General features: G+C 40.3%; 4 protein-coding genes across 18 annotated transcripts; 2 read left to right on the top strand and 2 right to left on the bottom strand.

Moving 5' to 3' along the window:
• Nucleotides 1-24,024: 24,024 nt before the first annotated feature.
• use1 (unconventional SNARE in the ER 1 homolog (S. cerevisiae)) lies at nt 24,025-30,665 on the bottom strand. The gene is made up of 8 exons (XM_042416774.1): nt 30,519-30,665; nt 28,611-28,660; nt 28,268-28,346; nt 27,855-28,007; nt 27,082-27,097; nt 26,922-26,952; nt 26,492-26,654; nt 24,025-25,490 (listed from the first exon to the last, which is right to left on the bottom strand). Exons 1-8 carry the CDS (start codon nt 30,615-30,617, stop codon nt 25,308-25,310), a joined length of 774 nt encoding a protein of 257 aa, XP_042272708.1. The 5' UTR covers nt 30,618-30,665; the 3' UTR covers nt 24,025-25,307.
• A 4,452-nt stretch (nt 30,666-35,117) lies between these two features.
• On the bottom strand, nt 35,118-96,353 carry LOC121900142 (unconventional myosin-IXb). Of its 5 annotated transcripts, XM_042416168.1 has the most exons (45): nt 95,734-96,352; nt 73,146-73,366; nt 72,759-72,978; nt 71,870-72,379; nt 61,017-61,111; nt 57,654-57,716; nt 55,962-56,061; nt 54,361-54,461; nt 53,834-53,963; nt 53,114-53,203; nt 52,723-52,839; nt 52,454-52,588; nt 52,012-52,133; nt 51,750-51,891; nt 51,390-51,585; nt 50,769-50,844; nt 50,114-50,206; nt 48,480-48,593; nt 47,615-47,654; nt 47,244-47,366; nt 47,045-47,125; nt 46,780-46,890; nt 46,207-46,332; nt 45,926-46,075; nt 45,647-45,804; nt 44,159-45,400; nt 43,924-43,999; nt 43,633-43,748; nt 42,838-42,956; nt 42,198-42,391; nt 41,994-42,101; nt 41,711-41,881; nt 41,573-41,614; nt 41,380-41,491; nt 41,214-41,287; nt 40,345-40,537; nt 40,079-40,207; nt 39,665-39,770; nt 38,698-38,829; nt 38,446-38,569; nt 38,110-38,160; nt 37,070-37,185; nt 36,831-36,970; nt 36,661-36,714; nt 36,226-36,317 (listed from the first exon to the last, which is right to left on the bottom strand). In XM_042416168.1, exons 2-44 carry the CDS (start codon nt 73,301-73,303, stop codon nt 36,701-36,703), a joined length of 6,510 nt encoding a protein of 2,169 aa, XP_042272102.1. In that variant the 5' UTR covers nt 73,304-73,366; nt 95,734-96,352; the 3' UTR covers nt 36,226-36,317; nt 36,661-36,700. The 5 variants fall into 5 exon arrangements, with proteins under 5 accessions (XP_042272099.1, XP_042272100.1, XP_042272102.1 ...); XM_042416165.1 differs by lacking the exon at nt 36,661-36,714 and having other exon boundaries at nt 35,118-36,317; nt 95,734-96,351; XM_042416169.1 differs by lacking the exon at nt 36,661-36,714 and having other exon boundaries at nt 36,231-36,317; nt 36,819-36,970; nt 95,734-96,353.
• A 3,433-nt stretch (nt 96,354-99,786) lies between these two features.
• LOC121900535 (sphingosine 1-phosphate receptor 4-like) lies at nt 99,787-100,383 on the top strand. The gene is given in 1 exon segment (XM_042416949.1): nt 99,787-100,383. A coding segment is annotated over 1 exon segment (597 nt).
• Nucleotides 100,384-103,834: 3,451 nt separating this feature from the next.
• On the top strand, nt 103,835-118,917 carry s1pr4 (sphingosine-1-phosphate receptor 4). 11 transcript variants are annotated; one of them, XM_042417420.1, is made up of 7 exons: nt 103,852-103,976; nt 104,436-104,543; nt 104,788-104,848; nt 104,970-105,023; nt 108,529-108,607; nt 112,290-112,360; nt 113,063-114,950. In XM_042417420.1, exon 7 carries the CDS (start codon nt 113,219-113,221, stop codon nt 114,461-114,463), a length of 1,245 nt encoding a protein of 414 aa, XP_042273354.1. In that variant the 5' UTR covers nt 103,852-103,976; nt 104,436-104,543; nt 104,788-104,848; nt 104,970-105,023; nt 108,529-108,607; nt 112,290-112,360; nt 113,063-113,218; the 3' UTR covers nt 114,464-114,950. The 11 variants fall into 11 exon arrangements, 7 of the variants coding, with proteins under 7 accessions (XP_042273354.1, XP_042273352.1, XP_042273350.1 ...); XM_042417418.1 differs by lacking the exon at nt 104,788-104,848; XR_006097102.1 differs by lacking the exons at nt 104,436-104,543; nt 104,788-104,848; nt 112,290-112,360; nt 113,063-114,950 and adding exons at nt 117,256-117,404; nt 118,147-118,917 and having other exon boundaries at nt 103,840-103,976.
• Nucleotides 118,918-130,983: the final 12,066 nt, after the last annotated feature.

The raw sequence follows: 130,983 nt of genomic DNA, 5'->3' as shown, positions 1-130,983 counted from the left end.
GGAGCTTTCAGAGAGCAGAGAGAGTCTATTCTTTAGTTTTTACACTTTTTGTTAATGGAGAAAAAACATTTACAATCACACTATATAAAAGTCATATGTTTCAATAAAACAGGAGAAAATAACAATTTGAATTAATTATATTAAATGTGAATAATGCAACAGTATTTTTGAATGGTGATTTTTTTTTTTAATATAAATATGGGTCAAAGTCTCTACAAAAATGTGTATCAGCTACACAAAAATGTTGAAATATTTCCATTTTTGTATATTCTGGGTCAAATTCAGGCTAAAAGAAATGTGTTAAGGATGTTTTTACTGCTCTCAAGTGTAAAAATGGTTCAAATTTGACCCTGAAAAGTATGTAAGGGCTGAAAAAAGGGAATAGTGTAAATTAAATAAATACATATGTCGAGCAGGAGATTTCTTTCTGATATTGATCATCTGTATGGAATAATATCTGTTTAAAAACGGGGGAAATTACCTGTTAAATCGTCAGTTAATATTCAACAGCAGACTGTTTAGTAAAGGGAAGTTTCAACTGGAACGCTAATCCTTCCAGTTTATGGACACAATAGCTCTGTATGACGTAGCCTAGCAGTTCTGTTTTGGGGTTTGTTTGATGTTTTTACCCTTTTTATAACAGTCTTCTCAACCACAAAGGAAATCAAGGAATATTTTTTATTCAAAGATTGATTTACACTTGCATGCATAATCAACTGTTCTGTATTTATAGGCTATGTACAGTACATGCCCATTCACTGATACATATATATATATATATATATATATATATATATTTTTTTTTTTTTTTTTTTTTTTTTTTTTTTTTTTGACAATATTAAAATATATTCATTAAAATACAACATATCAGATTTTGTCAGGGATCGAAAGATGAAGTCCTGTACTTACACATTAGTGTGCTTGGTGTGTAAACAGTCCACTGACCTTTATCAAGACAGCAACAACATTAAAATATATTAGAAAATAACAACAAAGAAGAAGATAACAGAACCACATGAATCAACAACTGATAAAATCTTTTCAGAAAGCAATTGTACCTTGTCTGCTTTTCATAAAAGACAATTATTGATTATCTTAAAAGACAATTATTATCAATATTCCTGCCTTTGTCTACCTTGACTTTGACATTAAAGGAGAGCTGAAATGATTCCTGACAACATATGAAGGGTTTTCTTCTAAAGTGAGACATTGGTCATTAAAAAAAAAAAAAGTTTTCTGTTGTGAAAGTTAAGCACTTTGTATGGGCTAATTTAATTATTAAATTAAATTTGTGTGCGATCCCTTAATACAAAGCAACTTGCAACTCCTCAGGTTTGATGATGTAAAACTATTTATCATTTCACAAGAAAAAAGGAAAAAAAATAGAGGAAAATCTGAAAAAAGAAACATAACCTTGTACACATACAGAATTTAGTTTTTGGCTTTTTCATCTTGCAGCCCCTTAGATTCATCTCGTGATCCCTTGTGGAGGTCATGACCACATCGGATTGGAAACTTCTGGGTTAGAAGATAGTTATTTTTTAAGGACAGAACAAATTTTTCAAATGTTTCTACATGAAGTTCACATAGCAACTTCATGTAGCATTTTGGAACGAAACTCTTCATATATATTTTGTGGAAAACCTGCATTTATTAAAACCACTGGTGAAACAAAAAGACCAAAAATCTGCCCTGCATACAAACTGATCCGGGTAGCAAGCAACAGCTGTTCAGCTGAGACGGACCAACACTAAAAACATAATAACAGAAATAAAACAGGATAACATGCGGCTGTTTTATGTTCCTTTTCCATTGCCACCAGATTTTCTTTTTCACATTGTCATAAACCAGTCAGATTGTAGGCAAAGCAAAGTCTCTCTGTGTCGTAGAGCAGTGTAAACATTACAAACTGCCTCGGCCCTGAAGCCAGGAAGTAAAATACCTGCCTGCAGTGAGGACGGTACACGCACACTGTTCTCTCAGATTTGCATAGCAAATATCCTTGTAATGAAACTTGTCCTATTGAAGGAACTTAACTGCACGCAATACCTGGAAGTTCTTCCTACCAGCACTAACAGAGAGGCTGAACCTTAACACATTTTTCTCCTGAACCTGAGGGACTGATGACATAGAGTAGAAGAAGAATAGAACATGTACTTTTTGTTTATCACATAGGGGTGCCGTTTGTGTGCTTGGATGGGTACACACTAGTCTGCTAAGAGCTTGTGGACCAGGCTTGTTGTTAATCTGAGGAATGTTGTTACCCAGTGAACAGAGTAAATGAGGTCTTAGTAAGATTAAATGTCACAGGTCTGAAGGACTAAGGGTTGTGGAATCTAGTCAAAACAGATCTCTTTGTGGTAGTCACGCTGTCTGACGCCAATCGGAGGCACACACACACACACACACACGCACTTGCGTCTTCTCTTCTCTTCACACAAGTACTGTACTACAGCCCCATATTCTTTCCTTTTTTCAGTGGGAGTGGAGAGAGAGAGAGTCGAGTGAAAGGCTTTTTATCCCACTAACCTAGCTGTTATATGAGTCTACACATGCAGCACTTGTGTAGCACTACATTCCTGCTCTGGCTCCATTGTACTACGACTTCATTTCAGTAGATGGCACTAAAAATAACCTCAGCCAATTCACTTACTCCAAATGTCAAACAGGGACAAAGGGTTCTAATGTTGTGAATAAATAGGATTAAGTTTGACCTGAGAGGAAAGCGTAGAGGGTATGTCAAACACACATGATGCGATTCTCTCAGCATGTACATGTAGTATTGGGTTGGTTGTAGGAATTCTTTGGTAAAGCGACTGCAAATAAAAGAATTGTGAATCAAGTATGGGGTTTTTAAACACTCATAAACAGCTTATTCTCTCCATAGTGTTCACTTCTGACATACACAGGTGTTGTCCTTCGCTGAGAACATGGATATAGTAAATCATGAATGTCTTGAATGCCTTCTGTCATGAGCTCTGAGGCAGAATTGGGATGTTTCCACCTGGCAAATAGTTTATTCTTACTTGAGGATGTGCAGATACGTGAATGACACAGAGCTGGTTGTAGTTTGACTGTTTCTCACGAGGAAAAGCTATTCCTCAAGTCTCCAAATGTCTGCTTATGCAGGCTAAATCAGGCGTATATTGCTTTTATTCTTTTTTCATTTTCTGGCAAAACACAACGGTATATACAGCGTCCATGTGAAAATCATTTCCCCAACAATAGCGCATTAAAAGACACATTTTCTTCCACCACAGTCTGGTTTGTTCCTTCAGGTCCAGCAAGGTATCAACAGTATAAACAAGGATCAAGTTTAGGATAGCTTACAAGTCAAATTGTTGTTTTGAGTCAAACAGAATATTCTTTATAAAGCCATTAATAGAAAATCCCTAAAACAGGATGCAGGTGTCTCTGTCAACACTAAACATTAAAGGAATAGTTCAACATTTTGGGAAATACACTTATTCAACTTTTTCAGAGAGTTAGATGTGGTAAATATGAAACTACTTCCATAACCGCCCCATTAAACTACAAATTTTTATATTTACACTAAGAATTAAACAAATGAGATATAATGTGTTAATTAGTGAGCTTTAAAGGTGCCAGTAAGTAGATTTTTTTAACCTTTAGACAGAGCCAGGCTAACACTTACCCCTGTTTCCAGTTTTTATGCTAAACTAAGCTGACAAGCTGCTGACTGTTGGCTATTTACCGCACAAACATGAGAGTGGTATTGATCTTCTCATCTAACTCTCGGCAAGAAAGAGAATAAGCGAGTTTCCTAAAATGTATTATTCCTTTGACTTTGACACTGTGCTGTTCACTTTATTCAACAACACAGATGCTTCCATGCAGGGCTGGAGGGGTCACTGAATGATTTGCTGAGAATGGAAATTATGTGAATCAAATGTTTTGGCATTCATAGATCCCCCAGGTCACCAGATATCAATCCAACTGAACTCCTGTTGGAGATTTTAGAGTGCAAAAACACAAAGTGAGGGAATATCTTTAGGAAAAATGATGTTCAGTCCACCAGAAGAGTTTAGAGACTTGGAGAATCTATGTAGCACTAAAGCTGAAGGCTCATTTAGAGTTCAGGTCCAAATAATATATCTATTAGGCATCAGCCTCATCAAGGACCAGTCAGGTGACACATAACAGCTCCTTAGAGAGCAGCAGCATTCATGATTACAGTTATCATTCAGCACACACACATACAAGTAAATGAATTACAAACCCATATATTTGCATTTCCTCCTCTTGCGTCACAACGTAAACTTCTGTAACATTAACTCTTGCTGCATACTGATTGTCTGATTCTCTCTCTCACACACACACTCACATACGTATGTAGAAGGCTAAACAAACTCCCGCTCATTCTCTCCGCAGTCGTCTCTGCTGCAGCTTCTAAATGGAGGGATTAATATGTTTGAACGGAGAGAGTCTCTTTCCTTTGTTGGTGTAGAAGGCTCAGTAATTAGCTGCCTGGGGAGCCAGGAAGCAGGAGCCTTCGTTCAGCCTCCGTGTGTCTGTGTATGCATGAGAGTATCTGTGTGTGTGTGTGTGTGTGTGTGTGTGTGTGTGTGTGATATAGACTGTCCACCTAGGAGAGGGTCATGAGCTTAAACAGACAAAGCGTTCCTGGATTATCCTCTTCAAACGGCTCCCTGTGTTAGTGATTTATACTTTTAGCACTTGCTGTTCCTGCACTTCAGGCCCTGCAACCTGCAGCTGAGACAAACAGACAAACAACAGGTTTTCCCTCTCAGTCTGATTCCTTGGTTGTCTCTCAATTACACAATGCAGTAACATACACTGTATCATAATGTAAGCAAGAGATCACACCACATTCCTCTCATTTGTCTTCGATGACAAAGCTTCTGCATACACATGTGACACAGAAAAAGGAGTGTACAAAATGATATGCGCAAAAGGATACACGGCTAAACTACATACAGTACATACTGTCTGTGACAAAAGAAAGTTCTGTATTTTGGTACCTCTGCAGAAAATATCTGCATGAAATTAATGATTTTCCTCTGTATCTCTTCTAAGCAAATGAGGTTCAGACATATCCTTCATGCAAAACGCTGTAATGTGTTATTGCACTCTTGCTGTAGCAGGTCTGTGATGTGGAACATGATCAGCTCCTCTTCCTGTACAGGTGCAGTGTGTGTGGTGTGTGTGTGTGTAGGGGGGGGGGGGGGGGGGGGGGGGGGGGGGGGGGGGGGGGGTAGGTATCACTGGAAGACATTGCCATTTCGTGGCTCTTATTATAAATTTTGAATAAGACTTCATCATCATGCTTGAATAAATAGCCATTTTTTTACATTTCCATTGGTGCACTACACTTTCATACTTAATTATCATACCTCAACTTTTTAAAATCTCTCTACTGTCATTTTTATCTTATTCCGTTTTATTCCATTTTATTCTATTTCCTTCTATTTTGCATGTATATTTTATTTGACTATGAACTGTATGTCACCTTCTGAACTGCTGCTGTCCTTGCATTTTAAGACACACATTTTACACACTTTGTTTTTGCTTCTGTGCGATAACTGTATCTTTTTTGCAAACACTGCTATCTGCAGACACAACAATCTATCCACACACCGCCCAAAAAACTTTCTTTCCCTCAAGTGCAATTTTGTATAGAATTTTGTTATCACAATTTTCTTGCCTTCTCACTTTATTTGTGACTATTTTACTGCAGATTATAGTTATATTCATGTTGGTGTATAGTATATACTACCTTCTATTTTTGTTTTTTCATGCTTTATTCTGTATATAGAAGTTCTTAACGTGTAGGTATTTAAGTATCTTTGAGTGCCTTTAAAAGTGTTGTATAAAGAAAATGTATTATTATTATTATATGGTATTCTGGTCACTCCTCTATACTCTGTATCTGTTCTTGTACTTCTGTATATATGTATATAGTATATTTATACTATATATAACTATTATATGTATCTACTATTACTTCTTTGGGGATGAAGTAAGGTCCCATCTCATCTTTATCAATTTGTGAATGGAGTGAAGTTGAATAGACTGAATTGGTCCCTGATGATCCAGGTGAGGTGGAGGGACAGCTCACCTGTCCGTGAGTGAAACAGTTGATCTGAAAGAGGAGCAGAGAGGAAGATGATGGTAAGACAGTAGATGTAAGACTGAGCCACTGATGAGGAAGACTGAGGAAGGAACACCGGGCCTGGCTCAACATTTTGATTATGTGCCCTATGATGCGTACCGTGATCCAATAAATCTCACACAACCCACGTTGATAACAGCAGTCTCTCAGGTCGTGGGATTGATCCACAGAGCATCAGTTTATCTGCAGTCTCTGTATCTTTCTGTCTCTGTTGTACTGTAATGGTTACCAAGGGTATACTATCCATGAAGCAGCTTGATATGCATTACTGAGGATTAATGAATCACATACATGCATACTGTATGTCAATCAGCCTCCCAGACAACGAGTCTCTGACTGTACACAGCTCACTGCTCCCTGAGTCAGACACCAGTCATGCAAGCACATGTTTGAAGATATTTAAAGCTCACTGTATCTGCTTTTCTCAGTATCCTTCCATGTTCATTCTCCTGGAGGCTTAAGATTCAGTGATTTATCGCCACATCAAGACCAGCTGATAAAAACTCAGCAAAAGCACGGCAAAAATATTAAGCACCCAGATGCGTGTAATTCCGTAGTTATGTTATGCTTAAGGAAAAAAAACTTCTTTAACACTGCGTGTTTGACAAGCGTAAGGAATTCACTCATTTGTATTTTATTTAGACAACTTATGGAAAGAAACAGTTGATTACTGAAGTGAAGCTCAGAGTTGACACATCAATAGCTCTGGTCCTTACATGTAAACTGATATTTTGTGCTTGGTTGTAACCCGTTCTTACATGTTGTTTTGACAGCCCAATCAACATGCATGTGTCCTTTTTGGTTGTTATCTTGGCTGTAAAGGCTATAAAGAGTTCACAGAGTAGTTGCTTGTTTTATTTATTGGTTATGACACTTTCACATTCTATGTTTTGACCCTTGACGCATATGAAGTCATAAATATTAGCTTAAGTTACTTTGAACAAACGTCTCCTGTTTTATTTATTGGTTATGACTCTGTTGACTCTGTAAGCTCATAGTTGCTGCCAGTTACACCAAAGAGGCTTCACTGGTTAGTCGGATTACTGTTCTGTTATGAGCAATCATATCTGACACCTTTAAAATTCTAATAAAATGCATTTTGTAACAGAAATCTCCCAGAACCTCAAGTCTATATTTATGTGTTTAAGCCATAAAGATAAAAGGCAACTATTTACATCAAATATGTCTTTATTTTCAAATAACAATAATGGTTATCTTGAAAAAGAAGATAATATAATCAGACTGAAATGCACTGGCTGCTAAAAGGCTGTTAGACATCATTTTCTATGTTTTAAAGTGAAGTAGTTTCAGCAAATGTGTCAAAAGTCACCGTTTGAATACATAACCTTGTTTATGACTTCTAACTTCCTTTTGTTCTATATGTCACATTCTCCAGCCGCTCTGAAGATAAAGCAAGACATATGGCAGTTTATTTTCTAAAGGAAAGGTTTGACTTCCTGTTCGAGACAGCTCTATCTCTGTCACAATGTCCTGAACTATAGGACCCCTCAGTAAACCCAGCCTCCACCCCCGTTACACTCTGCTCCATCACGCGTGTTCTCTGTCCCTGTGCGTTCACCCTTGGTCTGTGTGTAAGACACTTTGAACCGTGGGTCACACACCCATCCCTGAGAGCCTTGTTTTCCCACACATGGACCACAACACACTTATCTATGAACAGATTAGACTGTCAAGGTCACCTCTGTTGCCCACTCCTCTCTTTCCATGTTCAAACTCTCATCACCTGCTCTTTTCCTTCACACTCTGAAGACTGAATCCATCTTTGCTATTTCATCTTTTTTTCTTTTCACCCTGTTTTTCCTCCTGTCTTTCTCTGAGTCTTCTCCCCATTTATGCTCCAATATTTTCTGTTTTTTGTCTTCCTTTGCTCCCGCCCTCTTGCCTGTATGTTCTTTTTCTCACACTGATGGATGGCTCAGAGGACCATGAGGCCATGTGCAGGGCTAAAGGATTAGTTTTATCATTGATAAGGAACTGGGGAGGAGCAGTGCATGGCGAACATGAACCTGAATACCCTTCCTGAGAGGATGTGTCAGTGACAGCTTTATCCACATATTGTCAGAGTGGCAGCAAGAGCAACACATCTAGAGAGGGAGGCACAGTAAATACATAGGACAGTCAAGGTCAGGTCAATGTCACAGGTCCCCGAGCAATGCAGTCTCAGGGGGAAAGGTGTGTTTGCTTCAGGAGGACAGAGTGTGCTGCACAACATCAAAGTATGGCTCTCACACTTCCCCTCACACTGGGAATACGAGGACACTCCTGTTTTGTTGCCTCCTTTCGCACGTAAATGCATACACGTGCATGCACACGAGCAGGACAGCGAGGATGCAAACAGCTCAGTTCTTAGAAACACTTCCGTTAGAGAGAGTTGAGAGAGACGCGGCTGAACTCAGATGGGACACAGTTATGCTAGCAGCACGCTCTAGAGATGGTAATGTCGGTTTGTCAATTGGTCAGTCTGTCAGTCATTGTATTGAGATTGGATTGCCATGAAATTTGGTACCAATATTACTGGATGAATGGTAACAACTTTGTTGATACCTTTCACTTTGGTACTTTGGTTTATACCTGAAAAACTAATGATATTCCCATCAGCTTCGGCTGTATAGCATGTTGATGTTTATTTAGCTCAAAGCACCACTGTGCCTACAGCCTCACAGGGCTGCTTGCATGACTTCAGACTCTTGTTCTCACCTGTGTACGACAATTGAAAGAAAATTCACTCCACATTTCTTTTTATTAGTGCACACAGGAGCAAAGATTTGTGTCGTACTCTCAAACAACAACGAAAAAACAAAACAAATGATAGACTACTTGACAAAAGAAAAGTGACAAGCAACAGGCAGAAGAGAAAAGCCATGGTGAGACTGATCCGTCGTCCACTGGAAGGAAAAAAAAAACTGTGAGTGGGTTAGATGCTCTTCTTGACTGTAGTTAAAGCAGAGAATGAGACGGAGGAGGTTGGACATGTGATCCCAGAGTCTGCAGCGGGATGGTTAGAATTCAATTCTATCCAAAATGTCATGCAAGTGTTGATGACTGGCATTTTTATTTATGTAGCACATTTCATTACAAGTAAGCTCAGTGGGCTTTACATTGTAAAACAAATATAAAAATATAGGCTTAAACAAGAGAGGTTACAAGGTAACATAAGTAATATAAATATAAGAATGAAGCATACACCCAACGTACATTAAACATACAGAAATTAAAAAAAAAAAAACCCACTTGCCCTATCACATAGCCAAAGAATGACTGTGCTGAAAAGATTTTGAATTGCTGACATTCAATTATGGTCAGAAATAACTTTATATTTTTTAAAAACTGTAAAATTCTTCCAGTAGAATTGTGTTATTATGGAGTCTAGAGTCAAACTAGGAGGACTGGGATGATGGGATCGTTGAAAATAGGTACTGTAGGTAATTTTCAGTGTACTGCAAAAAAAAAAGTTCATCTTAAATTTACTAAGGTTCACATTCAGCTTTTAGGAATCATTCATCTTCCCTTGTTTTAGTTTTCTAGACATGGGCATCAATATGTTGAATGAAGACAGAATCCAGCAGATCAGTCTGGTGAGGGATTTTTGTTGTATGTCATCAACCAAACTCTCTCCTGTCATTTCCTGTTAAGTGCTCTGCTGTTGCTGTCTAATACGGGAAAAAATGCCCAAAAATATTTTTAAAAGGATTATACATTGTTATATTTTGTCGCTAGTTTTAATATAAATAATTTTAGGACTCAAATTATTCATTTTTTGCCACTATACTTTCCCACATACTGGTAAATTCATCCATCTGTGCATATGATCTTGTTTTAAGAAGTAGGTTAATGATTTGTTGGATTGATGTCACTCGCAGTTGATGCAGTTGTGTGATTCAGTAAAATGTGTCATTCATGGTTTCAGACTGTTTGCCTCTTTTCTTAACTGCATGTGAAATCAGCAACAGGGCGACTTGTGAGTGCAGATCAGAGCGGGGATAAAAATTCCCAGGATTCCAGTGACACAGGGACCTGACAATGACCCTCTGTGTCCTCCCCTGAATGGATATGTGCTCCGAGGATTTAAATATCCACCAAAGCGCACCATATCCAAATGATTTAATGAGTGACGAGAAAGGAGTATCTGTTCTTTACAAAGTAACGTTTTATTTGCCGTGAACCTCATCTTGTCAAAATTTTCTGAGAAACTGGCTTCTGTTTGCAGAAACTTTTCAAGGAAGGCAAACTTCTCATGACAGAGCTGACAGTGAACTGACGTAGGTTGTTGCTGAGGGCACATTGTATGTTTTTTTTTACAGTTAATCCACCATTTCAGATTCAATTGCTATAACTTGTCTGTTCAGTGAAGGCGTCTCCTGGTGCAAACGTTTGAATCAAAGTGTGCAGCATCAATAACACCGACCACACTGACACAGCTGTAAACATTTATTGGACACATATTGTGCGTTAACCATGCACCAGCAGTTTAACAGTTACAAGTGTTTTTCTGACCTAAGCAAGAAATTGTTTAAAAATAGGAGGATTGAACCTTTTCTCTTATAAAATTACAGACGCAAAGGGATTGTATTTGCTCTTAACAACCACCTACAAATATAGCAGATGTGTGTTGTAAAGGGCAAAAAAAAAGTAAATAACAAAGATGTTTTCCTTGAAAATGGATTGACAAAAATAAACCTGAGAGGCTGATGCAGGTCAGAGTTCAAAACGTATTTTCTCTCGAGCGCACGGGTCGACTGAGACCAAACAAGAGAAAGGGGAAACACTTAATTACTTCCTGAGAGCGAGGCATGGTTGTGGGATAGCATTGTATTAATGTTTACAGAGGAAACAGACCCAGCCACACACCACCCATCCTGGACGCTGCAAACACCACATCCAAGGTGAGAACTACTTCTTCTGAGAGGATCAAAGACAAGATTGTGCCGTTCATGACACCATCAATTACAGGGGAGCAAAAGACTAACTGCTACTCTTGATGGTAACCTGGCCCAACGTCTGCAAAGCTGCTTCCCCCTTGTGAACTGTCTCTTCCTCAAACAAAATTAGCAGCAACATGGTTGCCAAACAAACTGCCAAAATCCTTGATTAGTTTCCTCTTCCGTCTGCCTTTTACATTGTTATTGGCCCAGTGGAATGAAGCCTAAGTTCTGGCCCCGAGCCCTTGTCAGTTGTTTGACAGAGAGCTTTGAGTGTATGTTTGTGTATATGTGTGTGTGGGCTGTTCTTTTCCCTCCCGGAGGAGCAGAAGTGGGGAAGCCATGCATCAAGCTCTTAACTATTCGCTCTTCCCAAGTCCTATTTCCAGCCACAGCCTTAGGGCACGCTACTTCAACATCCTGCGACTCAGGCCTGACCGACCACAGCGCTGCTCTGTGACTCCTGGGGGCCCGGGCTCTGCACGCTGAGAATGTGAGGAACCGGGGCGGGGGAGTGTGGAAGGGGTGGGGCAGGGGGGGACATATTGTGTCTTGAAACTTCCCAGAATGATAATAATAAAAACAGTGTTTGTTTATGTTCTCACAAGGAGAGGGACGGGGAAGTGGGGGATTGAGGAAATGGGATGAGTGTAAAAGTTCAACAAGGGGTCTGGGAGTCAACAAACAAGCTGTGGCTTAGACTTACGCAAGCTGGAATTATTGTAATGTAATTTACTTGACATAGTGCAAATGTGTGTGTGTGTGTGTGTGTGTGTGTGTGTGTGTGTGTGTGTGTGTGTGTGTGTGTGTGTGTGTGATGGTTGCATGCCTAAAAGACGCCAGCTGTGTGAGGGTACAGTGTGTCTAGACACTATAAATAAGCCCTGTTTGAAAACATGACAAAAAAATAGCCCAAATTAGGACATAAATATGCAGACTGTGCGCAAAAATAACCAGTCCCATCAAGCATGCAGGCTAAGATTAGACAGGTGACCATTCGGAACATGTGGTGACAATATCAGTGGAACATGCACTCGCTTAATGTTGACGTCTGTCCTTTCATTTTCGATTGGTGGTCGGATATTCTTCAGTTCTTTCATGTTCAGCCATGTGGATTTCCTGTGTTTGGACTTGTTCAAGTTGATAATGATTACTTGAGTATTTGAGCATCCCTGGATTGTGATCAATAGCTCAGCTGGTGTTCTTCCATGCCCTATAACCTGCCTGGCACCTGGACAACAGGAAGATTGGGAGTTTTAACTCGACAGCGTCGATCACAGACAAGCGTTGAACCATTGTTGAACATGACAGGACACAAAAAAGAAAGCTTTGAGAGTTATTTGCAACGGAAAATCTGGAGGATCCCGAAATATCTCTCAATACAAAAAACTAATTTCCAGTTCCTTTAGCAACAGCACAGCTATTTATTATTGCCTAAATTATCCTACATCCCACTGACTTGCAATACCCAACAGAAGAGCTACAAAATCTCCAACGTTGAGCTTAAGTATTACCACGGCAGGTCAAGGCCTCTCACAGCCTTCTCCCTGGTTCTATGATGTTTTATTCAGCTGTAACATTTCTCCTCTGTGAGCGGTTGTTGTGCTCTAGAGTGAGAGTGATGCAGACAGAGAGGGTGAGAAAGGGGAGACGAGAGAGAGGGAGGGTTGGGAGAGGTGAACAGGTAAAATTGTAGGCACGAGTTTGATATATGTAAATAACAGACAGGTTGAGAAGACATGATTGGAGAGATGAGAGCGAAAGCAATATCAGTAACAGATGCAGCAGCGGTGGTCGAGGTCAGCGTGACATTTATTGAGAAGTGCCATTTTTACAGAGCGATGGAGGTTTTCACACCAGGAAGTGTTGGAAACCCAAAAAGGCACTGTTTACCATCAGACTGACCGGACTAGAGAGTGATGACAGAAAATGAGAGGAGAAAGAGGAACAAGATTCAAACCACAGACATTGTGATTTACATTGTCAGCATCTTAAACCTCTAGCAGACGATTCTCATGGTGGCTTAATGTATTTCATACAATTGATTGTTCACTCCTTGTATGTATGTTATTTATTCATTTGCTATGTGTCACTTTATCTACTTCTGCTTTTCAAAGACACAACAGATTTTGGGGCAAAAGATGCTAAAAGTTCATTGTGCAACAGATTCAAAACCATACAGATGCTTTTTGTGATTTTCTATTATTTGCATACTGTTAAGATGTCAGATCTCGATGTTAAATGCAATCAAAGTTCCAAATCTTGAGGTGAACGTATGTAAAAATGCTCCCTGCAAATCAAAAGCCTAAGCTTCAGCCTGTTCTGAACGCTTTGTTTGCAATGTTACCTCTACTTCCTCCTCATGATGACATCAAATTGACCACAAAGGGCAACACTAGGGTTGTACCACAGGTTTTTCGTGTTGTCCACTCACATATTTCAGATAGGATTTCGGCTCGAACATGTACAGATTTATTTGAAAAGTTGACATTTTTGAGTAAGGAAATGAGAAAAAGAAGTGAAATTCCACCACTAGTGTTTGCTTCTGGAAGCTAGCCAATCAGAACAGAGTATGCTCATCAGGAAGGGGGGCCTTTAAGAGACAGTAGCAAAAACGGCCTGTTTCAAAGAGAGGCTGAACTGAGGGGCTGCATAAAGAGCCAGTATAAGATAAATAAGGAGTTTTTTTAAAACTGTAAATACAAAGATTTTCCAGAGGACCCCCAGAATAAAAATATAGACCTGGAAATGTACATGATATGTCCCCTTTAAAAACTGCAGAGCATCCTGTGAGTCAAACATCCTCACCCTGCAGGCAGAGTAAGGCCATTCATTCATGTATGACATTTTTTGTATGGGTCTAAAACAAAGTGCTGCAAGCACAGGATTGAGCTTGTTACACAGAAACACTCACTTCATATTCTCCTCATCGACTTTTTTCTTGCTGGTTCCCAGTAGTTCACAAGCGTACACCTCCTTCACAAGCAGGAGAAGACCTTTATATCAGCGAGGATGCTCACAATTTTAAGCATCATCCAGTCATTTAACAAGGCAGAGGAAACGGAGAAAGAAAAGAATCAATAGTCAAGTACAAAGAGCCGGCGTACTGTAGGTCTGACAACCAAACTAAAGCAGCATGAGTATTGATCTGGATTGGTTGGAATATGATGGATTGGAGAGGAGAGCACTGTCTACTCCACTGTCCCCTGTGTATAGGCATGATTAGTGCACACAAAAAAAGAATATGGCCACAGAAAATATAACACTGAGCAACCCACAATTCACAAAATATAGTCCTAAGCATTTTGAGACTAGAAGAATGTATTACGGAAACATTCACTGTTTGGGCTGAATTTTCTCAAGAGGCTGCACTGAGAAAGTAGCATTTTGCTGAAAACCTTGGAGAGGAATTTTTCCAAAATGTAGCACTTCTGTATTTGTAATTAATCTTCGACCATCTGGTTGGCCTTGACATACCAACTCAGCGGACAAAACATCTGATGAATGACGTTGAAGCTACCCTTGAAAGAAACCTTGGTCTCAGACATCCTCACAAATAACAGCTCAGCCAAGGATTCAGTCATTTTTATCAACACAGCACTTTACTCACACACACAATGAGGATTTTTTTTTGACTATTTTCAAACTCAAAAGCAGTTTCACTTGTTTTCCCTAAATTTTTCAGCAGTTTCAGTGTTTTTTTAATTTGCATTTTTAAAAAGATCATGTTTTGAAAGTTCAAGCAGAGTTGGAAACTACAGACAGAATCTGGTAGCTGAAAACAAGAAAACAGAAAGATATCACACACACATACACACACACATCTCTAACACACACATGCATACACACTCCTAATCTGCTACCCAAAGGAGCCTCCCTTGATGCGGGGGGGGGGGGGGGGTCCTGCACCTGCTATGGTGGCTTGGGGCCTCCTGGGGGAGAGCGTTGAGGGGGCCCAGGAGAGGTGTGCCTGGTTCCAACATATCAGTTTTTGTTAAACAGCACATTATTCCTGAGATGTACTCCCACCCACCCCCACCCTTCACCTCCCAGGACACATCCCAGTCTTGGCTCCAGCCCTAAACCACTGGGCCCTGCTCCTGCTTCATGCTACATATAGCACCTTTATGTCCTTGACAGTTTTCACCCTCAAGGCCTCCTCCCTGTCTGAGCTGCAAGCCCAAGGAGAAAAACAAGCACTGCATCCAAGCCACCTGCTACCTCTTACCTCAGTCCTAATTCTAGTTTTATAGAAACTTATTTTAAAGCCACTATAATCAATATTTTTTATAATAACAACGTATGAAATGACTACGTGTACTGTCAGAGGCATCACTCATAGTGATGAATTTAAAGGAAATTATCACCCTTGGTTTTATAGAGAGGCAAAGTCCCTCCCCTTCCGCTGTCCCCCATGGGAATATGTACGGTAGTCAACGGCGAGAGACAAATAATTTTTTGATCCCATTTGAATTGTGCCATGAATTACACATATGAATTTTGTCAATTTATATCACCACAAAAAGTCCCCTGTTTTAATACATTGAGCATAAAAATAGTAAATTTACCATTTAGTTTTGTGTGAAACCGCTCAGCGAACTACATCTCTTGTCTCGTACAATATACACCAACACCAACATGGCCGTCACCTTGACACATTTCACATCGTTCTTCCAGAATGAGGGAAAAAGTATAGAAAGAGGTGAAAATGAGCAAGACTCGTTACTCGTGTGACTATATCCTGGTATGAAACACACAAGCATTGCATTAACGTTCGCTTCAGCGGCTCATGACTGCTTATGACGTCACTTGCATGACTTTTGGGTCTGTAGTCTTTCTAATTACATATTTTCACAATCTTATACTTCAACAGTTTTATGACAAACTGTGACTTTCTTGACTTGCAAAATTATCTTTTAAATTGAGAAACATCCTATGTGTAATTCATGGCACAATTCAAACGGGATCAAAAAATTATTTGTTTCTCACCATTTTTCCGATAGGTATAAGGTCCTATGGTGTCCCAGCGGAAGGGGAGGGACTTTGCCTCTCTATGGAGCTTTATAGCGAGTTTCAGCTCATTGTTTAGCTGTTTTGGTTCACTCTCACCACACTGTTTTCAGAGAGAAAGCTCTAAAAATCTACTGTACACTACATGCTCAGCAACAAACAGCAAACAGACACAGTTAGCAACTACCTGGTGAACGCTGGAGCATGGACTAACATTCGTCAGGTGGACAGAAACATGACTCCAAATGAATGATAATGTTGCTCCGTAACTGCTGGATGTGTAAATAAGCAATTGTTTGCTAACAAATTCAATATTTCAACTTAAAGGTTATGATGCGTCAGTGTCGTGTTCACTACTTGTTTCCGCTGCCAACAAGTGGACAAAAAGTCAGTCAATAAAGGTTCAAAGGAAAAGTTAATTTTAGGATATATGCTTATTTGCTTTCTTCTCAAGAGTTAGATGAGAGGATTGATACCACTCTCATATCTGTCTGTTCAATATAACGCTACAGCTAGCAGCCGGTTAGCTTAGCATAAAGACTGGAAACAGAGGGAAATGGCTAACCTGGCTCTGAAGGAAGGTTACAAAATCTGCATAACAGCAACTCTTAAGCTCACTAATTAACACATTGTATCTGTATGTATCAATGTAATTTATTCCATTCAAAAACTGAAGTGTAAAAACGATATAGCCTGTATCACAAACCTGTAAAATGGCTTTTTCTTTTTATACTCGGCCCTTCTACAGAATAAACAAATGAGACAAAACATGTTAATTTGTGAGCCTAAGAGGTGCTAGTAGGTGGATTTTGTTACCTCTGGACAGAGCCAGGCTAGCTGCTTCCCCTAGTTTCCAGTCTTTATGCTAAGCTAAGCTAACCAGCTGCTAGCTGTAGCTTCAAATTTACTGTTCAGACATGACAGGCGTGTCTATTTTCCTGTCTAACTCTTGGCAAGAAAGCGAATAAGTGTCAAAAATGTCAAAGTATTGCTTTAAAGCAAAGTACAGTAAGAGGCAGACAAGCTTGTCTTCCCAGCATCAAGCCACAAAGCCTCCTGTAGTACCAGCAACAGCCCTGGTCTTCAGTCCTGCCCGCTGGGAGATCCTGAATCACTAAAAGGTGAAGGAGCAAAGAACCAAGAAATTAAGCCTCTCAGCAGCACTACCTGGGCTCTATACATCAAAGGCTGAGCAGAAACCAGCAGGGAGGTTTTTCTTTCACTGGGGACTCTTTCAGCGCCGCGCTGCCTGACAAATAGGCTGGAAGGTTCAGTGCATTAACCCACATGTTGACACTAGGCGGGGGACACAGAGTGATAGAGGGGCAATAGGGGGCTGCAAGGAATGACATATGGCTCAGGTCTTTGGGGTGCAATAAACACACATGTAAGCACAGGCGAAAACACACAGGCATGTACAAACACACAGCGAAGGAACTGGTGTTATGGCTGGTTGGTTTATCTGTAATTTACTTCTAGGTGGATATTCTCTCAAATCATTTAATTTCATACAACTCCTCAGCTGTCACAGATACCGTAAGAGAGGTGAAAGTGGTCCTTCGAGGTGCTTCTGCTACTTCAACACTCCAGTCAGAGAAATGCCACAACACAGCTGAACACGTGACTGTGTGAGAGAGAGAGAGCTTTAAGAGGGACCCTCATTAGGGTGTTAAGACTGAGGAAGAGCTAAAGACACAACACAACCACACAGACAGACAGTGATACAGAAACACACAGTGTCTCACACACAAGTAGGCGGGTCCTGTCAGGGGAAACTGTAACGGCAGAATGAAAACAGAGAAACTTTCACAGCACCTGTGTAGACAAGAGAGATTAGGAGATTGAGATCAGCAGTGGTGCACCTCCAGTCAGACGACACAGACACCAGCTAAGACTTAAGTCTACAAACTTCACCTATATTAGCCCCACTAGTGCCTTCTTATGTGTATTAAAGAAAACAACCAATGAGTCTTTATTGATAAAGTGCTGCTTTGACAGTCAACCAACCTTTATCAAGATGGAGACAGGCTTTCCATGTCTGACCTAAGAAATATTGGAGACTAACGAGTGGAAAATTTAATCATAAAAGCAAACACTCAATAAAAATGTTGAAGGAGTTTATAGATTCATGGAGATTTAACTGTAAATGAGCAATTGTAAGCTTGCAGAAAGAAGCAGATCAGTTCTCTTTTCCATGGACTTGAGTATATGAGTGCAAGATAGTGACTCACATTATACGCTTAATATCTGCGGCCTTTTACGCCCATTAAGTCATTAACATTACAGCACATTTGAAACTTTGGCATTAAAAAAAAGGGAAAAAAGAAAAGCCCTCTTTACCCTTTTGCTCCCTCAAGGAAGTACATGGAAAAAAAAGAGAATGAAAGAGAAGAAAAACTCCTTCATCTCTGTAGGCAACCTAAATCCTCACTGTAGCTGCGGCCAAAAACTAAATTAAAAAGACTGGAGTGTTGGGGTGTTTAACAGGCGCTGCGCTGCGCTGAGAGGGAATGGAAGTTCTCTCATGCTTAACAATTTGTTCTTCTGCTCTCTGCTGTTTAGAAGGATCAAACCAATTAAAAGCATACTAACACACACACACACATATACATAAACACACACACACATACACCAACCCAAATATCAGCAGATACAGTATACCCGACTAAAGACAGGTGTTGCAGTCACTGAAAAGTCTTAAAAAGCTAAATCTATTAAGAGATTCATGGTACCACCTTCTGATAAAGTGCCTGTTATAAAAGATTTATAAGTTGTAAGTAAGTTATGCCTTTATTGATGGCTGATTAAATTATTCACTAATGCTTTATAGATCAGTAACAAGCCATTATTAAGAACAACTTCAGGGTTGCCAGGTTGTGAAATAATCCCTTGAGTGATGTTTGTCCTTTCTATTTTCCAACAATGCAGATAAATGCCTGTAATCCATTAATATTGCCCGTAATTTTCTCGCTTTATAATAGGCTATAAAGTATGCAATTATAAATGTTATTAAGCTATTACCACATTAATTTTGGTCCAGATCACCTGCAGCCAATTTCCAGTTAGTAAGTGCTCAAACTGGTCCGACCAGTCAGAGAGATTTTTCATAACTTGGCAACCCAAAAGTTGCTCTAATTAAATGCTTATAACTAGCTTATATGTACATATAAAGCATTAGTTGAAGATTTATTAACCATTAATAAAGCCATTTGTTATAGCCACCGTCGGAATAAGTGTTGAGATTATAAATACCACACTATAACATAGTACTCTTACATAATACTCTACACATGCTTTAACAGGATGAGAAATTTATATCATTGATAAAAGATAGAACATCAGAAATTTGAGATAAACTTGAATTCTGTATCGTCAATACAGACGATCCGGGAGACTTTTAAAGCCACATGATGAGGGTGGTGTATTAGTTACGGCACTGCAAAGCCAAAAGAAAGAAGCCAAAGGAAAAATTAGCTCATGTTGGAGCTGAAAAACCTAGAAATGCAACATATGAGACATCCTAGTGATCAGAAATTAAAAGATTAAGTGTTACTCACTAGAATGGAGTTACAATCAATTCTACATGAGGAAACCTCATCTGGATTATATAGACTCAGGAAAAAGTATTTTGAATTTGAGGATAAAGCAAAATGTTGCGCTTTGATTGAAACAAATGGAGAGTAACTTTTCAATATCCGCCATACATGATCACAGTGGAACTCTATGTGAACAGAAACAAATAAATGTGGCCTTTCAAGATACTATTCAAAGTTGTATCAATCAGAATGTGAACAAACCCCAAATATGTTAGATGACTTTCTCAATAATGCACCCCTCCCACAGCTGAAAGACAATGACAAGGCTTACTGGTAGACAGATGTCCAGGAAGTGGAGGTTAAGGCAGCTATTAAAGCTCTCACTGCTGGTAAAGCAGGATGGTTATAGTATAGCATCCTATAAATGTTTACAGGACGTCCTGTCTCAAATTCTGACCTTATTATACAAGGATATTAATGCCACTCAGTCCATGCCTAGTGGTCCGAGCACAGCTGTTATTTCCCTGTTACCAAAACCAGGTAAAGACCTTTGACATATGGATGATTTCCGTCCCCTCAGCTTGTTAAATAATGAATATAAAGTCTTTGCTAAGATTCTTGCGATACGTCTTGAGAAAGTTATCTCTTCATTGATTCATTTAGATCAATCGGGCTTTATTGCTGGATGCCATGCTGCTCATAATATGAGAAGACTTTTTCATGCAACGTGAGGTTGCATCTCTCCAACACCCAGCTGTTGCAATCTCACTCGATGTTGCAAAAGCATTTGACAGGATAGAGTGGTTTTATCTATTTCACATATTGCCAAAGTTTTGTTTTAGTCCAATATGCATAAAACGGATTAAGGACCTCTACCATAACCCGGTTGCATGTTTCAAAACTAATAATTTAATATTTCCCCCTTTCCAGCTTTTCAGACCCATCAGACAGGGACGCCCAGCCTCACCAGTTATCTTTATGTTGGCACTTGAGCCTCTTGCCTGCGCTATTAAGGCTAACCAGAACATAACCGGTATCACACTTTTCAATCATGATTTCAAAGCTAATCTTTATGCAGATGATATCGTATTGACATCGCCCAGTCAAGATCATTCAGTTCCATATCTTCTTAAACTTATCAGTGATGGCCTGTTTTCTGGCTACAGAATCAATCTATCTCTTTAAACCGTCGTACATACCTTGAACATCTAACCTGGACTGCTATTGTGTGGGACTCACAGGGCGTGAAATATCTCAGAGTTAATATCACATCTCCAATTGATAGCAGTTGAGTTGAGTTGAACAGCCCCAAGCTTTTGAAAACCGTTAGAGAACTGGACAAATTTACCGTTATCACTAGGGTGGAGGGCAAAGGTACTTAAAATTAATGTACTCCCCAGATTAACCTTCATTTTTTTCTGCAATACCACTAAAATTGTCCTCAGAAATGGATTAGCAAACTATTTTCAGTGTTCCTTTGGGAAGATAAAAAGCCTAAAAATCTACCTGAAAAATGAGCTGTTCCTAGGAACAAAGGTGTGTTAGGCATACCAGATGTGTATTTATATTATTTGGGTTACAATGGTGTATATCCAATATCCTGAGCCTACAAGACAAATCATGTAGATGCAGGTAGCTGGAGATGGTTGGAGCAGAAGATTGTTTCCAAAAAATAACAAACATGTTTCCTTAGCTTCCTTGTGGTATCACCCTGAATATCAATCAAAAACCCTTTAATTCTGTTTTTGTGCGAAGTGGTTAAAGCATTACATAAAGCCATGCCCTCTTGTCCCAATGGAAGAACCTATTATTTACAGCTGGTGGTAAACCGGTTTCTAATGATATACGGCAAAATAAAAATATTGCTGAGCTGGGTTAGTAGAGGATGGACGTATAATACATTTTCACAAAGGAGTTAAATTTCATTTTAAATAATTCAGACTTCTTCCAATATATGAAGCTAGAATCTATTCTGCACAATTACACACTTAAAAACATTACTCTTGGTAATAATGAAACTATTGATATTCAATTAAGAGATGCAGCCTCTGGCAGAGTATCTGTCTCCAATCTGTATAGATTAGTATGCCAAACCTTTTCTGACTGTATTGCATCCATAAAAGCACAACAAAAGAAAGATCTGGGTGTACCTCTCACAACAGATCAATGGGAAACTATACTGAGTATATCTTTCAAACTGTGTGAGGTATGAAGTTATACAAATGAAGATTTAGTATAGGTCATATATCACCCCACACAAACTGAAGAAAATGAGCCATTGTGTTTCAGATATGTGCTGGCATGGCTGCAGGCTGACTGGTACTTTGATGCATCAACTGTGGCACAGAGGTAAGAAGATTTTGAGCTAAATGTGAAAGGTTTTTTGTGCAAAATATTGGATATAAATTTCCCGTTATGTCCAACGACGAGTCTACTGGGAAGTAAGCTAGACGGAGTAACCTCAGAAGAATTACAACACTTGAGTGGATTAGCCTTTCTCTCAGTGAAACAGACAATACTTATTGTTTCAATAAAGACAGCTGGCTTAAATATTTTTTGGATTTGGTGTCTGTGGAGAAAGCTGCATCAGTTCTTCAAGATATGAGCAGTGGCCACGTAGACTCTTTGAGTCTAATCATGTCAGTTTGGAACATAAATTAAATGAATTATGATGGATATTAACTATAACAGCCAGTGGAGACAAGGAGTCCCTGTTTTGTTTTCATCTCTTATTATCTTTTTCTTTTCTTTTCTTTTTACTTTTACTTGCATACACATGTATGTGGTACTTATAAACGAGCAGGCATGCTTCAGGTTGCTGGTCCACAAGGCCATGATGGCAATTATATAGGCCTATGTTGGTGTAGAGCACCTTGAATAGATTTGTGAGGTTTTTGATATCCCTAGTCTAAACCCAGGCAGTGAGAGGTAATCACTCAGACACAAGGGGCTCCCACCCCCCAAGATATGGAGATGTTTTTTTTGGTTTGTTTGTTTTATTGTAAACATGCTTTCATGGCTTTAAGATAAGTATTCTGCACTCTCTGGCCTGAGCCTGGTCCTGACAGAGGAAAGCTGGGCACCTGACCTGAAGTTGTGTAGCTGGTCAGATGTTTAGTGCCTGCTTCACAGAACCAGGTCATTACCATTGTTTGTTTTATATCTGTGTGTTTATGGGTGTGTGTGTTTAATGTGTTATATCCTGCCCTGTTTTATATATCGTTTCTCTTGTATCATAAATCTGGAAGATAAAAAATCTGGAGAAAAGGCAGCAGAACGGTCCCTGTCAGGGTGTTATATCCGATTATTGGATTAATTTTAACACACATCATTAATCAATACATCACATAGTATTTTACAAGCTGATATGTTTTGCATGTAAAATCTTGATTGTAAAAGGAAGTAGTAACTGTATCTGTCAGGTAAATGTAGTGGACTTAAGAGTTTTAGAAAATGATAAAATGGAAGTACTTAAGTAAATGTACCTCACAACACTTATTGTAAACTTGTACTTTTTCTTTTCTGACTTTCTTTTATTATAACCCCTGTAAAGGGCGCCTTATTAGAAAATGGTGCGGAATACATTACGCTAAATTTACAAAACACACAACCTCTTTGGGCACAGATGATCGACCACTATTTTTAGTGTCCCTGAGGGAGAAGAGTGCAGGAAGGAGCACATTCAGGTTTACTGGGTCAGAGGTTATAAGTGCAATTAATGAGGCTCAGAGATCTCAAAGCATTTGCTGAATGTAGGAACTCGTACTTAATACGTCCCAGACTTTGTGTAGGAAACTGAAATGTAAATGGGGAACAGTCTGTTTCGGCTAATGATATAATACATCCGTAATGAACATGAGAAACCACACCGCTGATGAAGTCATACTCTGTAGTTTCTGCAGATCACGCAGCAAGAGCATTGGCAAAGGCCAGAGAATGGAGGCGCAAACAGCTGTGATTTAACTGAGGGATGATGATCCTCCGCTGTGACACAACCTCATTTGGTCTCCTGGTGGCCTGCATACCTCGGCTTCCAGCAGGAAAAATACCCCCCAGGGATCCTAAAATACACAGCGAATGAGCGGGCGGGCCGGGCCTCGGATCCAGCCAGCCAAGCCAGCCAGCCGTGAGGTGGGGCAGCAGCCAGGGAGAGGGGAGAGAGGAAGGGCCAGGGGCAGAGCTGCAAGCCCGGGCAAGCTAGTCAGCTGCACAGGCCTCAGATGACAGTCAGACTAACAACACAGCAGGAATGTTAACCTGTTAGAAGCTTCTTCGGTATGTTTGTCTGTTGAAAATACACGTTTGCAGCACTGATTTCCCCCAAATGTTATCAGGCTACATGCAGCTGGAACAAAAACCTGACAAATACACAGATTACCCAGAGTCACATATGGTGGTGGCCGTGCTCAATTCTGTGGCCAACTGCCTTTATTTAGCCATACTTCAATCCTCAGATCACTTCTAAATGAGTAGTGGGGTTAATTTAGGATTCACGGCTTGATCAGGCCACCCAGGTCATGGAGGTCATTATTATCTGTCACTATTCTAAGACCGTGACTGACACACGCTGGCCGCATGAAGTCACTGCATGAGGCGTTTTCAAAAGGACAGAGGGCGTAGTTTGGTGTTTCTGTTTATGATGATTTTACAGTCAAACAGGGCACCCACAACACACATAGTACTTACAGTTATTATGCAAAAACATTCAAAGGAAAACGGTTGAATAGTGTTTGATTAGCTTTCATACTCGGTGGTTACAATCCTTTAATGAGAACAAAATCTTACTTCATCAACACCTGCAGCCTCAACAGTCATCACAAACAACACAACCGACACCGCAACTATCATTACCTGATGATTATTTATGGATTAACCCAACAAAAAACATACAGACTCACATAAAATGAACAGGAATGAGACTGAGTGATGGCATGCATGAAATCTAACAGCACAAAGATCGAAACCTCTTGACACTGAATGTCTCCAAACGATAACCAGAGGATGAAAAATGACTAATACTTGAAATCTGTTTTATAATTTGCAATAATAATTATTATTTTTACCACATTTACTATTATTTTAAGTAAAATTTTACTAGGTGTTCAATTAATTCAAAGCTACAGTTGACTCTCAAGGCTAATATACAGTAGATGGTGGACGGTCGATGAACTCTTTCAAATGTATGCATGGTGGAGAAACAAAGCTCAACAAAAGATGATCTTAACTTTAGCCCCACTTACTGAGAAAGTGCATACATGTATTAGATGGCTAGCAGCCTACCTGATGAGGATTAAATTAATTAAGGCTCAGTCCCTGCTGTCTGGGGTATTAAGACTATGTTGTTGCTCCCAAAAGCCTTTCAACAAGACGTTGTAGCTCTTTACCTCGATTTATGGTCTGTGCTGTTTCAAAAAAAAGGAATACTGATGCTTCAAACCACTTTCTGCCTTCTCAACGACCCTTCACCGGCTCACTTAGAGGAAGAATTTCAGTTTCAAAAAAGTGCAAATGTTTCAGTTCGTCAAGCTGAGCTGTTTTGGTTCTGACCGCTACTGATCTGTGTCACGCATACAGACATGCTGTATAGATCTACGAAGGCCTACGTCTTTACTGCTCTGTGAACACAGGAGGATGTAGAACTGAGAGTTCAGGATTGGTGCACGGTCATCATCTGAGTCTGGGGAAGATTCTGATGAAGAGGATCATGCTGATGAAGGTGAAGGAGACAAGGATGAGCATCAGCCACAGCAGCCAGTTGACAGACTTCTTGGTGTGCTGCTCCAATCGCTCCGACTCCGTCTTCAGCTTCTCAAAGTTCAGATCGGCCTGACGCATAGAGTGGCTCAGCGTCTGGGAGGGAGAAGGAGAACATAACTGGTGTAAATGTCAAGATAAGTATTTAGCACACAGACCTACAAGTCAGTTTATTCATAGATGGTACATTCACAGGCTGATTGTGTTGATTTATAAGCCGGTGTGAGTGTTATTTGTCTTATACTGCCCACTTGTGGACACAATCAGCTGAGACATCAGGAGGAGAAAATGTTTGGGGGATAAAAACATAACCGAGACTCTGTCTTATTAAGTAAGCTGCCATCTGAGCTAGAAAAATAGATTATTGCATTTGACAAAGATGGGGTAAAAAGAGGTAATATATTGAAAACATTAATTCCCTGACAATAGTGTGGATACCAAAGAAAAATGGGAAATGAATATTATAATTCCAGATGAATTGTGGGAGGAAATATTCAAAACTGGACACAGGTTAACAAAAAGCACAACATGGAGGAATTTGAATTTAACGTCAAGATCAATATATTAAAACTCTACTTCTTATGTCAGAATATAGTAATTTCTCTCTGACTTATGTTGGAGAGGTTGGTAGGGGACTTTACCCAAAACTCCTACAGTATTGAGAAAATGTTCAAAAAGAGATAAAGTTGAATTGGGGTATTAATTTTACACTGAATCCAGCACTTTTTATTCTTGGTAGACAATAATTTAGGTTATTTATTAAGATTTTTGCTTTTGATAGCTTAAAAATAAGTTGAGTTGTTATATGTTATACATATGTTAAACAGATGCAATAAAAATAAAGTTAAAAAAAAACTAATCAAAGTCGTAACCTGAAGCCTCACAAACCTTCATAAATAATTCCTGATAACAAATCTCACCCAAATATAAAACCATCTGTCCTCTAAATAACTACAACACCCACATTACCCATAAGGATCACCTGCAAATGTTGCACCAGGCTTATTCTGGCAGGTGAAAATTCATCTTAGCAGGAACATATTTTATAGGAGAGTATTTCTGACTACGTTGGTACATGTGACAGTCTAACCAGTTACCTGGTTGTCCTCTTTGATGATGCTCTGTGCTGCCAGAGTGTTATTCTTCAGGTTTCGGGCCAGGTTGAGCATGTCCTCGGCCAGTTTCTCCTGCAGGTTGTGGTGGTGCTGCAGGACGGCGTCCAGCTCTGCAGCCGACTGACGCTCATCCAGAGGCAGACCTCTGCACAAAGTGGGACAGTCTGGTTAATATTTTGATTTTAGGCCTTTAGCTGAGGCTTTTCTCTGCAGCCACAACAAGTAGACCAGACAACAACCAGTAATAAAATAACTCAATTAATAGTGTTTAATAGTGAGTGGTGACATAGAGCAAGCCATGGTGTCCTGACAATGTATGTAAGAATCAATCAGTAGATGTTATACACTGTTATGTACTATCAGCATTTATATACTAATAAATACTGACAGAAAATAATATGTAAAGTTTTACCTTCTGTTCCGTAAGTCTGTTTCAGATGTGCCTATCGAGAGGAAAGGAGAAAAATCACTTTTATAAAAACCAAATCAGAATATTAGCTTGTTAAAAATATTAGCTGCCATTTTTCAGATATTGAATTGAAATTGGCTTTGAATTCAGAAACACTTCTTACCTTTGCCTGACAACCCCTGTGACGACAAAAAGGAACAACATTTAGGGGAGAGATATGACATGCAGCACAAACTCTATTTTTTAATATATTTTTAAAAAATCTATTTCTTCTATCAAATCCCAAATGTTTTTTTTAATTGCAGAAGCCTAACTAAGGTTTTTGCAGTATTTAAGAAAATATTACTGACTATAGAGCTGCAATGATTAGTTGATTAGTCAATCACCAAAAAACATTAGTCATTCTGACTAAGACAAAGTCATATGTTTTTTTTTTTTAAAAAAAGGTCCAAATTCTCTGATTCCAGCTTCTCAAATGTGAATTGTTTCTGGTTTCTTTCATCTTCTATGACAATAAACTGAATATCTTTGGGCTGTGGACTATTGGAAGACATTTTTCACCAATTTCTGACATTTTATAGACCAAGCAACTAATCGATTAATCGCGAAAATAAACAACAGATTAATCAATGATGAAAATAATCACTAGTTGCAGCGTTAAGTAATTCACTGAAGAGACAGCATTCAAAGCTAAACTCCGACTAGCCAAAAGGCAATGTGTGTGTGTAATGTAATGTAAAGCCAATTGTAGATGGACTACGTGCTCAGAGTAGCACTAAATGTGAGACTTTACAGTTCAAGGTGGGACCAGTAGTGTGATAAAACAATGCAGGTGTCATCCATCAGCTGTTATTTGTACAGTGAGGTAAAGCTCAGGAGTGACTTGCATCTTGACTTGTCTACATCTTTGCTCAGCAGAGTTTAGTCAATCCGTACCGTGCCGAGCAGCTCGTCCCTCATCTCTCCGGTGCATCGGGCCTTCGTCTGCATGTGGACAGTTTTAGTGGCAGGCATCCTCTCATTGGCTATCGTGGGTGTTCGCCCTGGGGCGAGGAACTGATTAGCTAGAGCCTTTTCTGTTGGTGAGGACTGTTAACAACAACAAGAGAGCTGTGAGATCATAAATCTGTCCTGACAGGAGAAAATTGAAGAGACTAATAAAAACAGTTTACACATGCACTGATTGTTTCATGTTTTTAAAGTATTTAGGAAATGCAGTTGAAATGATGAATAGAAAGAACGGATTACGGTTTACAACCATGTCATAAATATGAATGTGACAAAAACACAATGAGTACATAATACAGAATATGTAAACAATGAATGAACTGTAAAATATTGCCACTGACCAGTTTGTCTGCTTCTAGAAGTCCCTTCAGAAATTCTACTTTTCTTGTGTATTCAGTCAGGACTTCTTGTGTGGGTTTGCTGGGAAAAAGTTATTAACAAGTTATTAAATCTCTACAAATTAATCACTAAGCCGAGCAAAATACTGCAACTACTACTAAGTTCTATTTTGTTTAAAAACATTGGAAAAGTCAGCGGGAATCGGCTAGCATCAAAACCTCAGTCTTTAGTTGTTTTCAACATAGGCAACCCAGAGTCACTGCAAACATTTGACCACAACAACATGTGTGGTACAAATGAACAATAATAAAAATATTAAGACATGTTAAAGTTAAGTTGGGTTACCTCTGGCTTTTCCTCAGAGCCACCAACATCTCCTCCAGGGCACCAACATACTTAAGAAGACAAAGCACAAACAGTGATTGTGTACTACAGCTGACATTTTTGTGGATGATTATATAGTTTGAAACAGACATGAAGTTGAGCTGTGCCTGCATCTCAGTGCCTCTGTCATTTGCAGCCGTCTTGAAAAAGCCAAGACAAAGTAGCACTAAAGACCTGGACTCCTTAAAAAAGAAACCTATCCAGATGTTAGTCCTGACTGTCAACCACTTCAAAGATAAATAAATAAATAGAAATCCAGCTGTGATGAGCAAGACTGTGGTGTACAGCTTATCTAACATTTAACTTCACATTTCTAAACCAGATAAAACTGTAGACTGATAATCATTTGTGATGATCTCTCTCATCACCTCTGATCCAGTGACAGTCTTCAGGACACTTTAATAATGATGTTAAGTTTATAATAAGAAGCTAATGAAATACCAAGGTCATCAAATTATTTAGATAACACAAGCATATACTCTCAGTTACCAGTTTTTTTAGATACACCAAGCTAAAACTAATGTGGTCTAATACAAAAGCACTGAAATAAATTCTACCTTCATGAAGGCTTTGATGTTTAGTTCTTGTTGAAACTGTTCTTCATGGTCATTTAAGAGGCTTTAGTTTGTGTGATTTTAATGTTTTGTCTACTCTCATTGATGTTAATTGGGACAAAAGAAACACGTCTTGTACTGCAAATACAATTCAACAGTGCTGCAAACCAGTTACACCTGTCAAAACCAGTTTTAAGAAAACCTGAACATTATAACCTCTTAAAGGACAGGTTCACAATTTTTCACATCTGTATGTGAACAGTGAAAGAGGTTTTCCTTGTTATCATTATTCCTCCCGTTCATACTGGCTATTAAAAGATCCCCTTCAAATGTGCTTTCAATGTAAGTGATGGGGGACAAAATCCACAGTGTGTCCACACAGTCACTGTAAATAAAAAAGCATTTAAAAGTTGATCTGAGGCTTATATGAGGCTTCAGCAGTCTGAGTTAGTCATATCAAGTGGATATCTGCCACATTTACAGTCTTTTTAGCATCAAATTCCCTCTTTGTGTTTCCTCGGACAGTGTTTCTCTGTTGAGCTGCGGTAGAAGTATAGTAACAAAAAGAGGGACTAAAAAGACTGTAATGTTGATAGATATCAATTTGATTTGACTAATTTGGAAGCTGAAGCATCATATTAGATTCAGATCAACTTATAAATTACTACATTACTACTAAATTACTACTACATTATTGCACAGAGGGAGGAATGGATTTTGGCCTCCATCACTTACATTGTAAGTGCATTATGAATGGATCTTCTAATGGTCAGTATGAACAGGATGAATGATTGTAGAAACAAAACCCATTTGGGCTCCTGACTGTTGTTTTAAGACAGACTTTAATGAAGGATCAGATCTATTTCAGAGCTTGTTATATTAGACTACATTAGTTTTAGCAAGGTGAAGGTGCATCTATAGGAGGTGGAAACAGAGTGTAAAATTTGAAACTGTAGCTAAAGTCTGTTTACTCTCAAATAATCATATATTTCTTGAACGGATGTGAGTCATGTATGTGCAGTTATCTGATGTTTGCAGCCATAACGTCACTGTATGTAGCTGTCTGCTTAGTAACACACACGGTGAGCATAAAAACGACAACTCAGCAGTACACTAGTTAGTTAAATTTGTTTTTGTGTGTGTGTATTAGAGAGGAAAATGCTGCTAAAATGTGCCAGCTGAGAAAACCCTGTCAGTGGTTTCAGTGACGACGTGGCTAACAGACCGAGCTAATAACAACAGCATTCATGCTAACTTCAGCTCACTGAAGCTCAGAAAAAAAACGTAACATTCACTCCGTGTTTTGTTGTTTTACCTTCTCCAGCCTCCATTCCGTCTCCACTCGTTTCTCCGACGCTATAGATTCACAGCGAGATAATAACCGGATAAAATTTATCTCTAGTCTTGAAGCCATGATTGAAACTGACGCAGCGTCGCAGCAGTTTGACGTCAGACTGGTTTAGGTGCGACGTGACGTAGCGCAGCAGCTTTTTTTTTTTTAAATGAAAATGATTTTGTCATAGTTATCATAGACATTACTAAAAAAAATATGTTAAATATGTTATGATATATTTTATTTTAATGTAAAGAGCCTAAAATTGATGTTATCGTTAAATGTGATGATTATAATGTTTTTTTATTCACAAATATCGTTTTTCAAAGAAATTACCATCATTCTCTCTGTGTCTTCATGATTTCACATATTTTTTCAACTCTCTTAAATCTATTCAAAACAAAGAGTATATTTACAATCGATTATTATAATTATATTTATGAAAACTTAAATTGCCTTTATTTTAATATATTATTTATTGTACATATACTGTATATATTATATATATGTACCGTACTTTTATTGTTGTTGTTGTTGTTATTATTATTTTTTATTATTTTGTCATCATGTTTGTCCATCTATTTTGTATTTCCTGTTACAAAACTTGAATAATAATTTCAATTCACAATGGTTGACATTTGGACTGTGATGAAATGGACTGTATTATGTCAAATAAAGTTTCAATTAAAAAAACAGCAATTAAAAACTGCAAACTCTTCATTAAAAAATGGCTTGATAGGGACGTTATCTTAGTCAACTTCTTAATTATGAAGGTCACCTTTTGTCATATAATGTATTCATGTCTCATTATGCAATAATTGTTGTTGCAATTCCAAGTGGTGCAGTCAGATTATTACTTTGTGCTCCGAAAGGCAAATACAGCATAATACCATCCATCGGTCCTTGCAACATATATATTGACATATATTGTCCATTTATGAGTCACAAAGCAACTCATAAAGATATTAAAAAACATCACTCTAAGTTATTACATTATTCTGCTGCTGTAATCATTCCTTCTGTTGATACGGACCATTAGAGGATCCCTTCATAATGCTCTTACAATGTAAGTGATAGGGGCTAAAATCCACAGTCCTCATTCTGTGCAAAAATGTTTTTAAAAGTTTATCTGAAGCTAATATGAAGCTTCAGTTGTCCAAATTAGTCAAATCAATGTTAGTCTTTTTAATGCCAAAGTATCTCTTTTTGTTACTATACTACCTCTGCAGCTCAACAAGGAAACACTGTCTGAGGAAATACAAAGAGGGAATTTGATGCTAAAAAGACTAAATGTGGCAGATATCCACTTGAAATGAATAACACAGACTGCTGAAGCCTCATATAAGCTTCTTGACTTGACTTTTAAATGCATTTTTGCACAAAATGACTGTGTGGACACACTGTGGATTTTGGCCTCCATCACTTAAATTGAAAGCACATTTGAAGGGGATCTTTTAATAGTCAGTATGAACAGGAAGGAGGAATGATTACAGCGAGGAAAACTTCTTTCACTGTTCATGTGGGCACCTGACAGTTGTTTTAAGACAGACTTGAAGAACTATGAACCTATCCTTTATGCCGCATTTAGTATATATTTAGACACCCTGAAACTTAGTCAGAATTGTAAAGGCCATAATAACCAAAACTTGCATATGAGCTGAACCCTCGAGCAGCACCTTCTTTTTTTAATTGTTTTTTGTGATAAATTAAAAATTAAAAACTACATCCATCCAACACAACGGCCCTAGAAGACTTTGCTGGGGATGGAAAGAGGCGTGATCTCACGCCAGGTGTCACATTTCTGGAGGTTTCCTTTCTCGGGGATCTTGACAATTAGGCCCTTGGTTCAATCACTGGGAATGTTTTCTCCATTCCAGATGTTCCTGAATAGGATAGTCTGGGCTCTTGTAGATGTTAAGAGCTCAGCCTTTAGCATCTCAGCATGGTTGGAGTCGACACCTGCAGCTTTGCTGGTTTTCATGGCTTTGATGATCTTTATAACCTCCTCTGCAGTTGGGACACCAACATCGATGTTCAGGATATCAGCTGCAGGAGACGGGTTGGCTGGTTCATCAGGCTCTGGCTGATTAAGCACATCTCTGAAATGCTCAACCCAGCGTGCTGCTTCCTGGTGTTCTGTTGTTATATTCCTGCCAGATTTATCCAGTACAGGAGCTGAGGGCCTGGTGATCTTATAAAGAGTACTTAGATTTCCCCTTGTTGAGGCATTTTCTGCCTCTGTCACTAGTCCATCCACAAGAGCTTGTTTATCCCCTCTGGCACTCGTTTTTACTTTGATTTTGTTGCGGTAAGCTTTTTGGATCTGGCTATTGAGTGGTGATTTTACACTCATCATCTCATATGTTTGATATATCTGTAACGTAAACTAAGGAGCTATTTCTTGCTTCCAATATATACAGTAATGTGCAAAAGTTCAAGGCACTTTAAATGTTTAGATTCTTATCCAGCAGGCAATACCAACCAAACTGTTAAATAATGGAAACATTTACTGGAGTAACTTGGATAAGAGTATCTGGCAAATGAGAATGACAGCAACATTAGTTCAGAGAGAAGAAGAAGGCTAAAATTCAACCAAAGATTTAAAGAAACACTCCACTGATTTGACATGTCAGAGTAAATGTACTCGTCCTGTGGAGTACTAACATGCCTGAGAAAACAGTGGTATGATGTCTTCTGTGAATCTGGAGGAGCTTTGTCATGTCTGATAAAATAACTCATCATTTGAAAACGATTATGAGCCGTACCTGTTGGTCCTTGATGGTGGTTCCCTCTCATGTGATCCACCGCAAAACATCTGCCATTTTTTTTTTTTAAAGGTGTATTTAGTTTCCCTTGTTTGTAAAATGTAGTTAAAGTTGTCTTTGCCTTGTCTATTCTTTGCTGGTTGTTTTTCAAGATTTGAATCTAAGATAAGATTGAACGAAACTTTAGATTTCTGTGGTTTGTACTATATGAGCTCAACTGCCAAAGACAATGTGGTATGATGTGTTTTTGTAAAAGCTGAGCATCACCGAGTACAACAGGAAGGTGTGATGTTTGTTATTCCATTTTTCAGTGCACACACTCCTTTAACTGTCCTGTTACAAACACCACTGTTTACCTACATTTGACAGGTTAATCAACAGTGTGAACGGGCACCAAGTTACAGAGTTAACATTCACACTGAGATTAAGTAGAGTTTATCTAATAATCTTTTTGTAAAGAATAAGTTGTGATGTCAGCCGTAATGATATTTTATATGAGATGTGAAGAGACAAAAACAATAAAAGTTTTACACTTTCACCACAGACTGAACATCAAATTGAGTGGACGAAGAGTTTCAAAACATTAGATACTTTCATTTCATGGTTATTAATTTTGATGTTTCTGTATTTGATGAAAAGCCATTAAGGGTTTAAAATCATATACTTTTCTCAATGTGTTGAAGAATACATTTTAACGCATGTTGTCTTTAGTAGACAGAAATCACAGTTTGCTTTTTGGACTCAAACCCTGGACAAGATAGATGTGCATGTGTTTTTACATTATTAATTTTCACTGGACATTGTCGACTCGCCCATTAACACACATCATTTGTGTTATTATAATGCAAAAATGATTTTTTGTGCAACAGAGCAATGTATCAAAAACTGCAAGACTTTAACTTCAGACACTACTCTTCTGTCTAAATGTAAAAATATAAACATATTGTGAATTAATTTGTCAATGTGCATCAGATTAGTTGTCAAAATATTGGTGTTAAGGGCCTCAGTCCATCTGTTAACCCTTTTTGGAAGATCTAAATCATGAAGAGTTAAAAAAAATTTTAATTACTCAATTAAAGTATTAATTGAGCTTAGGATATCATCATCATCATCATCATCATCATTATAAGCAGGACTTATTGTGCCCAAATCAACACTTAGAAGCTTTTCGACTGTAACTGATGAAAACACACAGCAGCAGATGTTACAAGCATCACGTTCTGTATTGTCATGTTAATACTAATAACCATTACAGTTCACGTCATTCAGTCCCAACCATACACTCTCTGTTATACATTACACATCTTCCTCATAATCCAGACAAACATCATTCAACAGCAGTCAAGAGAGGAACATTAGTATTACATTTCAAAGTTGGCCAAAGCCATGCTTCAGCAGAACCTGCTGGTTATGAGACCGTCCGCGTGAAGCAATGTTCATTTCAGAAAAAAAGGAAAAGTGAGGTCAAGGACTTTGAGCTTTAAACACATCGTGGCACGGTTCTTGCATGGTGGCTGGGTTTTTGTGTTCTTGTTGTTTGAAAAGGGAAAAAGTGGCGTGTGCTGCTCCCGTTTCCCTTTGCTGCGTGAAGGCGAAGACTTCCTATCTGATGTTTGTTTGTGCGGCAGGTCAAAAGGTGAACGTGGGAAAGAGCCTGTTGTCCGTTGTAGCGGATGTGACCGAACACTTGTACACTTAACAGTCACGACATGCATGTTAGGGCCTTGTTTCAAACATGTCTTGTGTCGGTTCAGTACAATTTAACACACAAGTGTGAGACACAAAGGTCCCCCCCCCCCCCCCCCCCCCCCCCCCTTCATCCTGAAAAACCACCCCTCCCTGTAAGCATCAAACAATGACATAAAAAATGAGTTTCTTTCAACTTTCTGTACATTATCAAGGCACGAGCTAATTCATTTCAGTGAGCATGTGGGTTTCATTTATTCATTAGGACAACTAAGAAATGGAAAAGTGCGACTGGAACCTGCAATATTTCCTTGAATTAGCACAAATGTGGTTTAAAAAAAAAAAAACAGGCGAAAGAAAACAAATTTGCTGGTCCATTATTATGAGGCTACAGAAAATACGGCCTTTGTCGTGACTGGATTTATCAACAATGACCTCAATATATTAAAATGATAGAAAAGGTGCTTGGCAACATCTTGTCCACTTATCTTTACTGTCACACAAGACAACAAGACTTAAGAAACATTTGCAGTTCCTTGATTAGTTTCCACTGGCAACAGCAACAACCACGTTCAACTCTGTAGATCCACTGTGGCTCCTCTCACGTTCTCTTATTTCCACTCAGTTCTCTTGATTTTTTATCCTGTTCTGGCTTTCAAAAGGTCAATAATTGTCTTTCTTGGCAACTCTGTATGCCATTTATACTTTTTTTTCCATCTGTCTGCTCACATGTTGTTGCCCATAATCCTTTTCTCTTCTCCATGTTTTCTGTTCTGTTCCCGTCAGGCGTCATCGTCTATATAAGGTATGTCTGGGTCAGAAAAACGTCTCTGGCCCTTCGGGGCTTGTGTCATGTGGCGCTGGTGCTGAGGGGGGGGTGTAACCATGGAGATGGAGGAAGTGGACGAGGAAGCGGAGGGAGGGCAGGAGGAAAAACGCAACAGCAGGTCGCACTCGGAGCTGTCGATGTACAGGGACTGGGTGCTGTCTTTGCGGCGGCCGGGCTGCTCTCTTCTCCTGATCAAGGATTTAAAGGCTCGATTTCCAGGAGGGGTGTAAGCCTGAGCTGGACCCAAGGCTACAGGCTTTGAGAGGATGCCTGGGGGGAGTTTAACTGTGCTTGGGATGACAGGGTTGCGACGCTGCAGCGGATGCCTGTAGGAGGATTCGGAGGTCGAAGAAGCACAGCTGGACAAAGAAGAGGTGGAGCTAGCAGGGGTGAGGTTTGGCAGAGAGACGCGTCCACCGGGGACTTTAGGTCGCTGAGCCAGGTCTGATGGTTTGGGTGGGCAAACTGGCCTGTATCTCCTCATCTGAGGGCCACCTCGTCCTGGAGGAGAGGGAGGAAAGAGGAAGAGTTGAGGGAAGAATGAAGATAAATGTGTTTTCCTCAAAGCTGCTTGTTAGATTCACACAGCAATCCTAAGAGAGTGGAGACTAATGGAAGATCATGCAATCATGTTATCTATCAAACATTACGATCGAGGAGGCACCATTAGGCAAAGATTCGATCTGATATGGTGCCAAATGTTTAATTACTTCACTTTGGATGAAGTTTGAGCATGCTTCTGTGTCACACATGCATTTATACATGAATAAATGGGTGTGCAGACACATGCACACAAACACACACAATCACACACACACAAAAACACGGTCGCTGTTCCTCCAACCTTCTTTGTTAGAGAGCAGACGGCACCGCCCCCATCACCATCACTGGTCCAGACCTGCACCACAAAAGACAGGAAGGGCCCAACCCAGCGGCCCCGTGGTCTGGTCAGAAACCCACAGGTGAGTAAACAGGCAGAAGGAAGGAAAGGCTGGACTGTACCTCAATACTGACCTTCAGGCTCTGAGCTGTGTGCAGAGGAGCGCAGCTGCTCGTCCAAGAGACTCTCAGAGCTCAGCGAGGCTTCGGAGTCCAAGTTTTCCTGGTCTGAACCAGGCTGCTCCATCTCTGGCAGTCGACAGGCAAGATCCTCTCTGGAGGAAAGAAGACATGAACATCAAGAGAAATGAGAGACTGGTGAAGACTGGTGCACTGGGGGCGAAAAGAGAGACATTATAGAAAAGCCTCTTTACTTCTCCTGTTTGATGGACTTGATGCGTTCCACCAGGTTCTTCTCCGCCTCTGTGTCTGAGTCCAGAGGCTCGTTCTCAGGGACCACGCTGAGATCAGAGCTGACCTTCTCGTGCACCTGCGGAAGAAGACAGAACATCAGACACTTACATCTCCATCAACTCAGCCTAAAAACCTCAGTTATGTAATTATTATATAAATATAATAATTTATATAATAATTAAGCCAGAAACGTTAAAATTGACCACAATATACACGACTTTGACCCAAATCTGAAACTGACACCAAATTTTGTTAGTTAGGAGAAAGAGAAGAGCGGGGCGGATGGTGCCTGTGGCGTTCATGCATCTGCACATCATTCTTACAGCACTTCTGTGAAAAGGAACATTTTAAAGAGACGAAAACAAATGTAGTGACTAAAAAAAAAATAAGCCAATGAAAACAAAAACATTCACCCTATGAAAACAGTGTTGGTGAAAAGGCCAAACTGTTCACAGCGATGATACAAGTTAGAAGACGCATCACCACAATCCGGAAACGTCTAACCACTCAAACAAATAGCATGACTTTCAGAGCTCTGAGGTCGTCTCTCAATAACAAAGAGATTAAGATAAGACTACATCGGAATAGTACAAAGAAAAATATGCATGATTGCCATCAAGCTTTGCAAGTCACACTATTGTCAGATCGTTGTCTTTCAACAACAAAAGCATTTCCACAACAACAACCCAGAACCATTTTGTCCTCTCACAAAGAGAACAAGAATGTTGGCGAACAGCAAATCCGTCACGTCACAAGCAGGATCTAAGTCAAACTAACAGCAACATGCAAACTACTACCAGTTAGTACGGAAGAGTAAAGGGGATTACGGGGAAGAGGATGAAAAAAAAACAAAACAACAACCAAAAAAAAAACAAACAAAAAATAAAACAGCCAGAGCGTCACCCAAATCTAACATGCCATGCACAGGCTTCTTCTTCTTCTGCATGGCACCACTACGTCTACTAGATCTACTGTACCAGGAGAACTGGATGATACATACCACCACTCCTTTGTAAGGAGCTGAGAACCTGAGAGGTAAATGCCAGCAGTGCTAAAGAGAGACAAGGAACATTGGCCATGTTACCCATGTAACCTAAGAACAACAGCATCTGATACTGGTACTACTCTTCATGATTTAAATGATGCAGAAAAATGTTACTGACCAGTCGAGCTAAATTAAAAACTAATTATTCAGAAGTCATTTTTTAAACGTTTAGATTATTTTGCTTTACATCCAGGGATGAGGCTGAGCAGTAATCTAACTGCTGCCATGGCGTTCAGATCACATTAAATCAAAAAACGGTGATCTAGGGCGTGGCAGAGTTTCATTTCTCACCGTGTTCTGTCTCTTGAGCTTGAGCTGGTTTACAGCCAGAGCCTCTGCGTACTCCAGCTGCTCGATCTCCTCCATCTTCTCATTGTAGCGTCTGATCTGCTCGTTGATGAGCATCTCCACACACCTGCAGAGGGATGTCCGACAGTATTGTGCGTATTTACAGAGCTGTTCGTGTGTTGTGTATGGGGTATGAACAGAGCAAATCTATAGAGTGGAAAACCAGTTTGTTTTTTGATTTCATTGCAGTCTTACGTGGTGGTCTTGGCGACATCCTTCATGCTGAGCAGGGGGTCTGCGCTGTCTGGGCAGCGTAGGATACACGGGGCAAACACTATGGCCAACGAGTTAGAAGACATGCGGTTGTCACTCTCGTTTTTACACACCCTGCAAGAGAATTTATCAGATATTAGCATGTGGTTTAGTTTCACCAGAGTTGTGAGTTTGTTTTTTCTATGCCTTACATCAAAGGAGATTTTACTGTTCCAAGATAATCCATTTTGAATTGGATTAGAGGGCAATGACTCTCTCAATGATCCAAGTAATAAGTTATTTGCTGAGGTAAATTGATGTAATAGTATGTAAGTATGTAATAAGACATTAAATTCCAATACACTGTGTGCCAGTACATACATATGGAGAACAAGTGGCCTTGAGGGATTTACATCATGATCACCATTTATAAAGTTTATTATAGGAGTTTGAGGTTTTTTTCTTCTTCTTGCGAATAACCGACCAATGAAAACTTGGTTGACTATTAGGCAGCAGCCATAGTGTCCACACAGTCATTTTGTGCAAAAATGCATTTAAAAGTCAAGAAGCTTATATGAGGCTTCAGTTTGAGTTAGTCATATCAAGTGGATATCTGCCACATTTACAGTCTTTTTAGCATCAAATTCCCTCTTTGTGTTTCCCTGTTGAGCTGCGGTGGAAGTATAATAACAAAAAGAGGGACTTTGGCACTAAAAAGACTGTAATGTTGAAAGATATCTACTTGATTTGACTAATTTTAACTTTTAAATGCAATTCTGCACTGAAGGAGGACTGTGGATTTTGGCCCCAAATCACTTACATTGTGAGTGCATTATGAAGGGATCTTCTAATGGTCAGTATGAACAGGAGGAATAATTACAGCAAGAAAAACCTATTTAAATGTTCATTTGGGCACCTGACTGTTGTTTTAACCTGTCCTCTAAGTAAACCATGATGAGAGAATTCCTACCTGACGAGGTGGAAGACGAGTCTCTCCAATGTGTTGAAGTTTGCTGTTGGAAGCTCCTCCAGCACTTTGTAGATGGCTTGAAGCTGCTCCAGCTTCTCCGGCAGTTCTACCGAGAACAGAAAACACATAATGAATCAAACCTCATCATTTATTAAAAACAACGATAGTCCATTATATTTTTGAAAAAAGTCCATTTCACTTTAAATCATGATTAATAAACCTTTCCCCACAGAGATATCAAATTTTAGCTTCATTTAGTAACTACTAGACCAAAAAAACCCCCAAACAGTGTCATAAACAACATCAACAGTTCACAACACAGCAGCAGATGAAGGGAGCCCTGAAAAACATAAGTCCAGAAAACAGATTGTATGTTGGGAAATGCTGCCCCCTGGTGGGGAGAGCCCTCCTTACCCACTGCATGCAGGAAATCATTGTAATGTGTGAAGGTCATGAGCGGATCTGGCAGCTCCCTCAACCACTGTTTAACCAGGCCCGTCACTGTGTGGATGGGATAGTCTTCGAGGCAGACGAGGTGTGGGTCTAAACACATCAACAACGGAACATCAATATAAAAATCAATGAAGGTGCTGTGACTGAAAAAAGGCTGATAAAAAGATAACACAGCTCTCCAGTTCATCGTCAGTTAGCTGTAAATGTCAAACAGTAGGGGGGCTAACCGGTCTCTAGTCGCTGGTGCAGCTCTTTCATGCGGTTGGCTGAGCCAGACTTGCGGTAGATGCCCTCGGTGTAGAGGCCATGCATCTCCACATGCTCCAGCATCATCTCCAGCACCATGGGTACTGGATTCTTTTCGCTGACCAGGTGACACAAACGCACCCCGAAGTGCTGACCGCCAGACTCCTCATCACTCTGTGGACAACAGCAGTCAGTGAGAACTCTGCTAATCTGGTCCACACATCACAATCTATCTATTACATCCACGCAAATCACAAATACTCCATAAAGTTGGCTATGTGATGTTGAAATATATTTAGGTCCTTATAACCTAGATAAAGGAAGCTTTCGGTTTACATGTTTTGACAGGCAAGACACCGCTAAGCAGGTTATATTGTGTTACAATTCATATTATGTTAAGATGTTCTTGATAAAATCCCTTTTCTTCCTCTAGCTTTCATTGCTCAATATCATTTCTAGTGGCTTTCTTTAGTCGGTCTTTCTGAAAAGCTCAATCATGGTGCTAATTTTTTCTCCTCATACTCTAAACTGGTATCTAATAACTAAGGTAGTTTTTTCTTAGAATTCATCAGCTACAGCTGCCATGGGCTGTGAATTAAATGAAATCTTATTAGTCATTACAGTAAGTTACACATGTATTTATCCAATATAAACAGAAAACTCCAAGTATCATGTTGGAGCTTTTTAGGAAACCACTTCTACAAAAAACACACACATTGTCTGGTCAGATGCTAACTTAAAGTAGATTTCAGCTCTCTGTATTGTATAAAGCTTAGCCTCACTCCAAACTCTCATATATCATAAACCCATCACTAATCAAGGTCTGCGTTTTCTATAAATAAAAACATACCTTTTTGGCACAGAAGGTGGAGCAGTCAGTCACTATCTTGCTGAGGCACTTCTTGTGGCACACCATTTTACAATCTTTAAGACAAGATTTAAAAATGTGTAAGTTAGTGCAAGAAATAATGTTTATTCAAAGTATTTGAACATAAATAAAAGAAGTGTTAGCTCACAGCTGCACATGTAGGCCTTCTCCATGCCCCAGATGTAAGACATACACTGGTCACATGACTGCATAATGTTGACCTGATAGTTGACGAAAACATGATCCAGGGGGCTCTCCATCTAACGAGACAGTCAGCGACTCAGTTAGAAATCATAATTTACATTAAACAAACCCTATATAAAATCACCCTGTATACTTACACTTTTATCTTTTTTCCGCCTCTTCTTTCTTGCTTTAGCAGGCTGAAATTGAGACAGACATGCATGATTTTTTTTCATGTATGGAGTAACTAGTGAATGACAATAAATCCCAGTGAGAGCATCCTTATGCTGTTTTACCTTTGCAGGCTCAGCCTCCGCCTTCTTCATCTCTCCTCTGATGAAGCCATCCAGCACCGACTGGAACAGGTTGACCACCAGTTGGACTTCTCCTTTCTGTTTGTCTCCCGCTAAGTGGATCACCTGGTTCTGGTAGCCTGTCATCAGACCTTTGTAGCCAATCATGGGTTTCTGGGAAAAAAATAAAGAGGACAGGAGAGAAAATGAATAAGAGGAGAGGATGTGAGGAATCACTTTGATAAGTATGTATTATGATGGTTTATGTGCCTACAGACAGACTTACTGGTAGAGAATACATGGCTTTGATAGTGTCTCTGAACTGCATGGTGGCTGATACAAAGATGCCCTCTGCATCTGACAGTGACTTCCCCCTCGAGCGGAAATCATTGACCTACAGAAGAATGCAGACAAAACAACATGTCCGTTTGTATAAATCAGGTTAAGTTATTTCCTAAAATAAGTAAACATCTTGACTCCTTTTATTTACCTGGTTGCCCAGAAACTCATCGAGGTGCCGCAGCTCATTGGCGTTGGTGATCTCCCGATCCAGCGAGGCATTCCACTGCTCGGAGACCCGTGTGGCGCGACTGATTTTTATGGTGGGGTTGCGGCTTAAGCCTTTTCCAGCACGTTCCCCATGGGGCTGGGAGAGAGGTCGGGACGGATGTCCGGACGTTGGGGCTGAAAGGGAGGAAGAGGGGAATGAATGATAGATAAACTTCTTCTCTGCTTCCTTTCTTAAAGTGAACTCAAACCTCTGACGCAGAATCTACAGCATGATCCTGCACGGGGTCAGTATTTTCTCAAAAAGCAAGCAGTGGGATTAGTTAAGGCCTGTGAATAATAGTGATAATACACCTGTGTTTTCTTTCCATGTCTCACTTCATGAGGTGTGACTGAAGTGAGCTGCAACTGTCCAGCAGTTGTAGTGCAGTTAGAGTTGGGCAATAAAACATTAACATGTCAAAATTAAGACTATTTTTCTTGGAGATAAAATATAATCAAATAAATCTATTAAAAATGGTGTCTTTACCAGCTTTGGGCAAGTGCCAACCCAAAAGACCCAATAAAAATAAAGGAATAAAGTTAATCTCCTCTTCTTGAGATGACATAAGTGTATTATTTACCTTCCCCTCCTGTTGACTTTTCATTGGGAATCTGAGCAAATGTCAGCTCGCCGTTGTCTGGAGTCTGGGCCTCCTTGTGCGGTCGTTTTTTCAAAATCTTGCTGAAGAAACCACCTGACCTACAGGGTTGAGAAACAGAAGAAGCTCTAAAGAATATTCACAAGCCTTGCCAAGTGTAAGTGTTGTGTTCAAAGAGAAGTCATTCATTTCTAAAAGCAGATCAAAGTTAGTTTTCTGTTTCTGACATGTTTCATGTTCTTAATAAAATCCTGTTTGTAACTATCAAGACCGAATTATTCAGAGGGAGTCTGTTTTTTTAAAGTGCCACATATTCAAGCTCTGTTCCAGCACTGTCACCATAGCAACGATACAAATTAAAAACAAAGCGGCCCAGCCAATGCCTCTGTCTGATAAAACTCCAGATAAACATCCAGTTCTGACCTATAAATCCATTTGGAGTAAATGTATTAGTTAGTTAAATTTATTAGTATGGTTGTGAGGAATTTCCGGCTGCGAATGCGCCAAGGCCTCATAAGGAGCTGGTGATCGTTTTATTACGCAAGGCAAGGAGTTTTCCCATGAAAAGTCTGACTCAAGCAGACATTGTAATGGATTAAAATGAAACGGAGGGATTCACAGTGAATGCAAATTTCCATGTCCTTTTTGACAAATGTGTTGGCCAATATGTTGATACATGTTGACATTTGATCTTTTTTTTTTTTCTTCATGGTAATAACAACCCTGCTGTATCACATCACTAGGATCATGTGTCTCTAGATCAGTGCAGTGCAGTACTTGTCTGGTGTGGATGGGATGGCGTGGGAGTCTTGGTGACCGGAGCCATCTTGGTGTCTTCTTCGGATGGAGCTTGCCTTGGAGGCCTCAGCATGACTTTCTGGGTGGGAAATCATCTGCAGAACAGCAAAAAAAAGGTAATTAGAGAATTCAGATTTACACTTTGTGTTTGAGAAACAATTTGCCAGTTAGAAAATAATTTTGGGATGTAGATTTTTAACTGTCCAAGCTGATATCTGAAACGATACATATGAAACTATAATGGATATAAAAATTGGAGACTTAAAATACCTCTTTGGGTGAAAAAGCACCAGCGCCCTCAGAGCCTGGAGATAAACCGTCAACTGATGAGGAGGGTGTTTCACTCCTGCAGATGAACAGACAAGAGAAATATAGATGACAACAAATTAATTTCTGCAAAGATATGTGTGTGTCACTCAGAAGTGCAATTTGTTAAGAGAGATGACAGGTTTTGCAGTTTAATATGGGGGTAGAGCTGAGAATATGAACAGAACAGGAGACGTACAGTGGTTGTTTTTTCCTCCTTTCTTCTCTGTTGTGAGGTGGAGGAGGGCTGTTTTCAGAGTGGTCTCCATCACTCTTCCTGCCTCTCCACTTCTCTGGCTTCTCCTTTATCGCTCCAGTACGGCGCTGCAGGCTTACCACTCCGGCACCCTCCCCTACGCCGTTTCTCTCAGGCGCAGAATCAGCAGGCTGCAAGGGTAACGTGGATGGACGAACAGGACCAGTGGAGGGAGGGGAAGTTTTAGCCTCCTTCTTCCCTCCTTTCTCATCCTTCACTTTCCAGGCCACAAAGGTGTACTGGTCAAGCTCCTTGCTTTCCGCTCGCTCTTTTAGCTTTGTGGGCTCCTGGCTTTTGCTCTTCGGTGGGGATGTTTGATCCTTGCTAACGGCTGAGGAGGAGGAGGAGGAGGTGTTCGAGGCAGCTCGTTCACTCTCTCTCTGATTGTGCTCCAGCCCTCTTCGTCTCCTCTGCTCTCTCTTCTCCTGACTCCTGGATGTCTGGCCCTTAGCTTGAGGTCGTGCTCTCTTTTGGTCAGCACGGGAAGGTGTGGAGGTAGTGCCCGCAGCCTGTTTATCCAACTGCTGACCTGGAGATGTGGTTGTAAGTGCGTCTGAGGCGTCCCCATCAGAGGGCAGATCAGGTTTTTCATTTGACTGTCCTAGTGTTTGGTTCTCCAAATCCTCCTCCTCTTCTTTCTCATGCAGCTGAGGTCCAGCCCCAGCCAGGGTACCGTTGGTTTCTAAATCAGACGTGGGAGATAGAGGTTCACCGTAGTCTTCCTCTGCTTCCAGCCATTCGTCGTCCTCGTCGTCGTAATTGCCCTTTTCCTCCTCTGGAAGGGGGCTAGCTGTAACCTCGCCATCCTCCTCTCCTCTCTCCTCCTCTGTGTCCTGGACAGGAAGGTTGTCATCCAGCGTCTCCTCTGTGACCAGCTCTATATCTGGATCCTCTCGTGTTTGAGGCTCTATTCCTTGTCTTTTCTCTTCTTCCTCTCTCTGTTTCTGTGCTGCTGCTGCTTCAGCCTTAGCTTCCTGTGCTTTCCTGGCTGCCTCCTCCTCCTCCTCCGCTCTCCTCCTTGCTTCCTCCTCTTCTGCCTTTCTTCTTACTTCTTCCTCTTCTATCCTCCTCCTTGCTTCCTCCTCCTCCTCTTCCCTCCTCCTTCTTTCCTCTTCTTCAGCCCTCCTCTGAGCTTCTTTTTCCTCTTCCTCCTTTTTCTGTCTCTCCTCACGTATGGAGTGGACCCTGAAATATACAAAATAAAAATATGATTGTACAATTTAAACTTAACTGTCATTCACCTTCATGTAATAAGGTGTTCAAAATGTTATTCCCACATATCAACTACCTATGATGGAAAAGTACATTTTTTAAAATTAAAGAAATCCACCAGTGTCCAAGCTCACTTATTCTTAACTTTTGATATATTGTCTTAGAGAACCAACTATACAGACACAAACAGTCTTGCTGAGACTGTTGCTGTGTTGTTACCTCCTGCGTGCCGAGTGGCCTCTGACCAGGGCTTGTATTTTGGTGGCACCCTGTCTTTGGCGGTGGAACTCTGATCTCTGTCTGTGCCCTCTCCAAACAGCCTGGATTATAGTGGCGGCCCGTTGCCTTCGCTCTTTGCAGTACCTGTGCCATGAACGCTAAGAAGAAGGACATATCAAGATTATTGTACAATTCTTTTAAATATTAAAAAAGAACACGGCAAATCAAATGTATATACTGACATGACTGCCAAAAAAAAGATGTTTCATCTGTGTTTACCTGGATCAAGATGGCAGCCTGTCTCATGTCCAGAAACTCTTTCCTCTGCAGGCGAGCTCTGAACCAGCGCTGAAGGAAGATGATCTTACGCATTACATCTTTGTGCAGTGAGTCCTGCAGCTGCTGTCGCTCCAGCTCTTTCAAGAACACCTGAACAGAGAGAACAAAGCAGATTTTACATGCAGGAGAAGTTTAAATCTTACAAAGGGAACAGGCACAAATGCAGACAAGACTTAGGTTTGTAAGAAGCACTTAGCACTGACAGGAGCTTAATGGTGTACCTTAGTTTTGCCTATCTGGTACGTGGTTGGGTCCAGGCCCATCTTCTTCTCAAGCAGTGCTGAGATGTCCTCCCTGGAGGCAGAGGAGTTCTTTGGCAGCAAAACCCTGAAATGCTCTAAAAACTCCTGGAGAGACAAGAAAGGCAATAAAAATAGGAAATGAATGGACTGTTCAAGAGAGGACTTATGAGGTTGAGAATGTCAAAACCTAATGCCAGGTATAAAACAGTAAGAACTTCACATACAGTGATCTCATCTCAATATTTTATCATTATGGCATAATAAAAATTTCAACAGGTTTGTGTTTCAAGGATATATTTCTGAGCAGATTCTAAAAATGGATGCAGACAGCATTTATGAGTGACTAAGGACGTTGCCTTGGATTAAAATTTGAAACTGGCTCCACGAATTTTTGTAGTATTGTTGCAGGCCCATTACATCACCATCTATTCAACACCAAAATATTATCTGGCCAGAAGCAATATGTTTGGCACCTGGTGTAATAGGTGTGACATTATATTGTTGTGTGAATATGACATGGATTTTCCTAAATGAGGAGTAACTTTGCAGTACCTGGAATGTGTACTTGGCTCCGTAGCCTGACCTCCTGATGCGAACGGTTTCCAGCATTCCTGTGTAACACAGCTGCTGAACCACCAAGGCCTCATCCAGATGCATCTCTTTCTGCTCATATACAAAGATACAAGAAGCATATCTGGTTATACAAGGGAATTGTGCTTTCAGGGTCATAACATTTGAGCTTGACCGATGACAGTTTGACCGATGACTCAAACTGTAGATGTTAAAGAACAAATGACTCAGCATGACAAAGTCTTACCTTCTCAGCATTGGAGCGGATACACCGAATAAAGAAAGGCTCTGCTCTGTTCAGAGTTTCCAAGAGTTTGGTCAGAGAGGTCTAAAGAAAACAAGGAGATGGGTTTTCTGAATGTTTGGGGTTGCTGCTCGAGGGTGTGTTTGGCTTAAAATGGCCTGTTTTTGTGTGTAGTGTGCATATTGTTCATAGGTGATGTTACCTGGAACTGGGCACTGATGCTGGGGGGTTTCTTCTTCTTGTGCAGATGGAGCAGAGACTTGGTAGTGCGATCGTGCAGTGTCAGGCTCACAATGAACTTCAGAGACCGAGAGTCTAACAAACTCTGCACAGTAACAGTGCAGTTAACACCACCAATTAATACCACTTGCTTTCATTAGTATCATTGAAATACTAATGAAATTATGACAAGGTAATGCAGGCACATTAACCAGGATTGCTAAAATATAGCAAAACTTATTCGGCAGCAATTGCAGAATTCATTTTGATATGATAATTAAATTACAAGAGGCTTTAACAACATAATAGGGCTTACTTATATATGTATGTTAAGGTCTTTATACTCAGGTTTACCTTGGGGATGATCTGCCTCTGTTTGATGCTCTTGTTTTTCCTGTGGAAAAAGGAGAAAAAAGATGCAGGGTGAGTTAGAGGACCGAAGTGTTAAGAGTAATGAGGGAGGAGGATGAATGGAGTAGTGGATGGAGTGTCTGAAGCTGGGTTAGTACGGACGGGTGACTTCTTCATGCGCTGTCAGTCAGTGATGAAATCAAGGGTTGCACCTGGACGACAGGATGAATGACAGGCAGAGGCAAGAATGGAATGAATGAGAGGGGAAGGATGACGAGCAGGAGGAGGAGGAGGAGGGAGTTCACTGCAGGAGATGGGACGTAAAATCTAAACCATCAGCCCAGCAGAGACTCACCATACGCAGACAGACATGCTCGCTTGCTACCATCGCTACATAAAAAGGACCTAAAATGTATATTCATGGTCAGTGTCGGACTGCTATAATGTCTAACATGCTGCAAGGCCACTGGGCATATTTTCAGAAGATGCTCCAGAAGACCTCACATGCCTGCACAGCCTTTAGATGATGTTCATGCTGCAGTTAATGAAAGTATTCAAGGCATTTCAGCTTTAGCCTTCAGAAAATCTAGATAGCTTCTACAAACAGATCTAATAATGTAACGTCTGCTGATGAAGCAGTGTGTCTGATGTTTTTATTGGATTAGATCACATGATCCATTGAGAAAAAACGGCTGTAACTGTGACAGTTGTAAACTATCCGTGGCAGTTTATGGTGAACTGGTTACATTTTCTAAAATGAGCTGATCGTAGTCTACGTTGTGCTTGAGAAAAGTAAAGCTTTAAGAAGAGCATGATCTGTCTGAGCCGACTGGAGCAGGACTGACACCAGGTCTGTCTGCAGACTCACTGGAGGACGTGTCGAGGGAAACGGAGGCGACCCCAGGACTGCAGCAGCTTGCGAGGGTCCTCACCATCCAGCTGCAAGTTCTTAATGGAGCTGATGATCTGATCATGCATGTCTCTGATCACACCACACACACACACATACAAACCCAGTGCAGAGAGGGAAGGAGAGGGGGAGTTTGGGAGCAGGAGAAGGGAGGGAAAACACATCAGAAAGATTGGAAAAAAAACGACACAAGGAGGAGGGAAGGAAGGATAGAAAAAAAAAACCCAAAACAAAACATAAAGCAGGGTGTGATAGAACACCACTGTTAGGACACCTTAGAAGAAAACACACTGCCAGAGTCACCTCAGACAGAAACACATACTGCAGGATAGTTGGGGGTCTGATATCAAGAGGAACTTCAGCCTTCATACTCTGCTCATCCGTGAAGAATAACCCACAAAATGTATTCTCCCACTGTTCATGTTTATATACATGGAAACCACAAGACACACTAGACCACCCAACCATGCTGCCATATCCCTTGTAACAGAAAAAGAGACGCAAAGACACACACACACACACAGATTGGGACTTGGTGGAGTATTTCCCTGCCAGTGTGATAGTTAACATGCAGAGCTGAGCTGGCGTTCAGTTTGGCTGGCCATCTGTTTCCATGCTGGGGCTGTTACTGGTTGTGTGACTGTAAGTTGTTACTGGTGAGGCTGTTGGATTCATGGTTCCTTTAATTGGGGCTGGTTTTACACTAGAGACCGGGTGTGGTGAGTTAATAAAGAGACTTTTCTGTGTCTCAGAACTAGTCCATGCAATACTTTTCTATACTTACCACGACTGACCATGAAAACAGAGGTGAGGCAGTGAAGGAATGGGTAAATGAGTCACACTGAAACCAACCTCTAAATCTCTGTGATTGCAGATCTGGAAGGGACTGGACAATTTAATCATTCAACTCAGTTCAAGTACTTTGTGTTTAAAAAAAAACAAACAAAAAAAGAAACCCAGTAATTTCAGATCTGAAAGCAGGAGGTAGAAGGTCATGGTTCAGAGGGCGCAATGATCCAAAAATACTCTCATGGTTTGGTTCCATTCTGAGAAATCTCACCCACTTCTCTTTGTCTATTTGACTAGGGGCCTCTGTATGTGTATTAATACATGTGTGCTTACAGTGCTACACGGCTGATGTAAGTAATCCGGGTGGCTAATCAGAGTAGGCCAGTACAAACACCTTCCTGTGCTCTATCACAAGAATAATAAACGTGAGGAGGGAGAGAGATTATCACAGCTACAGAAAACGATGGAGATTACAGTGAGGGAAGAGAGGGAATGCAAGGTAAAGGGCAACTTTGCTGTACTGTGGTGTATCGAACTTCCTCTTAGGAAACACATCACTTGCTATTTTCATATTTGGAGAAGCAGGCATTACAACATTTGAGAAGCTTGAAAAAGTACACTTATCACGTTGATTTGAATTCAACTGTATTACATAGCTAAAAAAAGATCAGCTTTTTTTGTTAGATGGGAGTAAACTCAGAGAAGGGAGCAAACCAGTCTATCTACTACCCAAAACCAAACACATTTCCTTCCTGCTTGGCCTCATGTCTTCATTCCTTTCTCCTGTCCACCAATTCACTTACTTCTTACTCTCATAGCTAGCAAAGATGTCTTCAAAGGCCTCTAGAGGGCGCTCCTCTGAGTGATCAAAGTAGAAATCGAGCATAGAGGCTCGTCTGTGGAGGGCAGAGGGAGAGGAGAGAACCGCACACACTGGGGTCACCAAGAGGTGTAGGGAGGGACAGAAAATGTGTGTGACTGAGATGAGGTGAAGGAGGATTCATCTGTCAGGGTGTTTATGAATTCAGATCAAATAAGCTACGGTAACTCTGAACAGTGTTTAGGTGTCTGACATTGTCCCTCCTCATCTCATCCAGTGCCACAGGGTAAAATGTGGAGGTGCACAGTTCAAAAACCATTTCAAACACTTCCTTCAACAAGGAATATCAAACAGTTGTTCCTGTGTAGTTTATAAGTGGAGGAAAGGTTGCAGCTCTATGAAGGCTGAATATTATATTGATCCGATTTAAAATAATCAGTCTGTGTTTCACGAAAGTGCAATGTAACACAGTTATTAACCACAAAGTAAACAGCACCGACACTCTGCCTCCACGTCCAAAAGTGCTTTGGCAGACAAGATCAAGACCTCCAGAGGAAAAAGATCTGACGGTTAGAAAAAACAACAAGGACAAAGTGAGACAAGTTTCATGGTTTCATATCAAACATAAATGTTCTTACTTGTACATTCTTTCTAATGGGGCATTGGACCGTTGAAGCTCTCCTAAAGGAGTCCTGGAGACCGGACGGACAACACCTAAAGCATAAAAAACACATTTAATACACATTATTAACGAATGAAACAATGCATGAATCATAAAAATGCTTTCTAGTAGAATAGAGACTGGTCAGAGTCACATGACTGCAGCAGTTTTTGTTGTTTTGGTATTTGTCTAAACTTTATTAATCTTGTTAATCCACATAAAAAGGCTCCTACGTCAATGTTCTACGTCTGAGAGCACCAAAATAGCCTGGAGGATTGAGAATTGCAGGGAGAATGTCAAAATCTCCTAAAGTGTCACGTTTCTGACCTCCATATTTCTCTATGCACTGACCTGAGAGGCTAATTACAGAACAGAGAAACAGTACTCTGAAGTTGCGGTATACACTGTACAAGAGCTCTAAGAGGCAGTTATGGCATAACACTTCTCTGTAGCACTAGACAGTAAATCTCTACAACTGACGTGCAAAAAAAACTAATTCAGCCCAATTCAGATACATATTCATGCTTTGCATGATAAAATATGTTTTCAAGGATCATTTTACTCAGAATGGACTGACCGCATTACACTGATAATGTACCTGAACTCTTGGCGGCCCAAGAGCGACCAGCCTCGTTGAAAGCAGCGATGCCTCTGATGGTAGCGCGCAGGATGCCCCAGCGAAACATGGCCACAGGGTCCATGCCAATGAGCTGCCGAACATAAGCGCGGTCGCTGCTCCGCAACAACGCCACAATGTCTGGACGCATGTGGTCTGTGTTTTTCTCTCGGAAATCCTGGAGAGGTTAAACAGATCATTGAGATTACAAACGGCACCACAAACACACAAACAAGAGGTCAAGGACATGTTTGAGTGTAACTAAGTGTAATTCTTTTGTTAACATTTGATGGAGTTATTATCACGTTACCGGCTGTCTTCTCTGTGAACCCTCCCTCTTACCTTGATTTGATATTTGACTTTCCCAGCAAAGTGTCGAATGACGAAGGCAGGCTCCATGACTGGTGTGGGAACAAAGTATTTGTTTCCCCGGTGTTGCTGCTTGAATTTGGCCAATAATGTCTCATCTGTGGCATGGGGAAAGCTGGAGCATGAAAGAAAATATGTGACAGATTAGTAAACAGCTTCAACTGAATCAACACAAGTTTCATTCCTATCCGAAGGCATGAATGAAACGCAATAAATTGTCTGTTGCTGTTCTTACCTGCTCTCCTCATCCAGCAGGTAGAGCAGGCCGGTGGGCTTCTTGCTGATGAGATGGATACAGCCCACATTGTCTGTGTAGTCGATGTTGTGCCAGGTGATTCCCTCTGCTTGGTACTCCTCCTGCATGTGGCAGGACAGAGCATGTCAGTGAACCAGCTCATTAAAAATGAAATCAAACAAGAAAGTTCAACAATCCCACTGTTGATCTTTTTACCTGAATCATTTAACCTACTGGAAAAATGACAAATGTGTATGCCAAAAAAAAAAGCAATAGTATACAGTTTTCAAAGTTAAGTTTGACTAAATAAGCAAATGAATTTAACTTTAATATATATTGCTATTGTTTCTTCTCCCTTTAGCGATCAGGAAATCTTCTGGCGATGTTATTCCATGTCATGTGAAATAATTTGGGGGAAGACAAACAAAACAGCACTGCTCACCTGCTCCAGATTGAAGATGTGATGGTTGAAGTAATACTGCAGCTGCTCGTTTGCGTAGTTGATGCAGAACTGTTCAAAGCTGTTGGTCTCAAAGTCCTCAAAACCAAAAATGTCCAGGACACCGATGGACAAACACTGGAAAACAAGACCGAAAACACCAGCTGAGCACTAGTGAGGAGCAGGAAGGGGAATGCATGACGATAATCAACCAAAGTTGTGTATGTTTGTAAATATTTTTGGGTGGGTGCGAGCGAGTGTTTGTGTCTCACTGGGACAGATTCCTCCATGTCTTTCTTGTTAAGCAGTGCGTGATTGATGCGTAGGACGATCCAGTCGAACAAGGCGCTGTACAGAGATTTAGCCATGGAGTCTCTGGCTGTGATAGCCTGATGTGAGAGGAAGAAGGAGGTAGAGAGGGGCATGATGAGAGGTAGTTTAATGGTGTACTTTTAAATTAGACTACACTACAATAAACTGCAAAAAAATACGGACACATGTATGTACCATTTACACAGATGAACAGGGAAAAACTGAGGACAGCAAAAGACTTGGTGTAGATGTAGATACAGAAGCGGGAACACAAGGCCACCAATTAACGTGCAGTTGGACACTTCTATAGTAATGACAGGTTGCAGAGAAGGTTTCGTGGCTGGTGCCTACCTCAGATTGGCTGTAGGGGAGGATCAGCTTGTCATTGACTGTCACTGTTTTCCTCTTGGTCAGCGCTTCGACCAGCAACTCCTCTTTGACCTGAGAGAGAACACACACACGTACACACACATTAATACTGACAGTCACACATGTCACACAAGCCTCACACAGTGAAGTCAAGTCAAGTCAAATTTATTTATATAGCGCATTTCATATGACAGGTGTAAACTCAATGTGCTTAAAACAAGTAAAGATCACACATGACAAAAACATATAACATTACATTAATATTACATGTATAAAATAAATAAGATAAAACATAAAATAAGGTATGTTACATATATAAAAACATATAAGACAACATATAAAATTAGTAGGTGAGAGGGTATTACAATAAGAGAGTAGGGTAAGAAGGCATTATAATTATTTTTATTAAAAGAAATAACAATGATAATACTGTTTTACCCATTAACCTAACTAAAAGTTTGCAAAAAAAGATATGTTTTTAGTCTGTTTTTAAAGGAAGTCACTGTTGTAACAGGCCTGAGTTCATGTGGTAGAGAATTCCAAAGACCATAATGACTGAAGGCACTATGAGCTGATTTATAGTTTATTCTTGGTATAGTGAGGAGACCTTTATCTGATGATCTCAAGGGTCTGTCTGGTGTGTATTCAGTGTGAAGTACAGTCACCCAAACAGCATCAAACATGCATAAACACATTTGTTACCTTTAGCAGGTCAGAGAGAGTAGCTAGGACCTCTGGCGGCCCCACATCCAACCCTTCATCTCGGCCTGTTGACTTCCTCCTGTAGGTCACGTTGCCCAGATACAGGATGGCCGAAAGCACAGAAAAGATCCTGCAACACAGTCATATGACACATGCAGGAACAATGCTACACATGCTGCTCTTCAATCTTATCATCTGTTTATGTTTGGTGACTGCGAAACTGAAAAGAAGCATTGTATCTATACGCTGTCTCTGATAAACTGCTACATTAGCGAATTACATGCAGCTATTGTTGTGCTTTTTGTGCTCATAAAAGTCTCTTTGTTGTAATTTATATTGTAGGTAATGTGACTCAATCCCCAGACCAAAAGACTTCCAGAACAGAGTGGAAAATTGCTTAGGGATGGATTTCTGTTTGTATTTCCTTTCAACAACAATACAACAATTCCTTCAACATGTCTGGAAGAATATTAAGTTTCTTTTTACATCATACACTCTACACAAGAAGTGATCGCTGATCCACTCACTGTTTCTTGGTGGCTGGAAGGAAGCCAACCATCTCCATTGCCTGCTGCAGCCTTTCGAAGTCATGATGCAGATCCTCCTCGTCTTCTATCTTAAAGTTTTGCTACAAAAAAAGAGAGATAGTTAGTAGGTGTTTATGAAAATGTGAAAATGAGAGAAAAAGAGCAAAAATTGACCAAAAAAAAAAAAAGTAAAGAAAAGAGATGGATGAAAAGAGCGGAATAAAAAATGAGGGAGAGAACAAAGAATGCTTCATTAATATGCAGTACACATGTGCGGCTGGAAGCTGGGTGTATACAGAAGCCTATTCAGCAGAACCCGTGTACCTTTGTCTCAATCGATTCCTTATTCTGAAACAAAAATCAGAAAATGAAAAGCGGAGGTTTTTTTAAAAAATTATTTTGTCACTCAATTTGAAAAAAAAAGGATATCAAAGCATTTTCTGATACGAAATAGTATTTGTAGAAAAAGACATGAAATTCCATTTATTCATTTGCAAGTTTCATTTTTCTTGGTAAGGAACCCCCTATTAAGGGTTAATACTAAATCTAACCCTTCAACATCATGAACAGCAGCTAAATCATTGATAGTTCAGTTATAAGTAGGCTGTGTCCAGTCTATAAATGAGCACAGAATAGCCCACACAGAATAAGTGCAACACAACAGTAGTCTGCCAATAATATGTGGGCTAATCTCCAGACTATTTTATCAAAGTTAATAGCTTATCCACACCCATGTAATTTCTCAAACTCTAAACTTTTCCAACTTCAACATGAATTGGCTGCAAAATGATCAGACATCCTCTGTTAATATATCACATCCACTAATCTGTCAGCAGCAGCCTCATCCTGTGGCCAAATGAATAATCAAAGCTATACAGCAGTTAGATCTACAACAGCACATAGAGGACTCCACCTATCTACTGTTAAAGTTGATGGTGGCGCTGTTACACTAACAGAAGTGTGGAATAGGTCTGGCAATGCACAGTTTGTTATTGATTATTTGGTTGGAAAAATTCCTACTGATAAAAGTTGCTAACAATTTATCCTCTCAGGTGGAAAAATGTCCTGTTCGCAAGAAATAAAAACCTTGTAGGCTAACCTACATGTTAACAGAACATAGGCTATGGTTTAGGAAATGTTAACTGAAAATAATAAATGTCCTCACACGGCCATAGATCCTATTGACAGCCAATAATTGCCTGCAATAGCCTAATTGCTTTATGATCATAGTTTATCAAATCTCGTCAAACATATCTGCCAAAATGGAAACCAAAAAAAAGCCCCATTTTTCATTTTCTGATCTTTGTTTTAGAATAGGAAATCAATTAAGATGAAAGTACACGGATTCAACAGCTTGACGGTGTTCATGAATACCAGGTTCACACATAGTGAATTACAGTGTTATCTTAAAAGTCAAATCACATACACACCAACAGGTTAAAGTTCATTAACAGGGTTGCAAAGTTATTCTCTAGTGTGTAGAACAGACTGAAGAAGACAGAAAAACAAGCCAAGTGTAAAGATTTTTGTTCAGTTTAGATCAAACAGATTGACACACTGTAAACTGTTGGACGTGATGGGACAGGGGAGCAGTACTGTACCTGCTTGAGGTAGAAGTATTCTTCAGGCGGCAGCAACTTAAACTCCTTCCTTTCCTCATCTGAAGCTCCCAACAACAGATAGTAAAACACGTGGTAATTCCTGGAACAACAACAACCCACATTGTTCATGGCATGCATTGTTTACATAACGCACTCTCATGAAGTTATTATTGCATAAAAGTTTCCTTCAGATTGACTGAACAAAGTTCACTGACCGATTAATTATTTCTTATTTGCATCCATCATTTCGTTTTTTCATTATCTTATGTAGACATGAGCTTGTTCATGTTTATGGTAACAAGTGAGGGGTCATTTGGTGATAAAACAAGAGTCAAGAATAAAATGTCTGGAGCTCATTGATGTTGATATCAGTTTTCCACTTGTGCTATCGGTGGGCAGGTAGCTGATAGGCGCAGAGCTTTGTTGTAAAAGTACACAGGAGTAATGAGTTTCCACTTTTATCACTAAGAAACAATGACATCATATAGTAGACTCACGTCCAGACTAGATAGCCAAGATGTGCATTTGTAGGCTGGATGATCAACAGTACACTGTGCAGGCTGGAAGTAGCCTGAAGGTTACAGAGCGGAAAGTGACTATTTTCCAACACTAGCTGTGAAAATTTGGACAGGAAACCTGAATGAGTAACGCTCTTCCCCTAAAAAAAAGTATGTTTTCATACAAGGCATCAACCACTTCAGCTGAGCTGCTTGGAGGTAGATTGTGGTTTTACAGACTAACGCCCATGACTGCTTGTGTGTATCTGTATCCGCATGAATCTAAAAAGAAGAACATGAGAAAGCCTTTCTGTGTAAATTACAGATCATCACCACCTCGTGGCTAGGGCTTTGCTGTATCTACAATCAAAAGTCTATTCATAAAAGTCTGTTTTTTTGTTGGTTTCACTCATAACCGATTAAACCGGTAATCTGTCTGGCTCCTCTTTGACTCACTTCATCAGTAATACATATCACACTGCAAATCAAACAGCAGTGGAAGATTTGCTAACTCCCTGAGCACTCTGACTGTGTTTATCAATTACCAAAGCCCAAATATTTGTTTGCATATTAGTCACACAAGTCGCAACAGATCGGTAGTCTGGTGTGTAGCGAATGTCTCAGTGAGTAACAAAGGCTTGCACGACATGACGCTAGAGTGAACGATGACACAGTGTGAGGCTGTCTCTCTCAGAACTAACAGACGGGAAACTGATTTTCTTCTTTATCATTTGTTTGTATAGCAATAGTTAATCTTTAACTCACACAAACAAGATTTCAGGTCACATCAAATTAGGCAAAACCAAACCATGTACATGGCTTTACAAATAAAACATATTTCTTTGGTTTTAATATGATCCTTTGCTGCTACATTCGAGGTGTCAAAGAGTGACTTCTACCTACTGTATGTCCACAATAAATCAGTGGGTAACAATTCTCATCTGACAACGGACACGTTTAAAATGCTACTAGTAATGAGACATGTAGATAAAGAGCCATTAACATGATTAACATTTGAGTGTGTGAGTGTTCAGGCAGATGAACATATAAAGTCAAAGGCTAAAGGCTGAAGCCTACAGTTGGACTTCATATCCAACCATCAGAGACTCCTGGGGGAAACTCCTCATGTTTGTACAGAGGGCCCCATGAAGGTCATAAGGGGTGAAGGGTCAAGACCCTGCCTGTCCCTCCTCACCTCTCGTTCTTCTCCCTGGAGACCAGACGAGACTTCTCCAGGAGATACTTCTCCACCACGGCCCTAAAAACAGGAGAGAAAGAGAGGGGAGGAGCAAAAGAAAACAAAAAAAGGGAAGAAGAAAAACAATGAGCATGAATCACTTAACACTAAAGGTCACTCAGCTGAGTGTGTGCGCGTACAAGTGTGTGTGTGTGTGTGTTTTCAGGTCATATGTGAAAGTGGACTAATAAAAAGAGGGGAGAAGCAGTGAGGGCAGATGGTCGGAACAATCAAAGAGTGAACAAAGCGTTCAGATACGGTCAAATGGATGGCGTAGCGCATCACAGAACACATAGCAGCACACACACGGACAACAAGCACAGACAGATTTTTTTAAATCTATTTTTGTATAGTGAGAGTGTAAAAGAAGATATTAGGAAGGCGACTGCAGGGGCTGCAGAAAAAGTAGAGGTATGCTTTCAGACCACTGCAGTCATGAGATATGCAATTTAAACAGTAGTGGTATTTACACACCACTCAAAGCCAAGGCCGTAAAGTTGTCTAAATCAGATTTTATAAGTCAGTGTTGTTTTTTCTATAGTCAGGCAAAAACAACACTGACGCCAATCCTCATGACACACTAAGAATAGAGCTGCGCTGGGAGAAACATAGTTGTGTCCATCTGCTAAAACTGCTGCGACCGCTACAGACCCTGAGACAAAGCAAATAAATCTACTGAATATATCACATACTAAATATTCTATTTTTTTGTTTCTCAGAGAAGTCTGTGCAAGATAATAGTGAAATATTGAAGCACTGCAACTTCTAGGCAAAGGCAAAAAGTTGTCTAGTATGGATATTTAAAAAATGTTAGGGCAATGTTTGTTAGTTGTCATGGCCACAATGTAAACAGGATGAAGTTAATCTTAAGTATAAGTTGTAGATGTGTAAAGATGTATATGATGGTTTGATTGCACAGAATCCAAAACGGATTCCTCTGGCACACCCTGAGAAACTGACAGGAATTCAGATTAGCCCGTATCTACCCTCACAAACACACACACACACACTGATGTCTATCTGAAAAACAACTCTAGAACCAGTTAAAGGCATCTCTTACAGGCGTCAGCCGTATCAAAGGCTTTTGATACGTCTATGAATACTACTGCTTTGTACGGCTTGATGCTGCATCTTCTTTAAAAACTTAGGCTGTATTCAGACCAAGTCAGGCGATGTGGCCCGCAACCGCAGGGTTAAGTGGAGGTGTGTGGGGGTGTGGGTGTGTTTATTTGTGCCAAAGAACGTAACCGCTGTGAAACAATCATAAAATAACGTTTATTGATCTGATTCACCGGTTTTCTCACTACCAGCACAACCTCTCTTCATTCACTGTGTAGCTCACTTGACCACAGCTGCTCTCCCTCTCTTTTTCTCTCGTCTTTTTTAAAATGAGTCAGGAAGCCAACAGCAAACTTTACTTTTAACATTATCAAATGAAGAGAAATGTCCTCCCCTCCTCCTAGTAATGTCTTTTTATCTCATGGCAGAGTTTACAACTCTGATCAGTCTGATCTCAGGCTGTGATTGGCCACCGCAGCCTTGAGCTGCAGTGACATCGGGTTGCATTTCTTCAAAAGTTGACTCTGGCTCAACTTTCCGGATGCAGTCTGGTGCGGTGCCGCAGCGGCCAAAACGCCCACAGCCAAAATGCACTACCCCCATTCAAATGAACAGGAGGACTGACGTTTTCGCCGCACTGCCTGATTTGGTCTGAAATGGCCTTAAGCAGAGGTCTCCCACTGAACTTCTTGTAAACAGTCCAGCACATTTCAGGAGCAGTTTCTAAAAATGGTGCACTTGGACAATGTCTGCCATGAGGATGGATGATAAATGAATATGAAGGGCCACCACAGGACACAAAGTGAATGTAATGGCTCCCCTAGAAGTGAGAAAGTTTTCGTGTGCCTGTAAGGGCAAATCTAATTGAGAACAATCCCCATCAGAAGGAATGTGGAAAGCAAAATACAGAGGAGCCGACCAACATACTGCCTATATATCTGTCACCGTGTACTAAAGAGGTATGAGATGTCTAACAACACACACACACACACGCACACACAAACAGACAAATGCACTGTTCCATGATTACAACACATACATACATGTACATACTGTACATGTTTGTGCTCTTTCGCTCACACACACACATCTCCTTTTCACACCTCCGCTAAAGTGTGTGTTCCTTTTCATCGCTCTGCTTCATGTCGCTCAGATCCCAGTGAGGAAGGATTAGTGCAACAGAGAGCCACAGTGAGAGAGAGAGCATAAAAAGATCCCGTCTGTCAGTTAGTCAGTCCGCTCAGAAAGCAGAGCGGAGCGGAACAGCAACCCTCTCTTTGTTAATCTCCTCTATTGACTGTCTGAATGGCTGCCACTGGAGATGGAGAGATAGACAGGCAGCCTTTGTTAAGTTTACAGAGCAGAGCTGTGATGGTCCTCTGAGTCCAGTACATTACTGAAGGGAAGCAGAAGGCTAGACTAGCGCTTATGGTGGTGGTAGGTGAGTATATTACAGTTTTCAGCATTTCCTTGTCTAAGAGGGTTCCTTTTTTTCCACAGAAAAAAGCCTCGGACAACTAAAAACCAACTCTCCTGATTGGATGACAGACTCTTCTCAGGGTAAGCAATTCAATAGAGCATGATGAGACCTGGTGCCATTAGGGGATAATCAGGTTGGGGATGCTCACTTACTGTGAATTCAGCAGCTGTCGCCACAGGCATCTACAGGTTTCAAATCAAATTTTATTTTCGGCACAGAACACTTAATACATACACCAGCGTTCATGTTCAGTTCTCATCCTGTCTGAATATTATACTGAATGTTCTCTGCAGCCCTGCGGCTTTTGACTCTTCCACAACATGACATGATATCTTTTATAAGACACTGTATCGAGCAGCTGTTCCCCTCTCCTCATGAGGAAATGAGGAAGTGACACAGCTGACCAGACTTTGATGCAGCTTCTAACCAGAGTCTGACTGCTGAGAAAAAGGAAGGACATGCTAGCGGTTGAAAGTTTCAGTCCACAGACACACACACACGCACACTCCTACACACACACACACACACACATGAAGAGGAGGAACTACATGACCAGCCATAAACAAGCAAAGAGGAAGGTAGACTAAAGAGAGGTAGAATACTCCATTGACAAGCTACAGGAAGAGGATACAGAACGCAACAACAATCATTTATATGTCCCTGTATGGTCTTGTCCTGAGGATGAAGACAACGTAGCTTGACTTGGCTTTGTGTGAGGCCTTATTGAGAGAGGTTGGTGGCAAAGATTGTATAAAAACATGCATCTGGTGTTAATTACTCACCCTCTGACCACTCCACTCTCCAGGTAATTAACCTGGATGAATTTACCAAAGCGGCTGGAGTTGTTGTTGTGGGCCGTCTTGGCGTTCCCAAAAGCCTGGCAGAGACAAAAGAGGAGGGAGGGGGAAAAATACGAGGATAAGTTTAAGGGAAATTAGTCAAAAACATTAATGCAACATTAATGCGTCTTTGGAAAAACTACCAAGTAACATTTATGAAAGTAGATCCATAGATATCATCATTTCCATCATCATCATCAGTGGATAATCAGGGTGGGGAAACCGAAATTACGCAATACAAGTGTCTAACTTTTTGCCAATAGATCAAAGAGGTTATTGATTTAGATGTCAGATAACAAAAGATCAAAAACAGAGAGAGAGACAGAATGAAAGCTTGACTGTTAGCTCATTGTTGATGTTCTGAAACTCAATTACTCAATTCTAAACTGTTTTGATGAGGTGCAATTGGGTGCAAAAACAAAATCAGTGAGTCTACCTTCAAGACAGCACATATACCCTAACTGAAGTTAACAACAACAAATGACCATGACAACAAAGCAAATCTATAATCCAGGGGTTAAATCTTGTTTTTAAACAGCAGCTGAGACCGCAGAAGGGGGCGGGATTGTGTTCATGAGAGTGTGTGTGTGTGTGTGTGTGTGTGTGTGTGTGTGTGTGTGTGTATGTATGCTTAGGTGTTTGTGTGTAAATTGGGGGTCCTAGGAGAAGGCAAGCATCTGCAACTCGTTCTCCCCTCTTGCCCTCCTCTCACTCTCTACCCATCCATCTCTCTTTCTGTTCTTTCTTCCTGCAAGACCTTCTCCCTCCTTCTCTTATTCAGTCTGTAGTTGTAAGTGTGTGTGTGTGTGAGAGAGTAAAAAAAGAGCGAGAGAGCATAGGTCAGTGATGATAAATGAGACTGGGACAGCCGCTCTGTATAGCAGTGTCAGACCAAACAGAATCAGAGAGGACCAGGGTTTCTCTGCAGGTCTCAGGCTATTGCTAACCCAGCCAGGGGCACATAGAGCCCAGCCACCAGGCCTCGCTGAGAGGCCCCACTTATTGCATTGATACGGTAACAGAAGCACTCTCTCTTTTTTTTCTTTCTTCATGATGCACATGCTCACATGGTTACAGATAGACAGATACAAACAGAAACACAACAAAAGGCCACCGCAGGGGAAGTTGACTCAGTGCATGTTAAATAGGAGCCACATTGTATCTTCTAAAGCAGTTGCACGGTGAATTTGATACAGTGGTGACCAGGCTGATTAGAGTTAGGGGGGCACAAAAACAAACACATGCACAGACACCTACAGGGTCTTATTAAGAATCCTTAGAATGAATCGATGACCTATTTCCATTTCTGCTATTTCTCTCTCTTTTTTTAAATTTTTTAAACACATTTTGCTTTTATACCAATATATTTTTGAACTAACTTTCATTTGTGAGAACACTACAATGTGAGACCTGAGGGAGGTATGAGGCAAGAGCTGCTGCTTGTTGATGGATGAGAAAGATTCTCGCTGTTTCTCATCTCTGACCAAAATCATCTATCTCTAACTTGGACTTGCTAAGACAAGCCCACCCACTCACTAGGTTAGCTTATCTTATATCTTCTCATATAGACTTTCTCTCTTTATTTTTTTTGCATGTGTGTGTATGCCACACACAATCTCTCTGACACACTGGTATTTTTATATGCTCCATGTTCAGCTATTTTTATGTATGTTAATAAATTCTTACGTGTAAAATTGAACATTTATTTTTTCAGGTGTTGCTTGTTTTTCCAAAGTTCATTGCCATCACTTCTGTTCCAGGTTTGGGGGTCAGTAAGTGTACTTTGGCTCTGACGTTCCAAAGTCCTGCCCGCTGTGCCCAGTGCTGTTCTGATCACCTCCCTCCAATAACCTTGCAGCCAAGAGCACAAAACCCTGGGAAATCTCTGCAAAGCCCAGGCCGCTGCGCCATGGAGGGAATGCTAAACATGTCACAGCATCATTCGTATTCAAACATGCCCATCAAGAGATGATCTGATTGGCTGGAAGGTTCAGTAGGTATGAGGAAGCAGACCTACGGCTTGCCAAACCGTGTCGGTGGAAAGACGTGGTCTAATCTGCATTCTTACAAAATAGCGGTTGCACTCAAGGAGTTTATGGAAGAAAACGAGGGGAGAGAGAGTGAGAAACAGACAGACAGAGCAGAGGGGGGGGTTAGCAATCTGCAGTGTCTATATCCAGTGAACATTTCATTTCTGTCTAAGCTGAATCCTTTCTGTGGTGAGCCAGCTTCTCTGGCAGTCCGCTCCCCTGTACATTTCCACTTTAGCCGAGCCAGAATGAAGTCTCACATCCCCATTCAACCCCCCTCACATACACACTAACTTCTCCTTACAAACCAAACTAGGGGAATTTCTCCAAAACAGTGCAGTTTAGGAGTTGTTTGTCTCAACAAAAAACTGGGGCAGATTCAGGAAAGTGTAAATTATATACTTTAAAATGGATTCAATGTTAGGTCTCCTATAAACTTGCACAAACATGAATAAACAAAATCTGTAAAAGGAAGTGGTCTGATCTGAAGTGGTATCAAATATTTAATATTCATGGAAACAGACTCCTCTGAAACAAACAGCTTAGTGTAACTTTGATCACTCACTTCTGTAATGATCTGATAACATAAAAGTTTTTAGCGCCTCTTTTCATTGTTAATTTCAATGTGCACACTGACAACAAAAAAATGAAAGAAAAGAGAAAAACTCTTCATCAGCAAAAACTTGCAGCTGGTGCTTGTGTACTAGGCCTTTTTTTTTGATATGACAATGAGGCACTGCTGCATCTTTTAAAGTCTAGCTGCGCAACAGAGCTTCAGTTAAACATTTCCACGAGTGCTGCCAAGGCCCTGACACTGACACCTCACTACAGCTTGGACACACTCACAAAAGGACTCTAAATAGTCCAACCGCCACAAAGACAGTTCCCACATTCACAGAGGACAACGGCAGGCGCTCATGCAACAACTCATCAAACCTCTAGGTGGACATGGTCACTCATTCAGGATCACACTATTTACACCCACAACAATGTTCTTTAAGCCCAATTTAAATTTATATGCTCTCCAATTACAGGTTAAACTGGAGAACCAAGCAGAAGGGTAATCAACTATATAATCACTGGTATCTGCAATGTTGAAGCAAAACACCAATAGTACTTAGTGACAAAATAATCACTGTTTGTTCTTCGAAATGTGAAAAATACTTTGGTGAGATCACATGATGTTGGCAGTGATTGAACGCAACCACGTCTCTACACAGTTCCTTCTCTATACTTGGCCTTGCTTCAAGCCAGCACTATATCCCACCAACTACACTTAAACCGCTTGAGCTTAACTCAACTGGATTGTTAACAAAGAATTGATTCTTTGAGGTACAATAATGGCATCAATAGCGCTCTGAGGGGCTGGTGCTTCAATTCAATAATGGTGAATGTTCATTTGAATGTGGCACTTGATGAATTACTGCATGAAGGTCGGAAACAAATATTTCTAAACTCCGTATTCTGAACAAAATGACATGGCAGGACTTTCTCTTTGAGGGGAAGTGACTTGCAGTTCACTAAAAATATGAGAGATGCAGATGTGTTAGATCACAATTTCAATTTTCAGAGGATTCACATATGAGGATTTTAGTGATCAAACAATCATCGATTGGTACAATCCATTGATTTATGTACTTTATAAATATTTACATAGATCAAACAGTAAGTAAGTACAATGCCATATAATCAGACACAGCGAAGCGTGTATGAAAAAGTACTAGGTCAGTTATCACATGACAGTAACACAGCAGTAAATCATCTACAGAGGAAAACAAACCAAGTTGTGTTGGATGACAGCATAGTGGAAACAAAGTGGTGGTAGTGGTGGTTGGGGAAAAAAAAAACCTGTAATTGCTTCAGTATGAAACTTTTGATTGTAATAGATGATGGCTATTATTAGCAACGGCTGGAAAGTAGATCAGTCAGTGAACTATGCTTTCACTGCTACATACGGCACTTCCATGCACTGACTTAGAGGTGAAGTGTGCTATGATTTGTCCAACTGCACAGGGGGTAAACATAATGATGTAAACACCTCATGAAAAGGGAACAACTCAAGTACATGAGCTTCATCTCAATTACACAAAGAGACCCCTTTAGAAGGCAAATCTTACAGGCAAATCACATATTTCAGTTTTATAATAAACTGCAAACTTATTTACTGTTTATTCAGGAAGAACGTCTAAAAATACTGAGACATACACACAAACTGCACTGACAAACAGGAACAGATGTCATAAGCTGCACAAGCCAACAAGGTTATGAGACTCATCCTGTACAGTACAGACCACAATCCACGCTGAGCGCAGAGGAAACCAGCACACAAAGCTTCTTCTTGTTATTTATTCATCTAGTGCAAAAATTGTCCTCTGGCAATCCTGGTTTTTACAACGTGTTTAGGCTGAACATCAGACCACACATATATTTCAACATCATAAGAAGTGTCACAATCGATAACCAACTTCACTGCTGAACATAAGGCTGCAATTTGCAAATGCTCTATTGACTATGTAGCTGTAGACAAATACAGTCAGTACAATTCTAAATTTTCCACAGTGTTAAAATCTTTGACAATAGAAAAATTCACCCTTCAAAATTCCCTGAAGAAGACAATCTGGCAAACAAACTCTTGCAGCGAGGCCTACTGGATCCATTCTCTCAACTCTATTAAAAGGGGAACTCCACCTACTTTATGTCTATTTGAGTCTGTGTACAAGTCTCAGGGAGTACTACTGCAAATATGAAAAACGTTTTATAAAGCCTCCAGAGGGAGGTGTGCAAAGTCTGATATATTGCTTCATGTGACCAACGTTGATCTGGGTGTGTGGAGTTAGAAATAAGCGAGGACTTAACACAGACTTAACGCACCCAAATCAGTCGAGTCACTCAAGAGGAGTTAAATTGTGGATAATGTAGGTGCAAGGATTTGACAAGGAAAAATAATCATTGGAATAAATAAAAACAATGTCTCTGGTTCTGCTGCATTGCTTTTGATGCTTTAAAAAGAAAAAAAAAATCATGTGAGTCCAACAAAGTTACAGGAGTGTAATGCTTAATTGGTGGAGTACTTAAAGGGTAATTCTGGTATTTTTCAACCTGTACCCTATTTTCTCACCATGCAGTTAACCATAATGCTGCTACAAGCGGCTAGTTCCTGTGTTTACTTTCATTGTCAGACACTAACAATAACAATCTGAGCCTGTCAGTGGAAAAAACAATCACTTTTAGTGGACATATTTTGATAGGCGCAATTGCCCCCAAGGATTACATTGCAGCCCATTTAGTGGCTGCTGGCTGAAGAGATGTTTCTCAATACTGAACCACTTCCAAAAGATTTTGTCACCATTAGTCACTTAGACCCAAAATGATGGGAAAATAGGGTCCAGGTTGAAAAATACTGGAATTACCCTTTAAGATTTGGGTTTATGAGATACATTTTCAGTACCTCATACAACTTGCCCAATTTTCTTACCTGTAAGTTTGTATTTATCTTTACAGTGTGCATGGTCTTTAATTATCTTTGCTGTTTTCTACTTCCTGTGCTCCTACATTTTAGATGTCTGAGTAACATAAGTAGAGAGACTAGACATATGTCAGAGGTAAGGGTTGGAATAGTTAGGATAAAGTTTCCGAGTACCAGTTTTGCTCCACTTGTGGTCTGGTGTTTTACCAGATTGGAGCCATTTCAAGCAGCTCCACCCATGTCTAGATGGGTACCACATCAAACCCCAGCTTGTGGTGTGGTCACAGTACCATGAATAGACCCTGAAGTGGCCTGCAGCATGCTGCTACATGTAAGTTGTATTCGGCCTATAAGGAACAGCATTTTTGACTCTTCAATAGGTTTCTGAATGGTATCATTACAGTAAGGCCCCTTTGTATATGTGTGAGTGTGTGTGTGTGAGTGTGTGTGTGTGTGTGTGTGGTGAATGATTCGTGTGCATGATGCAGCGACATAAAATGCCAGCTTTTCTCATAGTCATACACAATACCACCCAGCCTGACCAAATATAGCTGAGGATTAAAAAAGGTGCAACCCATAACTAGGAGATAAACAATGGGTCTGCAGACAGAATGGCCAACTACTCCTCTGCACTTCCTGAACAGTACAATACAATACTCCGGTCGATCCACACCCCTCAAGGCTCTGAGCTAACAGCAGAGAGAACTACTGCTGTGTCGTAGCTGCTTCCTGTTAAAAGAGGGTTCCGGATGATAGGACTTCCTGTCTGAAGTTATGAAACAAAGTGGCATGGAGGAGACTCTGGACTAATGTCGCTACAGCTTGTCTTGTTTCAGGCCAGCCTAAAACACAGCTAGGGAAATTTTCTTGATTTTGTGTCACATTTTCAAGGCAAAACCTTAACATTGGCCTTACTTCATGTACATGGTGAATCCTACATGACAGGAAGTGTACACCCAACTACTGCTGTTATAGCAGATCATTTTCTCGATAACAATAATAATTACTGACTGAATGTGAGAATAAAAAGATTTGTGAGCAAAACAGCTTTCACCTTATCATATTTCAAGTTTTTAGTAATTTTAGCTTAAAGAGCACTGATGGTGGTCCACAGGGATTATCTCAATCTATTATAATTCAAGCCTATTTATTATAACATATAAAGGGAATAGTAGTTCAACAGTCTTGTGCTGGGGCAAGAAAAACTTGATCTGGATGTCCCTACTATTGACACATAAATCTAATATACTGCCTGCTATGTATCAGCCAATTCTCTGCAACAAAGGAGGGCCCTGCTGACATGAATAAATGCACTTCAAAGCCTGGCAAACGAAAATAGAGACACCAAAAGAACCACATAACAGAGGATCAACCAGTTGGACCAGTTCACAAAAGAAATACTCATTTAGAGCAGGTAAGCTGTTAAGCAGGTAGAAAAATCCCATTTGTTCAGATGGTAGAAGGTATTGAGGGCATCTTCTTTACCAACATGATTTAAATGTACACAATAGAAGTGCATAAAATAGAGTAGAGTAGAAAAGAAAACACTACAATGCACTAAAGTAGGACAGCGAGGACAAGTGGTTTCAGGTTGGGGCCATTCAATCTGCCAGTAACACAGCGCACGCAGTCGAACACCACAAACGATGATCTCATCTCCTCAAAATGTGACCCGGACCAGGCGACCTCCCCTATAGCTTGAGGATACGCACACAGAATGCGCATACACTTTACATTTTCCACCACTGTAACATGATCAGCTTTCCAGGCCAAATAAAGAACCAAATAAAATCCTTCTGTCGATGTAAAAATTCCTTCATTTTAGTAACCATATCTAAAAATAACATTCATCTCCCCGTTTATAAAACCTTCACTGGAACTTGTCACAGGAAGGAACCACAAGAGGTGGACTATTTGTGTGGAGAGAAACTGCAGGGAACATAATTTCAGGGGAGTTATTGCTTCCTCTGTAAAGCGACTTGTTTCATGTCAGCCATCTTATGAGGGTGCTGCAAAAAAGCTGGTGGGTGTTGTCAAAACAGAATCTTTTCTCATAAACTTAACCAGGAAGGTCTCTTAGCACATAGTAGTGTGGAAAATTGTTTAAAGGAATAGTCTCCACTTATGCTATAACTGTTCTGGATGAAATGCAAATTTAGATGCATTAATGCTGCCAGCGGTAAAGGTATAGTTGTGTTCAATAGCCAAGATGATTGACTGACTGGTCCTCGCTGATATCCAATCTCCGTTTCCTGCAATGACCAGGCCAGCAAAGACCACACCCGTCTCCCTGTCTGCCCCTGCAACCACAGCTCTGGACTGGGCTAACACGCATGCTGCATTCTGGGAGTGAACGGCAGAGTGGCCACGAGTGTGCCAAAGGGACCAGAAGTCTGCTGATGGAGGGGAAAATCTCTCCATCGCCTTCCCCTCCTTCTCTCCGTCAGCCACCCGGAACCAAAGACTCTGACAGACTGACACACATCAAGGGACCAAAGTTGCACGTACTTCGCTACATCTGAAAGTAGCAGCAGTTCTGTGGGTGACGGCTGAGTCAGAGAGTCTGGAGACAAAAGCGACCTGACAAATGATGGATGGATACACTGTGCTTGCAAGTTACTATAGCTGCACACTCTGTATTCCTGCCATTAATGTTCAAGCCAACAGCTTGTTCCCAATTCCAATCAAACTTCTGTTTAATTTGGTTCTTTTCTTTAGTACTGTGGTGAATTCCAATGAAGTTTCACAGATTAGGGATTTTTACTTTTCAGCACGGTTTTGTACTTTGAATAAACCACATTCCACATATGGGTTTTCTGGCTTACGGTGTATTTTTAGCCATTACTGAGAAATAAAACAGAAAAGATTTACTTCCAGATCACGAGTGAGAGCAATTAGTTCCCCACACCAAGGAAGGCTATTAAACTGAAAACCAAGTACTGGGATTTCCGCTTTTTGTCAATGTGGTATTCAGGTGACTGTGCCGAGATAGGGGTCGTCCCAGTATGTGTACTGTGCCGTGTAAAGCAGAACTTAATCTATCTTTTTTTAGTCTCTGGTCTTTCCGTATCTCTCAAATCACAAACACGCATCCAGATTACATCGCTGACAGGAAGCACTCTTAACACATTATTTGACCCGAGGTCACACAGTACACCACACAGGACAGTCTAATAATTGAAACAGTTGTTGAAACAGACATTTACAAGTGGAGTTAAAGTTCCAGTGATGGAGTCCTATGCTGCAGAACACAATGCGAGACAACACTCACAATGAAATATTGCTTATAAGAGAGTATGAGTGTGGGAGTGATGTGAATGCCGAAAATGACTTCAAAATAATAACCCCGCTTGAGGTCTGACCGGAGGTAAATTCTTCCATATGTGAAAGTGGAGGAGACCCCGTTTCTTATTACAGGGATGAAAAATAAACTAAATCAAGTCAACTCTGCTCTTAGCCACGTAGCTCAGGGATTAAACTCAAGTAAAAACCACACTGTGTAATGACTTACCTTTCATGATGCACCCATTTTTTAGTGAAAACCAGGCAAAAGCTAACAGATGCCTGCTTGTCTGCATGGATTTGATTGTGCCTCTTATGTCTCTAAACACAGAGAGCTGTACTTTACAATGAGCCCTGGTTGTTTAACTGTCTGCAGCATAAAGATACCCCTCAGCGGCCGTACAGGCAGAGCTTCATTCGTTGGAGACACCGCCTATGGTATCTGTCTCTAAGTTCCTGTTACTATTACGAAGTTATTCATTCTTAATGTCTTACATTTGACTGAGAAACAATCTGAAAATATGTATTTCTAATGTGGATACATGAGTGAGAAATGATGCTGGTGTGTTTTGTCTGATCAGTGATGCCTTTTTCTGTGTATCAGTAAATCAGCTGCTTGCTCTAATTAAACAGATAACAGAGTCTAAGCAACAGAGACACTGTTCATATGACAGTCTTCTTGTCCAGGGTCAGGCCTAAAACATACTCCATTGCTATCAACCAGCTGGCCTTAACCAAATATTCAACAATACACTGATTAATCAAATAATATAACTGAAAAATAATTTGAGTTTTTCTTATTTATTAAAAGCTTTCTCACACAAGGTTTCAAAATGAACAGCTTAGAAAAGTTTCCTGTTTCTGTTCGGCAGTAGTTTTGGTTCATTCTGTCCTGTCATTGGTTGCAGAGAACAAGTCAGTACAAGTATCTAATTTCTCAGCCAGCAAAAAGCAGGAAGAGAAGCAGTCACCTGACTGAAACAGCAACAAAAAATACCAGCTTGTGGTCAGCAACGGCTCCAAATGAAACTCATGTTCATATTTCTACAGTCAAAAAGAAAATCTAGAAATTACGTCACATAATCAACTGCCCAAAGACAACAAGATTAGCACTTGCATTGCAAATAGAAATATTTGAGTTTGCACAAAAGTGGACAGAGATAGAGAAATCAACAAACAACCCAATCTTGTCCATCTTGTCTTCCCACATTTCTCAAAGGCAAGGGGCCATGTTAAGGGTTGATAGGGGAACTTCCCATCCTCTTTTTCATTTCTTCTTTCTGTGTAGACCATAGTCTTTATGTTAAAGTGTTCAACACTGCACACAGACTACCATATGCTCCATTAACTCAGCCCACGCACACAAGAGCAATGGAGTTGCAGCCTGGAAAGACATTTGCTCAGTATTGCATGGGATCTGATACCTTCATGGGATTTTTTTATCATTCATAACCACAGGACTAGACACAACTATTGTCCCATAAAATAATCTCAAAACATAACAGAGGCATCCTCTGACTATGTGTGTGTGTGCTTTTGCATACCATAACAACATGATGAGTCTCTTTTAAGGTTTTTGACAAAGTGTTATCATCTATGGATATAAATTAATGAGAGCAATGCATTTCACACCTGATTGAAGCCAGTGCAGAAAAGATAGCAAACATGACTTAGTGGTAATAAGCATGAATAGTCTTAACACATACGTGAGGATTTCCATGTGACTGATGAGACAAACAGACAAGCTGCTCAGCTCTGATGGGGGCACTAACAGTTTCATTTAATTCATTTCTCATTCTTTTCTTTCCATACACTTTATTTTGTACCACAGAGCTTTAACCGATCTACAAAGCACACCATGACACTCTCTTCACACACATTAAACCCTGTTTCCAACTAGAGCAGGTTACTAACAGCTGCAGATGTTGAATGACCAGTGGGAATAGACACAAGCAAAAATACAAAGCATTTGGCAATAATTTCCAATGGTGCTGTCATTCATGTCAGTCATGTCTTACCTCCAGGACTGGTCCAGCCCCCAGTATGGTCCTCTCCACGCCGCTGGCATAGCCCTTCTGGCTGAGTGCAGTCAAACAGTGGATCAGGAAGTTAGTACTCTGCGTCTTGCCTGAGCCACTCTCTCCAGAGATGACAATGCACTGGTTGACCCTCTTCCTGAGCATGGCATAGTATGCCACATCTGCGATAGCAAAGATATGAGGCTCCAGTTTGCCCAGCTGGTGGTTCTCGTACATCTTGACATACTTAGGGTTGTAGATGGGCAGGAACTTGAAGGGGTTGATGGCGATGAGGATGCTGCCTGCATATGTGTAGATCTTTTTCTTGTAGAAGCGTGTGCGCAGGTTGTTTAATATGCTGTCCTCGTTGAGGACGGGGAGGTTGCAGAGGTCTGCAAAGTCATCCTGCGGAGGGGGAAGGAAGCCCCTCTGGGCTAGCCGCTGTGCCTCCTGTTCCTTGGACAGGGGTGGGAGGTGGACATAATGGATAGAGCCGTCATGATTCCTCTCCTGGATCAGGGGAAGACAAAGAAAAAAGAAAAAAGCTTAAATTAGCTCAACTGGTTACTGCTGAAACTTACACACTGTGTTTGAAACAGTTAAAAAATGTCCTGGGTTGTTTCTTAAAACCAGTTACAATCAAATGATGTTGGAGAACATTTTGCATGTGGCTAATTTACCTGCCTTTTGTGTTATTTTTTATCTCATTAGTATGCAACTTGTTAGCCAAGTTGACTACTTGTTTTTGTCTCTCACTGAAAATGGCAACAAAGAGGAAGAGAGAGCAGAAGGAAGTAGAACGCAATAGTCAGACAGTGGGAGGATTTTTCTCAGCAGCCCACATGCACTGTGTTAGACTACACTTTGAACTGTGTGTTGTCAACCCCACCTGTAGTAAGAAGTAAAAGCCAAGGCTCTGAGGGTGTTGCTCCTGTGCTTTTCGAGGCCAAAGCAGAAACCTCTGGACTGGCAGGTCTCCGGCCTCCAGCACCCACTCTTCCCCGCCACATTCCTTCACCTCTGCCAGCACATACAGGCGGCCAGGGTCCAGCCTCAGATGAGAGGCAGCATCTGAGATCACTGAGGCTGCTGTTGCATCCTTCTGCACTCTGAGGAGAAAAAAGTAATCTGATCAGTGCTGAGTCCCTTTACATATGACACAGTACAAAAAGATTATTTCATGAAATAACAATATTATAAGTAAACATAAACTTTTGTTTTTATTTCAACATTGACGAGAGAAAGATCTGCAGCTGTAACACTCTGGCACACTCACTTAAGATTGCAGCAGGTGGCAGACTGGGTAGCCAGCCGTGGGTAGATCTGGAGCAGGTATGAGCGGCCATCGTGATCGTTTGGGCTAGCTGGCCCACCTCCCCCCCCTCCTCCACATGCGTTCGTTGCCTTGGTGGCAGCGCCATCTCTGACACTCATCCTGAGCCCGGGGGAGTGGCCTCAGCATGCCGCACCCACTGCCTCCCTCTCACCACACAGCACCTGAAAGTGACAGATTGATTGATCAGTGATGATTCTTTTCACATTTATGCATCCAAACTGATAAGGGTGCCTGATAGTTTTCCATATTGACACTGGACCATGATAAAGAGGGGAGACAAAAGTCAGTTTATAGTTAAACAATAAGGATGAAAGAGAGAGGAACGACTCTCACACCAACAATTAGCTATCCTGTCTTAATAAACAGGTGTAATGCCAGTAGAAACAGTGAACAGATGCCAATATAAAACATTACAACTTTCTAAAAGCCTAAACGATGCATCATTGCAGCTCTGAGCAAGCATTTTAAAATGCAAACAAAGTAGTTGATTTTCAAAGTAAGTCTAAAACCACATGGGAAGCTCATCCTTGGTATTAGATCCCTGGAGTTTCATATTCTGAACATGTATGCAACTCTCCTACAGACTTGTGCTTTGGAATAGCCTATAAAACAGGCCTATACAAGTAAATGTTACAGTTTTATAGGACACAGGCCATATAAGTTAGCAACAAATTAGCTTTGAGGCCTGCATCCTATTAAGCTATTCACTTGCCAAGGCCTCTTTCTTTGTAATCAATGGTTTATCATAAAAAAAAGTTAGAACTCTGTGAGCAATCCACCACAAGCAAGATACTATTCCCTAACCAGTCACTAATGAAATTATTCATAAATATCTGAAGAGAGATCAAGTGATGAGTCACACAATGTAAGGTGAGAAATCACATCGGATGCCCCTCAAGTTGTAAGACAAGTGTGAAGTGCTTACTGCTACAATAAAAATGCCACCATGCTAGACTATAAACACATACTGTAACCAGTCAACAGCTCAATCTGCCTATTATTGTTTTAATGTAGAAGAAGACAGAATGGTCCTAATCAGTCACTTCATTCTTGAAAATCTTCATGCATCAAGTAATATCTGCCCACATGCCTACTTTGATTACACAAAATAGTCCTGTGTTGATGTGCCAAATGTAAGTATTTCATAATCAAATGGCTCCAAACACTACTTACAATATGTTACTTGAGGAGATTAACAGCGTCAGTCAGCGGTCTTTTAAGGTTGCAAAACAATGGTACACTGTGGATCATTTTAATAGTTGTGGTGCAAGAGGTGCTCATCCCTGTGGCTGACCAATCCATGAAATTATAATGTGGACAAGACCACATAGAGGGAACATTAACATAATCTGAACAATAACAGCCAGGAAGCGCAGAAGACACCTGATATAGGGCATAGGTCTTCAGTCTGCAGTCAAGCCTCTTATCCACAAAATGTTTAGTGATACTGCCCCATATTAAGTTAAGGGGGAAAATATGTTATTTCTCACCTAATTCCACAAAAGAAAATGTTTGCTTATGTTACTAGCACTCAAAAGAGAAAACATAGCAACACAATAAAATTTTCTTGACTGAAAAAGTTAGATAAAGGCAAACTCCATGATATTTTCATTCTATATTTGATTGAAAGAAAGCCTACGGTTAAATGGAGTGATTTTTCTTGTATTTACAAACACACTTCTGACATGAGAGTAGTTCAAAGGAAATCAAAAAGTGCTTCAACTCCAACAAAAAAAAAAGAAGTGTAACCTATTGCTGTAGAGTGTTCATGAGTTTCAATGCTGAGCTCAGACGTGTGCATTAGTGGTGGTGATGACTTGTATTTAATAGCACTGCAGTGCATAACTATCACACTACTAGTAAATATCTTTTACCACTGAAACTTTACCGTAAGTTGCAGCTGCAGATGCAGCAGAGAAATCGAACCCTTCCGCTCAATGATAGCAACCAAGATCACAAAAACACAAAACACTGTGGGTAAACCACAAATAGTGTAATGAATACACGCTCTTCACTCTCACAGTCAAGACACGTACAGTGAGGTATGATGTAGAATGCAGGGCAAAGAATTATGCAACCCTTTGCCACAACACAGCCCATCTCTCCATCTATGGATAACTCAATATTCTCTGCCTGGCAAGGTCGCAACACAAAAGTTCTTACAACATCACAGAACCCTGAGCAGGCCATTAACTGAGAACAAAGTAGAGGTTTGTTCAGTCCTTATTATGGATATCCCTGACTTCCTGACTGAAGTGAAGCTGCCTTAAAGATGTACCAGGCTACTTGAATCAACTAAACCACTATAATAAAGAAAGAGGGTAGGACAAACCTCTTTCTGATGAATCACATGACTCACTGAAGTCAACAAGGTCAGATGCTAATTCTTTGAGTCCCCTTTCATGTAATTGTTTACAGTAACGTAAGAGATTCAACTAATGTAGTCTAATGCAGGTTTTTATTAGATATGTGCTCATTCTCAGGCCTCCATAGCATATGACTACTTCTACTGTAAGGTATGAACAGTCATTACCCTACAAGCATTAACAAGGTTTTATTACACAGGCATTAATAAAAGAGAAAAAGTTCTACCACAACATTTCCGTGCTGTTCTGTAGAGGACGAGCAAGAGTTCACAGCATGCTGAACCTCTTACATTACACCTTAGTGCTACGTGGTTTCTCGACTGAAAGAAAACCAAACCTTAAATATAGATCTATAACTCCGCCATGAACACATGCCTATCTGCAACCTACACATAAAAGGAAAGAGTGCAGTTGTGTCCCATCCTTGAAAGAGTTGCAGTTTTCCACACCACAGCGTACTGTGTACAGTAGCTAGTGTTAACTCAGTACACAATCACGTCAGGCTGCTCTGTAATTAACGCTCAAGAATCATTGCACAATTGTACTTCTTTGTGCGACTGAACATTCACCGCACACCGAAATTAAATGACAGTGTCAGTCAGATGGTGCGGTAACTTTGCCGGACTGGCATGACGACAGCTTTACATCATCACCGGGTGAACAGAGAGCCTGGCCAACATTACTGATTAATTTAAAGTCAGCTCTTTGAAGTAGTGCTGAGGTATTTCAGGGCTGACTTGACCACAGCAAAAGGAATACGGTTCGTGTTAATGCTGTGTGTGACAATTTTAAGGCAGAATAGTGATCTATAGTTGAGTGTGACTCGCACAGACAGCAGCTGGGTAAAGTTTGGTCTAATGATGGATCATGTAGCGTGGCTATGCATCAGTAATGCATGCTCTGTAAACTGTAAGCCCCCCCTCGGGGAAACAGGAACCTGTTTTAAATCACTGTATGGCAGGCAGACTGCACTGCTTTGGTAACCTGATCCAGGGTTGAGTCCTGTAAGCAGTGTGGCCTACAGTTTATCATTTTTATCATTCAAGCAGAGACAGTTTATTTTCACAACCTGAAAAATAAGAAATGTTATAGTCTGAGATATGCCCAAAATAAGCAGGCAGAGGGAAAAGAGGCTCTCACAGACTTTTGCAAGTATTATGAAATCAAGTTCTCCATTTCTCCATTTTAAGGTTCCTTTTCACTGAAAGTTTTCAGATGATTGATACAATGAATTGTGCTCATGTGTTTGTGTAGTTATTTTGAATTAATACACAGAGAGTTGTTTAGCTCAGATAAGAGGACACCACATTTCAATCATGCACAAGAATATCTAGTTGTGTAATGGTGGCAAAGATAATAAGTATGGGAAGTTTTGTGGATCAAACACAGCTTCATCCTACACCTACACTCCTATCTAGGCTATACTATGTTATCTTCATATCTCTTTATCTATGTTTATCTCCATGAAAAAACAAACCAAATTGATCCTTTGGCATTATCCTAGCTTGTTTCAGATGCTGTTTTATGATGCATAAGCAAATGAGACACAGAACACAAACAGACATAGATACTATACCAAATACAAAAATGTAGCGACAAAGATGTCTTAACAGGGCCAACTCTGGAATCATTTAGGTCACAGTTGAGAATTAGAGGAAAAATAGAGCAACTTTAGAGTCATGAGCTTGTGACTTTGCCAGGCTAGCTGACCACAGTCCCAAAAGCATGCGAGCCTGTAAAATGCCAAGGCATGCAAAACTGCAGAGACCACAAAAGACACCATAATCATTATCCTCCATCATGGGCTCTATCTGGTTTAAATCTGTCACGTTCAGTCCTGAGCTGCTCTCTCAACTAGTTTCAAAAGAGCAAACATAAAGCTACAGTATGTGTGTATGTGTGTGTGTGTGTGTGTGTGTGTGTGTGTGAGGAAGAAAGTATTTCGTCTCAGCTTGTGCGTCATGTGTACACGTCTGTGTGTGTGCACAGTGAGAGAGAGAAAGAGAGAGAGGAAAGCTGAAAAAAAAAAAAGAGGTAGTGACAGAAGACTTGACAATGAAAAGTTGCGGGGGAAGACAGACAGAGAAAGGTAAACATCTAAAAGTGAGACAAAAAAAAGAGAGAGAGGTCCCAGGGGACAATCAAAGGAGACGGAGGCTTTGAGATAATGCTGCTTCCTCCCTGCAGAGGAGATCCTCTGTGAGGATGCCCAGCATTCCACAGATAAGACCCGGGGTTGTCTGCTTTGCGTAGGCTTAGCCTGGCACTTTAGCTGCTTACTGGGGGTGGAGGGAATACACCAGAGCACAGTACTACAGCTGAGAGTAGAGAGCGACTCTTCAGCTGCTTACCGTAGGCAGGAGGAGGCTTTAACAACTAACAAGCTCCTTATACCAGACATTTTTAAGGGGGTCCATCTCATCCTTGTCAGACTCACTAACCTCATCCAACCTGAGCCCTCATTATCCGGTCAAGGAGAATGAGCTTACGGTAAATTAATTCCACTGTTCAATCATCAATAAGACTGAGAAAATACTGGTCTATACACAAATACGTTAAGCTGCTAATTTAGCAACAGAACATTACCTGAATTGAGGACAATAAATGTCAGTCTGTAAAACTTCTCACTGAAAAACACTGTGTACCTTTTTTTTTCCTTATTAAAGTTTTAGATTAAGCTTCTGTTAGATTTAATTTACCTAGACAACAAATGTTCATGCCTGCACTGATTTTCAGTTCTCTGCCACAAGGGTGTCTCAATATTTCACTGAGCCATCCTGTTAACACTGAAAGTTATGGCCCGTTTCATTTGCTGTATTTCTGACAAGCACGATTTTAAAAGAGCAATATTTTACACAATCTCTGAATAAAAGCCTGTCACATGTACACACACAAAGGAAGAATAGCGAGCAGTAAATTAAATGGAAAATGATACGGAGAGAGAAGAAAACAGCTGCAGAAAACAAGCGCTCCTTTAACTGCCTTATAACTGAAGCTGAAGTTGGCTGTGAGACAGATGTGTTTGAAACTCAGTAGAAGTGAAATAAGCCAACTAGGTCTTACTCACTCTTCCTTCCTCACAACCCCTACTCACTCAGTCTTCTTCACCGACCTTCAAAGACGTAGAGAAAAGCCCTACCCACAAGGAGGAGGAGGAGGAAGAGGAGGAGGAGGAGGAAGAGGAGGAGGAGGAGGAGCAATTGTAAGTCTTGAGTGCCAATTAGTTGAGCAAGAAAAGAAATAGTTTGCCTTTATATGGCCAGTTTTTGTACTGTTTATGATCTTACTTAGAGATGTGTGAAAACCTCGAGTGTTATGCTCTTAGTTTGTGCTACAGACAATAAATTTTAACCCTAATGGACCTCCCAAGACCAGCACACTCACTCTCACACACACACATCCTCATATTTATAGACTGTATAAACAGAGCAACCAGTCAGTGCTGAGACACCACCAGCTGACTCTATGATGTGGCAGGAAGTGAATGACCCAGTGACACATAAAGGGTCAATGAACTTCAACTGGAATATTCCCAATCTTTCCATTTTCTCACTAGTGTTAACTTGGTTTTTCACTCCTCCACCATATGTCTCACACTCGAATACAACAATCATAAACACAGAGGTGAAGCCAAAAGAAGCGGTTATGATGTCAGCAGCGTGTTTGGACCAAAGAGTTTGGTCACTCCCTGCATTCCGCCTCTGCATCGGAGGAGGATGTCTGATAAATCTCATGAGTCATGGCTCCAAGCAGCTTCCACTGTCGACATGACTAGTCAATGACATGACAATGACAGCAGTAACGAGAAATGCTGGTATTAAAACTTATGAAGTCAGTTAGTATTTCAACTGGGGGCGGGGGGCCATATCGTATAATTTACGATAATACTGGTATAATTTTGAATATGATGAAAAAAAATGATATTACAATATTGCCGGTGATAATGGCAGTATTCTGACTCGTTGATGTAATGACGTCATTCGGTTATGCACAGCAACAACCAGCATGGCTGAAAGCGAGAGTGACATAGCTACCAGCTCCACTGTGGAGGAGTTAGTTCCAAAAAGGGGATTGACTTCACTAGTGTGGAAGTGGTTTGGTTACAAAAGATCAGATGCACAACAAACCGCAGTAATATGTAAGAAGCGCAGGAAGCCTGTAAGAACAAAAGGGGGATATACAACATACTTATTTCACCACCTCAGGCACCCACTTGAGTATGAGCAGGAGTATTTTGTCATATTGTCGATAACATCATTATTGCATAAATACCCTGAAATATCATGATATTATTTTAGAGTCATATCGCCCACCCCTAATTTCAATAACTGTAAAGCTCATTTAAACTTTCAATTCTTCCACCGTTTGTTCACATTTCCACCAATGCTGCTGTACACCAGGCATAACACAGGCATGCAGGATTTGTTGGCTGCGGTTTGTAAACACACCATTCAAAGTTGGCCTCTCCTCCCAGCCTCTACGACACCAGAGCAAGAAAGAGAGAGAGAGAGAGAGAGAGAGAGAGAGAGAGTAGCAGTGGTCGAGCCAGCTAGAGAGTGAATGAATAGAGGGAGGAGCAGTAGTGAGAACAAAGCAGTGAATCAGATAAATACAATGTTATTTTCTTATTGTTTCATGGCGGTTATGTTCTAAAGCACAAATAAAACACACCCACATCTCTGCACAACCCTGCAGGAAGGTGCCACATTGCTGCATTTGGTGTGAATACAGAGCTTCATCCTGTCCGCTGTGACCTCTCTGCTGTGTGTGTGTGTGTGTGTGTGTGTGGAGTCCAGCCCTGCCCTTGATCAAATAGACACAGAGACCTGTTCTCTTTATACATTCATGACACAGAGACAGAGAGCAGAGGAGAGAGACGGAGACAGTGATGTAACCTGGTCACTATGCTACAAGTCCCAACCTCATGAGTCTATACTTTTGTTTGTTTTTTTAGGAAAATCCTGCATAGTATTCCTTTAAACATGAACATGGAATTACTTTATTTGACTTAAAATGTTTTGAAATCTGAATACTTAATAAATAACCTTAAATTAATATGTAAAAAAAACTTATTTAAATAAAATAAACTTATTAGAAATCATATACAAGTATATACTTTAGATACATTTTTTTCTAATAGAAATCAATAGTCACTACCCTACATCAATTTGATACTTCTCAAGTAACTTACTTTTTTTAACCTCCATATACACCCATCAGGTTAAGTGTGCACAAGGTCACTCTGATATGTGGACAAGAGGAGCCGCGGATTGAACCACCGTATGATTAATGGTCAACATGCTAAACCACCTGAGATGCAGCTGAGCTGTTAAAATGAGGTTTTGTTTTTTTTTACAACAAGAAACAACACATGAATACTGTATGTACTGCATCAAGGATAATTGGTGCAAATATAGCCAGAGTCAGGAGGCTTCCTGCATTATGAGTGAAAGAGATGATGTGAGTCACAGTCTAAAATAAACAACATACTGAGGAAAAATGGGGGAAAATATGCAACGGGCCAAAGAGAAGTCAGTCAGTGTTTCACAAACCAAACAACACTGACTCCACAAGGTTTCAACAGTTTATGGAGGCATGTGACACCCTTGGAAAGGCTACATTAACACCAAAAGCACTTTTAATTTAATTGTATGTATTACCATGAATGAAAAAAAACAACATCTGGAATGTCTTCTACTTGTCCTGGAGAACCCAGCCTGTACTGACAAGGCCGATGAGTAAATTCAAGGCTACACTCCCGATCATGAGTGTTGTAAAGGAGACATTTCTGGATGTGACTCACTAAGGATGAGCAAGTTAGGCGTAATTGTTGAGACCAGTGATTGTAACTATGTAAGGAAATCACACCTTTCACACATGTGACACCTTCATAAAGAGCACAGATGTTCTCAATATTCTCTTTGGGTTTTTCCTCAACTTTTTCTCAAAGTAACATTTTACTCTTTTGGACAATATCACAGTCATGCTGTATGTATCCTATATACAGTAACTTTCCTGAAGCTATTTCTTTGTAATGAGTGAAATGTTCAAATCTAGTCTCCCTATGTTTTTTTTAATATTCTGCTATTCTTGGGCTCTTGACTAGAATTTAAGCTGTGTGGGTTTAAACAGTGTTTGTTCAGACAACATGTGCTTGTAATGATGGGCCTGCTGAAGGTTTTGTGGGGCCGAGGAGGTTAACTGTTTGAACATCTGTGTTCAAGTTTAATGTAACCATTTTTGTTTTATGCTGAATTTCAAACATTTCAAAATCCCCAGGTCCACCTACACCCCCTCCCAGGGTACATCTGTGTGCCTGGCTGCAACACTGTAGACCATGCTCCTTTCCTCTCCCCAGGGAAAGTGGAGCTGGGGCCACCGAAGTATCCATCAGCACTACAACTCTGTCTGCATGACCTAATGGAGATGAGAGGAGCTGGTCTTTTGCCAAAGCAGGCTGCATTGTCCTCTGGGCACAATGAGACAGAAGCAAGGGAAGTACAGATTCACTACATGTGTGTGTAAATGTGTGTGCGCTCCCAGTGGCATTTGGCCTATGTGTGTTTGTGTGTTCTCTTAGGGATTCATAAACGCACTCAGGACTTGTGTGATATAGAGAGATTGCTCTTGTTGCTGCTGAGTAGTGCTAAATCAGCCTCAGGGTTAAGGCTCTATAGGAAGTGCAGATGCACCCGAAATGGCTGTGAATGGATCAGAGCCCTCCCACCAGAGCCATGTGGTCTATTCAAAGATGCAGTCTTTTGTTTAACCGGACCAATACCTCAATCAGAGAATTAACCAGCAGGCACCAATAAGACAAGCGCAGATAGAGAGAGAACTGTGAAGAGAGAGTGAAGGCAAAAGAAGAAAAGGGGCACTAAAAGCTCATCTCCTCCCCCCCGTCTTTAAGTCGGCTCCCAGGCCGGCCAGCCACGAACAATAAAACCAGAGCTGAGGAGCATCTGCTGCCTGCATCTAAAGAAGAGGATAAAGGAGGGAGAAGCCGCAGGGATCCAGTCTTTGACTTGTTGATATTACCCTATTCATTCAATATGGAACCCAAGCTCATGGTCAAAATCCTCTTTCCTGCTACCAATAAGCTGCTAGAAAATCAGTATGAGGAGCAGAGAAAGACATCACACATGATACGTTTAAGCCAAACTGTACAGTAGCAAGTATTTAAGAGTGAAATATAAAAACCATTTGATATCTCTCAAATCACAGTGACAACTTGGTTTACTAAACCATAACTAACATCACGCTAGCTAGCTGCCTGCCACAATAAATGACCATAACCATGATGGGCAACGCTAATCAATCATAACATGGTCATCTGAGTGCACTGCATTGATCTGCCGCTCCCAATATCATGCGTCTGAGTCATGTATTGACAAACTGACACGGGCTGCTGTTCATCTGACATCCCTTGGAGGCAGGTATGACCCCGCATCACACACAGATCATTCCAAGTCGAGCGAGAGGGGAAAATATGAACAGCTGGGGCCGGCGGCAAACACACTAGATGAACTAATTTGAAACAACTTCAAATTGCGGCCATATTCCTCCTCTGAGCTCGCCCATGTGTCGACCCGTTCTGTTGTTGCTTGAGGCGATCCAACATTAGTTTTAGCCACAGCTTAACAAACTCCTACTTTATGTACATTTCACAGCAGGTCAGTAATCTAAGAGGCCCGGGTACAGCCTTGTACTACTCCCTCCCCTGTCTCGCTACCCGTCTGCCTCCGCTGTGCCGCTGTGTTGTTAACTGCTTCCTTCACCGTGCCCCTCTCCCTTCATCTCTCCTGTCAAATCATTGTCCCTAACAGAATCTCCCCCAATGCTACCCTGGAAAGCCGTCCTGCTTGTCCATTGCCTTCCCTATCAACCCCCCGCTGGTCACCCCCTTCTGCTCCCCACCGCCTAACATTTGGCACTGCTGCTTTAACTCAGTCCAGATGCCAGGTTGCACTGAGTAAAGGAGGAGTGAAGGAGAAGCACAGTCTTGAAGGAACTCTGCTTACCATAGAAACCCCATGTTCTGCTGTTTCTGATTTACGTATAATTCTCCTTTACTATTCTGTCACGCAATCAATCAGGCCTGGGGCAAGCCCCACTGAGCGGAAAAGACAGGCCAACAAAATATTTCTGAATGATAACGTTTTAAAAAGGACACTGCATTTCATCAAACTTCTCCGAACCTGTTGCAGCAATGTGGAGCTCACATGCAAATACACATGCAAAATTTCATCCCAGCCTTGAACGTCTGCCTCGCACTAACTCAAGTCCCAAGGTCTTTTCATCTAGGAGGTTTATACCGCTATATGACGACGCATAGCAAGCAAGCTGGTGCGGGGAAATTTATGTTTTCAATCAGTGTGATGAGCTGAAACTTTAGATTCAAAGCAGCATCGTCCATATGAAATACACCAGACCAGGGAGGCCATAGCATGTCTGGCTTAATGCAACCCAGAAGGCTCTGCTCAGTCTGATTGGATGTTTTGGGATTCCACGCTGGTCGGTGGTGACAGGGGATTCCGGAGAGTTTTCCGGACCAGTCATCTCAGACATGTTGGATTAATAGACTAGTTCAGACCAGAGATAGACGCAATAATATAAACACCAGCACAACGTAATGTAATAAGATTAAAGCCCTGCAATAAATTTTACATCACTGAAGCTCTTTGTATTTAGTGCTTGCTTAGATTGTGTCTAAAAAAGATCGACAGCGCATTAATGTGCAACTATTTTGATAATCTATTAATTATTAAAGTCATTTTTAAAGCAAAAATGCCAACCATTCCCTAGTTGTAGCATCTTAGTTTTGATTTGATTTGTTAGTTTTCTTTGTCTTATTTGATGGTAAACTTATTTTTTTTTGGTTTTGAAGTGTCAAAATTTGATGACATCGCCTTAGTATTTAGCATTTAAGCTGTTTTTTCAATAGCAGCCGACAGCCACTAGTCTGGGCAGATGCTGAATGAATGCCTGTTGCCAAGTTGTATTTATTCACAATTTTTTACAGCTACCAACAACATCCATAAACAAAATGTCGTTTCATGTATTAGATTTGATATGGATTAGTTAATACAGTTAGAAATGGTTTGGTGAAATTTGATTTGATGGAGTATTGGCATTGTTAACATTTACAAGGAAGCCGTTTGTTGTGTTTTTTGACCTGAGTAACAGCGATTCTGAGTTTGATTATTTTATATGGAAATAGGCAGTGACTGATATAATTCCTTAGATTTTACATTGCCATTTTTTGTGGAAATACTGCAAATAAGACAGATGTTTGCTCGTACCATCAAGACCTCTACATTAATAAAAATATCTGCACAACAATTAGATTCAGGTGCGTGTTATCAGGTAAATAGCTGCTGCTCAGGATGGTCTCCAGTTAAGGAAACACTTCCTTCCTGTTCAGCGTGGGACACCCTATGCATACACAAACACACACACACACACACACACAAATACAGTATGCAGTCTAAAGATGTGGGGCAGCTGCAGGCAGAAATCAGGAAGACGGGAAAAGGAAGCGAAGGGAAGGAGGCAGACAGAGGGGATTATTGTACACGCTCACTCATGTGGGCTACCCTGCTCTAAAAACACTTCCCAAACACATGACTCCATTGTAGCACCAGAATAGTCACTGCACTGCACCAAGTTCATAGTTAAAATCCTTTACCCCAGCTGTGGGTTACACTCATGCCACGCACTTTTCTTTGTTCCTCAGGAAAAAAAAAAAAAAGTCTAGACGGCAGGTCAAACTGATCCCACGGGTAACCATTCAAATTCAAGTAGATGGCAGAAAGAAACTGAGATTTAACTGAAGCCCCTGTTCTCTCTCTGCTATGACATCAAGATGTAGTATGGGTTATTCAAGGTAGCTCCATCACCATGCACCAACTGGGGAAACTCTTCAATATCAGTGATGGACTCATCCTACATTTTGACCATATTTAGACCTCTGTTTGAACTTAAAAATGGGACAAACAGCAGCAGTGGGGCTAACAATAAAGAGCTTGTAATGAAGGATATGTAATGAAGGAGCATGTCAAAGGGGAAAAAGCATAATCTCAGACATTCTAACACACAATAGATTATATGGACTGCATCTTGTATAATCTATTGAAAACATCTTCCCTGTGGTGTTTCTGGATGATGTTTGGGTGGCCTGGCGGATACACACACCAACATGTGGATGATAAGCATCTTAGAAAGGATCATCTTGTTCTAACATCTAGATCTGGATGGCCTGTTTTCTAAATCCAACCATCCACACTATGTTAAAATACATGGACCAGCCAGTAACAGGGGAAACAAACAAAATGTATGTCGTGGAATGTCAAATGAACACACACAAAGAAAAAAAAGAATAAAATTTTTTCCACTACTGTCCCGTCTTTTATTCTGTACGAATCACAACACGTCTCTTAACACCCCAACTCTCCAACCTAGGCCAGACATCCTGAATGATTTGTCAGATCAAATGTAACTTTCATATGGAGTTATTCATCAGTGACCAGAGTCAGACTACCCGGTAAAAATAGAGCAAAAATAAACAGAACAGAGCATAGGCCGGCCAACTGAGAGCACAAAGCCAAGGTCTACTGCTCCATCTCTCTCCTTCAACCCTCAGCTTGTCTCTCTCTTTCCATCTCTTTCCCCATCTGTGGGTCTCTTGTCCGAACTTCTCTGTGCTTTTCTTTTTCTCTTTCTCTTGTCACTCTCCACAGCCCTTCAGGCATCCAGTGGTGAGAATGAGTTGCAGTTGGCAGACTGGGACACAGAGTTCAAACCTAATGGAGAGGACTTTAGCGGAGCTCCTGTAAACGCCATACTCTTATTCAGTAGACGTACGTGATATACTCCACTTTCACGCTCAAGTTTTGAGGGCATTTTGGCAAGTAAACAGTTAAACTCAGACACACACCTTGAACAATGTTTAGCATCATTTTCCCAAACTTTGCGATACGTGCCAACCCGACTGTTTGATGAAGTACGCCAGAGACACTTGATTCCATTTCTTCCTTTTTTGTCATGACAAGCACAAACATCCAGCGCTTTCAAGTGGCGCCATGTGAAGCTTATATGCACTGGTCCAACATTGTGCCACCCAGTGTCCATTGCAACACACTGGCTCGCTTCTATCCTGGCACATGTAATGGGAATGGTTCGTCACCTCCACCGCCTTGCCTGGGTGAGACTGTTTGTTCTGTCCTCCAGTCTCTTTTCAAGAGGAGAAAGTCAAGAATGGCATTGAAGACTCCTTCCTGAGACTCGTTCATGCTGTTTGTTTTTTTTGTTTTTTTAAAGATATGTTTTGGGGCATTTTTTGCCTTTAATGGAGAGCTGATAGTGGAGATGCAGACGGGGATGTTGTGGTTATGTGGAATGCACAACCTTTTGGTTACCAGGGCGTTCCGACTTGTTCATACTGTTGATGTAATGTAAACAAGTCCAACCCAGTTTATGCCAATATATTTACAGCTTTCAACTTGGAGCATTTTCCATTTCAACCCTTTTCTACAGTCACTACCTCAATTTCTTCAGGACTTCAGTTTCATTTTTTAATCTCTCTTCCTATTTGTAAAATATGTGTGAGATGTAAAGTCTTTTAATAGTTATACTCAAAAAGGGATATTAGCATGAACCTAAATTTCCCTGGCCGTTACACGGAAAGTACAAATATTCTGTGCATTTTTATTTCCAACATAGGGAGTTCATGTTTTTCAGAAAGTACATAACTACTGGAATATTTTTGTGTGTACTGAGACTACCTAAAATACAAATACCAACTGAGGAACAAACAGCCAGCCATTGTGTGACTTCTGTAGTTTGGCTATAGTGACAGATAAAGAAGGTGAGATGAGGTCAGGGTTTTCCCTGCCTATCTAACTCAAAGTAGGGCCGCCTTTATATTACTGGCCGCCTCCTTTGTTGAAAATTCCGGGATGTGATGTTTATGGAACGAAAAAGGAGGAACTCATCTGCCAGCACAGTGCAGCACCCGGACATTTTACAGCGCACACACGCTAGAGTTATCTTGTAATTCATCTTCAAAAAAGGCAGCAGTTGCAAGCTTCATTTAATGACTAAATAATAATAGTGAGATGAACGTGAAGTATAGTGTGAACTTTCTGCGCCATCACTCAGAGACTAACGTTAGCGGAGGGGAGCAGCAAACTCCAACAAACGAGACCAGCTGATCAACACACACTGCAACATTAAACAACTTAAACTGACTCTGAGGTGAAGAAAATAACTCAGTGCTCAGTCTGTTTCACCTCAAAAACCCCACAGCCGCTCAGCGTGTTAGACAGCGATGTCTTTCCCCGGAGCTAACGATGCAGCAGAGAGGCTGCTCTCCACTGCTGCAGACATAACGTTAATAACAACACAGCAGAGCACTCCACCTCACCCTCATTTTGTTATTCTCATGCAAGCAGGAGACCATAAGATGCCTTCAAATTAACTAATTCATTAATAATTGTATAATATTTTATTTCAGTGGACTAAGGACACCAGTGAATGGTTTGGCACACAGTATACTGGAGCGAGAGACTGAAAATTTGTGCCCCCTTTTCTATTCATTCAATCGAGAATCGGTTTTGAATCGAGAGTTGATTCTGAATTGGATCAGCACCCAGGTATCGTGATAGTGTCAAATCGGGAGATAAGCAAAATAAACACCATCCTTTGTCACAATCTTTATTTTTCATGTTTTTGGACACTTTCATCTGTCAAATCGTGATTTTTTCCCCCCACTTTTCACAGTGCAAGACACGCACAAACTGCGTAAGCTGCACCACGCACGTTCTCCAAACTCTGCCACATTTGTCTCAAAAAAACGAGGGAAAATCCTGGAGGTCGATGAGGGTTGATTTAAATTTTCTTTTTGGAGGCAGTATGTTAGAAAATAGACAAAATATTTACAAAATGCTGTCATGGCTAGTTTCCGTTTCCGACCAGACAGGGATGTCATTATGATAGACTTAGTTAAACAATAATACACATAGACTTAATACAGCATATCTGTCAGACTCTCGTTAGACATGTCTGGTGATTAGATTTTGACAGTCACCCTCAGAGTTGGACTACAGTGCAGCGTAAAGCCGGTGTTCTGCATCAGCTAGGGTCCACGTGATGTAAATTTCGTCATCAGAGGGTGTACGTGTAGGCTCTGTGTGGACATCTACGTACTTCTAATTTGCTGCGAATGCACGGCCACTACGCTACAATCAATAGTCGCCAATCTCTTGCACATGTGGACCGTGTCCTCCAAGTGGACTCCAGGAAGTACTACAAAACGGAACTACCATGTGTCCATGGTGTCCGCAGATGTCCGCATACGCGTCCCCTTGGGAGTATAAATGAGGCTTAACAGCCAGCAGAGCCTCAGGGTCTGCCCTCTCTCTGCCCATAATCCTGAGCCAAGGGACAGGATCAGTGACCGCAGAGAGGATGGAGGGGGAGGTTATAGCACTCACCGCAGCCATCAACTAGTCAATCTGTACACACACACACACACAGACATCTTCCTGAGGGTGAACGCTCCAGCAAAGGGGGTTGGTAGCGAGTAACAGAAAGATTCCAGCACAATTTGTCGGACTTGAAATACAAGCTTTAAGCACAGTTTGCATGAGTTGTTGACCGGTACTGATATTGATACGTGGAACAAAACTACATTTCAACAAACAAAGCAGTTTTAAGATGGGCCTAAGAAGAAAATCAAACACAAACATGCAAAAGACGTCATATTCTATTGCGGAGGGTAATAAAAAACCTGGTATGTTATTGTGGCTGAAAATGTTTTTGTTTGGTGGCCCAGTGAGGCTGCTGCTCATTTTTGGCCGACAAGCTGCAGGCTCACGGGGAGATCTCCAACCACAGGAGTCACTGCCTGAGCTGAAGCCCATTTATGACTATCACTATCAGTCAATAACTCATACCACCTAATGTCGAAAAAGAAAGTCTCCTTGTAACATGAACAGGCAAGGAGGTGAAAAGCTTAAATCCATAATGAGTTCACCAGCCACTAGAATCAACGGGGAGACAAGTAGGGGATTTTTGAAAATCGGAGCTGGCGACTACATGTAGAACAGATAGTAAAAACTGGGTTATTGTTGGTATCCCACAATTATTTACAACTCAAACATTTGAGCGTAATGAAAGCCAGGTAGTGCAAACACTGCTGAGGGTTACTGACAAAAACACTGAGTGACGACACAAAAAGATGCAATATGTAGATTTGAACATACATGTCAAATAAAATCATAGTGCTGTGGCTGCCTAAAAGTGGTTACGTTTTGTCTTCCATGACGCTGACAGACCACTTTGCACTTCACTGTGGAAAATTCTTGACTTGTATATTTTTGTAAAACCTTTGCTTGGTTTATAACTGTGCCTATAATCACAATCTAAACTTGCAGATTTGGTATAATCATAATGATCACAATCAAACTTTGATCCCAATCATCTTGACCTGATGTGTTTGAAGCCTGCAATGATGGATGAGTGAAGGCACAACAAACAAATGCACTGAAAGTAGGCCATCCCTAAACAGTCGGTCTGCCTTTTCCTCACTTTTACCCTATCATTACAGCTGCGACTATTTATAAAGCCTATAAATTCAGCTTGCCACATTGAAAGAGCCAAGTTACCAAGGAGTTTGTGGAATTGATGACTTTAAAACCATACCAATCTCCCTCTCTTTGCCTCTCCGTGTCTACTCACACAGACTGCTTTGCTCGCTCATTCACTTTCCTTTGCTTGATTTCTCCATCTGGTCCAGTCTGTAAAAAAACACTACAGCAGGTCATAGCAATTAGGGTTGGGCCGCCATCGCCGATGGCTGACAGTCATTGACCACTGAGCCCTCTACCCTCATAACAACGTGATTTAAAAGCCATGCACCCTGCCACACACACACACACACACTACCACACACACACCAATTTGGTATGGCCAGCCCAGCGCTGCTCATATGGCATTAACCGTAAATAACTCCGTCCTGACCAGTGATGGTGGGTTGGCGTTTTTTACGGAATCATAACGCCCACCCTCCGATTCCTCCCCCAAGGTTGAGTTGCTACCCCCTCCTGAACCCACTGAAAGCAACTGCCATTACAGTCATACTGAACTACAATGTCATCGTCCATCGCGACGTTTCACTGTGGACATCGTCATATGCCAATTTGTTAGACATCACCCAACCTCAATAGCAATTACACACTGAAAAGCTTGGTTAGCAGCTTTCCGCAGTGTGCAAGGGTATTTTTTCTCTGTGTCTTTCTCCAAAGAAAGGTGGACCCTGCAGCATTCCTGTAACATTATTGGACGAAGCACTTACTGCACTGTACATGTACACAAAAGCACACACACACACATATATGTACACATACTGGTGGCCCATTTCTCCTCCCTGACCTTCTTTCAATTCATCCCTTCCTCTGTGTTCATACATCAAACCAGCTTGTTTTACTGAGTGTAACACTGATGGGAATCATCCAATTTTGACCCATCAGAAATCTATTCAAATCAGCTGTCAACTTCTGTGATGAGGAGATATGGAGATGAAACTCTTTTAACGGCTGAGTGATATGCGATCTTGGATTCTGCTCTCCTGAAATTATAATACTAGCAGCTGATCCGACCCGCCGGTTTACATAAAGCAGCATAAAACCTAACCCAGCCTATCCTAGTGTTCTTAAGCAGCAGTGTAAGTAACAGTGATACAGACGTCTTCCTGATGAGCACACTGGTAAATAGAAAAAAACAAAAGCAAGCCTCTACATGTCTGACTTTTCTTGCCAAGCCCTTGGCAATGAGCCCTTCACTATACCCCATGTAACTCAAGCTGACACGTGGTTAAGTTTTGTTTTTCAACATTTACAGAACTATATATGTAAACTCTTTTTCTTTTACTCCACACACAAAAACTATTACCATATAATAATAATAACAATAACAACAACAACAACAATAATAATAACCTCTCATATTAATTTAAGTTTGTCTTTCACTTGGATAAAACACCATTGATAAGATGTGTTTTGAGTTAACCTAATTCATACCTAATTTCCTACCTACTAAGGCTGTTTTGCAGGACCATGCAGTGTCACTGCAGTGTCTGAGTCATGCCACAGGTAACCTACATCATCTTAGCCCAGTACACCAGCTGCACATAGAGACAACGCATGCTGCTAAGGGACTAATTAGAAATCACTGTGCTGCCAGAGCACAGCTCAACCTGTTCTTCTGTCCTTGTTCTGTCAATGACCTACATTACTCAGATTCTGAAGCAAAATATTTAAAAAAAAAAACAACACACACACACACACACACCTACCTAAGAATAGCCTAATACTGGACTAACACGAGCAGGCTTACAAAACACAACACAACCCCAATCCGTCACAACTTCTACAACTTTAAGTCTTGGAGTTGACAAACAGACAACAGCATGTTTTTGCACCTGTTTTTGTCTTTTCATAATCATTTGAAATAGAGGAAAGTCAGCCGACCTGCACAAACTTCTGGTTTTGCAAACTCACACTAGGCTGAAACCACACTAAAATGCTAATGTGGTTGCAATACCAATATATAGCATATTCTACAGCCACCAATTGACCTAATTTTCCAAAGTTAACAGTTGTGAAAACCAGATAGTTGTCAAGTAACTCTAGAAACCCTCAAATTTGACCATGAACACATAAGATAAGATAGACAGAGTTGTTGACACAACACACTGCAACTCCCACAAAGTGCCTTTTGCTATCTGCAATGCAAAAATAGCTTTCACACCTCTCCAGACATCAGCTAAGAATAAAGTGCTTCTATGTGGCTAACCACAAGACACCTAAAAGATGACAAATAAAGAACAAATCAACGAATAAAAAAAGAATAAAAGCTTAATATAAAAACCTGGTGAGAGGAAACCCTTGAGCTGCTCCTCAAGTCTCCTGAGAGACATCTGAGAAATATTGGCACAGCTATGATTGAGGCAATTATCTTTTCATCCACAGTTTCACACAATTGCATCCGCCAGGATGTGTAGACCAATTACAACTCAAGGCTGAGCTGGAGATGTAATTGGTCTTCTTTCCCCCTCCCCCTTCTTGTCCTCAACCCCTGTCAGCTCTGCAGCAGGGCTTGCTGAGTACCAACCATTAGCAGGGGACCATATGGCCCCTTTTCTTTCAAAAATGGCAGAGACATTCTGTGAACTGCCTGAGTGTTAAGAAGCACTTTGAGGAGGTTATGGGACAGAACAGGCTGTACTGCAACATAAATTTAAGTGTTTTCTGCTTGACATCTGTTCAGTGAGTAAAAAAAGGATATTTTGTTAATAATAATTAATAATTCTCCACACAATCAGAGAGCATTATGTGTTCATATCTGATTTATGTACATAATCAGTTACATCTCATCTCTTTCTTTTTAAATTTCTTGATAGGTAGTTGACTCTGGAGCTTTCTCTGAGGGATCGGGATGTTGATTAGATTTCTAATATGACATAATGTGCTGATGATGATCCACAGCGCAGAGTAGCTGAAAGACCTTAAACACAGGTTTACACACACACACACACACCAACCAAAGCTCAACTTCCCTTTACAACTGGAATAGATGGTCAATTTTACTGTCACTGATTACATACAGTATTTCAACACAATTATTTTACGACAGTTGTAAAGATTATATTTAATAGCATTATAATTGACAATACATTATTTGATATAAATAATAAACATGCAAGGTCAAATATATGTGGCATAGATTACAAATATAATCTAAATTCTGTTCAATTTCACTTTAAGAATTTGATCGTAAAGGCTGAATTTAAATGCTGCCTTGTTGCGATCCTCTTTTTAATGAGATATCTCTTTAATGAGTTGTCTCATTAATAAGATGTCACTTGTATTTACATTCTACTCAGAAAGCTTTGTAATTCAATTATGAACTGTGGTGTCCTTTTTTAAATCCAAAAACATTTGATGAAAAGTGGCCACTGACTGTTTTGTTATGGTTTTTTGTATGATTATTTATTCATGGAGTGGTAAAGAAATAACTAGCACATGTAAAAGTTATTTATATATTTGTTACTGTAAAATAAATTAAATCAAAATATTAAAAAAATATATATATATTAAATGAAATCCAAATTAAAAATAGCCATTTGCTCAGAAAACTAAATCAAACTAAACTGAAAATACAATTAAATGGGATAAGTTGATTCCACTCACTAGAGGAAGGTTGATGCCTTCTGTTTTGCAGTGTTACCGACATCTTTAACCCTTCAGCAGCTGATATTTATAATTTTCTGCCCTTAATCTTTAAGCTAATTTCAAGCCATTCCTGAAGGCTTAGGTCACAACACACAGATGGAAGTGCATATTTTACCATGAGGAAATTGCTTGTTAATTAGGCCACTGGAAAAGCAACAGTGTTCAAACCAGAGTAAATCAGAGAAATGGAAAGAGGGAAACAGAGTATGGGAGGGACTTACAATTGCAGTACATATGTGCGTAATTTAATGTTCCTATGTATGGTTACTTTTTCCACCATCCAGACGTTAGTCATGATATTAGAGCTTGGTCCTGCAGCTTGTGTGGAAGACTATGTTAAGGTTTGGCTGATGTGCTCCTGTATGGGAGAAGCCACTTCAAACCTAGACTTTGGCTAACGCTAAGCATAAGCATTTATGAAGCCCACACATAATTTGAGCTACAAAAACCCCTTTTACTGACCCAGTAAAGTCCAACCAGTAGATCTGGAGCTGCAGGATACTAATAGTGTGAATATATTGAAACTACGGGGTATAATATTATCATTTAATATATCATTTATCAATTTCTGATAGAATATGATCTAATGTCATCACTCTAGAAATGTCTGTTGTCAAAATCAATGTTTCTAAGCTAGCCAAAATTAAAAACTAACAAAATTAGTTACTATGGTTTTAGCTTTACACATGTGAAGAGTTTGGTCTGATGTAATTCACAGTAGTGTAACACAGTTCATTATGTTGAACAACATATACTTGCTAATCAAAATGGACACTGGAAAATATCCTTACAAATAGAGTTTAACCATATCTCCCATACCTACTAGTTACAGTTAACCACCATAAATTTACAAGGTGACAGTATTTTCACATGATTGCTGATGTAAATCAGTGGAGGGCAGTATTAATATGAGTGTGCAATGACAGGAGAGGTAGGTAGAGGAAGTGATACTGTTCATATTACTCAGCCAGACAGACAATTAAGTTCAGTAGTAGTCAGTTAATTGAAATGCAGCCTTCAAGTCTAGAAAAAAAGTTATGACATTTAAAGGTCCCAGACAACACCTACATCACCACACAATAACAATACTGTACCAATATAACTCCCAGCACTATAGGTGTGTTGCTATATTATTTACTGTGTTTTATCCCCTCAGCTATCACTGGCAATCATGGCTGAACTCAGCCATAAATTTTGGCCCTTTTAATGCACATAATAACAGTTATGATACACTGGTAATTATGGAAAGCTTCAGTCGCTCCATCTGGACAATTCTGGTTGGTTTTCTATCAAGGACTCAGCAGTCTGCACTAAACTCAACACTGTGGAGCTTTTTTTTTCTCCTTTTTTTCCTGAAATCTAAGTAAGCCTTGTTGACTCACACAAATCAGCAGCCCACTGACATGTAGGTTAGTCACATTATGCGCCAGGCCTGGGGACAAATTGCACTGCAACAAGTCAGCCTACATTCTCAGCTCATTGGCACACTGGATACAACTATGTGTCACTGTCCAAACAGACATGCTGTTATCACCTACAAGTATTATCATTACAGTCAGCCAGGTGTGGAAGTTAGCTAGCAGCTCCAGTTTTGGGAATCAGACGTCAAAAAAAGTACTTTTAACAGTGTTAATGCTAACGTTTAAACGGTTAACGAGGCGTTGATATTCAAAGACTAGCTACTTCAAAACAACTTCCTATTAACAGCTCTGACAATGCAGTGCCTGGTAGCCATAAAAGAGAGCTATCCTTCGACAACAATAGGCAAACATATCTGAGAAAATTCATGAAGTTTCCTTGTCAACTTTTGCTCTTAATAAGAAGCTCATACAAAGCAAAAAATGGCACAAGCAGCAGTATTTAACGTACCTTTCCCGGCTGTTTTTCTCATTGTCTTGGTGTAATCCTTAACTGCATTCCCTGCGATTCAACCGACGGATAAAACTAATAAAAGAGAGTCAGCTCGCAGCTTTTCCGTCTCTTGCTCCTTTTTTTTTCTTTTTTTTTTTTTTTTTGATGAGACTGACTTTGTATCACGCAGGCTAACAAGCGTCGGAGTCCCCCTTGAACAGACAAAAAGCTCAGAGTTGAGTCATTTTTTGAAGGTTTGAAACCGCTGCTGAAAGAAAATAAAAACCAACCGACGAAAAAACTGTAGCTTACTTATACGTGTTGACTTAACAAAGAAGAGCAGCCTCCGGGATAAAAAAGAAGAGGCTCAAAAGTCCATTCTTCCCCAGCCAGCCTGAGCGGTTTCAGACCGGCTAACCAGCTAGCCTGTCGCTACTTCCTTTCTCTTTGCCGAAATAACAGCAGCAGTCTGAGTGGTGGAAAAAAAAAGTTGAGGAAAAAGGCAGAAGCCAGATTCTATACAATGAAGACGCACTGTTGCTCGGAGGCATTTGTTGAAGAGCAGCGACTCCTGTAGGATTACAGGAGGTGGTACTACAGGGAGGCAGACTAAACCACTGGATTTTAAAGCTTTTGTTATCCTCCGTAAGAGGTTAAAGACTATATAGTCTACCAGCGCAGGTGATATACACAGTTGGGATGTGCAGAGATCCAAGTATTTGTATTTGTATCTGTATTTGTTGAGGCAGCAAAATTATTTATATTTGTATCTGTATTTGAATAAAAGTGGACAGAGGCTTAAAAATCCTGTTCTTTTTTGTTGTTGTTTTTTTTACGCTTTTAATTTTAGAAAATTAAAGTGTTACAATAAGTGTTCATGAATAAACTACCTTACAAAGGAGGTCCCCACACCGGATCTTGAACTGGAGTCTCCAAGATCATAGACAACTGCGCTGACTGCTGAGATAAAACTTTACTCATCGCCTCATTGCAGGCAGACCTCTACCTATTTATACATCCATAACACAGAGACAGCACACCATGTAACATGTAGGGAAGAACTTCGAAGGCAATTACTGCTTTGCACTTATTGCCTGTTTTTTACAACCTAACTTTGTTGAAAAGAGAAGGAGAACAAAAGCTTATGGAGAGTCCCTCTGGTAAACACCCACAACTCTGGGAGTGATGTCCAAATTAGGAAATGTGCATCATGTAGCAGGTTGATGTGATTCCCCTTGTTGATGTGATTCCCCTTACCAGACTGTTCTAGCTGTTCTATTATTTGTTTTTACCCACTTAGTCATTATATCCACATTACAGATGATTATTTATCAAAAATCTCATTGTGTAAATATTTTGTGAAAGCACCAATCATCATCCCTACAATATTGTCGTAATATTGATATCGAGGTATTTGGTCAAAAATATTGTTATATTTGATTTTGTCCATATCGGCCAGCCCTATGACCATCATGACCGATTGAAAACCAAGGAAAAGGCTGACAATACAGCTACAGACTGAGTGGACCCAGCCTGGACATAGACACAGGCCATCACAGGCAGAACAGGCTACTCATGGAGGCCAGGCTGTGTTCCCTTTGTCATAAAAGAGAGGTTGAGATTCTCTGAGTGCTTGTACCTAAATTGCGTCCACCAAAGCTGAACACTGTCTCCAATACCAAAGTGCCTGGAAATGTAATTTCTATAATGTCCACTAAGATTAGGGTTTAGGAATATTTTTTGACCTATGGCACAGTAGATGGTGCTATTTTCTGCCCTTCCAACCCTTGTCCCTATCTAAAATTCACAAAAAACGTGAAAGCCCTTCTCTAGAGCCAGTGTTTAGTTTGTCCGTTCTGAGCTACTGTAGAAACCTGACAGTGCAACATGGTAAGCTCTGTGGAAGAGGATCCACTCCCTATGTGGATATAAAGGGCTCACTCTAAGGTAACAAAAACATGATTCTTAGTTTCAGGTGATTATACACTAATGAAAACATATTTATGAATAGTATATTCCATTTCTGCCAAGTCTAGCATCCGCTAGATACCACTAAATTCTACACACTGCACCTTTAAAGTCTACCCTCATAGACCGACTCTTGGAAATGTTTAGCAAGCTGTGAGGTCTCTTTTGCAGGTTTTCTGAGTCTTTTATGCACATTTTCCATAAGTCTGAAATGCTGACATCTTTGCTGTATAATTCAGAGGAGCCTGAAATCATTAAAACAACAAAGGAAGCTGGCAAGAACATGTTTCCATATATATAGATACGTACATAGCGCAGCATATCAGAGTCACCAGGTCTCCTCACTGTAGTGGTCAAGCATTCAGGCCTGTACCGGTTTTTCCTTTAATGTCACCTGTCTGTATGCATGTATATAGAGTAGCAGGATGGTGTCTACTGTAGTTCTTTGCTCTGTAAAGGTTCATGATCATATTGATTCTTTCATCTGATTTGATCTCACATTAATGGTAACATACTGGAAAAGAAGCAGTAAACATAAAACAACATTTTATTAAACTGAATATCAAATATGAGCCTTGCACTTGCACTATAGCTACAGAAGTGCCTCTGTCCAGATATCGAGATTTCACAAAAACCTGTTTGATTTCCTCATGAGGGCAAAGAATAAGGCATCTCTGTGTGGTGGTGCATGTTGACATGTGTTTCCTGTTACACATATACAGAAATGCAGGACAGTTTAATTGGAAACTAAATCCAGTGACCCAGTGCATCATGTGACTGCCACTGCAGCCCCCTGCAGCACTGAACAGGATAAACCGATGTAACAGATAGTGATGAGAGTCTTTTGTTGGATATCACAGGACAAACAATAATATCAATGGACTGGCTTGAGGGCACAAGTGCAACCTTGTTTAAAGTCACTAACAGTAACAGTTTACAGGGCTGGCTCAGCTTACTGGTGAAAGAAAAACCCAGCCATGGTTTAGAATACGCACATTGTGGTTTTAGTGATGTTTGAAGTTATATTTTCAGTCAGGGCGTTGCAACAGTTGTGGGTGTTGTTTAACACCTCAGGTTGCAGCAACTTATTTGTATTTTTATTTCCTTTTTTCTGATTTCACAACAGTCTCACCTCAGCATTTGATTACATAGATAGAATAACATCTATCCTATATCAACATTTTTAACCTGTGCTATATTAATGCATGTCTGCTTTTTTTTTTAAGATCTCAAGATCTCAACACTGAAAAGGAGAAGTGGTGTTAGAAATTAGCTACTTTGGTGTCATGAGGGAGGCTTATTGTTGCAACTACCTAACCTTCCTTGGCTTACTTCCCCATCAAGTATGTGCTGCTTAAATCGGTTCTGATAATTAAATGCGATGGATTTCATCCACTTATTATAGGATAAAATTAGAATAAAATTATAATTTATTTGATTTTTAATACAGATTTTCAGATTATACAGATTATGCCATATGACTCTTGTCTCATGTCTGCATGCCATATGACTTCTCATATGGCAAATTGATATATAATTAATGCTTTTGCTCACACTGTATTTCATATAAAACAATATGAACTTTGAAAGTGTTTTAGATTAATTTGGATTAATTAATTTTGATTCTCATTCTCACTGAAAACATTTTCAGAGGAAAAAGAAAAATACTAATCTGATTATATGTTTGTGCTATTTGCTATTATAGAACAGTATTTCAGTTTCTACTGCTGTTTGGGAATTTAAGACAGTATTTTCCAACATCATTTTATGAAACAATATGTGTATTTCCTTCATGTCATGATTTAAATGCCCTCTGCAGCTGCTCACTCATCCTGTGTTAACCACAGAAAGGTTGGGTGTTGTGACACACAAGGGAGGCATTTAAATGAAGCCTTTTAAACTGATTAAAGCACCGTAGTTATGAGAACGAGTGGAGTTTGCTTTTGTTGGTTTGATTTATATCGTTTGATTTTCAAATTGTTTTTATTTTCCCTAATTTTTTCAGGTGTGTATTGTCCACAGGCAGAGCTCCAGTGGTTAGAGTGTGACAACAGTGTTTGATCGCAGGAGTTTCACACTAATTCTCTCGCAGCTCATACCAGCATGGTTGAGCCTGAATTTCAGAATTTCCTGATGTTGGTGGCCGTCATCTCCCACATCTGCCACAGCCGGCGCTGGGTTTACGTCTGCATTGCCAACATGACACCCAGTGACCTCCTAACCGGCACTGCCTACCTGGTCAACATCTGTATGTCTGGCAGCCAGACGTTCCGCCTCAGCCCCGCGCTTTGGCTGTTCAGAGAGGGCCTGCTGTTTGTAGCTCTGGCAGCATCCATATTCAGTCTATTGCTAATTGCTGTAGAGCGTTACACCACTATGATGAAGCCACTGAACCAGAAATCATCCAGTAAGACCAACTATAGGATCTATGGCTTGGCGGTACTCTGCTGGGTTTTTGCACTGGTGATTGGCTTCCTTCCATCGTTGGGCTAGAACTGTGTGTGTGGCTTGGACGGGTGCTCCACCCTCCTCCCCCTCTACTGCAAAATCTACATCTTTTTTTCTCTTATCATTTTCTTCCTCATCCTCCTGGCTATCGGCGTGATCTACGGTGCCATCTACTGCCACGTACACAAGAGTGCACAGCTGGCCCCCATTCGCAGTCGTAAGGACTCCATGGAACTGGCCCCAACAATGTGATCACCATTGTGGATTTTTTCTGCGTCTCCTCAATGCCTCACCTGATGATATGAGGAACTGCAGTTCTATCAGTATGTTTGAAACCAAATTTAAAAATCTGCTAAAAACTACTCAGCTCTGTAACAATTGAATCTAAATTTCATCTCACAGTCTTCTGAAATAATCTTGCTTTTAATTTGACAAGTGTAGCTTTGTATTTTGTATATTGTGTCCTGTGCGTTTCTTGCTTTGTACTGTTTGTTATATGTTTTAATTGTAAGGGACTGCAGCTGTAAATTAGCTTTAAACTAACTAACTAACTAACTCAAATGTTAACACTATGTTGAACACTGTACATGGTCTCAATAAATACATTTCAACAATTCTGGATAGCATCATATCTCTCTCTCTATTACAGGCTAGTGCAGAGAGCCCCAGGGTGCAAAACATAGAAACAGAGGCGAGGAATTGGAATCAGATTATTGGTTTTATTACAACCTGATGTTGAGGTAAAAAAGGAGCAGCAGTGTCTTAGTGGCAAGGGGGAGGCAGAGGCTGGCAGCCGAATCTGAGGTTGGGGAAAGTGCAGGGGGCTGAGCAGGGCAGAGCAGAGCAGGGGAACTGGTAGAATGAAGCAGGGTAGGAAGAGTCCGCAGTGCTTGGGGAACGGAGGAGATCCAGAGCAGGAGCCGGGTAGATCAGAGTCAGGAGTCAGGCCAGGAATGCTGCAGGCAGATAGAAACAAGAATTAACAAAAAGCTTCAACAGGTAAAGATATTCAAGGAGCTGGAACATGACTGACAAGGTAACTGAGTCTATGATCTGGCAGAGTGTGAAGGTTGGGACCAGGGGTACATCTCAAGTCTCTTAATCTATGTCTCCTCGCTCCTCGCCTGAACCAGAAGTTGTTCCTGATGCGCCATTTTGACAGCCGTCCCAAGTCTGTTTTACGCATTTTACTCGCGGAATCCGTTTATATTATTTATTGATTATTTCCATCTGTATTTTTGATAATCCTGATAGTGAATTCATCATTCAATAACCCAGAATATGATCAGGGTGTCCTCTGAACACTGGAAAATATGTATTTGGCTAAATGTTTCAGGGCAAATGGAAATGATGTAACTCATTTCAACCCCAACGCTCAGGAATTTTCAGCCTCACATGTGACTGAATGGAAATGACGAGAAATTATGTAAAATATAGATGTGTTTAACTGTTATTATGGATAAAATTAAAGTCAGGAAGAGTCTGTCTGTCAGCAAGAAACAGCTTAATGGAAGAAATAACATCATGAAAAAAAATCTTTCTAATAAATGAAGAAAGTTGTTTATGGTTCTTTTGTTGATCAGGTCGACAATTAACAGATTTTTAACTATATGATGAATCAGAAAACAAATAAAACATAAAACTTGGGAATGACACACTTAAATTTAATCTGTGATCTGTCTCCACTTCGGTATGAAACTGCAATGATGTATCAGATCAGTCTGACACTCTCATCATACAAGCTAGATGGTCTGCTCATCCCAGGGTCATTACTAGGGCTGCCCCCCTAAACATCAATGATTCATATCATCAGTTCAGGAGCCCCAATTGTGCCTCATGTTGTCAGTCGAAATATTGGATTTTTTTTAGAACTTGTATTATTTTACACTGAAAAATTGGGAATAACAGCATGGAAGACTAACTTTTACAAACCTAGTCTTGTCTTAATATCAACTAACTGCAAACTTAACTGTCACTGAAATAGAGAAGGTTGATGGTAAAGGAGGGCAAAGGAAGAGCAGAGGGAGATGGAGTAATACCAGCCCTGTTTCTCCCTTGTTTGTACTCGCTGCTCTGATGGTTTCAGCTATAATGCTGAATGCTAGAGAAGTCAGCTAAACTACTTTTGTACAAGTTGTTGTCACTGGTTCCTCTACTGCTGCCCAGCACTGATAGCAACCATTCAGGAGAGACAATCCACAGTGTGCTTTGCTTTTATTACTAATTACTATAACTAGAGTACACAGTTTTTATGTCTGAGACTGTATGCAAATGATGATGTGATGAAAAAGTGATGTTTTTACATGACAGATGATAATCTTATAATATCAATAATCAAAAGCATTAAAATTTGAGTCTTACAGGTAAAACATGACACTTGACATGTTAGCAGTAAGATAATTTTGGTGTATATAGTACATAGTGTAATATAGTATTTATCATAATTCTAGGTAAGGAGTATAAAGTGCATAAAGGAAAAAAGCAAAAGCAATTAAGGTTTTAAAAATATCCATAGATAAATTACAGGAACCAAAATCATGTCCATTATATTATCTTTTCCGTCATGAAAGATACAGGAGATATAGTGATACGAGCATTACACCCATTTCTGAAATACCATATAAACAGGAAACCTGCCTTTTTTCACAAGTAACATATTATTATTATTATTATTATTTTAAAGTGCATATGTACATGCCAAAGACTTCGAACATCACTTTCTTTTATCAAGGGATAAAAGTCAAGAGCAATGCTCATGTACACCTGTCATTGTATCCAAACAATGTAATCTGAAGGTAAAAAATGATCTCCAAATGTTAGTCCAAATGCTTCAACAACAACATTACTAATTAAGAATTCTTTAAGTAGCATTTTACAGTAAGGCACATGCATGTAAGAAATGTATTGGGATTTATAGTTCAGTACGTTAGTACATTCTGTGGACTGCTTGAGTATTAAAAAGCACTGTGAGGAGATTATAGGATAGAACAGGTTGAACTCCGACAAAAAAGTGTTTTCTGCTTGACATCTGTTCAGTGAGTAAATGATGTTTTGTTGATAAAAAATTATAATCCCCCACACATACAGAGAGCATTATGCATCTTTTGGATGAAAGAGGCTCAAAAGTCCATTGTTCCCCAGCCAGTCTGAGTGGTTTCAGACCGGCTAACCAGCCTAGCCTGTCGCTACTTCCTTTCTTTTTACCAAAATAACAGCAGCAGTCTGAGCGGAGGAAAAAAAAAAGTTGAGGAAAAAGGCAGAAGCCAGATTCTATACAATGAAGACGCACTGTTGCTCGGAGGCATTTGTTGAAGAGCAGCGACCCCTGTAGGATTACAGCGGTGGTACTACAGGGTGGCAGACTAAACCACTGGATTTTACAGTTTGTGTTATCCAAGACTATATAGTCTACCAGCGCAGGTGATATACACAGTAGGGATGTGCAGAGGGCCCAGTATTTGTATTTGCATCTGTATTTGTTGAGGCGGCAAAATTATTTATATTTGTATCTGTATTTGAATAAAAGTGGACAGAGGTTTAAAAATCCTGTTTTGTTTTGGGTTTTTTTGTTTTTTTTTAAGCTTTTAATTTTAGAAAATTAAAGTGTTACAATAAGTGTTCATGAATAAACTACCTTATGAGGGAGGTCCCCACACCGGGTCTTGAACTGGAGGCAGCATGAACTGTACAAGTGGCGTACCACAAAGGAAACAAAAGAAGAAGACAATGTCACGTTTAGCACGTACGTGCGTGTGTGTAGGTGTGCGCACACCTTCCGGTAAAAACAGAGCAGAGCAGGGGCAAAGAGGCAGAAAGACAGCAAACTGAGAAGATGCGGGTTCAAGGTGAGCACTGGCACGACAATATTGTTGGCAGCATGTCACGTGGTGTGTTGAAGTTAATTATTTTAATTTGTCGGGGGCGACACAAAAAACTTTGTAGAACTTGGCCTGCAGCCAACGACCGAGGTCTCTGTCTCATAACCCACTAATATTGTTTCTCCTATCAGTGTTTGATGTATGTATTATTAGGTAAGTTAAATGGCCAATCTCTTTATATCTCTAACAGCCAGACGTGATGATGTTAGTTTGGCCAAATGACTAGTGAATGTTCAAATGCTACCAGCGACTCAATAGATTACCGTTGTTTTTTGGGTTTATTTCTGGCTGGTGAGTGAAGCAAATCAACCAGCCACTTGCATATTTAACTAGCAGTTGGCTGGTGCTAATTTTGTGCCCTGTGTGTATGGTTCTTGTGTTTCAGTATATAAATGATTTGATCCTCTGTCACTGCTTGTCTTACAGTCAGAACAACTCAGCAACTACATCTGGCCCCCTTCCTTCCCTGAGTCGCCAGGGAAGGAAGGGGGCCAGATGTAAAGGCATTTCTTTATGAAACAACCTAAAAGTCAAGTGAGTTCAACAAACTTTCAGAATTGTTTAGGATGATTTCATTATCACATAGCATTGGCAAAGAATGTCTGCAGTTACTCTGAGCCTCATTCATCCTAATTACAAAACTGAAATAGATGATGAATAACTGTCCAAAATAACATGTGCATACCTGATGATGCCTGTAGATGCACAAGTGAGTGAAAACAGATGTGAAATCTCAACATGAACTAACGGAACTTTCACTTCGTGTGTCTTTATCTAGGCTATGTGTGCCTAAGTGATACATTGCCTGTGGTAAAGATAGTTGTGTTTATTTTAATCATGTGAGTCACATATCCATATCCAGTGTACACACGTTTCTCTGTCCTAGGATGAACATAATTGTACGGGAAAGTCCGCTTTCTTTATCTCACTGTTATGCATCTGCTGCTGTAATTAATTTAGGAGGATCAGCATGTAGTCACAGGACACAGCAAGGAGGAGAGGACAGAGACAGAGGTGAGCTACCAAGTAAAATATCATCCTTAAGAGAAATTAAAACAGTAATCTCATTAACCCTTGATGTCTTCTGTCAGTGTTTTTTTGCAGTGCAGTTAATGTTAAATTTAACAGTTTTTGACACTCATCCTTTTTATTATTTCAGTTGCAGATTGATGCTTTTTGATGTCATATTTTTATTGAAATAAAATAAAGCAAATAATAAAAATGTAATTGAAGTGGAGTGTCACATAGCAAGATTCAACATTAGTTATGCTGGAAAAATACTTTGACAATTGATTTACAGTTCTCTTTTTATTGAAACGTTAATGTATGATAAATATACTTAAATATATGATATATTAAAGTTAGAAGAATAATTTCGGGCTTATTTTAACAACTAAAAGTCTGTAACTTCAGTGTCACACACAGTGAGGGAACTTTGACAGCTTCACAGTCTTCTGCTTTGAATCTGTACTCAGATGTACAAAAGCTGATATACCAGCCACAGATACCACCACAGGCTTTTGAAGTGCTGCTAATATACAACTATGGAAGCAAATAATTGCAGTAATAATTTGAATTAATTCAGCAATTGAATACTACATTTTGAAATTGTGTCACTACTTAATACTTTAATATTGTTAAATACCACTGAATTTATTGCACTTTGAAAACCACCTTTCTGAATTTATGTGGTCTGAATTTCACTTTGTGAAATTCTCAATAGTTACTTTCAAGTTGTTCAATTTCAAAAACTTTATTTCCAGTGTATATTTTAGGGTTCTGAAATTCAGATTCAAAATTCACCTCCCTAATATTCAAAAGCTTTATTGAAGTTGCTCGATTAGCTCAAATCCACTTGGTGAAATTCAGATGCTAAAATTCAGATCTGAACATCAGGGATGGATGGCACATGAATTCTCTATCTGAATATGAGGACCCTAAAATAAATATGTATGGGAAATAAAGTTTTTGCACAACTTGAAAGTGACTATTGAGAATTTCACAAAGTGAAGATTCAAAAAGATGGTTTTCAAAGTCAAATGTTTCAGTGAAATAAATTCCGTGGTATTTAAATTTCAACATCAAGTATTCAGTAATGATTAAATGTGTGTGTATATATATATATATAAAATACTGTATTGGCCCGAATGTAAGATGACCCTGATTATGAGACGACCCCCCTTTTCAAGTCTCATTTTTGGAAAAAGATTTACAATTTGGATTAAATTACTGTTATTTGCCTTTCACTTGAAAATCTTTTATTGCACTTACAGTAATGTAACGGGTGTAGTTGTCAACTGGAGTACTTCACCTGGTTCACTGTCTCTCCTTTGCCATGCTGAGCTCCGTGTGTGTGGAGCACTCAGCTCCGCCCACCATGAATCAAAGGGGAGGAGTCTCAGCGCAACCATAAATGACAGCAAAATGCAGTAGAGGCTATGTTCATTCGTGTTATTTACCTAATTTATGTGCAGGCTAGTCGGCTCGCTTCAATCAGGAGGGGAGTGCTGGTTTTACAGATTTTTAGGACCATCTGTTGTTGTGAATGTATATTGATATTTACAAGTCTAGACCCCGAGTATAAGACAACCTCACTTTTTTCAGACGAATTTCCAGGGGAAAAAACCTTATATTCTTATATTCAGACCAATACTATGCGTGTGTGTGTGTGTGTGTGTGTGTGTGTGTGTGTGTGTGTGTGTGTGTGTGTGTGTGTGTGTGTGTGTGTGTCTGGGTCATTCACTGTCCCTCAGGTTGTGGCATGTTGATACATATTGGGCAGCAAGCTGCAGCTAGCTGTTGGCCTATTTAATTTTTACTCTTAGTAAAAAGGACTTGTGATTTGACAGCAGTCTGAACTTTTGTAAAGTTTGTTTCCTTGTATAGGTTTGTTTTTGTAAGAGTAAAGACCTCCCTCAATATTCAAAGTAATTGTAAATTGTGGTAATGGAATAAATTAATTTTAGGGTGAATTACATTCAGCAATATATTTTGATTTGAAGCCAATATATTACATCTGCACCCAATACCATTCTGAAATCCCCAAGGTGTTTTCTAATAGTATCAGAAAAGAGAATACAAATATCACACTCAGAGAAGACATGACAGATATTAAATTGACCCTTGTAACAAATTGTCCCAGATTATTGTGAATTTCCTAATGTGGAACAGTTCAGGCTGAAATCTGGGACACTCACTGGGAGGCTGAAAGGTCTAAATCACCTTAATTCATACAATAAAAACTCCTCTGGTCAGTAAGTGCATGCCCACATTTGGTCAGTAATTACAATGTTTTTGCTGTTACAGGTAGTATAGTAATGTATTATGTATTAATATTAGTAATGATATAATTTTCAACCTGCCTATAAGTTAAAATTAAGCATTACAAGATTAAGACTGTAAAGGTAATGAAAGACCAAAGGATTGTCTTATTTTAATGTGCAGAGTTGTGCAAGGATGATCATTTGCTCTGTTAATGTGTGCTTGTCCTTGAGAGAAGGAATGTGTTTTAGGAGGCCCACTCCTCTCTTTCCATTCTGGCTCAGGCTCAGATAAGGTAACATCTTGGGTCTTGGAGTAAACAGCACAGGTTCAAGGGTCAAAGGCCACATATAGTTTAGGGCTCTTGCCTTCCTGTATCCTTGGGAGATGTGGCTTATCTAGTATACGTGGGTATGTAAATGTACACCTTGTGGCTGTTTGCCATTGGCTGTAATCCATAAGTTTGTATGATTTGACCAATCGGTGATCATTTTTTTGTCTCTGAAGACTATAAGAAGGTTTGGCTTTGTATAGCGCGACAGGGGAATAATCCGCTTTGTGTGAGTTCTGTCTCCTTATTGATCAATAATAATTCCATTAATCTTCAGATCACCCTGTGTCTGTGCTTTTATTTCTGTGTTTGCGTCCAGTGTTTTAGCAGCAATTCCATGACAAGACCCCCAAATAACTATTGGTATTACACATTTATTGTACCATGCTGACTGAAATAAAAAATTAAAACATGTTTTAACCATTTTATGGCATATTTTGAGGCATGAATATATCATAAACACAATCTGATAACAATCAGCAACATTGCCTCATTTACAACAGTTTTATATCATTAACATTAAATAGTCATAATCCTTTGTCTGACCTTTGACTGGACTTCACAGCAAGTACTTCCTGTTGCATCGCCCCCAATCTATGGCATCACATGTGTGGAGTCATGTGATTTTGATTACTCCAGGTTTAATTTGACAGCTGTCCTAATCATTAGCTTTTGGTTGAAAAATAGGTAGATGCATTTGATCTTAGTGTCTCACATTACACTAATTCACCCTACATCTACAATTCAATTTACAAAGAATTGTAAACTGAGGTTTATTCAAATGTACGTTTCATCATGTTATGTATGCCAACATGATTACAGCTCACCAAAGAAAAAAAACAAAACATTTCATCATTTCAGTGAGATTTTCACCACAGCACCTTCCAGCGGTCTCACAGTGAAGCTGCATGTTTTCTTTATTTCCAGGAAAATTACTGTAATGCTGCTTTGTGGCCACCAGATGTTGACTGCTCCACTCCAAGTAAATTAGGCAACTCCAAACACTGTAAGTCTAGACTTGAGCAACCACATTTTTTGTTTTTGTTTGTTTCTTTTGTTCAGGCTTCATGGGTCAATAGTACCACAATTAAACCATTTCTCTTATAAATTATCCTTAACTTCCATCTGATTATTTTTTTACTCAGCACATTTAAATGATATAATCCTTGTATTACACAATATCAATACTTATAACTGTGAGCCCACAACATACAGTGGGAGTTGATGTCAGAAGGCCACAACAGGAAGGGAGGTAGTTACCCACAATGTTTAAAGTTCCACTTATCAATATTTTGTATATCAACAGTGAATTAAATGGCCATGTATGGCAATGTGAAAGTTGTAGCAGTGCACTGCTGCTGCATGTGTAGGTCGGTGATTGCTTGCTGATATATTGAGCTGAACACCATTACTCTTCCTGTGTGTTTGTCAGCTTGTTGTGAAGTTCTGCCCTTAAATGGAAAAAAAATGAATGCAGCTTTAAAGGGCTGAATTATACTCAGCTACCAGCTGCTGCAATGCATAGGCTGAATCTTTTAAGAGCGTTGAATGTGTGACCGCACCCTAATACGACGTGACGTGAAGGCAGGTGTTTTCAGTCTCTCGTTAAAAGGCTGACACCCTAGTGTCATGTCATTGTTTGGGTGTGTGATTTAAAAAAAAAAAAAAAAAAGCAAAGTTTCAAACTGACAGAGAACAGTACAGCAGTTTTTTTGACCTGTTTGTGATTAAGTGTAGTTTTGTATTTTAATGGTGGACCAGTGAAACTTCACATAGGTCTACATGTTTAAAAGATGCCCCCAAGTGACTCACACTTACATTCACTCAATTTAAAGCCAGTTTCTCTAGGCGCTTGTACCTAAGTTGCTTCCACCAAAGCTGAATACTGTATCCAATACCAAAGTGCCTGGAGATGTAATTTCTGCAATGCACGCTTGATATTAGGGTTTAGGAATATTTTTTGACCTGTGCCACAGTAGATGACGCTATTTTCTGCCCTTCCAACCTTTGGCCCTATCCGCAAAACTTGCGAAAAACGTGAAAGGTCCTCTATAGAGCCAGTGTTTGGTTTGTCCGTTCTGGGCTACTGTAGAAATATGGCGGTGCAACATGGTGGGCTCTGTGGAAGAGGACCTGCTTCCTATGTAGATATAAAGGGCTCATTCTAAGGTAATGAAAACACGATTCTTAGTTTCAGGTGATTATACATTAATGAAAACATACTTATTAATAGTATATTCCATTTCTGCCAAGTCTGGCATCCGCTAGATGCCACTAAATTCTACACACTGCACCTTTAGCAAGCCATGAGGTCTCTTTTGCAGGTTTTCTGAGTCCTTTATGCACATTTTTTCAAGTCTGAAATGCTGACATCTTTGCTGTATAATTCAGAGGAAGTCAGAAATCATTAAAACAACAAAGGAAGCTGGCAAGAACACATTTCCATGTATATAGATGTATACATGCATATGTGCATGTATACAGAGTAGCAGGATGGTGTCTACTGTAGTTCTTTGCTCTGTAAAGGTTCATGATCATGTTGATTCTTTCATCTGATTTGATCTCACATTAATGGTAACATACTGGAAAAGGAGCAGTAAACATAAAACAACATTTTATTAAACTGAATATCAAATATGAGCCTTGTACTTGCACTATAGCTACAGAAATGCCTCTGTCCAGATATCGAGATTTCACAAAAACCTGTTTGATTTCCTCATGAGGGCAAAGAATAAGGCATCTCTGTGCGGTGGTGCATGTTGACATGTGTTTCCTGTTACACATATACAGAAATGCAGGACAGTTTAATTGGAAACTAAATCCAGTGACTCAGTGCATGTGACTGCCACTGCAGCCCCCTGCAGCACTGAACAGGATAAACCGATGTAACAGATAGTGATGAGAGTCTTTTGTTGGATATCACAGGACAAACAATAATATCAATGGACTGGCTTGAGGGCACAAGTGCAACCTTGTTTAAAGTCACTAACAGTAACAGTTTACAGGGCTGGCTCAGCTTACTGGTGAAAAAAAAAGCCATGGTTTAAAATACGCACGTTGTGGTTTTAGTGATGTCTGAAGTTATATTTTCAGTCAGGGCGTTCCAACAGTTGTGGGTGTTGTTTAACACCTCAGGTTGCAGCAACTTGTTTTGTATTTTTCTTTCCTTTTTTCTGATTTCACAACAGTCTCACCTCAGTATTTGATTACATAGATAGAATAACATCTATCCTATATCAACATTTTTAACCTGTGCTATATTAATGCATGTCTGCTTTTTTTTTAATATCTCAAGATCTCAACACTGAAAAGGAGAAGTGGTGTTAGAAATTAGCTACTTTGGTTTCATGTGGGAGGCTTATTGTTGTCATGCCTCATTACATTAACACAAAATGTAGGTCAAACGTCTAGTAGTTCTGTCACCTTTGCATTTCTTCTGTCTTTACATGCACAACCTTGTCTTGTTCTTGAATGGAGACACTGTACAAACTGTTGAAAACAGAAACAATATTGTGATGATGAACATACTGTAGATGGAAGATGACATGTAATACCCACTTGCACATTTTTTTCAGCATTTTTTATTAGCATGAAAAACAATATATTCTAGAGAAACCTTTGGGGATTTTTTAGGGTTTTGTTTGACCTTATTTCAGACCGCATCAGCGTGCAGTTAAAACGTTTGATAAATGATAATTATAGTGCAATGATCCAATTAGAGCCCACTTTGCTGAAAGCTTGAAATATATAATCATAGCTTCTTGAAAACTCCACACTGAAGTACAAATGTGTCCAGCTACCAGTTCTGGCTTTACTCATATTTGTAAAGTGGTTTCATGATTTTTGGGTGCTTGCAAGATGCTTGGGCCTTGTTTGCTAGTACTCAGTATGTTATGTGTTATGGTTAACTTCAAAGTGGTCTAGACCTCAGTGCCACTGCCTGTCATATTGCACATGGTCAGGGTCTGCTGGTGCATGATGCAAGGCTCTCTTATCTTAAGTGTGTCATGCATGGCGTCAATAAGAGCGTAGAGTGAATATAATGTGACTGGGGCCTATAGCCAAATCAACAACCACAGATGTGTGATGAGATGTGTGAAACTCTATCTGCAGGGAGGGGCACTTTTCCATCTGTTCCTGTTTTTGTCTTTACTTTCTGAGAAATATTGAGAAAAAATATATTCTAATTTGAGGCTTTTGTAGTAATCCATTGGCTTGGCTCCATGGTCTTATAAGTGCAAGTGAGTTCTTGCCACATATCCTTGAAAACACTGAGTCATTTTAGGTTTGAAAACATATACAACTGACCTAGTATGACACATGTTTTGAAAGAACCCTTCCCGCATAAGTTGTCATAGGGTAGCTTGAGCAATACCATATGATGTGCAGTAGTAGTAAAATTTGTGATGTCTCAGGAAAACATGATCTTGATGCACCACAAAAGTGATGGAAAATTGTTTGTCGATTAAATGAAAATTGAGCTCCTGAAATAAGCAGTAGGTTGTTTTACAACAATTTTTGACCCCTTAGACTGTGAAATTTTAGAATTCACAGTTGTTTTGTCTGTTTGCAAGTAGATGGAAGTGATGTCAATATCTGTTGCATAGTGTGTGTGTTTGTGCGTATATATGTGTGTGTGTTTTGGGTGTGGTGCCACCTAACCTTCCTTGGCTTACTTCCCCATCAAGTACGTGCAGCAAAAATCAGTAGTCAGCGACTAGATCTTCTCACATACTCAGCATCACCGCCAGCAGGCAGAGTAAGTACCCTCCACTGCACAGAATTCACTTCACTTTACGGCTCTGACAATTAAATGTGATGGATTTCATCCACTTATTATAGGATAAAATTAGAATAAAATTATAATTTATTTGATTTTTAAAACGGGTTCACAGATTATACAGATTATGCCATATGACTCTTGTCTCATGTCTGCATGCCATATGACTTCTCATATGGCAAATTGATATATAATTAATGCTTTTGCTCACACTGTATTTCATATAAAACAATATAAACTTTGAAAGTGTTTTAGATTAATTTGGATTAATTAATTTTGATTCTCAATCTCACTGAAAACATTTTCAGAGGAAAAAGAAAAATACTAATCTGATTATATGTTATATGTTTGTGCTATTTGCTATTTGCTATTATAGAACAGTATTTCAGTTTCTGCTGTTTGGGAATTTTAGGACAGTATTTTCCAACATCATTTTATGAAACAATGTGTGTATATGATTTAAATGCCCTCTGCAGCTGCTCTCTCATCCTGTGTTAACCACAGAAAGGTTGGGTGTTGTGACACACAAGGGAGGCATTTAAATGAAGCCTTTTAAACTGATTAAAGCACCGTAGTAAGGAAGCACACGCTATAGTTATGAGAGTGAGTGGAGTTTGCTTTTATTGGTTTGATTTATATCGTTTGATTTTGAAATTGTTCTTATTTTTCTATTTTTTTCAGGTGTGTATTGTCCACAGGCAGAGCTTCTGTGGTTAGAGTGTAGTGATAGCCTGTTTGATTGCAGGAGTTTCACACTAATTCCCTCGTAGCTCATACCAGCTTGGTTCAGCCTGTTCCCACCCACAGCCTTGATCTTGATCTTGACCAGCCGTTGCTATGAATGTCTTCTCCTCCTTCACGTCCTCCTCCTCCTGCCCCCAATTGTACCACTTACCCAGTTACCCCAGCAACGCCACCATTTCAAATGCCACCGCTACAGCCACTGGAATCAGCAATGTGATCTTGCGCCATTACAACCACACTGGCCGCCTGCAGAACAGGACCATCTCAAACACCCAGAACCACATCAGTGTCACCATGGCGGTCTTCCTCTTCTTCAGTGTTTTCATCATCCTGGAGAATTTCCTGATGTTGGTGGCCGTCATCTCCCGCATCTGCCACAGCCGGCGCTGGGTTTACGTCTGCATCGCCAACATCACACTCAGTGACCTCCTAACCGGCACTGCCTACCTGGTCAACATCTGTATGTCTGGCAACCAGACGTTCCGCCTCAGCCCCGCACTTTGGCTGTTCAGAGAGGGCCTGCTGTTTGTAGCTCTGGCAGCATCCATATTCAGTTTATTGCTAATTGCTGTAGAGCGTTACACCACTATGATGAAGCCACTGAACCAGAAATCATCCAGTAAGTCCTACTATAGGATCTATGGCTTGGTGGTACTCTGCTGGGTTTTTGCGCTGGTGATTGGCTTCCTCCCATTGCTGGGCTGGAACTGTGTGTGCAGCTTGGATGGGTGCTCCACCCTCCTCCCTCTTTACTCCAAAACCTACATCTTTTTCTCTCTTATCATCTTCTTCCTCATCCTCTTGGCTATCGCCGTGCTCTATGGTGCCATCTACTGCCATGTACACCAGAGTGCACAGCTGGCCCCCAAGCGCAGTCGTAAGCGCTCTTTGGCTCTGCTTAAAACTGTGATCACCATTGTTGGGGTCTTTATGCTTTGCTGGGGGCCATTATTCCTGCTGCTACTGGTGGATTTTTTCTGCGTCTCCCGCCAGTGTGCACTGCTGTTCAGCGCAGATTTTTTCATCACCCTGGCAGTCTTAAACTCTGGCCTGAACCCCATCATCTACGCCCTGGGCAGCAGTGATATGAGGAAGGCTTTCGCTGAGCTCCTGTGTTGCTGCTGCGTGAAGGCCGGCCTCTGTAACCCAGACATATTCACATCGAAGGATACCAGCAGCACCTCCGAGAGCAGGCGCGACAGTCTAAGAAACAGTTTTAACAAGGTCAGGAATCTGAGTGTGGCCTCCCCGCCATCAACCCCAGGCAAAACTCACAAGGCAAATAGAAAATCTAGGCTGAGCTCCACCACCACCTGCCTGTCAGTTTCAAGTGGTTAGACCACAACCTGCACCCCACCCAAGTAAACAGGACCTGTGTGCAGTGATACACATCTAACCGTTTCCTCTGAGTTTTGTTTTGAATGTTCAACGGCTTGCCATCAGACACTTGCACTGATGATTAGACACTGTCCGAAAACCCCAAAGATATGAATTTATCTTTAAGTTTTCCATTTTGTCACAAATTGCAAGATTTTTTTTTTTTGACATTCCTCCTCTATATGCCTTTTATGCACTTATTGTATTGCTCTGTTGTTGCACTGTACTTATAACTATTAAACAGCCAAATGTAGTCAAAAAATATTTTTATTGTATGTTTATATTACATGTATGTAACAATTGCCACAGAAATGTAGCCTATAACCTGCAGAAAATTGAAGATATATATATGTATGAGTATTGCATTATGTTGTGACATTTTGTATTAAGGTTGATGTTGTACTGTGTGACAACTGATGGAAATATAAATAAAGTTTATTTTGCTTTACATATCAGTGTATGTTCTATTCATTAAGTAAAGTATACTTCCCCTGCTTTCCTCTGGAGGGAGACATATCATCGAAGCCTTGACTGACTCCTGCAGAAGGATCAGATGACTCAAAATGCTTTAGTTTTTATCCCTGCCTGAAAATAAACATTACAGTCATCTCTGCACAAATGCTGAATAGCCTCATAAATTAATCTGATCTGATTTTAAATATCCCACCGTGTTAAATATCTCTGCCAAAAACAAGGTCCCCAGTCATTCATTAGTTTAGAGGAGGCTTTGTTAAACACTCATGCAAGTGCATATGGTACAAAATATAGTTTTTACTGTACTTTTAAAGGTGTGTTCTTTGTTGGACCTAAAACACTCCTCAAAATGCCTTCTTCAGGCTGCTCTCGCCTCTCTGCTTTTCTGACAGGATGACTGATTGAAGTTCAGTGCAGAGGAGGTGAGGGCTGGGACTGCAGCCCCAAGGGCACACACAGCCAGGCCTAATTGATAAATTCATTATGACTGTCTGGCAGGGCAGATAGATAAGGTTTAGCAGATAGTATGCACCCGTAAGTTGTACAGGCTACTGTACTGTACTTCAGCATACTGCATACTGGATCAACTTGTTTTGTCTTGACTCTAGAGGGTATTTTCACAAAGTAAAACCAATGATTTTAGTTTCCAGTGTCAGAGTATGAAAACTGTGCTTGTCTGGTAGTTTCACTGTTCTATTTCATGAAACAGTTGATACTGCAATAGATTATAGCCAGATTTGAAAGTTCCCACTTTCAGTGTAATGTAACTCTCTTAAGTATCTATTCTCACACAGGGGTAGTGGCACAGCTTTCACATTTATTTGAATGAGAAAGCTCTGAAAACTTGGTTACATAAGTATTTTTTAATATAAAATTAAGTTTCATTATAAGACAAGCAATAATTAAAGAGTTTAGCAGTCACAAACTCAGCTAATTTGCTTCATCGGGTGGTGCAGTTTTAATCAGATGTGAAAGGGGCAGCACAAGCAAACAACCACACAATTGTCATCAGATAGGATTCAAATGTTGCTGAATCCTGATTGGTGCTCACAAGTACATGACATCATCATTTTCCAACTAACTCCAGCCCACATTACAGAGAAAATAAAAGAAATACAGAAAACTGTCATGTAAAATAATAAAACATTTTCAGACTTTAGAAGAAACATGTGTCTTCATGTTGCACACCATTGCTTAGAGTAAGAAGCTGATTGAGGAAAAAATGGTTTTCAGGTCCTTTATCCATGACAGGCCAAACTTAAACCTGCTTAAAAAAACAATAAAACAATTGTGAGTCATTCTGAAAATGACTGACTGAAAGAAGATTATTACAAATGACAGTGCATAGATCATTCTACTAATGTGTGTGTGTGTGTTTGTGCGTGTGTACATGTACGTGTGCCTGAATGAGTCATGTTCACAAACCCATGCTGACAATAAAAGAGATTAAGGAAGATGGCAATGTGGCAAGAATATCTTTAATCCCTTTTTCTCAGCCAGAATTAGCAGAATATTGCTCTAAATGCCTCAAAGTGTCCCTGTAGACTTGAATGCTGAAGCCTCATCCTCTCTTCCAGTTAGCCTCTGTTCCACTGGCCTCCCCAGGATGTGTATCTTAAAAAGCTCAGTCATGATACTGGGATTTTCTGTCCATAGTCTAATGAGTACTTACTTACTAATGCACTAGCTGGTAGACTGTTATTGCAGCACTTTGTCATTTTAGCAAAGAGAACAGTCAGTATCTTGTTAAACAATAAATCCCACAAGTCTTAGTGATAAACATGCTCTCATGTGATTTATTCTGACAAAACAATAGTCTCTTATCTTTGTTAAATTAAATGTGGAAACCCTGATATTGTGTTTTGTTTTTTCAGGAAGAACAATGAAAAAAAATTACACATGAGCAATAGAAGAAAGAGAAAAAGAATCTTATCCAGAAGTAAGATCTTTAATATACTATATATGTATGCAAGGAATAAAAAATCTATTTGTTCATCAGTTATTATCAAGACTACGAGTCCACAGCCATGCTCGCAGCTCTGTGAGGTTGAACTGGCAGCGGTGTACTTTGATGTTTTTCTGGTATAATTTTTATCATCTTAGTTTAGCATGTTAGAATGCTAACATTTGCTAACAAGCACTAAACACAAAGAACAAGTAAAACTGATGTGAATGTCATTAGATTGGCAGGTATTTGGTCATAAACCAGTGTATTGGACAAACAGATATTTGTACCTGATGATAGCACTAGATTACAGGTTGTTGTTTTTTTCTTTCAGTTTTTACGTTGAGTTATTTCACCGAAAGAGTGAAAACGTCGGCCTGCTGGTGCCACTAGAAGAAAAGCATTCTTTCTAATGACGTGTGTGAGCTGCACAGGCTCGTTGGTGATGACTGGAAGAAGGAAATGAGGCGTTGAGCTGAGAAAGTATGAATTCTGCTTTTATCCTTTTACCTGACACTGCCGCCCACACAGCAGTTGAGGTGATTGTGCTGTGCCATAACAGCAGATCACACATTGAAATATGCAGACACACACACACACACACACACACACACACACACACACACACACACACATTTATTAATCATTATGTGCATTTAACAGGGACGCAACTTGGAACTGAGCACATATACAGTACCAGTAAAAAGTTTGGACACACCCTCCCATTACTTGAATGAGAAAGTGTCAAACTTTTGACTGGTACTGTAAATACGTACTCTAATGTCATAATGCAAATGTATATGCATAACCTACAGGCCCTATGTACACAAACATGCCCATAAACATACCGTACATACTCCATCCATTCTCTGCAGTCATTTATGAGGTTTCTCAGAAGTAAGGATTTCTGCAGCCGGCTCCCCTCGAAATCTTTTCCTGTTTTTTTGTGGCTGAGGAGGCAAACAAGTCAATGCTGGTTGTGTGTTTGTGTGTGTGAGTGTGAGTTCTCTCTTCCCCTCGCATGAATTCCTGCATCTTTACAGTTAAGAGTAGGGGATAAGCCTCCCTCATCCTTGGTTCTGGCATGGCTCCAGGCCTGGTGCCTGATGAAAAAGCAACAGCAAATTCCAGGCTTTATTAGCTCTGGGCTCAGAGACATTTGTCGTATCATATTTGACACGTCATGAGCTGATCACCACTCCGCTGTCTGGGTCTCTGTTTTCAGGTACCTTGGTACGCACATTGCTAAATATCTCTCCTGGACTACCAACACCACTGCAGTAGTCAAGAAGGCACAGCAGTGACTCCACTTCCTGAGAATCCTCAGGAAACCAAACCTGCAAGAGAAGCTGCTGGTGTTCTTCCACTGCTGCTCCATCGAGAGTGTGTTTATATACTGTATCTCTGCGTGGTAGGCAGAGCAGGAGAGCGGCGGCCAGGAGAGTCCTTCAGAGGGTCATCAGTACCGCTCAGAAGATCATGAGCTGCTCACTGCCCTCCATGGAGGACTTTTTCAGATCTCCTTGCCTCAGTAGACCCATCCCACCCTGGACATCATGTGTTTGACCTGCTGCTCACTGGTAGACGCTTCAGGTCCATCAAATTATGGACAAATAGACTTAAGAACAGCTTCTACCCCAGAGCCATACGAGAACTGAACACTGCCAAACACTGACACTGACTGTCTGGGACCTGTGTGACTATCAGTACTACAATACTTACAGTTACATTTATAGTAAACTGCACAGATGTCTACATGCCAGCTGCACCTTTGTATGTATATAGTCCTAACTGACATATTTATATATAGGGCCACTGCAATTCAGCAAAAGTGCAATATCTCAGCTGCTAACAATCATTCTTTTTTTATCATATTGTTGTTTATCTTATTGTTTTATAGATTACAGCAAATGTATATATTTTATTTATATATTTAGCTAGTTTGAACTCTTTTCTATTTTTGATTTTCTATTTTGTGTGACTGTGCAAAAAAGTACTCTGCAATGACAATAAAGGAATTCTCCTCTATTTACGTTGCTCTCTCTTTCTCCTTCTCCCCTTACAACAACTAGGCCTTTTCTCTGCTCTAAATGAGGTAGATGGGTTAATGATGGTTGCGTGCAGACGTGGCTATGCCCTCAATAATTACCTTGCTGGCTTTGCCTCCAGGTGTTCAGCAGACAGCTAATGATGTACTGTCTAAGGAGAGGGGAAGGCAGCGGGTGAGGCTTAGAGACACTACACCTACACCGGAGAGAGAAAGTGTGATACGTTGCCATCAGCACTGCGACAACTTGGTGGCACGTGTGCTGCAAAATGCAACGTCGCCTTGCCAAGGAAAAAAAAAAAAAGTCAAAGATGTTAAAACCTCTGAATGAATCAGCATGGATAAGTTATGTTTTTGTTCTAAGCCCGTTTAAAAACAATATTCAGTTTTGTCAGCGTTTCATCTGTTGAAGGAAAATTAATTATTCACAACCTGGGTTTCATTCTTTTTATTTTTGTTCGTCATTCCAATATCAGTTATGATGCTTTACAAAAGACGCCACATGGCATCTCTGGCAGATGAGGCACACCTCACGTAGACTTGAAGGATGGTTTTAAAAAGGTTTGTAGCTCATTCTTTCAAGAAGGACGGCAGTCAACATGCTTTCATGGAAGTTTCAATGTGACCCAGTTTCATGTAGAAGAAAAAACACATCAAACGTTATTACTACATTGTGCCACAGAGCGCAGATATAAGCTCAACCCTGAAAAAAAAGTAATGTCTGTTCAACAGAATTGAGCTTTTTTGTCTCAGTATTCCAAATTTACAGTAAAGCAGGACTTAAAACCACCTCAAAACAAAGTTAAGGCCTATTGGCTATGATCCTCGATCAGTCTTGAACTCAGTTACACTTTTGATTGAAAAAAAACGAACTGTACGATATTTGTTTGGATGCAAATGTTTCCAGCATTGTGTCTATGTCTGTTGCAACAGACATGACTTCACTACTGTCTACAGAAGTGGAAGAACAGTGTTCAGGAGGTCACTCTCTACTGAGCAGTAGCCAAAGTAAAGCTTCAAACAGGCAGGTAAGCATAGTGTATATAAGCACCCTAAAGTAACTGTGATGACACTACACTTAAACAGCAAGAGTTGTTGAATGACACAAAACTCTACACTGACAAATACCAAAAAAATAAATTGGCTAGGGTGAAGAAAAATCCCTCCGACAATACAGTTAACACCTGAAATTACAGGGAAGTAGTGACTCAGATGAATGATATGTTCAGCAAGGGAAAGATTATCATTCCTGGCGTGCTGACATGTTGTCACACAAACATGCAGGTCACACGGGAACAGAATTTTTTTTCTCCTGTAGCTGTAGTTCGTGGAGAGGAGAAGAAAAAACATCTTGTATATATTGAAGATCATCTATGTGGAGATGGTCTGACTTTATGTTACATGAAAACATCTGCATGATCTGCTATATTGCAGTCCATTCAAAATAAATATTTATGGATCTCTGCAACTGGAACACTGAGGTTTTCACGCAGAATGACTTCATTTAATGGGTATAATGTAATAAAAATAGAATACATTTAGATATTAGACATCTGATATATTTCATGATGATTCATTTGTCATAATTTGGCACACAGCACCTGTTCATTGACATTTTACACAAGGTGGAGGAAAACACAATAGAGCTTTGTATGTGTGTGTGTAAGTGAACATATGTGCAAGGTGCAGGCATCTGTGTACATTCGCATATGTCATCCTGTATATTTATGCGTGCATGTGCTCATGCATCCTTACATGTTCACAGATGTATGTGTTCCCACATACATGATATATTGCAGACCCTAACAACCAGGTGTCTTGTGGGTCAGTCAGTCGTTATCTGGTCTTTCTCAGTCACACTGAGGACGATTTGAAGAACTGGCAGCATCAGGAAACTCTCTCCTCAGTTAATCCAGCAGACTTGCTCTTGGGAGAAAAACTCCTCAAGAAAACAGCCCATTTATTTGGCTACCTTACTGCGTCCCATCCCACATTCAGACATCAATAATGGCTGTGCAAATATCCAATGTTGTGTTTACAATTATACCCAATCAATCAAAGCGTTTGCCATTTTCCTTTAGGCAGCTGACATCATGCTCTTACCAACAAGGAGAACAAAAGAACAGGAAGGGCGTACTCTGTGCGCGTCTACATGAAAAAATCAAACATTTACATATGAGACCCTTTTCTTCCCCACGTCTGTTTTTGTCGACTGCACCTGGCTCAGGATGTGAAGGAGCTGGAGAACAACGTATTCCTTCTGTGGCGCCATTGAACCCAATTTAGGATTTATGTGCTTCGAATTCACAGTTTAAAGTCAAGCACGTCTCTGTAGTTGTGCATAAACACATACCAAACATGTCTGTTATTCTCCATACACACAGTGGGTTTCTAAACTGAAGACACACAGTAGGAGGAGAATAGAAAAGGAAGGACGAGAGAGCAGGGCAAGACACATTTTGTTCACTTGTTCCTTAATTAAAGGGGAATGTGCTGCCACGTCGTCTTCATTCTGCTTTTTTTTTTTTTTTTTTTTTTTTTTCTTTGAATCTTAACAGAGGGGAATTGCTTAGAGGTACACAGGAGAAAATGTTCTGGAGAGATTTACTCCAGCGCCAGTATGGGCACATGTGGAGGAGGCAGGGCTCTTAAAATCTGCACCATCTCTGGTTCCAGCTGCTGCCTCCTTATCAAATGAATGAATAAATAAAGATTATTCCTCCAGATAGCAGTGCAGCGGATACAAAGGAAAACAGGCCAGGGGTTATGAGATATAAAATGATGGAGGCAGACATACTGTCAACACAAATTCTGTTGTTAACTGTTTTTTAAAATCATAATAATAAAAAAGACATGTTCCAACAAGATTAAAAATTGCCACAAGCACACAAAAGTGTTTTTTTTTTTCATTCCTCTTTCATTTTAAGTGTAGAAGACAATTACCAAAGACAACGCAAGTTTTCTCTAAGGGCTGGATGTCGGCCATCTGCAGTGACTTTGCTCTCATCCTTGGGAATGTAGCTATGTGAGCATGTTTTCTCTCTTTTCTTAATCCCCTCTCTCATTCTTGCTGTGCTTTGGCTGAGCACCATGACCACTTAACTAATTGTGTTGTGAAAGATGTTCCAAGGGTGATGATTCGGCTTCGATTTCTAAAAGTTTCCAAAGTGAGGACGCAGGTTTTCTTAGAGAGGGTCTCTGTTGTTATGTGAAGTTCTTCCTAGGCCTCATGTAGGGGGGGGGGGGAAACCCCACGATTTATCTGCGCTTGCGTCAATTGCAGAGCAGCATCATGTCTGTAGGGTAAATATAGAGCTGGAGCCAGGAGACAGTTAGCTTAGCTCATTTTAGCATAAAGACTGGAAACAGCTTGCATGCCTCTGTCGAAAGGTAACAAAATCTGCTTATCAACACCGTCTCCTGGCTCCAGCCTCATATTTAATGCACAGATATGAAAGCAGTATTGATCTTTTCATGTAACTCTTGGCAAGAAAGTGAAGAAGCATGTTTTCCAAAATGTCAAACTATTCTTTTAAATTATGTCAGTGTTTGACAGTGTTCATACATCACAGTTTATTGAAAATAAATGCAAACCATCTCCATACAGTATTTTATAAATCCCAGTTTAAGACACAAAGTGTGTGCATAATCTTGGTGACTGTGGTCCCACATTTCTGAATAAATAATACTAATTAGTATATACTAATAAGAGTGTATCTTTTCCATGACAGTATCTGCTTTTTTAAATGATAATGCAGTCCAGGACACTGACAGATCACTGCAAATATTAATGTGATGACTGTGCATACTCTGATTTTATTTAATAAATCTGCTCCATGTGAGCAGACTGGCTTCATAAAACGCTTCGTCTCTCAAGTTTAGACCTCCTACTGTACATATGAAATCAATAAAGCCTATTCTTAATCATTGTCAGTCCAACAGTAAATCCTACATGACTTCACACATTTGAACCTCGCCTTTCAAAGAGCTGTCACTCTTCTTCTCTCATCGCTGAGATTATTCTTGAGAGGATCTGGACTCAAGGTTGGGACTCGCAGGTTTGAAAGGTCCTGAGCTGCAGCAGTTGCCCCACCGCTGGCTTCGTTTTTTTTTTCCACGAGGCCTGAGGAACGGAAGGAGTTGAAGCTTTGTAGAACAGATGTTCCCGCTCAGCTCTAAACCAAATTACGCAGCCAAGCTCACAGCCACGGGCCAGAACCGCACGGATGCTGATTGAGCGGTGGAGGGGGCAACAAAAGCAGATCAAGCTCAATAAAGCAGCCACATCGTGAAATCTGGTCAGCCTTTAAGGCCTGAAGATGAAAGAGACACTGACATCGCTATGGAGACTGAAACGAGAGCTGGCGGCTTTGGTCTGGGTACCCGGTGTCTGGCTGCATGGCTGTGTGTCTGTTCTCGTGAAAACTGTATTGTCATGTTCTTTATTTTGATGTATGAAACTGGCAGTCTGCAACTGGGTGTAACCAGAGTAAGTCAAATAGAAAGTTGAACTTTTGACCCTTTGCAGTTAGATGGAAATCTTCTGTTATAACACTGACATCACGGGAAGGATTTTAGAAACAATGAAGTCGTGAGTCCAGGTCCCTCGTCTGATGATCTAGAATAAAATAACCAGATTCCATAATAAACAGTGTCAATTTTTTATTGATTTGTACATTTGAAATCTTTTTATATATTCAGTTCACTGTTACATTATGATTTTAATTTTCCAACATTCTCTGTCTGGTGAAACCATGTATCACCAGAACTTTGTATTTTGAGACAATCCAATGGACATTAAAATGGTTTATGTAGCCTAAAGGAACAACACATAAAGGAACATTTAATCATTCAGACTACCTGAAAAATCTCCACATTTAGGATTATATGGTTTTCACATGGTCTCCACACTATAAAATGCTGCTGGAGAAACAATGAATCTTTTATTATTTTATTTATTGGCCTGAGAGTGGTCGAAACTGAATAAATTGAGTCTAGAAAATACAGGAATAATATACTGCTGTAAAATATAAACCAATGACAACTGTAAACACCCCCTATGTTCTTAAACCCCCACATTTTCCAGAAAAACAATCAAAGACATGACCTCAGTGTCCTCGATGTTAGCTTTGACCCTGACTAGTAAACACATGGCAACTTCAAAACACAACAATGTGGCAATTATCTGCAATTAAACCCAACTTTTCATAATTGCTCTCACATTTATTGTAATGTATCTTTATTTCAATCTTTTGTTACTGCATCCCTATTTGTCTTTGCCTCCCGCCTTTCTTCTTTCCTGTTGTAACAAGTTTCCCTCTGGGATGAATGATTTTATCTTATGTTTCCTGAATAAAAAACAATGATGGAATTCTTTTTTAAAGACATTTCAACTTTATTACATTTAGTCGTGGCTGGATTAGTATTGTGATAAAGCAGTGGTTGCACCAACATAAAATTAAATCATGGTTCAAATGGTTGAAAGGAGTTTGAAACTTACTGACATTTAGAGTAATGCACTTCATGCACCGTTGTCTTCCACATTCAGTTAGATTAAATGCTTACACAAATCATAGCTAACCTGTCAGTGGTACCACCTGGCTGGAACAATGCCCTGAAGTCAATATATCGCTGACATGATGAAAAACAACTTTCTAACCTTTCTTTGGGTAATCTCAATGTTTGAATAGAACATTTATCTGATGAAATTCAAAGTAACAGAAATGTAATTTTATGGTGCCAACCACGATCGGTGGAGTTGCTGGATAAGAGCATATTCATCACGCTTAATGAGCTTCCACTTTCCTGTTGGTATGAAATCTTCAAGATGAAGCACTTTCCTTTGGTGGCTCTGAGTTATCTTGAGAGTGGGGAGGAAGTTGCATTGCACACATTCCCAATCACTGATAATGGGGACTGTTGGGTGACATCAATTACACAGACATAGCAGACATTTTACTGGAATTACCTCACAATGAACTCCAGTCTCAGTCTGGCCTTTGACAGCTCAGAAAGACAGAAAAAAGAGAGACAGTCTAGAGAGACACAGGCGAAGAGTGAGAGACGTGTTTGCAGCCTTGTCAAGGGAGGAACACTGAAATATGCATGAAAGCAAAGCAGAGCAACAGGATCGACTACATCAGTATGTAACAGTATTTACACAATGGCTGGGCCTACCTACCAAGCAAAGAATAGTAAATCTGCTTATGAAACATTCATAAAGAAAGGGACTGTCATCTAAGTCGAGCTGCACCGCCTTGCATACACTTCAGGGTTCAGTGCCGTCGTCTGACAGGTTGGAATCCTCTGGTTTGATTTTCAGCAGGGCCAATGACTTGAAGCTAACGCCCCGCACCGCCCTGTGGTGCGGTAGTGGGTGCGGTGTGAACACCAGAGCACATCGACCAAAATGCCTAATCAGGGCTGGGCCGATTTGCTGCACAATCATTGGAAGTTGGTGAGGCAACACACAGGACATAGATTCTGCTCGTCAGTGGGCTCCACTCCTGTTCCTGCTGAACTGAGCCAGTTTCCAGGTAAAACACTGATACCAGTTCAGTAGGCACGGGAGTGCACAGCCCGCACAGCACTCTGTTTGACAATGCAGGGTGCAGTCCACATGCTAATACTGAACAAAAATACTAATGTAACATACAGCATGTGGTGTAAGAACAGTGACAGCAAAAAAGCAAAAAATCTCTGTGGAAGACAAAAGTAGGTTTGTCCTCTCTAGCCGGCGACTATTAATTTTGCCAGCTGAATGACAAGTGTTATCAGCTATAGCTAGCTGGCTAATTAAAGGATAATTTCACAATTTTTCAAGTCTGTCTTAAAACAACAGTCAAGTGCCCATATGAACACTGAAAGAAGTTTTCCTCATTGTAATTTTTCCTCCTGTTCATACTGGCTATTAAAAGATTCCCTTCAAATGTGCTTTCAATGTAAGTGATGAGGGCCAAAACCAACAGTGTGTCCACACAGTAATTTTTTTGCAGAAAATGCATTTAAAAGTTTATCTGAAGCTTACATGACTTCAGCAGTCTGAGTTAGTCATATCAAGTGGATATCTGCCACATTTACAGTCTTTTTAGCATACAATTCCCTCTTTGTGTTTCCTCAGACAGTGTTTCCCTGTTGAGCTGTGGTGGAAGTATAGTAACAAAAAGAGGGACTTTGTCACTAAAAAGACTGTAACATTGAAAGATATCTACTTGATTTGACAGATTTGGACGGCTGAAGCTTCATATTAGCTTCAGATAAACTTTTAAATATATTTTTGCACAGAAGGAGGCTTGTGGATTTTTGCCCCCGTAACTTACATTGTAAGTAAATTATGAAGGGATCTTCTAATGGTCACTATGAACAGGAGGAATGATTATGGCAAAACCTATTTCAATGCTCATTTGGGCACCATTTGTTTCAAGACAGACTTGAAAAATTGTGAACCAGTCCTTTAAGCTAGCATTAACTCCATGAGTTGGTTGAGTTGGTCTCCAGCTGACTTTTTAATGTTCCCAGCTGAGTTGTTTTAAAATGAGAAACTTGCATTTACAGAAAGGTCTTTGATATACAGTACATGTAGATATACATACATCATGCTAAAAGACTGAAGCTAAAACTACATTGCTTTAACCCCATGTCTAGACAGCTAACGTAGCGTGAGCAGCACATCAGCGGAGCAGCAGTAGCAGCGAGTGCTCCGTCTGTGTATATACTGGAGGTGTTCAAGGGCAGTGTTGAGCGTAGGACACCCGTGTGGTGGAAGCACTCAGAGCCCAATACACATGACTGTAGGGATGCGCATAAAACGGAGGAAAACAGGCTTGAAGCGTAAATGAACACTGAGATGCGAGCCTGCACGGAGCCAATGCAGACAGCTGCATAAATTAACATGAGAGCGTATCTGTTGCGTGTGACATGCGCATGAAAAACGTGTCTAGCACACTTGCTGTCTAGACACGGGGTAAGGCCCTTTATGATCCATGTAGAATTCCCCGTCGATAAGCAACCATAACAACACATCCTACACAGTATTGTTCTTGTATTGCAGTCTAGAGGCCTATTTATAAATATGATTAGGAAAAAATGTAAAATCAGACAATTATTTTGCTCCTTTTTAGCTGTTTAGCTTAAATACTTATGTTTTCAGTTTAAACATTACATGAGAAAAGACTTTTAGGATGAGGAAATGTAACGCTGTCTACGCTAATGTTAGCGTGTTCGCCAAATCCAATAAAGAGCGTGTCAGAGCTGCTAATATTGCCCAAACTGATAATATCCAGGACTAGCTTCCACACAGGAGGAAAATACAACACAGCTAGTTTTGAACGGGGTGTTTTAATATAAACTGTAACCCCACAAACTAATATGGTTAGTTAATAACACACCTGTTTAGATAGTAAACTAGTTAGTGAGACATACTACATGATGATTAGAGCACACAAAAGCACTGTTTAATGCATTTCTTCCACTTTTGCTCTTGTATTTGGGTTTTGTAAAGGCTAAAAAGTACTCAATCTTCCAATCTGTTTAAATTTTGAGTATTTTTCTTTCTAAAGCCCAATGCATAAAGCTTGACAGGCCTGCTGTGCCTAGTTACAGTTGCTAAGCTATGATTGGACAATCGCTGTTTGGGGGAGGGATTTAGCAAACTGTCAGTTAGGTGTGTGCAGGTTTCTTCCCCAGCACATAAGTCCAGGCTGCTGTGTGGCACCAAAATACGGGCACAGCGGTCCTGAACTAACTCAGTTGGACATGAACTGGGCATGCCCAGACAGGTCCGACATTTAGCACCACATTCCTAAGATCGCAAACGAACCTGTGGCATTTTTAAGTCCACATTAAACCTAGGTCAAACTGTCTCACGGAAACGCTTTCAAATATATTTGGTATGCATGATGATTCTTGCCAGATGTACAGTATAAGGTGAGATGAGGCAGTTGTTGCTTCAGGCAAATACAATAAAACAAAACAGTACATGTCTGGACTGTAATTCACAATCAGGACCTGCCATTGGTCCACAGCAACACATTTAACCCCACGTAGCTCCTACATAGGACCGTGATCTTTCTCTGTTCACACCTCCCAGTCTCCCTCCCTCTCCACCTAATCTCCCGTCACTCCTCTCCTCCTCCCTCCTCCTTTCTTCATATCCAAGATCATCAAGTTCTTTCCATTCACCGGAACAAATCCCCTCCGACGAATCAACTATTTCACCTCAGGCACTGAACTTAGCCACTGTGAACAACACATAGCAGGGATCAGTGCTCACCAATTAGCTAAGCTCTGTGCCTTTAGCAAGTGGGTGGCTGGCTTTTGAGGGAACAGAGACGCACGCAGACCTTTACGTGACTGCTCAGTGGTAAAGTTGGCGGTTTCAAAGCCTGCAATTCTTATGATATTGAAGTTTGCTTCGCCTTCAATGGGGCTCATTCGTTTAGTGTGCTGCCAATGGAGGATCCTTGCCTTCATATTAAACATCAAAATAGTCTCCTTGTTTATAAATCTAAAATCCAAAAGCTGAAATGTGATATCCCTCCAAAAGTGTGTTCTATCGTGTAAAGCTGTGCAGCTCTCATATGCATTTACATTAACTTCCTGGCTGATTTGAAAGGGGAGAACAGTGAGGACAGTTTAAATTTCAGACAGCTGCACTTTTAACTGCGGCCTTCGATACGTTTAGACACTTTTAAAGGAGACACGTGTTCTTAAGCAGCTTTCTGTGTGAGAAACAGATTCCGCAAGTTAACCTGTTGAAGTCTGTTGAGAGAGCTGATCACAACATCCATCTAAACCCTCCAATATTTAGTCCTTTGACTCTATGGCAACATCCAGCATCAGATGTCAACTGCAAAGGACAAAACTGCCAATAAAAACAAACGCAAAACCATCCCACACTGGAAATATACCAATACCGACGGGTCACCTGCTGAGCTGTGAAGGAGTGGAAATCCCTGGCAATGTGATTTTTGTTTCTCTTTGTGCATCAAATCACGGTGCCAGGAACCCTCCCCACCACAGCTGGGACAGAAGATCTGCCCTTCTCTGCCCTTTGCATCTTCTCCAACATCCTCCTGGGCTCCAGATGCCTTCGTCCACAGCAGCTGCGGAGCACCTGTGACCTGAAAGAAAGAAAGAAAGAAAGAATGAGAGAGAGAGAGGGGATGTGGGTTACATTACTGATCTGATAATATAACCCTGAGATGAAAGATGATACAACTGACCTTTGCAACAAAACAAAAAAAATTAAATTTGTGGGACATGAGGAATGACTCTGCAGACTTTTCTGTTGCACGGATCAGCAAGATGCAGCAGATGTGGAGTCTAGTTGGAACATGCAGAGCCAGCTACCTGGTCAGTTTGTTTAAAGCAACTCAGGAGCAAAAAGAAAACACAGTTTGTTTGAAATGGCGAGGGCAGTGCAAACTGTCTGGTGCTGCTGGACATCAATACTCTCACTATAAAATGGCAGCCGAGGAGAACAGGCACCATAAAGAGATCTGTGTCTTGTTTTAGCAAATAATGAGCAAAATATGACTAACGTACATGATTCTGTTTTGTTTCTGCCTCCTATTAAACTGGGGGGTTTTCAGGTCAGAGAGGGCCGTTTGATTTGTTTTCCCATTGTAGATGGCTTGACGCTGTTGGGTGGGTCCATGAGGGGAGACATAGAAAAACAAACTCAAGCTCTTTATACAACTTCCTTCTTGCAAAATTAGAACGTCACTGTGTATTATTATCTTTTGTTGTTGTTTTTTATGCTGTTTTGCAGGAAAATTCCAGGCCCACCCTGGTAGGGAAGGAATAATGACAGGATTGTTGAGCGGTGAGGAGGAGGTTAGGGCTGAGTCTCAACAGTCTCTCCTTGATCGCTTTTCATACATACGTCAGCGTCTCCCTTAATTTGAGAGTCAAAATGATAGGAGAGCCATCTGGAGTCGCCTCAGTCACGAGTGATAAATCTCCTTTTTTTTTTTTGAAAGGAATAACTTATATAAACATTTGAATCTGTCTTTCCATTTGAAGATTTCAAAACGCTATGATAAGATGTTCTCAAGCTACTTGTAATTGTTTTCTTTAATTTGTGGACTTAGTTTGACATTTTGGGAAATACGTTTATTGACTCTCTGGGGCAGAGTTAGAGCCAGGAAATAGTCTGGCACATAACTCCCTGTAAAACAGCGAATTGCTGTTTTTACACGTCAGTTTTTGTACAAATTGAAGTTAGCTGTAGAGGTGCTGGTAGGTGGACTTCAGACAGAGCCAGGCTAGCTGTTTCCCCCTCTTTCCAGTCTTTGTGCTAAGCTATGCTAACCAGCTGCTAGCTGTAGCCTTAAAACTAACAGATAGATATGAGAGTATATTGTTAATTTCATATGCTAACCATGTATTTAAATGTTGTTTTCTTTTTAAAGTAAATATGAAAAGGATTAACTAACAGACTTGTGTGAATGACAGACTTCAGAGATCCATTTATAATCAAAGCTGCAGGTACAAATACCATCTGAAAGTACTATCATCAGTGCATTTTGAAATCTTGATAATTACACAAATTCACAGAGATGGTCTTTTAAAGTCACATCTCTACACTTGTCTGCACTTGCAGGTACATAAAAACACTTGAGTTTCTGCTGACAGGATCACGATGGCATCTAGAAGGAACTGGGCGTCCTCCTCAGTGTTTGCGTCTGCACAGCCACAGTACACGCTGTACAACCTAACGAAGGCATGCAGAACCCTTTCCTGACAGAGAAATATGTCTGTCCTGTCAACCAGTGTTAACAGTCTGCCCCTCCCTGCGCAGGAATCATGAATAAATATGTTTGTCTAGGTTGTGAGATGTGGAACATACAGATGTGCTTCACTGAACAGTTGTAGAAAGTGGAATGAGGGATTGCCTGTGTTACTGTTTGTGTGTGTGTTCACGTTGGTGTGTGCATATTGTTCATTTGCATGCATGACATGATGTGTGTTGTGTATGAAAGAAAGAGGAAAAGGGTGAGAGTGTGAGTGAAT

Source organism: Thunnus maccoyii, chromosome 7 (assembly GCF_910596095.1).
Source record: "Thunnus maccoyii chromosome 7, fThuMac1.1, whole genome shotgun sequence".
In the NCBI taxonomy this organism is placed as follows: domain Eukaryota; kingdom Metazoa; phylum Chordata; class Actinopteri; order Scombriformes; family Scombridae; genus Thunnus; species Thunnus maccoyii.
The sequence above is the reverse complement of the archived record's forward strand: the minus strand, read 5'-3'. Positions and strand labels throughout refer to the sequence as shown.

What these genes read in the sequence shown, in the direction of transcription:
- use1 (XM_042416774.1), bottom strand. Translation starts at nt 30,617, where the DNA reads ATGGCTTCAAGACTAGAGATAAATTTTATCCGGTTATTATCTCGCTGT. An exon ending in CGGAATGGAGGCTGGAGAAG is followed by an intron (nt 28,661 to 30,518) that starts GTAAAACAACAA and finishes TGTCTTCTTAAG; the next exon opens with TATGTTGGTGCCCTGGAGGA. An exon ending in TCATCAAAGAGGACAACCAG is followed by an intron (nt 25,491 to 26,491) that starts GTAACTGGTTAG and finishes TCTCCCTCCCAG; the next exon opens with ACGCTGAGCCACTCTATGCG.
- LOC121900142 (XM_042416165.1), bottom strand. Translation starts at nt 73,303, where the DNA reads ATGAGTGTCAGAGATGGCGCTGCCACCAAGGCAACGAACGCATGTGGA. An exon ending in AAGCCATGTATTCTCTACCA is followed by an intron (nt 41,882 to 41,993) that starts GTAAGTCTGTCT and finishes TTTTTTTCCCAG; the next exon opens with AAACCCATGATTGGCTACAA. An exon ending in GATGTCGCCAAGACCACCAC is followed by an intron (nt 38,570 to 38,697) that starts GTAAGACTGCAA and finishes ATCCCTCTGCAG; the next exon opens with GTGTGTGGAGATGCTCATCA.
- s1pr4 (XM_042417421.1), top strand. Translation starts at nt 113,219, where the DNA reads ATGAATGTCTTCTCCTCCTTCACGTCCTCCTCCTCCTGCCCCCAATTG.